This window comes from Nerophis ophidion, linkage group LG27 (genome assembly GCF_033978795.1).
Source record: "Nerophis ophidion isolate RoL-2023_Sa linkage group LG27, RoL_Noph_v1.0, whole genome shotgun sequence".
Classification (NCBI taxonomy): Eukaryota; Metazoa; Chordata; class Actinopteri; order Syngnathiformes; family Syngnathidae; genus Nerophis; species Nerophis ophidion.
The window spans coordinates 4,749,692-4,872,772 of record NC_084637.1 but is presented as its reverse complement, the minus strand read 5'-3'; the positions used below and the strand labels follow the sequence as shown (position 1 = coordinate 4,872,772).

At 42.2% G+C, this 123,081-nt stretch overlaps 3 protein-coding genes across 14 annotated transcripts in view; 2 read left to right on the top strand and 1 right to left on the bottom strand.

The window, feature by feature from the left end:
- Positions 1-1,470: 1,470 nt before the first annotated feature.
- On the bottom strand, positions 1,471-102,519 carry kynu (kynureninase). 9 transcript variants are annotated; one of them, XM_061889024.1, is made up of 19 exons: positions 102,072-102,519; positions 93,281-93,470; positions 80,363-80,509; positions 80,048-80,179; positions 57,694-58,043; positions 52,216-52,299; positions 30,530-30,706; positions 30,336-30,456; positions 30,170-30,252; positions 27,966-28,027; positions 27,813-27,884; positions 27,635-27,709; positions 21,731-21,877; positions 21,561-21,659; positions 19,138-19,211; positions 11,640-11,692; positions 2,047-2,132; positions 1,746-1,976; positions 1,471-1,637 (listed from the first exon to the last, which is right to left on the bottom strand). In XM_061889024.1, exons 6-19 carry the CDS (start codon positions 52,265-52,267, stop codon positions 1,518-1,520), a joined length of 1,452 nt encoding a protein of 483 aa, XP_061745008.1. In that variant the 5' UTR covers positions 52,268-52,299; positions 57,694-58,043; positions 80,048-80,179; positions 80,363-80,509; positions 93,281-93,470; positions 102,072-102,519; the 3' UTR covers positions 1,471-1,517. The 9 variants fall into 9 exon arrangements, 8 of the variants coding, with proteins under 8 accessions (XP_061745008.1, XP_061745011.1, XP_061745010.1 ...); XM_061889027.1 differs by lacking the exons at positions 93,281-93,470; positions 102,072-102,519 and adding exons at positions 58,126-58,334; positions 86,294-86,533; XM_061889026.1 differs by lacking the exons at positions 93,281-93,470; positions 102,072-102,519 and adding an exon at positions 86,294-86,533 and having other exon boundaries at positions 57,694-57,770; positions 57,861-58,043.
- si:ch211-246m6.5 (von Willebrand factor D and EGF domain-containing protein) lies at positions 47,618-97,304 on the top strand. Of its 2 annotated transcripts, XM_061889020.1 has the most exons (33): positions 47,624-47,875; positions 53,543-53,727; positions 53,810-54,038; positions 55,521-55,586; positions 55,663-55,895; positions 57,933-58,022; positions 58,107-58,239; positions 61,145-61,362; positions 62,942-63,015; positions 63,080-63,353; positions 64,749-64,942; positions 65,014-65,888; positions 65,971-66,107; positions 68,576-68,737; positions 68,806-68,910; positions 69,234-69,348; positions 70,135-70,400; positions 70,473-70,692; positions 70,758-70,895; positions 70,957-71,181; positions 71,929-72,066; positions 72,177-72,451; positions 72,529-72,958; positions 73,998-74,093; positions 74,169-74,264; positions 74,345-74,440; positions 77,342-77,437; positions 80,425-80,520; positions 82,385-82,480; positions 85,372-85,467; positions 85,575-85,670; positions 92,952-93,049; positions 96,836-97,304. In XM_061889020.1, the coding sequence occupies exons 1-33, from the start codon at positions 47,782-47,784 to the stop codon at positions 96,845-96,847; spliced, it is 5,754 nt and encodes a 1,917-aa protein (XP_061745004.1). In that variant the 5' UTR covers positions 47,624-47,781; the 3' UTR covers positions 96,848-97,304. The 2 variants fall into 2 exon arrangements, with proteins under 2 accessions (XP_061745005.1, XP_061745004.1); XM_061889021.1 differs by lacking the exon at positions 92,952-93,049 and having other exon boundaries at positions 47,618-47,875.
- A 13,327-nt stretch (positions 102,520-115,846) lies between the features above and the next one.
- Positions 115,847-123,081, top strand: part of si:ch211-246m6.4 (transcription factor 15) — an 11,805-nt gene continuing 4,570 nt past the window's right edge. For all 3 annotated transcript variants that reach the window (XM_061889855.1, XM_061889857.1, XM_061889856.1), the window contains exon 1: positions 115,847-116,445. In XM_061889855.1, the coding sequence (XP_061745839.1) occupies positions 116,035-116,445 (411 nt within the window). In that variant the 5' untranslated portion in view covers positions 115,847-116,034. The remainder of the gene's footprint in view (positions 116,446-123,081) is intronic.

The following is a 123,081-nucleotide window of genomic DNA, read 5'->3' as shown; positions in this document are numbered from 1 at the left end:
TTCAGCAAATATCAGATATATAAGATCGTAGGTGGGTTTATTTTGTACCCTTCAAGTTCAAATTTCACTATTTGTTGCGTTTCACTTGATTGTGAAATATGTAAGGGGTGTGTTGGATCCACTATGGACTGGACTCTCACTATTATGTTAGATCCACTATGGACTGGACTCTCACTATTATGTTAGATCCACTATGGACTGGACTCTCACTATTATGTGAGATCCACTATGGACTGGACTCTCACTATTATGTTAGATCCACTATGGACTGGACTCTTAACTATTATGTTAGATCCACTATGGACTGGACTCTCACTTTTATGTTAGATCCACTATGGACTGGACTCCCACTATTATGTGAGATCCACTATGGACTGGACTCTCTCACTATTATGTTAGATCCACTATGGACTAGACTCTCACTATTATGTTAAATCCACTATGGACTGGACTCTCACTATTATGTTGGATCCACTATGAACTGGACTCTCACACTATTATGTAAGATCCACTATGGACTGGACTCGTACACGATTATGTTAGATCCACTATGGACTGGACTCTCACTATTATGTTAGATCCACTATGGACTGGACTCTCACTATTATGTTAGATCCACTATGGACTGGACTCTCACTATTATGTTAGATCCACTATGGACTGGACTCTCACTATTATGTTAGATCCACTATGGACTGGACTCTCACACTATTATGTTAGATCCACTATGGACTGGACTCTCACACTATTATGTTAGATCCACTCTGGACTGGACTCTCACTATTATGTTAGATCCACTATGGACTGGACTCTCACTATTATGTTAGATCCACTATGGACTGGACTCTAACTATTATGTGAGATCCACTATGAACTGGACTCTCACACTATTATGTTAGATCCGCTATGGACTGGACTCTCACTATTATGTTAGATCCACTATGGACTGGACTCTCACACTATTATGTTAGATCCACTATGGACTGGACTCCCACTATTATGTGAGATCCACTATGGACTGGACTTTCACACTATTATGCTAGACCCACTCGACGTCCATTGCATTCTGTCTCCCCTAGGTGGGGAGACCTAGGGGAGACCTCTGCAAGGTTCCTCATAGTCATTGATATTGACATCCCACTGGGTTGTGAGTTTTTCCTTGCCCTTATGTGGGATCTGAACCGAGGATGTCGTTGTGGCTTGTGCGGCCCTTTGAGACACTTGTGATTCAGGGCTATACAAATAAACATTGATTGATTGATTGATTGATTGAACCAGAATTATTTCGTACACCGGCTTATAAGGCGCACTGTGGATTTTTAAGAAAATGAAAGGATTTTAAGTCCGAAAAATACGGTAGGTTTTGTTGGGATTGGAAAGGATGTTGGGTGCCGAGTGGAGACCTGGTCTATAAAAGCTGGCTCAACAAGTCACAAACATTCACTGCCAGAAATTCTATTTTGAGGAATTCAAGAATTTATTGGATATTTTATTGAAGGATATTGGCTGCTAATTAATTAGCAGCAGCTGGCAGCCAGGGCCGCCTCCAGACTTTTGATGAAACGATGGACGTCACCATATGAGTTGTAGAGCGGCACCGGGGCGACACGGAGGACGTCCGGGTCGCGCATGTCACACTGAGACAAGGAAACACAAAACACAGTATTTGTGAGTGGAAGGCCTGCTCCCCTACTTGCAACAGAGTCCCGCCCGACACGGGTGTAACGTGATAGCCATGAACTCACAACCACGCCCCTCTTCTCCAGCTCCTGGTGGACTCGCCCAATAGAAGCGGAGAAAGACAGCGACAGCTGGCAGCCTCTCTGCTCGGGGTCGGGGGGCGTAATAATGCGCACTTGAGGTTTAGAGGGCTGGGTGTGGTCCCCCGAGTAGTCGTGGGCAACCAGGTACTCTAAATATCCTGTCAGCAGCACAGCCTTCCTGCGCAGGGCCTGCATGCTGGTCATGTTGAAAACCTGCACGGAACACGACATGACATCAAAGACACTAGACTGGACTTCTATACCTGGCAAATGGGTGCAGTACCTCCAAACTGGCCTGAAGGGGGCACACCAGCAAAATGGGCTGGTTGGACAGTCTGAAACCACTCACACCAGGCTGCAGATCTAGCACTGCGTATACACACACACACACACACACACACACACACACACACACACACACACACACACACACACACACACATTGTTGCATGTTGAAGTAATCCATACTTTTCTACTTTTGCGGAGACTATTATGCCATTCCTCTTTACTCTCTACCTCAGGGGTCGGGAACCTTTTTGGCTGAGAGAGCCAAAAAGCCCATCCATTTCCTACCGCTTATTCCCTTTCGGGGTCGCTGGCGCCTATCTCAGCTACAATCGGGCGGAAGGCGGAGTACACCCTGGACAAGTCGCCACCTCATCGCAGGGCCAACACAGATAGACAGACAACATTCACACTCACATTCACACACTAGGGACCAATTTAGTGTTGCCAATCAACCTATCCCCAGGTGCATGTCTTTGGAAGTGGGAGGGGCCTATCCCCAGGTGCATGTCTTTGGAAGTGGGAGGGGCCTATCCCCAGGTGCATGTCTTTGGAGGTGGGAGGGGCCTATCCCCAGGTGCATGTCTTTGGAGGTGGGAGGGGCCTATCCCCAGGTGCATGTCTTTGGAGGTGGGAGGGGCCTATCCCCAGGTGCATGTCTTTGGAAGTGGGAGGGGCCTATCCCCAGGTGCATGTGTTTGGAAGTGGGAGGGGCCTATCCCCAGGTGCATGTCTTTGGAAGTGGGAGGGGCCTATCCCCAGGTGCATGTCTTTGGAAGTGGGAGGAAGCCGGAGTACCCGGAGGGAACCCACGCATTCACGGGGAGAACATGCAAACTCCACACAGAAAGATCCCGAGCCTGGATTTGAACCCAGGACTGCAGGACCTTCGTATTGTGAGGCAGACGCACTAACCCCTCTGCCACCGTGGAGCCAAAAAGCCAAATATTTTAAAGTATATTTCCCTAAGAGCCATATAATATTTTTTTTTAACACTGAACATAACTAAACATTTCCAAGGTATAATAGGTCTCTTATTCTTTGTAATAACATTGTTATTCTGAAGCTAACTGTGGAGGGGGCGTGGTCTGCGGGTCTGCAGCGACAGGTGCGTAGATGGCCCACCTGGGGCTTGTTATCTAATCACCTGTCGCTCTGTTATAAGCAGCAGCCAGGAGGAGAGACGGGGTTGGGGCTGGAAATACTATTTCTGGAAACGTATTGAAAAATAAAACAATATTGTAACCCTGAAACAGGCTCTCATGTCGGTGCTTGGGGGTCTGAAGAACCCCCAGGAGGGCAAGCCCCACACTTACCCATCCATCCATCCATTTTCTACCACTTATTCCCTTTCGGGGTCGCGGGGGGCGCTGGCGCCTATCTCAGCTACAATCGGGCGGAAGGCGGGTACACCCTGGACAAGTCGCCACCTCATCGCAGGGCCAACACAGATAGACAGACAACATTCACACTCACATTCAAACACTAGGGCCAATTAATACATAAATAACTTCTTACCATTAACGCAACTTCTTGAACAGGTGCGGTAGAAAACGGATGGATGGATTAAAAATGCATGAGAATATTTTATTTTTTGAACATTATTTTTAACACTGTGATTACCAGCTGAATTATTCATTACTTATCGTGTTAAGCAACATCAGCTCAGATTTATCAGAGAGCCAGATGCAGTCATCAAAAGAGCCACATCTGGCTCTAGAGCCATATGTTCCCTACCCCTGCTCTACCTACTCAGTGGTCTAGTGGTGCGAGTGTTCGATCTGAAATCAGTAGGTTCTGAGTTCAAACCCCAGTCGAGTCATACCAAAGACTATAAAAATGGGAGTTATTGTTGGAATTGGGGGTTAAATCACCCAAAATTTTCCCGGGCGTGGCCACCGTTGCTGCTCACTGCTCCCCTCACCTCCCAGGGGGTGACCAAGGTGATGGGTCAAATGCAGAGGGCAAATTTCACCACACCTAGTGTGTGTGTGACAATCATGGGTACTTTAACATTTGACTCTCTTTCTAGTCACGTGACCACAGCGGTCCAATCAGCTTTGGTTATATGCCAACAGCAGGAAGTGACTGGTGTGCTCTTGTTATTTTTTCATTTATTTATTTATTTATATTTTATAAACCTTTATTTATAAATGGCAACATTTACAAACAATCTAAAAATGATAATAAGTGAATTGAAGTGAAGTGAATTATATTTATATAGCGCTTTTTTCTCTAGTGACTCTAAGCGCTTTACATAGTGAAACCCAATATCGAATATTTATATCTAAACCAGTGTGGGTGGCACTGGGAGCAGGTGGGTAAGGTGTTTTGCCCAAGGACACAACGGCAGTAACTCGAATGGCGGAAGCGGGGATTGAACCTGCAGCCGTCAAGTTGCTGGCACGGCCACCGAACCAACCCAGCTATACAAAAAAGGTACAAAAACAGTATAAAAAGTACAAAACAGCGCTAGGAGGTTGTGAACTCAAAAAAGTAACTAAAAATAGAATGCTATATGTGTATATATATATATATATATATATATATATGTAGGTGTGGGAAAAAATCACAAGACTACTTCATCTCTACAGAACTGTTTCATGAGGGGTTCCCTCAATCATCAGGAGATTTTAATGTGAATGTGAATGCTTCCATTAAAATCTCCTGATGATTGAGGGAACCCCTCATGAAACAGTTCTGTAGAGATGAAGTACTCTTGTGATTTTTTTCCCACACCTACATATTGCGCTCTACCACGGTATCGAGCACTATTGTCTGGATAATCCAATCAAGACATATATATATATATATATATATATATATATATATATATATATATTAGGGGTGGGCAAATTAATGCGTTAATTGCGAGTTAACTCATCAATCTATTAACGCCGACAATTATTTTATCTCACATTTGCGTATGTTGTTTACATGCTTTTATTTTGTCAACGCCTTTTCTTAACAAGATGGCGTCGCCCGGCATCGAGGGGCTCTTGGTAAAGATGGAACATTTGGCAAAAATACCGGACAATTCTGCAAATTTCATGGCTGGCTTACAGCGTGGTCACTCCGGGATCACTTACGACCGCCAGACAATTCTGGATGTGGATAGATCGGGCCGTTTTGGACTGAATGACGCGTGCTTGCTAGACCGGCTAGCTAGCATGGGAATACTTTGCCGGCTACATCCAGCGGCCTGTGAAGCAGCGGAGTATATGTGTTGTCTGTCTATTTATGAATAATGCAGACCAGGAGTGTTGGCTGAGTTCTTAACGTTTGCTTTCAGAGCGTGCATATAACAACATACAAGATGCTGTCATGGCGACACAACCTATACCGGGCTACTGCGCATGCTCGTCACTCCTGTTGCATGCTGGGTAGGGTAGTTCTTTTTTTCCCTGGCTCATAACATCACAATATAGTACCATGTATATGATGCGTTCAGTTTATCAAAGCACCAAGCAAACAATCGGAAAATTCCCATCATATCAATTCCTAGATATGGTCATAATTATTTTAAGTGCACTACGCAGAATAAACACAACATTATTAATATTGCTACTACGGATAATTTGATCAAAAATTCCCTAAAACAGCCCACTACCTATAATAACGTTTTTTTAAACATAAGATCCCTGATAAAAAAAATGTTTCTGCTGTTACCTCAGAAATTGCCTGTTCAGATGTTATGATTGTGGCTCAGAGATTTGTATGTAGATTATATTTATTTTCCATAACAAACAGGATAACTTAAATACTCTGGCAGTGGCAATAAGCTTAAATGTTTGTATTTACATTTTTTGAGTTGATTTTTATAAAATATGCTATTTAACTGCTACTGTTTAACAAGGACTGATTTAAATTGTGTTTGCACAACAAATGTTTTGCTGCTTTTGTTCATGTGGGAGAATATTCCAATAAAGGTGCACTACACACTACTTTTGAATTCATTATTGGGCTTTGCGTATACAATGCAGTTAATCGCGATTAATCGGAGAAATTGTGCGATTAACTTCGATTGAAATTTTTAATCGTTGCCCAGCCCTAATATATATATATATATATATATATGTATATATATATATATATATTTATATATAACAAAGTGCAAAACCATAGGCTCACACAAGTACAGTAAATAATTTAGATTTGGAACGCAGCGTCATCTTTTTTACAGCTTTTTGATTGTTAGAGGTAGAGATTGTTTTAACATAGAGTTGTATTTCTTTTTTTAAATGCACAGAAAACAGGTCGGGCATTGACAAACTTACATTAATGAATATAAAACTTAGCCAATAGTATAATGAGGTTGCAAATGTCAAATTCATTAAATTTTTTTTTTCTATATTGCTCTTTGAGCTCGGCGTGCACTCCCTAGTCACATGACCGCCGCGGTCGAATAAGCTGTGCTTACAAGCCGGCAGCAGGATGTGGCGAGTCGAGGTGTTAGTTTGCTTCCAGAAAGAGTGTGAATTTTACCTCATAAGTGTTCTAACATACCTATTGTTGGATTCAATGTTACCTAAAATTTGCAAGTTATAATGTGGCAGCATTTTATTAAGAAAGCCTATGTACATAATGTGCATGATGGTTATTGTTGGAGTTTATTTGGAACATGCGTACAATGCCGTGCTCTCATGTAGATCAAACAAACTTGTTCATAAAAAATGTCTTGAAGTCATGTTACTTAAAAAGAAATGCTCTTCAAACTGTGTCTTTATGTCTAACTCGCCTGGTAGATTCATCATTTCAACAAAGTGTTTGCTGGTCATGACTTCATGAAGCAAATTTCCGTTATGCAATTTCTCTTTCTACTTATACGTCTTTATCCATCCATCTATCCATTTTCTACCGCTTATTCCCTTTGGGGTCGCGGGGGGCCCTGGTGCCTATCTCAGATACAATCGGGCGGAAGGCGGGTTTTAATTTGTAGAAATTCAGGGCAAAACAAATGTGTTGTTCTACATCAGAAGTAGGGAACCTGCGGCTCTAGAGCCAGATGTGGCTCTTTTGTCGACTGCATTTTGCTCTCAGATAAATCTTAACTGACATTGCTTAACACGATAAGTCAGGGGTAGGGAACCTATGGCTCGCGAGCCAGATGTGGCTCTTTTGATGACTGCATCTGGCTCTCGGATAAATCTGAGCTGAGACTGTTGAAAATAATAAATGGGTTGTACTTGCATAGCGCTTTTCTACCTTCAAGGTACTCAAAGCGCTTTGACACTACTTCCACATTTACCCATTCACACACATTCACACACTGATGGAGGGAGCTGCCATGCAAGGCGCCAACCAGCACCCATCAGGAGCAAGGGTGAAGTGTCTTGCTCAGGACACAACGGTTTGATTGATTGATTGATACTTTTATTAGTAGATTGCACAGTTCAGTACATATTCCGTACAATTGACCACTAAATGGTAACACCCGAATAAGTTTTTCAACTTGTTTAAGTCGGGGTCCACGTTAATCAATTCATGGTGACGAGGTTGGTTCTAGGTGGGATTTGAACCAGGGACCCTCGGGTTGCGCACGGCCACTCTCCCACTGCGCCACGCCGTCCCTGTTATAATGTTCAAAATATAAAACATGCGCATGCATTTTTATCCATCCATCCTTTTTTCTACCGCACTTGTTCAAGAAGTTGCAATAAGGGTAAGAAGTAGGGATGCACCGAAATGAAAATTTGTGGCCGAAGCCGAATAAAATTTAAACGCTTGGCCGAAGGCCGAATACTGAATAATGAAAGCAGTTTTTCACAATTTTTTTAATAGTGCATAAATAGCCTAGAATAAATATTTAGACATGTTTTTCAAATAAAGTAATTTTTTATTGAATATTGACATTTTTTTTAATATTCCAGTAGCCTTTGCTTTTCAAAAAAAGCACAACGTTTTTCATTTATATTAGGCCTTCAAACAAAACATGCATTCCAAAAAAAAAATAAAGTGCATTAAAGTGGATAAACCCACAACAAATGAATTATTGTCCTTTTGCCAAAAGTCTCCTTAGCCACAGTAGATATGCTAATAATGTAAACAGAAGGCTCAAGTAAATCTCAATTAAGTGTGTGCTTGTAACCTCATACACTTATACAGGTAGCCTACACAACAGGCTAATAATGTAAACAGAGGCCCCACTAAATCTCAATAAGTGTGTGCTTGTAACCTCATACACTTATACAGGTACACAACATATCCCAACGTCACTGCACGTTGGTTGATTGCGTCACCGCGTCAAAAACTTGCGTCACACCCCACTATTCGGCCTTGTTTTTAACTCATTCCACCGAAGGCCGAATGTGGCTTTTTTTGCCATATTCGGCCGAATATATTCGGTAACCGATTAATCGGTGCATCCCTAGTAAGAAGTGATTTATTTATTATCGGTTAGTGTAGGGTTTGCCCTCCTGGGGGTTCTTCAGACCACCAAACACCGACATGAGAGCCTGTTTCAGTGTTACAATATTTTTTTTATTTTTCAATAAGTCTCTCAGTTGTTTTCCAGCAATTGTCTTTTTACTATTTTGTTCTCGCTCGCACTCTGGCTCCAGCCCCAACCCCGTCTCTCCTCCTGGCTGCTGCTTATAAATTAGATTTTAAAAAAGGCCCAGGTGGGCCTCCTATGCACCTGTCGCTGATTTCGAGGCTGGTCCTGGCAACACCCCGCTTCTCTGCAGGCCACGCCCCCTCCACAGTTAGCTTCAGAATAACAATGTTATTACAAAGAATAAGAGACCTATTATAATCTAGAAATGTTGGTCTTACTTAAAAATGCACGCGTTCAGTTGTGTTCAGCGTTGAAAAAAATATTATACGGCTTTTGCGAAAATACATTTTAAAATATTTGGATTCTTGGCTCTCTCAGCCAAAAAGGTTCCCGACCCCTGCGATAAGTAATGAATGATTCGGCTGGTAATCACAAGGTTAAAAATAACGTTCAAAATTAAAAACATTCTCATGCGTTTTATTCCATCAATCCAAGAAGTTGCATTAATCGTAAGAAGTATTTTATTTATTATTTGTTAGCTTCAGAATAACAATGTTATTAAAAAGAACAAGAGACTTATTACACTCTAAAAATGTTGGTCTAACTTTAAAATGCACACATTTATTTGTATTCATTGTTAAAAAATATTGGTAACACTTTAGTATGGGGAACATATTCTTAGTAACAAAGACTCCATCCATCCATCCATCCATCCATCCATCATCTTCCGCTTATCCGAGGTCGGGTCGCGGGGGCAACAGCCTAAGCAGGGAAACCCAGACTTCCCTCTCCCCAGCCACTTCGTCTAGCTCTTCCCGGGGGATCCCGAGGCGTTCCCAGGCCAGCCGGGAGACATAGTCTTCCCAACGTGTCCTGGGTCTTCCCCGTGGCCTCCTACCGGTTGGACGTGCCCTAAACACCTCCCTAGGGAGGCGTTCGGGTGGCATCCTGACCAGATGCCCGAACCACCTCATCTGGCTCCTCTCGATGTGGAGGAGCAGCGGCTTTACTTTGAGTTCCTCCCGGATGGCAGAGCTTCTCACCCTATCTCTAAGGGAGAGCCCCGCCACACGGCGGAGGAAACTCATTTGGGCCGCTTGTACCCGTGATCTTATCCTTTCGGTCATAACCCAAAGCTCATGACCATAGGTGAGGATGGGAACGTAGATCGACCGGTAAATTGAGAGCTTTGCCTTCCGGCTCAGCTCCTTCTTCACCACAACGGATCGGTACAACGTCCGCATTACTGAAGACGCCGCACCGATCCGCCTGTCGATCTCACGATCCACTCTTCCCTCAATCGTGAACAAGACTCCTAGGTACTTGAACTCCTCCACTTGGGGCAGGGTCTCCTCCCCAACCCGGAGATGGCATTCCACCCTTTTCCGGGCGAGAACATGGACTCTGACTTGGAGGTGCTGATTCTCAGTCCGGTCGCTTCACACTCAGCTGCGAACCGATCCAGCGAGAGCTGAAGATCCCGGTCAGATGAAGCCATCAGGACCACATCATCTGCAAAAAGCAGAGACCTAATCCTGCGGTCACCAAACCGGAACCCCTCAACGCCTTGACTGCGCCTAGAAATTCTGTCCATAAAAGTTATGAACAGAATTGGTGACAAAGGGCAGCCTTGGCGGAGTCCAACCCTCACTCGAAATGTGGTCGTGGAACTGTGGACCAGCTCTATACTCTCGGCAGGGTTCTTGAGGGTGCATGGGAGTTTGCCCAACCAGTCTACATGTGCTTTGTGGACTTCGAGAAGGCATTCGACCGTGTCCCTCGGGAAGTCCTGTGGGGAGTGCTCAGAGAGTATGGGGTATCGGACTGTCTTATTGTGGTGGTCCGCTCCCTGTACGATCAGTGCCAGAACTTGGTCCGCGTTGCCAGCAGTAAGTCGAACACATTTCCAGTGAGGGTTGGACTCCGCCAAGGCTGTTCTTTGTCACCCATTCTGTTCATAACAAAGACTTAATTAAGAGTTATTTGGACACTAGGGGACCATATAAGGGTTAGGGTTACTAATAAGCAATAATTCTGAGGTTATTGAGGGAAGACTCTTAGTTAATGGCTTACTGCTTGTAAAATAAGGCCATGCAGAAAAAGGCATTAATAAGTACTTAAAAATGACTGATTAAGAGCCAATATGTTACGAATGTACATGTTAATAAGCAATTAATTAATGGTGAATATGTTCCCCATATCCAAGTCCGAATCCATGGTTCTCGCCCGGAAAAGGGTGGAGTGCCATCTCCGGGTTGGGGAGGAGACCCTGCCCCAAGTGGAGGAGTTCAAGTACCTAGGAGTCTTGTTCACGAGTGTGGGAAGAGTGGATGGTGAGATCGACAGGCGGATCGGTGCGGCGTCTTCAGTAATGCGGACGTTGTACCGATCCGTTGTGGTGAAGAAGGAGCTGAGCCGGAAGGCAAAGCTCTCAATTTACCGGTCGATCTACGTTCCCATCCTCACCTATGGTCATGAGCTTTGGGTCATGACCGAAAGGATAAGATCACGGGTACAAGCGGCCGAAATGAGTTTCCTCCGCCGTGTGGCGGGTCTCTCCCTTAGAGATAGGGTGAGAAGCTCTGCCATCCGGGAGGAACTCAAAGTAAAGCCACTGCTCCTTCACATCGAGAAGAGCCAGATGAGGTGGTTCGGGCATCTGGTCAGGATGCCACCCGAACGCCTCCCTAGGGAGGTGTTTAGGGCACGTCCAACCGGTAGGAGGCCACGGGGAAGACCCAGGACACGTTGGGAAGACTATGTCTCCCGGCTGGCCTGGGAACGCCTCGGGATCCCCCGGGAAGAGCTAGACGAAGTGGCTGGGGAGAGGGAAGTCTGGGTTTCCCTGCTTAGGCTGTTGCCCCCGCGACCCGACCTCGGATAAGCGGAAGAAGATGGATGGATGATGGATGGGTTCCCCATATCAAAGTATTATCAAAATATAATATGGCTCTCACGGAAATACGTTTTTAAAAAATTTGGCTTTCATGGCTTTCTCAGCCAAAAAGGTTCCCGACCCCTGTTCTACATGTTTTGGAGTGTCAATTATCACCACAAGATGGCAGTGTTTCCTCCGATGCATGATGACATGTTACCGTTATTCATCTGGAAGCGAGTTCTCAGTTCATGACCCCACCAGCCTGTGAGCCTGCCAATATACAAGAATTCAAGTGACATAACGCATCATACCAACTAAAGTGGGGGAAAAAAAAAAACATTCCATGACTTTGATTGGCCTCTGCAACGAGAAGTACCGTATTTGCTTGAATTTCCGCCGGGTATATAGTATGCGCCAGCCTAGAATTACTGCCGGGTCGAACCCGTTTCGCAAAAATAATTAGCGCATGATTAGCATTACCGCCGGCTCAGGATTAACGGCGGGTCAAACTCGTTTCGCAAAATATTATTTTTTATAGCGCTAGGGTTGGGTATCGACTATCAAGTATTGATTGGAACCGGGACTAACTTTCCGATTCTCCCGGAATCGTTCAAAAGTTTACATTTTGCAACTTAACGCCAAAAAAACGGAAATGCTGATTATCGGTCCTGCTAGACACCGACCTCTATTTAATAATACAACTTTAACATTTGACAACCAAATAATAAAACAAGGTGACTCGGTAAAAAATCTGGGTATTATCTTAGACCCAACTCTCTCCTTTGAGTCACACATTAAAAGCGTTACTAAAACGGCCTTCTTTCATCTCCGTAATATCGCTAAAATTCGCTCCATTTTGTCCACTAAAGACGCCGAGATCATTATCCATGCGTTTGTTACGTCTCGTCTCGATTACTGTAACGTATTATTTTCGGGTCTCCCCATGTCTAGCATTAAAAGATTACAGTTGGTACAAAATGCGGCTGCTAGACTTTTGACAAGAACAAGAAAGTTTGATCATATTACGCCGGTACAGTATATACCTTTATATACATATATACGTACATATATACCTATACTGTATATACCTTTATATACATATATACATACATATATACATACATATATACCTATACTGTATATACCTTTATATACATATATACATACATATATACCTATACTGTATATACCTTTATATACATATATACATACATATATACCTATACTGTATATACCTTTATATACATATATACCTATACTGTATATACCTTTATATACATATATACATACATATATACCTATACTGGCTCACCTGCACTGGCTTCCTTTGCACTTAAGATGTGACTTTAAGGTTTTACTACTTACGTATAAAATACTACACGGTCTAGCTCCATCCTATCTTGCCGATTGTATTGTACCATATGTCCCGGCAAGAAATCTGCGTTCAAAAGACTCCGGCTTATTAGTGATTCCCAAAGCCCAAAAAAAGTCTGCGGGCTTTATTTTACTAATAAAAATTAAATATCGGCGAAATGTAACACGTGCGACAGGACAGTTTCGTATAGGAGGGTGCACGTCGAACATGATGAAGCACCTCCGAGTTCGACAGGAGACACTATCTGTCCAGAACGCTCGAACTTTCAGCCTGAGAAGGCGGATATGGTAATTTTCCTAAACAAGAACTGTCTCTGATTTTATACTGTACCTGCTGCTAATCATGACCGGGTTTTGCAAGTTAAGTTGTTTCTTATTGTTTATTTGCTTTTCTGCACCACGTTAGCCCATCAGTGGGAGCACGGTAACATGTTTAAGTACCTGCAGCATCATACACTTGTGTGTGGAAATGTGTTTTCATGAGGTTTCCTGCAGCATCATACACTTGTGTGTGTAAATGTGTTTTCATGAGGTTTCCTGCAGCATCATACACTTGTGCGTGTAAATGTGTTTTCATGAGGTTTTCAAAAATAAAGCTCTCTTGATGAAAGTGTACCCCTGTGAAAATGTATTCATAATTTATAATATTTATATTCAAGTTCATTGATTTGATATTTATATTCTAGTTGAAAACAGCCCTGTGAGGAATTTATAGTAAAGTTCATAAAAAGTTAATAGAATTAAAATTGATGGAGAATGTCAGACTATTTCATTCAGAAAGACTGTAGGTTAGCTAGCCCATTTAAAAGATCCTAAACTTTTTTTTGACCCTGCCTTTTTTTTTTTTTTTTAAAAGAAAGAATCGGAATCGAGAATAGTCAGGAATCGGAATCTAAACAAAAAATCGGAATCGTTCGAATTCAAACGATACCCAACCCTAATTAGCGCATGTCTAGAATTTCCACCGGGTCAAACTCGTCACGTCACAAGTGACACTTCACCTGTCATCATTTTCAAAATGGAGGAGGCTGATTTCAATCATTTGAAATTGCTTAAAGGGAAGAAGATTAAGAGCTATTCAGTAGGATTTAAGGTCCAAGCTATTGAATATGCTAAAAAGAACAGTAAGTAGCTATGTTTTATTAATATACCGTAGCTGCGTGTGTCAAATATGAATCATCAAATGCCTCCTGGTGGTAGAGGGCGCTAGTGATCCTTCTTGCGACTACTTGGCTGCAGAAGAAGTGACAACAAGCAGCAAGAGTGAGCAGTGTGTGTTTATTTTTTCCTCTCGCTTGCACTTTTAACATGGAGGATTACATATCTAAAATAAAACAGTTTTCTAAACTGGACTTTCAATTGAAGCAGGAAGTAATAAATGAAGATCTCCATCGAGACGGAGAGACTTTTAAAACTGAAGAAAGATAAGGAAGACTTTAATAAATAAGTTATCGATGCTTTTGATCAGAAGGAGCTGTGCATGGACTTCATTTATAAATAAAGGTAAGACCAAAATAACGTTTTTTTAATTAAATGTGCTTTTCATGATGGTATCCTTACATCACACTCAAATTTATAAGCGCATGCTTGCCTTTACCACATGCCTTTGGTAAAGGCAGGAGTGAGAAGAGGTTTTAAATTAATTAGCGCCCTGGCGGCAATTCAAGGAAATACGGTAGAAGGAAAACAAACCATTCCAAGTTTTGTGAGAAAAACGCATCAAACTTGCACAAAAATAAAACATTGCATGAACCATTTTTCTTTAATGCATGTAAGACATGTTAGTCATGTTGTGTTGTATTTTTAGAGGTCTGATTGATGGGATAATTTGTTTGGAAGCCAAATCCCGCTTGTATGTGTACTTTTTACCAATCATCAGAGTGATAATTCTACGACTACACCAGTTCCTTCGTGTTCATTTCTCAAGAGAAAAAGATAAAGAAGCAACAATGAAACAAGTTCATGCTAAAGCGGAATAAATAAGTGTTGAGAGAATAAAACCCTCCCTTTTTGAGTTGTGGAACATTCCATGCCTGGTAGTGCTTGAACAGCCACATTTTATTTTTTGTATTCAAAACTGAATTTAAAAAGACTAAAACACGCATGAATTAATTTTTTTTAGGGATGATTACAGAACAATTAAAGGTATAAAACATATTGTATGCTTTTCACTTCCCTAAATTAAATTAGCTGTTTTAAGTTAAGGGTGACGTCATACGCAAATACGGTGTTAGCTTTCACTGCTATGCTGATGACACCCAACTCTACATGCCCCTAAAGCTGACCAACACGCCGGATTGTAGTCAGTTGGAAGCGTGTCTTAATGAAATTAAACAATGGATGTCCGCTAATTTTTTGCAACTTAACGCCAAAAAAATGGAAATACTGATTATCGGTCCTGCTAGACATCGAACTCTATTTAATAATACAACTTTAACATTTGACAACCAAATAATAAAACAAGGTGACTCGGTAAAGAATCTGGGTATTATCTTCCACCCAACTCTCTCCTTTGAGGCACACATTAAAAGCGTTACTAAAACGGCCCTCTTTAATCTCCGTAATATCGCTAAAATTCGCTCCATTTTGTCCACTAAAGACGCCGAGATCATTATCCATGCGTTTGTTACGTCTCGTCTCGATTACTGTAACGTATTATTTCCGGGTCTCCCCATGTCTAGCATTAAAAGATTACAGTTGGTACAAAATGCGGCTGCTAGTCTTTTGACAAGAACAAGAAAGTTTGATCATATTACGCCTGTACTGTATATACCTTTATATACATATATACATACATATATACCTATACTGTATATACCTTTATATACATATATACATACATATATACCTATACTGTATATACCTTTATATACATATATACATACATATATACCTATACTGTATATACCTTTATATACATATATACATACATATATACCTATACTGGCTCACCTGCACTGGCTTCCTGTGCACTTAAGATGTGACTTTAAGGTTTTACTACTTACGTATAAAATACTACACGTCTAGCTCCAGCCTATCTTGCCGATTGTATTGTACCATATGTCCCGGCAAGAAATCTGCCTTCAAAAGACTCCGGCTTATTAGTGATTCCTAAAGCCCAAAAAAAGTCTGCGGGCTATAGAGCGTTTTCCGTTCGGGCTCCAGTACTCTGGAATGCCCAGTTCGAGATGCTACCTCAGTAGAAGCATTTAAGTCTCACCTTAACACTCATCCGTATACTCTAGCCTTTAAATAGACCTCCTTTTTAGACCAGTTGATTTGCCGCTTCTTTTCTTTTTTCTCCTATGTCCCCCCCCTCCCTTGTGGAGGGGGTCCGGTCCGATGACCATGGATGAAGTACTGGCTGTCCAGAGTCGAGACCCAGGATGGACCGCTCGTCGGGACCCAGGATGGACCGCTCGCCTGTGTATCGGTTGGGGACATCTCTACGCTGCTGATCCGCCTCCGCTTGGGATGGTTTCCTGTGGACGGGACTCTCGCTGCTGTCTTGGATCCGCTTTGAACTGAACTCTCGCGGCTGTGTTGGAGCCACTATGGATTGAACTTTCACAGTATCATGTTAGACCCGCTCGACATCCATTGCTTTCGGTCCCCTAGAGGGGGGGGGGGGGGGTTGCCCACATCTGAGGTCCTCTCCAAGGTTTCTCATAGTCATCATTGTCACTGGCATCCCACTGGATGTGAATTCTCCCTGCCCACTGGGTGTGAGTTTTCCTTGCCCTTTTGTGGGTTCTTCCGAGGATGTTGTAGTCGTAATGATTTGTGCAGTCCTTTGAGACATTTGTGATTTAGGGCTATATAAATAAACATTGATTGATTAATGTTTAAATATTTAAAGCATAAAATAATTTTGTGAGTAAGAATAATACAAGAAGCTTAAGTATGTTGTCTATCGTCCTCCTTGTTGAGAAACTCACACAACTACACTTAAATGTACTGAGAGGACCAAAATGGCCCCTTCTGCGTTTTAGGGGCCCACCGCGTTAACACTGACGGGCGCTGAAGTTCACACCAGGACCTTTTGTTTTGTTTTTTTTACTTTAAATTCATATTCTCCAATCAGTGTTGATACAAGCTACTCATTAAAGGCATAAGAATAATAATAATTCACCTTTAAAATAATGCTGTAATCAATTTTATTAGTCCAATGTATTTACTTTTATAAAATAAAATTCAGACAGGATTGTAAAGAATTTAAAGGGGTCTGTTTTGGTACCTGTTTTTGTGTATTTGGGATCCGTATAAGTCACCAAAATCTGCCTTTTTATACTTCCTCTAAAACACAGATGTCAAACTCAAGGCTCGGGGGCCAGACGTGGCCCACCACTTCATTTTATTTGGCCCTGGAAATAATATTTATCAATAAATTACTGTAACTTTTCTTACTAAATGTATTATTTCTTTCTATTTTGGGACAAAAAAAAATATGAAATCGCAAATTATGTTGACTTAAATATTGTTTACTTATGCAAAAATATATTAGACATTCAAATTGTGACATTAAAGTGTTTTTTTACAGCATTTTTATCTAAATTTCTGTAAATGCTGTTTTTGCATTTAAAATAACACACCAAAAAAATCTACAGTTGTTGATTTGTGGTCAAAAAACAAACTGGCATCTCAGGTGCAAAAATTGTACTGTATGATTGCAGGTTTTTTAATTACAATAAAAAAACAAATTTAAATTTTACAGTAAAATTTTGGCAACTGAGCTACCTTTTTTTTTTTTTTACCATAAAAACAGTAGTACTGTTTTTCCATTCACAGAAATATACACTACATTTTGAGGTAAATGTATTGCAATTTACCAAGTTTTTACATTTTAGTTTAAAAAAAGAATATACTAATAAAATGCATAAAACTCTGCTCTAAAAGATCCATTTTGAATTTGCACAGCCTGGGATGTTTTTCACACCGGTGACAATAGCAGATTATCCATATTTGGTATGCATTTACCCAAAGTGCTTTGTGCAAGTCCGCCATTGTGGTCCGCACTGTAGTCAATAAGTTCCTTTTTTTTGGCTCTTCTCTTATTGTGGGGCAGACTGGCTCGTACATGCACATGCATCCTCCGCTGTTGCCATTTCTAATACAAAAGTGTAAAGCGTACAGTTCTGATTGATATGTCTGTAGACTCCATATGGAAGTGCTGTAAACCAGTGGTCTCCATTGGTACCGGGCCGCAGAAGAATTTTTTATTAATTTTTATCAACATAAAAAACATAATATACACTTACAATTAGTGCACTAACCACAAAAACCTCCCTTTTTCATGACAAAAACGTCCCTTTTTCATGAAAAAGAAAGAAAAAAAAAAGGACTAAAACTAACTTCAAGTATTTTGTAACTTTGCAAATATCGTCTATATAAAGATTGAACAATCTTGGTCCCAGTATTGATCCCTGGGGTACACCACAAGATATATCCAGTCGTGTTGAACTATTTTCACCCATCTTCACATATTGCTTCCTGTTGGTTAAATAACTTCTTATCCAGCTCAAGACCAAACCTCTGATGCCATAACGTAATTAAAATATCATGATTAATTGTGTCAAATGCTTTTGTTCAATCCATGAATACTGCGGCTGCACATTCCTTACCGTCTATTGCATTAGTAATTTCCTCTGTTATTTTGATTAATGCTATTGAAGTTAAGATATTTGCTCTAAGTCCAAATTGGTTCTCCACGAGCGTCCCACTTTTATTGATAAATGTATCTAATCTACTATTGAATAATTTTTCTATAATTTTGGAGGATTGTGGAAGTAATGAAACTGGTCTGTAGTTAGTGAACTGGTGTGTGTCTCCCTTCTTATGAATTGGTACAACTTTAGCAATTTTCATTTTGTCAGGGAATTTGCCGGTTAAAAATGATACGTTACTAATATATGCAAGAGGTTCTGAAATGTCTTGTATAACGTTTTTTATTGTTACCATATCTATTCTATGACAGTCAGTTGAGGTCTTAGATTTACAATTATTTACAATTTTGATTACTTCTTCTTTCGTCACCTTCTTTAAAAACATGGAATTGGGATTTCTGTCTATGAGCTCACTCAAGTCCTCAACTGACCCATCATCTGCTTTTGGAATTCTTTGTTCCAGATTTTTTCCGACATTAACAAAGTAGTCATTAAAACGTTCAACTTAGATAGAAAATGGACAAAACTAACAACAACTACAAAACGTTTGGGTCCGATCTGACAAAATAAAATGTTTGCGTTATAATTTTTGCTTTATAAAGTTACAGTCCATTGGGGCCAAGTGGCAGAAAAAAAATAAGTGTGTGTTTGCGTGTGTGTTTGTGTGTGTGTACTCACGTAGGTTTGATGGTATGTTGATGTTTTTGGTGAATGAAAGCTCCAGCAAGCCCACCAGCACCGGAGTTCAAATACTGAGCAACCAAACACACACATATAAACTTACCATACAGATTGTGTGTTCTTGTATTTCTACACTTCTTGAGACATCAACAAGGAAAAGTACCTTCCACATGAGGACCGGTGAACAAGTGATGACATAAATCATGGTCCCAATACAGAAAATCATTGCATCCAATAGAGAATGCAATGGTGGTGATATCTATCAAAATAAGGGTGGTCCCAAATAGGAGGGATTTTTCAAATTGACTGTGTCGGTTTTAAAAGTGCTCCCCCTCTGGTCAACGTATGAAATAACAAGTGTGTGTAAGTAATTGAAACGCGCCCCCTTTGGCCAAAATAAGTTAAAAATAATAAAATAAATATGTATATAGAGACATACTGTAATAACGAAGTAAATAATGAAGATTAAAAAACAATTAAAAACAACAAATTCCATAAATAAGTAAACTAAAAGCAGTCTTTTTCTCACAATGTGTCGACTTTTTTTCTTATGAAATTGGAAACAATTTCCTCAATTTCTTTCTGTTTCTATAATATTGCAATATTTTCTCGTGAAACTATTACTTTTTGATGTAAAATTATTACTTTTTAACGCAAAACGGTGAAATTTGTCATAAAATAAATGTTAAGTTTTTTTTTGTAAAATTTTAACTTGCGTTGAGTAAAATTAGGACTTATTATAATACTGGCAAAATGTTAGTTATTTTTATGAAATTGTGACCTTTTTCTTGTGAAATTCCAACAAATGTTTCAAATCTTTATATATCTGCAAAGGATGGTCCTCAAGAGTTAGGCATTTTTCAGAGGTCTAAAGAAAGTAAGCAATACAATTTTGTGTGTGTGCGTCTGTTTTTGTATTTCTACACTTCTTGAGACATCAACAAGGAAAAGTATCTACCATATGAGGACCGGTGAACAAGTGATGACATAAATCATGGTCCCAACACGGAAAACGATTGCATTTAATAGAGTATGCAATGGTGGTGAAATCTATCAAAATGAGGGTGGTCCCAAAAAGGAGGGATTTTTCAAATTGACTGTGTTGGTTTTAAAACTGCTCCCCCTCTGGTCAACATATGAAAAAACAAGTGTGTGTAAGAAATTGAAGTGCGCCCCCTTTGGCCAAAATAAAAAATAAAAAAAATATATGTATATGGGGACATACTATAATAACTTGAAGTAAATAATGAAGATTAAAAAACAATTAAAAAACAAAAAATTCCATAAATAAGTAAGCTAAAAGCAGTCTTTTTCTCACAATGTGTCGACTTTTTTTCTTATGAAATTGGAAACAATTTCCTCAATTTCTTTGTTTCTATAATATTGCAATATTTTCTCGTGAAACTATTACTTTTTGATGTAAAATTATTACTTTTTAACGCAAAACGGTGAAATTTGTCATAAAATAAATGTTAAGTTTTTTTTGTAAAATTTTAACTTGCGTTGAGTAAAATTAGGACTTATTATAATACTGGCAAAATCTTAGTTATTTTTGTGAAATTGTGAACTTTTTCTTGTGAAATTCCAACTAATTTTTCAAATCTTTATATATCTGCAAAGGATGGTCCTCAAGAGTTAGGCATTTTTCAGAGGTCTAAAGAAAGTAAGCAATACATTTTTGTGTGTGTGCGTGTGTTTTTGTATTTCTACACTTCTTGAGACATCAACAAGGAAAAGTATCTTCCATATGAGGACCGGTGAACAAGTGATGACATAAATCATGGTCCCAATGCAGAAAACCATTGCATCTAATAGAGAATGCAATGGTGGTGAAACCTATCAAAATGAGGGTGGTCCCAAAAAGGAGGGATTTTTGAAATTGACTGTGTTGGTTTTAAAAGTACTCACTCTTTGGTCAACATATGAAATAACAAGTGTGTGTAAGAAATTGAAATGCGCCCCTTTTGGCCAAAATAAATTAAAAAAAACTAAATAAAGTGTGAAAAGTGTCTATCTGTGTTGACCCTGCGATGAGGTGGCGACTTGTCCAGGGTGTACACCACCTTCCGCCACAATGCAGCTGAGATAGGCACCGGTGACCCCAAAAGGAATAAGCAGTAGAAAATGGATGGATGGATGGAGACATACTGTAATAACTTGAAGCAAATAATGATGATTAAAAAACATTTACAGTTAAATTAATTATTAAATAGTTAGTATACTTACTTATTAATTATTAAAATTATGACATTTATTTATAATACTGCCAAAATATAAGTTATTTTTTTGAAATTGTGCCCTTTTTCTTGTGAAATTCTAACTCATTTTTCCAATCTTTATATATCTAGAAAGGGTGGTCCTCAAGAGGTCTCAAGAAGGTAACAAATACAATTGCGTGCGTGTGTGTGTGTGTTCCTTACCTTATACGTGCACCAGCAGGCAAAGTCCACTCCCCAGTCGTGTAGTTTCAGCTCGACGTTCCCTGCCGCATGGGCGAGATCGAAGCCCGCCAAACAGCCCTGATCCACAAACAAAACTGACTTCGTGGCCGTCTGTCCAGATCGAAACATGTCGAAACAAGTAAGCACACCTGCTTGTGAGCAGCCTTGGTGATGGCAGCCATGTCGAACAGCTGACCCGTGTAGTACTGAACACCGCTGAGCATCACCACGGCGATGGCGGCGCCCTCCGTCTCGATCACGTCGAGGATGTCTTCTGTACGCAGAGTCTCCTCCCCCTCGTAGCACAAGAAGGTTAAGAACAGGTTGAGTTGCGTCTTTGACAAGAAACACAAATATGTCCAGTTAACATTTTGAAGCTTGTGTCACATGACACAAGACAGTATAAAACCGGGGATCACACCAATTTAGTCTCGTTTCATTGATTCTGAACACAACAGACCTCACCTACAGGATTAGCATCTCTAATACAACATTGTCATATAGTACAATAGTAATATTACAATTAAAAAAAATTAATAAGGTTAAGTGGGTCTGGATAAGTTTTTGCCTCATCCCTCACTTCATACTTGATTGTCCGGGAGACTCCCAAAATTCAGCGCCTCTCCCGAAAACCTCCCGGGACAAATTTTCTCCCGAAAATCTCCCGAAATTCAGGCGGAGCTGGAGGCCACGCCCCCTCCAGCTCCACGCGGACCTGAGTGAGGACAGCCTGTTTTCCTACGATATAAACAGTTACAACTGTAGAATGATCGAGGGCGAGTTCTTAGTTTCTTATGTGGGTTTATTTCTAGGCAGTTTCAATAACGTCCTCCCAGCGCGGTAACAACACACAACAACAGCAGTCACGTTTTCGTCTACCGTAAAGCAGTTCGTCTGCCGTAAACAGCAATGTTGTGACACTCTTAAACAGGACAATTGTAGCGGTTGATTTACGGAGATAATTCGCCACACCTAGTGCTTGACCTTATTGTTATTATTCACTGTACTGTTCGATTGTGCACATGACAATGTTGTTCCGTTGCAGGTAATTCGGCGCGGCCCCTTTAAGTGGCCGTCAGGAGATTCTCCCAAAGGTGGAGGTTTGTTGTTCCCGCCATTTTGAGTGTTTAAGTTTCATTCTGGTTTGTTCTAAAAGAATAAAGGACGCACACGTTTTTGTGTGTCAACGATACACGAAGTTGTCTTGCTTTCACGCTACAAGCACAACACAATACTGCCATCTACTGTACATGCATATGTGACAAAAACATTTACGGTAGGGCTCACCAACCTTTTTGAAACCAAGAGCTACTTCTTGGGTACTGATTAATGCGAAGGGCTACCAGTTTGATACACACTTAAATAAATCGCCAGAAATTGCCAATTTGCTCAATTTACCTTTAACTCTATGTTAATATTAATAATTAATGATATTTATCTTTGCGGAAACACTGATCATCTTTATGATTTCTCATAATTAATATTTATTTTTGATGTCATGTTTTAAATAGGTTAAAATCCAATCTGCCCTTTTCTAGCTGTAAATGTACTCCTCCCCTCTTAACCACGCCCCCTAACACACCCCCACCTCCCGAAATCGGAGGTCTCAAGGTTGGCAAGTATGCCGTGTGAGTGAAGAATGCTGAAGACCTGATGAATCTGAAAGAGAAAGAGATGATACAGTATCATCTGCTAACAGATGCTACCTGGTTGGTGTTTGAACAATCTCTGGAACCATCTCTCTCTCCATGTGAGACAGACCCTTTTAAGACCCTTCTTAAAACCCAATTTTATTCACTGGCTTTTAACCCAGCATGAGACTTAACTTTTTTAACTGTTTTTAACTGCTTTTTTTCAAACAAATTGTTCTTTGGGTAATTTGGATTTACTTCCTCAATGTGTATTTTACTTCTGTTTTAAATGTTATATTTTAGTCTGTCCTCTGCCTCTATTTCTATGTGGTGTACTGTACTTTGTGCTTGTTTTTAAAGGGCTTCATAAATAAAGTTGGTATGGTAGGAACATACTGCAGCTAGTTCTGGATAAATTCACCTTTTAATGCTTTAGTCACACGCAGTATTCTCACAAGAATGAGGCAAAAATTCATCCAGACCTCCATTGTGTGTGTCTGAGAAAAAGCAAAAACTTTGTCAAATTAAAACTTTGCATTGCTATTTGACATGAAAAATCAACTTGTGGTTAAAAAGGGAACTGCACTTTTGCGGGATCCCACGATACTTTTTTTGCAAGGTCTAGTGATACTTTTTAGCGAGATCCTGCGATACTTTTTGGGGAGATCTTGCGATACTTTTTTGCGGATCTCGCGAAAAATTTTTACGAGATCTCACAATGCTTTTTTGCGGATCTTGCAATACTCTTGCGAGATCTCTAGATACTTTTTTGCGAGATTCCGCGATACTTTTTAGCGAGATCCTGCGATACTTTTTTGCGAGATGTTGCGATACTTTTTTGCGGATCTCGCGATAATTTTTTTACGAGATCTCACAATGCTTTTTTGCGGATCTCGCGATACTCTTGCGAGATCTCTGGATACTCTTTTTTTGCGAGATCTCGCGATACTCTTTTGCGAGATCTCGCGATGCTTTTTTGCGAATCTCACGATACTCTTGTGAGATTTCGCGATACTTTTTTGCGGATCTCGCGATAATTTTTTACGAGATCTCACAATGCTTTTTTGCGGATCTCGCGATACTCTTGCGAGATCTCTGGATACTCTTTTTTTGCGAGATCTCGCAATACTCTTTTGCGAGATCTCACGATACTTTTTTGCGAGATCTCGCGATAATTTTTTGCGAAGTCTTGCGATGCTTTTTTGCGGATCTCGCGATACTCTTTTGCGTGATCTCGCGATACTTTTTTGCGGATCTCGTGATAATTTTTTACGAGATCTCACGATGCTTTTTTGCGGATATCGCGATACTCTTGCGAGATCTCTGGATACTCTATTTTTGCGAGATCTCGCGATACTCTTTTGCGAGATCTCGCGATGCTTTTTTGCGAATCTCACGATACTCTTGTGAGATTTCGCGATACTTTTTTGCGGATCTCGCGATAATTTTTTACGAGATCTCACAATGCTTTTTTGCGGATCTCGCGATACTCTTGCGAGATCTCTGGATACTCTTTTTTTGCGAGATCTTGTGATACTCTTTTGCGAGATCTCGCGATACTTTTTTGCGAGATCTCGCGATAATTTTTTGCTGAACTCGCGATAATTTTTTGCGAAGTCTTGCGATGCTTTTTTGCGGATCTTGCTATACTCTTTTGCGAGATCTCGCGATTAGCAATAATTTTTTGCTGAGTCTTGCGATGCTTTTTTGCGGATCTCGCGATACTCTTGCGAGATCTCTGGATACTCTTTTTTTGCGAGATCTCGTGATACTTTTTTGCGGATCTCCTGATAATTTTTTGCGAAGTCTTGCGATGCTTTTTTGCGGATCGCGCGATACTCTTTTGCGAGATCTCGCAATACTTTTTTGCGGATCTCGCGATACTCTTGCGAGATCTCTGGATACTCTTTTTTTGCGAGATCTCGCAATACTTTTTGCGAGATCCCACGATACTTTTTAGCGAGATCCTGCGATACTTTTTTGCGAGATCTTGCGATACTTTTTTGCGGATCTCGCGATAATTTTTTTACGAGATATCACAATGCTTTTTTGCGGATATCGCGATACTCTTGCGAGATCTCTGGATACTCTTTTTTTGCGAGATCTCGCGATACTCTTTAGCGAGATCCTGCGATACTTTTTTGCGAGATCTTGCGATACTTTTTTGCGGATCTCGCGATAATTTTTTTACGAGATATCACAATGCTTTTTTGCGGATATCGCGATACTCTTGCGAGATCTCTGGATACTCTTTTTTTGCGAGATGTCGCGATACTCTTTAGCGAGATCCTGTGATACTTTTTTGCCAGATCTTGCGATACTTTTTTGCGGATCTCACGATGCTTTTTTGCGGATCTCGCGATACTCTTTTGCGACATCTCGCGATACTTTTTTGCGGATCTCACGATACTCTTCCGAGATCTCTGGATACTCTTTTTTTGCGAGATCTCGCAATACTTTTTGCGAGATCCCACGATACTTTTTAGCGAGATCCTGCGATACTTTTTTGCGAGATCTTGCGATACTTTTTTGCGGATCTCGCGATAATTTTTTTACGAGATATCACAATGCTTTTTTGCGGATATCGCGATACTCTTGCGAGATCTCTGGATACTCTTTTTTTGCGAGATCTCGCGATACTCTTTAGCGAGATCCTGCGATACTTTTTTGCGAGATCTTGCGATACTTTTTTGCGGATCTCGCGATAATTTTTTTACGAGATATCACAATGCTTTTTTGCGGATATCGCGATACTCTTGCGGGATCTCTGGATACTCTTTTTTTGCGAGATGTCGCGATACTCTTTAGCGAGATCCTGCGATACTTTTTTGCCAGATCTTGCGATACTTTTTTGCGGATCTCACGATGCTTTTTTGCGGATCTCGCGATACTCTTTTGCGACATCTCGCGATACTTTTTTGCGGATCTCACGATACTCTTCCGAGATCTCTGAATACTCTTTTTTTGCGAGATCTCGCAATACTGCTTTGCGAGATCTCGCAAAAAAGTATCGCGAGATCTCGCAATACTGTTTGCGGATCTAGCGATAATTTTTTGCGAGATCTTGCGATGCTTTTTTGCGGATCTCGTGATACTCTTTTGCGAGATCTCGCAATACTTTTTTGCGAGATTTTGCAATGCTTTTTTGCGGATCTCGCAATAATTTTTTGCGAGATCTCGCGATGCTTTTTTGCGGCTCTCACAATACTCTTGTGAGATTTTGCGATACTTTTTTGCGGAGCTCGCGATGCTTTTTCGTGAGATCTCGCGATACTTTTTTGCGAGATTTCGCAATGCTTTTTTGCAGATCTCGCAAGAATTTTTTGCGAGATCTCGCAATGCTTTTTTGCGGATCTCACGATACTCTTGCGAGATCTCGCGATACTCTTTTTTTGCAAGGTCTCGCTTTACTTTTTTTTGCGAGGTCTCGCGATACTTTTTTTGAGAGGTTTCACAAAAGTTTTTTTTCCTATGTCAGTGAACCGGAAGTAAAACAGACACAGCGATGGAGGAGCCTACCCATCATCCGTGGGAGAAGTTTATTGATTTTTATTTTAGTATTGGCCTAACATATAAAGACATAAAATTGTATTATGGTCCCACAACACAGCACAGATGATGGGTAGGCTCCCGCTCCTCCATCGCTGTTTTTGCGAGATCTCACAAAAACTATTGTGAGATTTAGCAAAAAGTATTGCGAGATCTGGCTAAAGGGTATTACCAGATCTGGCTAAAAGGTATTGCGAGATCTGGCAAAACATCCATGTCCCTTTGGGAGCTCCGTAGGATTGTAAATGACAGGCAAAATTAAATTAAAAAAAACGTGCAGTTCCCCTTTATTTTGACCATATTTTCTACAATGTTTACCATGTTTCTGCCCTTTTCTATTGCCAATAACCAGCTCAAAACATTGTGTAAGAATAATTGTATCTAAGTTATTACAAAACTTTGTGTTTCCATGAGTTCCCGGCGAGCAGACAGAACCGAGGAAAAGGCTTGTAAAACTCCACTGTGTACATTGGGATGCGACTTGTCTTGACCCGAGATCTACAAAGCAGGACCTGACCCCCCTCCAGGCACCTTTTTTTTGTACTGTCTATGATTGAGTGCAACAGCAGTTTACGACCCTCCTCCCTTTAGAAACAGCTGATGCTGGGTAATCATGGAAAGTCCGAATAAACGAAGAGGCATAGAATTCTCTTGTCAGAGCGTGGTGGAAGAATGTACAAAGAGTACAGCCCAGAAATTTCTCCTCATTGAGCTAAATTGAATTCTGTCCCTGTTTGATTCCTTGCTTCTTGTCTGTTTAATAGATGTCATCGGGGATTTGAACCTGACATTGTGTCTATACAATACAATTTTCAGAAAAGTGTTGGAAATAAAGTAATTGTCTAAGAATATATTCTCCTCTACAGGACATACCGGTCTGGGTGCCAGCAGCAACATGCTCTGGTCGGGGTCAAATCCTCTGAGTCGGATTTGAGACTCGGCTGCAAACTGATGAGACAACATAATATGCAAATTTCAGTTCACAGCGTGACGCTTGCGCACGTCACCAACAGATGCATTCATAATTGAACGTTTGATCCAAGTCACTCACGTGATCCGAAGGGAAGGCTTTGTCTTCCAGAAGTATCTTGTGCCGTGCCGCTGTGGGCTGGTAGAAGGAAAGCTGGCAAAGAAAGGTTACGGAGTTTCTTTTTCTATTTTTGACAACATTTTTCTGCTTTTCCCGAATGCTGGATGATCTCACCAGAAGCAGGTGTAAGTTCACCGTTAGCCCATTCATCAATGCGGTCTCTTCTGGGAGCGCTCCTGAAACAAATGATACCAACAAGGTGCATCACAAGACAATGCCACGGAACTTTCTGGATATACTTCATGTACAGTCAAACTGCGGTTTTTGATAGTAACGTGTTCCAATGAGTCAGATGAAAACGGTTATGCAGAAAAATGTATCACTATTTTTTTCTCATACTCAACTGTTAAATTGCTAATCGTTGAGATTGAAGATTTAGATTAGGTTTGATTTAAATATTCATTTTCTGTCGGGGGTTGAACATGACGGATGGAAGAAGATACTGTATGACCCAAAAGAGGGGAACCAACGGGGTTCTGCGGAGGGTTGAGAATGATTTATGGCCCTGGAAGTGGGCGTGGCTTTTACCCATCACCTATTCGGGGGTGCTATTGAGGGGGATGACGTCACACTCAAAGGGCGCAGCCTAAACCGAAACCAGGAAGTATACGTCACATCCGGTTGTCATTTGAACTTTGTACCATATTTTTTTACCAACATTCACACACTAGGGCCAATTTAGTGTTGCCAATCGACCTATGCCCAGGTGCATGTCTTTGGAGGTGGGAGGGGCCTATCCCCAGGTGCATGTCTTTGGAAGTGGGAGGAGCCTATCCCCAGGTGCATGTATTTGGAAGTGGGAGGGGCCTAACCCCAGGTGCATGGCTTTGGAGGTGGGAGGAGCCTATCCCCAGGTGCATGTCTTTGGAGGTGGGAGGGGCCTATCCCCAGGTGCATGTCTTTGGAGGTGGGAGGAGCCTATCCCCAGGTGCATGGCTTTGGAGGTGGGAGGAGCCTATCCCCAGGTGCATGTCTTTGGAGGTGGGAGGGGCCTATCCCCAGGTGCATGTCTTTGGAGTGGGAAGGAGCCTATCCCCAGGTGTGTGTCTTTGAAGGTGGGAAGGAGCCTATCCCCAGGTGTGTGTCTTTGAAGGTGAGAAGGGCCTATCCCCAGGTGCATGTCTTTGGAGGTGGGAGGGGCCTATCCCCAGGTGCATGTCTTTGGAGGTGGGAGGGGCCTATCCCCAGGTGCATGTCTTTGGAGGTGGGAGGGGCCTATCCCCAGGTGCATGTCTTTGGAGGTGGGAGGAAACTATACCCAGGTGCATGTATTTGGAGGTGGGAGGGGCCTATCCCTAGGTGCATGTCTTTGGAGGTGGGAGGGGCCTATCCCCAGGTGCATGTCTTTGGAGGTGGGAGGGGCCTATCCCCAGGTGCATGTCTTTGGAGGTGGGAGGGGCCTATCCCTAGGTGCATGTCTTTGGAGGTGGGAGGGGCCTATCCTCAGGTGCATGTTTTTGGAGGTGGGAGGGGCCTATCCTCAGGTGCCTGTCTTTGGAGGTGGGAGGGGGTCTATCCCCAGGTGCATGTCTTTGGAGGTGGGAGGGGCCTATCCCCAGGTGCATGACTTTGGAAGTGGGAGGAGCCTATCCCCAAGTGCATGTCTTTGGAGGTGGGAGGGGCCTATCCCCAGGTGCATGTCTTTGGAGGTGGGAGGAGCCTAACCCCAGGTGCATGTCTTTGGAGTGGGAAGGAGCCTATCCCCAGGTGTGTGTCTTTGAAGGTGGGAGGGGCCTATCCCCAGGTGCATATCTTTGGAGGTGGAAGGAGCCTATCCCCAGGTGCATGTCTTTCGAGGTGGGAGGGGCCTATCCCCAGGTGCATGTCTTTGGAGTGGGAAGGAGCCTATCCCCAGGTGTGTGTCTTTGAAGGTGGGAGGGGCCTATCCCCAGGTGCATGTATTTGGAGGTGGGAGGGGCCTAACCCAAGGTGCATGTCTTTGGAGGTGGGAGTGGCCTATCCCTAGGTGCATGTCTTTGGAGGTGGGAGGGGCCTATCCCCAGGTGCATGTCTTTGGAGGTGGGAGTGGCCTATCCCCAGGTTCATGTCTTTGGAGGTGGGAGGGGCCTATCCCCAGGTGCATGTCTTTGGAGGTGGGAGGAGCCTATCCCCAGGTGCATGTCTTTGGAGGTGGAGTACCCGGAGGGAACCCACGCAGTCACGGGGAGAACATGCAAACTCCACACAGAAAGATCCCGAGCCCGGGATTGAACCCAGGACTACTCAGGACCTTCGTATTGTGAGGCAGACGCACTAACCCCTGTACCACCGTGCTGGATTCCTGATTGTTGTTTTAAAAAAAAAACATTTTTTGTTACCGACAACTTTTGCCATGAGCGCCTCCAAGTTGTTCTCCGCCCAGGCCCAAGGCCGTGACCCCTCCGTATGGCCGTGCGCCCCTCTGACAAACACACACTTCCATTAGACGTCTACCACACCGAATGTTTTCCTTCATATGAGAACAAGAACAATGAGTTGTGGTACATTTTGGCCCACTTGTCCAGCTCCTCCTCCAGGTATTTCTTAGTGGTTTTGGGCTGCAGTCCTAGAGAGTTGCCCACCAGGTAGATGCAGTCTTGGCCGCCATCCACCAGTGCCAAATCAGCTGTGAGGTGACGCAACAACATCATGAAAAGACACGTTAATGATGACTTAGTGCTCAGAGATGATCCACTCACAGGGAGGTAAATCGGATATTTTAGGCAGCAGAAACTTCTCCCTAAGGTGTCGCAGCTCGTCGTGCTCGTCCAGGAAAGCGGCCACCTTCTCAGATGTCGGAGCACAGCCCAGCAAAGTAGCGATCCGCTCCACAGTTTCGCTCGCGGTCAAGCCAGCGAAGTGATCCATTGCTGCTTCTGGAAGGACTTTGCAAGTTACATGGTCTGTTCTTTGAGCTGGAACACTCTCACAACAATTTCAACGTGGCCTCCTCAGTAGTGATCTAGGGCTGGGCGATATATCGATATACTCTGTGCGATATAGAAAATGACTCTATCGTGATATTGGAGAATACATTCTTTATGTATCTAGAAAGGGTGGTCCTCAAGAGGTAGGCATTTTTCCGAGGTCTCAAGAAGGTAAGAAATACAATTCTGTGTGTGTGTGTGTGTGTTCTTGTATTTCTACACTTCTTGAGAAATCAACAAGGAAAAGTATCTTCCACATGAGGACCGGTGAACAAGTGATGACATAAATCATGGTCCCAACACGGAAAACGATTGCATTTAATAGAGAATGCAATGGTGGTGAAATCTATCAAAATGAGGGTGGTCCCAAAAAGGAGGGATTTTTCAAATTGACTGTGTGTCGGTTTTAAAAGTGCTCCCCCTTTGGTCAACATATGAAACAGCAAGTGTGTGTAAGAAATTGAAATGCGCCCCCTTTGAACAAAATTAAAAATATATATATATATATGTATATAGGGACATACTGTAATAACTTGAAGTAAGTAATGAAGATTAAAAAACAATTAAAAAACTAAAAATTCCATAAATAAGTAAGCTAAAAGCAGTCTTTTTCTCACAATGTGTCGACTTTGTTTCTTGTGAAATTGGGAACAATTTCCTCAATTTCTTTTTGTTTCTATAATATTGCAATATTTTCTCGTAAAACTATTACTTTTTGATGTAAAATGATTACTTTTTAATGCAAAACGGTGAAATATGTCATAAAATAAATGTTCAGTTTTTTTTTTTTGTAAAATTTTAACTTGCGTTGAGTAAAATTAAGACTTATTATAATACTGGCAAAATGTTAGTTATTTTTGTAAAATTGTGACCTTTTTCTTGTGAAATTCCAACAAATGTTTCAAATCTTTATATATCCAGAAAGGGTGGTCCTCAAGAGTTAAGCATTTTTCGGAGGTCTCAAGAAGGTAAGAAATACAATTTTGTGTGTGTGTGTGTTCTTGTATTTCTACTCTTCTTGAGAAATCAACAAGGAAAAGTATCTTCCATATGAGGACCGGTGAACAAGTGATGACATAAATCATGGTCCCAACACGGAAAACGATTGCATTTAATAGAGTATGCAATGGTGGTGATATCCATCAAAATAAGGGTGGTCCCAAAAAGGAGGAATTTTTCAAATTGACTGTGTGTCGGTTTTAAAAGTGCTCCCCCTTTGGTCAACATACGAAATAACAAGTGTGTGTAAGAAATTGAAATGCTCCCCCTTTGGCCAAAATAAAAAAAAAAAAAAAATATGTATCCAGGGACATACTGTAATAACTTGAAGTAAATAATGAAGATTAAAAAACAATTAAAAAACTAAAAATTCCATAAATAAGTAAGCTAAAAGCAGTATTTTTCTCACAATGTGTCGACTTTGTTTCTTGTGAAATTGGGAACAATTTCCTCAATTTATTTTTGTTTCTATAATATTGCAATATTTTCTCATAAAACTATTACTTTTTAATGCAAAATGGTGACATTTGTCATAAAATAAATGTTAAGTTTTCTTTTTTTGGTGAAATTTTAACTTGCGTTGAGTAAAATTAGGACTTATTATAATACTGCCGAAATCTTAATTATTTTTGTGAAATTGTGACCTTTTTCTTGTGAAATTCCAACAAATTTTTCAAATCTTTATATATCTAGAAAGGGTGGTCCTCAAGAGGTAGGCATTTTTTCGGAGGTCTCAAGAAGGTAAGAAATACAATTCTCACAACAATTTCAACGTGGCCTCCTCAGTAGTGATCTAGGGCTGGGTGATATATCGATATACTCTGTGCGATATAGAAAATGACTCTATCGTGATATCGGAGTATACATTCTCACGCAGTAGCTGTTAGCTGCCGGCATTCCACTACAGGCTTTTATCACTCTTTTCTGTCTCTCCTTCTCACAGAGACATAAAACAAGCGCATCTTTTTACATACGTCACAAACGTATACGCCCTCGCGGAGCAGAGAGGTAGCGGCATGGGTAACGCTAGCTGGGGTGTGAGTGGTAATACGAGAGAAAGAAGGTGCGAATCTGGTAACAAATGAAGGAAATTCCCAAGAAATACAGCACGAGGTCCATCGTCTGGCGGTGGTGTGGCTTCAAGCGGGAAGACGTCGAACAGATTTTGATTGATTGATTGTTTGAAACTTGTATTAGTAGATTGGACAGTTCAGTACATATTCCGTACAATTGACCACTAAATGGTAACACCCCAATAAGTTTTTCACTTTGTTTATAATCAATTCATGGTACAAATATATACTATCAGCATAATACAGTCATCACACAAGTTAATCATCATAGTATGTACATTGAGTTATTTACATTATTTACAACCCGAGGGGTGGGATGAGGAGCTTTGGTTGATATCAGTACTTCAGTCATCAACAATTGCATCAACGGAGAAATGGACTTTGAAACAGTGTAGGTCTTATTTAGTAGGATATGTACAGCCAGCAGAGAACATAGTGAGTTCAGATAGCATAAGAACAAGTATATACATTAGAAGTACATTTGATTATTTACATTAGGTTATTTACAGTCCGGGGAGATGGGATGTGAATGGAGGAGGGTATTAGTAAAGGCTTGAAGTTGCCTGGAGGTGTTGTTTTAGAGCGGTTTTGAAGGAGGATAGAGATGCACTAACTTTGACACCTGTTGGGAGTGCATTCCACATTGATAACAGTAATATGTCAAGTGTGGGGCAAAAGCGTTGCTACAAAAAGTAGCATTACTGCTAATTTGTAACAACATTTGAAAAGTCACCTGCTAGAGCAGAGGTTCTCAACCTTTTTTCAGTGATGTGAACATTTTTTTTAATTCAAGTACCCCCTAATCAGATTAAAGGACTTTTTGTTGCAAAAAAGAGATAAAGAAGTAAAATACAGCACTATGTCATGAGTTTATGATTTATTAAATTGTATAACAGTGCAAAATATCGCTCATTTGTAGTGGTCTTTCTTGAACTATTTGGAAAAAAAGATATAAAAATAACTAAAAACTTGTTGAAAAATAAACAAGTGATTCAATTATAAATAAATATTTCTACACATAGAAGTACTCATCAACTTAAAGTTCCCTCTTTGGGGATTGTAATAGAGATCCATCTGGATTCAAGAACTTCATTCTAAACATTTCTTCACAACTTTAACATCAATATTTATGGAACATGTCCACAAAAAATCTAGCTGTCAACACTGAATATTGCATTGTTGTATTTCTTTTCACACTTTATGAACTTACAGTCATATTTTGTTGTAGTATTAACTCACAACCTGTCACTTAAATAAGGTTTATTTTTAGAGTTTGTGTTCATTTTTACAACAAACTCTGCATGAAATCCTCGAGTAAAAAAAAACATGGTGGACAAGCATGCAAACATCTCCTTCTGCGGCGTCTTTACTTATTCCAGGACTTGACAGGATGCTAACATTTCAGAGGCTGCTTATAATTATCTATTGACAGTGGCCATCACATTTATTAAAGATCTACAGTGGGAACATGGAAGAGTGAATTATTGGTCAAGTTAACTCGCTCCTAAATTGAGGATAAGTAGTCGTTTGAACGTGTTTAATCAGATTCATTCATTCACTCAGCTAGAAAAAGAAGCGCCATAGAAAGTAGAGTTAGTACTTACAGTTGGGTTGCAAGAGTGTGCTGAGGGGTGCTCTTTCACCTCTCGGGCTTTCCTTCCAGTTAATGATTGTTTGTTATGGTCCCAAACATGTTTAACCCTTGAGAGAGAACACTGCTGACGGGGTTGATCTCATTAGTGGCTCATTTCTCATGAATAGGGCGACATAAATTACTCAATCTGCTTAGCAGCTTCTTCTAGGACACTCACTTCGGGGATATATACGTTCCGGCACAGTTCCGAATCGGCATTAGCACACTTTCACTTACACTTACTATGTAAAGTCGCTTCTGAGTATACTTTAGCACACTTTCACTTACACATACCATGTAAAGTCGCTTCTGAGTATACTTTAGCACACTTACACTTACTGTGTAAAGTCGCTTCTGAGTATACTTTAGCACACTTACACATACCATGTAAAGTCGCTTCTGAGTATGCATTAGCACACTTACACTTACTGTACGTACAGAAAGTGTAAGTGTGCTAATGCATACTCAGAAGTGACTTTACACGTGTAAAGTCACTTCTGAGTATGCATTAGCACACTTACACTTACCATGTAAAGTCGCTTCTGAGTATGCATTAGCACACTTACACTTACCAAGTAAAGTCGCTTCTGAGTACGCATTAGCACACTTAATATTACATATAACGTTGTGAAGTCGTTTCTGAGTATGCATTAGCACACTTACACTTACACAGACTTTGTGAAGTCGTTCCTGAGTACGCATTAGCACACTTACACTTACACACACCATGTAAAGTCGCTTCTGAGTATGCATTAGCACACTTACACTTACCATGTAAAGTCGCTTCTGAGTATGCATTAGCACACTTACACTTACCGTGTAAAGTCACTTCTGAGTATACTTTAGCACACTTACACTTACACATACCATGTAAAGTCGCTTCTGAGTATGCTTTAGCACACTTACACTTACCATGTAAAGTCGCTTCTGAGTATGCTTTAGCACACTTACACTTACCATGTAAAGTCACTTCTGAGTATACTTTAGCACACTTACACATGCCATACTGTATAAAGTCGCTTCTGAGTATGCATTAGCACACTTACACATACCATGTAAAGTCGCTTCTGAGTATGCATTAGCACACTTACACTTACTGTACGTACAGTAAGTGTAAGTGTGCTAATGCATACTCAGAAGTGACTTTACACGTGTAAAGTCACTTCTGAGTATGCATTAGCATACTTACACTTACCATGTAAAGTCGCTTCTGAGTATGCATTAGCACACTTACACTTACCAAGTAAAGTCGCTTGAGTACGCATTAGCACACTTAATATTACACATACGTTGTGAAGTCGTTTCTGAGTATGCTTTAGCACACTTACACTTACACAGACTTTGTGAAGTCGTTCCTGAGTACGCATTAGCACACTTACACTTACACACACCATGTAAAGTCGCTTCTGAGTATGCATTAGCACACTTACACTTACCATGTAAAGTCGCTTCTGAGTATGCTTTATCACACTTACACTTACCATGTAATGTCACTTCTGAGTATACTTTAGCACACTTACACTTACCATGTAATGTCACTTCTGAGTATACTTTAGCACACTTACACATGCCATACTGTATAAAGTCGCTTCTGAGTATGCATTAGCACACTTACACATACCATGTAAAGTCGCTTCTGCGTATGCATTAGCACACTTACACTTACTGTACGTACAGTAAGTGCAAGTGTGCTAATGCATACTCAGAAGTGACTTTACACGTGTAAAGTCACTTCTGAGTATGCATTAGCACACTTACACTTACCAAGTAAAGTCGCTTCTGAGTACGCATTAGCACACTTAATATTACACATACTTTGAAGTCGTTTCTGAAAATGCATTAGCACACTTACACATACGTTGTGAAGTCGTTTCTGAGTATGCTTTAGCACACTTACACTTACACAGACTTTGTGAAGTCGTTCCTGAGTACGCATTAGCACACTTACACTTACACACACCATGTAAAGTCGCTTCTGAGTATGCATTAGCACACTTACACTTACCATGTAAAGTCGCTTCTGAGTATGCATTAGCACACTTACACATCCCATGTAAAGTCACTTCTGAGTATGCTTTAGCACACTTACACTTACCGTGTAAAGTCACTTCTGAGTATGCATTAGCACACTTACACATACTTTGTAAAGTCGTTCCTGAGTATGCATTAACACACTTACACTTACCATGTAAAGTCGCTTCTGAGTATGCATTAGCACACTTACACTTACTTTGTGAAGTCATTTCTGAGTATGCATTAGTACACTTACACTTACTTTGTGAAGTCCTTTCTGTGTATGCATTAGCACACTTATACTTACTTTGTGAAGTTGTTTTTGAGTACGCATTAACACACTTAAAATTACACATACTTTGAAGTCGTTTCTGAGTATGCATTAGCACACTTACACTTACACATATTTTGTGAAGTCGTTTCTGAGTATGCTTTAGCACACTTACACTTACACAGACTTTGTGAAGTCGTTCCTGAGTACGCATTAGCACACTTACACTTACACACCATGTAAAGTCGCTTCTGAGTATGCATTAGCACACTTACACTTACCATGTAAAGTCGCTTCTGAGTATGCATTAGCACACTTACACTTACCGTGTAGTCACTTCTGAGTATGCATTAGCACACTTACACATACTTTGTAAAGTCGTTCCTGAGTATGCATTAACACACTTACACTTACCATGTAAAGTCGCTTCTGAGTATGCATTAGCACACTTACACTTACCAAGTAAAGTCGCTTCTGAGTACGCATTAGCACACTTAATATTACACATACTTTGAAGTCGTTTCTGAAAATGCATTAGCACACTTACACATACGTTGTGAAGTCGTTTCTGAGTATGCTTTAGCACACTTACACTTACACAGACTTTGTGAAGTCGTTCCTGAGTACGCATTAGCACACTTACACTTACACACACCATGTAAAGTCGCTTCTGAGTATGCATTAGCACACTTACACTTACCATGTAAAGTCGCTTCTGAGTATGCATTAGCACACTTACACATCCCATGTAAAGTCACTTCTGAGTATGCTTTAGCACACTTACACTTACCGTGTAAAGTCACTTCTGAGTATGCATTAGCACACTTACACATACTTTGTAAAGTCGTTCCTGAGTATGCATTAACACACTTACACTTACCATGTAAAGTCGCTTCTGAGTATGCATTAGCACACTTACACTTACTTTGTGAAGTCATTTCTGAGTATGCATTAGTACACTTACACTTACTTTGTGAAGTCCTTTCTGTGTATGCATTAGCACACTTATACTTACTTTGTGAAGTTGTTTTTGAGTACGCATTAACACACTTAAAATTACACATACTTTGAAGTCGTTTCTGAGTATGCATTAGCACACTTACACTTACACATATTTTGTGAAGTCGTTTCTGAGTATGCTTTAGCACACTTACACTTACACAGACTTTGTGAAGTCGTTCCTGAGTACGCATTAGCACACTTACACTTACACACCATGTAAAGTCGCTTCTGAGTATGCATTAGCACACTTACACTTACCATGTAAAGTCGCTTCTGAGTATGCATTAGCACACTTACACTTACCGTGTAGTCACTTCTGAGTATGCATTAGCACACTTACACATACTTTGTAAAGTCGTTCCTGAGTATGCATTAACACACTTACACTTACCATGTAAAGTCGCTTCTGAGTATGCTTTAGCACACTTACACATACTTTGTAAAGTCGTTCCTGAGTATGCATTAACACACTTACACTTACCATGTAAAGTCGCTTCTGAGTATGCATTAGCACACATACACATACACATACTTTGTGAAGTTGTTCCTGAGTAGGCATTAGCACACTTACACATACCATGTAAAGTCGTTTCTGAGTACGCTTTAGCACACTTACACTTACACATACTTTGTGAAGTCGTTCCTGAGTAGGCATTAGCACACTTACACATACCATGTATAGTCGCTTCTGAGTATGCTTTGGTACGCTTACACTTACCATGTAAAGTCACTTCTGAGTATGCTTTAGCACACTTACACTTACCATGTAAAGTCACCTCTGAGTATGCTTTAGCACACTTACACTTACTTTGTTAAGTCGTTTCTGAGTATGCATTAGCACACTTACTCTTACCATGTAAAGTCGCTTTTGAGTACGCATTAGCACACTTAAAATTACACATACTTGGAAGTCGTTTCTGAGTATGCATTAGCACACTTACACATATTATGTAAGTCGCTTCTGAGTATGCGTTAGCACACTTACACTTACACATACTTTGTGAAGTCGTTTCTGAGTATGCATTAGCACACTTACACTTACACATACCATGTAAAGTCGTTTCTGAGTATGCATTAGCACACTTACACTTACACATACCATGTAAAGTCGTTTCTGAGTATGCATTAGCACACTTACACTTACATTGTGAAGTCGTTTGAGTACACATTTGCATACTTACACTTACACATACTTTGTGAAGTTGTTGCTGAGTATGCATTAGCACACTTACACATACTTTGTAAAGTCGTTTGAGTATGCATTTACACACTTACACATACTTTGTGAATTTGTTTCTGAGTATGCATAAGCACACTTCCACATTCTATGTAAAGTTGTTTCTGTCATGTTATTGTTTTAAAAAACACATGGTTGGATGTCTTGTAGAACTGTCTTTTAATAACGATAACATATCACAAGCGCTTCTTCAACATCCGTGCATACAAGGTGTGTTCACCTCTAAAGAGTCCTACTCGACACATACTATAATTGGTTCCTAGTCATTTGTAGACTATTACTACCACCACGTGGTCAAACACTGTCATTACAGTTTCTGAGTATGCATTTGCACACTTACACTTACTACGTGAAGTTGTTTCTGATTTATTCCTCAGAAATCATCCAACCCACCAAAATACAGGCAAAACAACAAAAAGGCAAGCGTGTCTAACACACGGGAAGCTAAGGCGAGACTCAGCACACGAACCAAAGCGTAGAAAACAAGGAATACCCAACATAACTGTTTCATTAGCAAACAGTGAATCCAGACCGAGAGTGGCGAGCAACGTGAATAAATAGCTCTCTGATTAGTGGTTGGCAGCAGGTGAACGTGCTGAACACTAATCAGAGGCAGGGGAAACCAATTAGTACCCATGGTAACCAAAACAAACCCAGAAGTGCACAAAACAGGAACTAAGGGAGTCCAAAACTAACAGAACATAAAACAAAACATGATCAGACCACGGATCATGTCACCATTCATTTCAATGGGAACTTCTTGGAAATTTGGTAGTTTTTGAGAAAACTAAGTTTTTTTTAAAAAATGATTAGGAGCATGGATTTCCTAAGCGAGCTGAATTGGTTGGTGTTGGAATTGTTTAAATCGGTCAATAAATGTGGAAGTAGAAAAAAATGTTATTTGGGAATTTTGGAAATAGCAGGAAATTGTTGTTTGAAAATGCTAGTGTTGGAATTTTTCAAATCGGTTGAGAAATGTTGAAGTAATAACATTTTTAATTGAGAAATGGTATTACGGAATTCATGGAATTTTGGGAAAATCAGGAATATTTCCTGTTCAAAAAAACAACTTTGTTTTTTTGTCCTGATTAAAAGGAATGTTTTGACGGTGGAACAATTGAAGTGGTTTTGAAAAATGTGGGAGGAGTAGTCACCAGAAAAAAGGGTGGAAATAAGGCTTTGGAAAACCAGGAATTCTGGAAAGCCCTGGAAAAAAAAATTTAACGTGGGAAAAGGGTAGTTTGAATTTTCCGCGAGGTGGAATAGTTTGAATAGGTTGAAAAATTTGGAAATGGTGGAAGTTTGAAAAATGGCCAATTCATTTTGATTGGGAAAAAATGTTCCGTAAAAACTGGAATTCTGGGGAATCTGGGATTTTTTGGGGAATTTGTCAAGGAACAGCCCGCGTTTTCCCGAATAGGCTGAACAGTTTGAATCGGGTGAAAAATGTGGAAGGTAGAGCACGCCAAAATCTGGAGAAGAAGAAGTTGAATAATAAATAGATTCATTTTGGTGTAGAAAACCATCATTGTAGAGACAAGCGGTAGAAAATTGGATGGATGGATGGATGGACATTACTAATATCACAGATGTGCTGCCGTGGAAACATCAAATATTTTAGGGATGCGGAATTTCGCACACTGCATTTAACGCAACCTCCGTTCAATTGTGTGCAATTCTCTAAAATGTCCACTAGATGGCAGAAAAGCCAGCGTATTAAATAAAGATGCCAGTCAACAAGTGTACATGTTCATATTCCATCCTCTCTTTACTGTCATAAAAATTGGCTGTGCCTCAAATCTACAAAATCCAACACCAGTGAAGTTGGCAGGTTGTCTAAATGGTAAATAAAAAGAGAATACAATGATTTGCAAATCCTTTTCAACTTATATTCAATTGAATAGACTGCAAAGACAAGATATTTCATGTTCACACTGAGAAACTTGTTTTTTTTGTGTGTGCAAATAATCATTAACTAAGGATTTAATGGCAGCAACACATTGCAAAAAAGTTGCCACAGGGACATTTTTACCACTGTGTTACATGGCCTTTCCTTTTAACAACACTCTTTGGGAACTAAGGAGACCAAGTTTTGAAGCTTTTCAGGTGGAATTATTTTCCATTCTTGCTTGATGTACAGCTTAAGTTGTTCAACAGTCCGAGGTTTCCGTTGTGGTATTTTAGGCTTCATAATGCTCCACACATTTTCAATGGGGGACAGGTCTAGACTACAGGCAGGCTAGTCTAGTACCCGCACTCTTTTACTACGAAGCCCCACTGTTGTAACAAGTGGCTTGGCATTGTCTTCCTGAAATAAGCAGGGGCGTCCATGATAACGTTGCTTGGATGACAACGTATGTTGCTCCATAACCTGTGTGTACATTTCAGCATTAATGGTGCCTTCACAGATGTGTAAGTTACCCATGCCTTGGGCACTAATACACCCCCATACCATCACACATGCTGGATTTTTGACTTTGCACCTATAACAATCCAGATGGTTCTTTTCCTCTCCGGTCCAGAGGACACGGCGTCCACAGTTTCCAAAAACTATTTGAAATGTGGACTCGTCAGACTACAGAACACTTTTCCACTTTGCATCATTCCATCTTAGATGAGCTCGGGCCAAGCAAAGCCAGCAGCGTTTCTGGGTGTTGATAAATAGCTTTCGCTTTGCATAGTAGAGTTTTAACTTGCACTTACAGATGTAGCGACGAACTGTAGTTGCTGACAGTGGTTTTCTGAAGTGTTCCTGAGCCCATGTGGTGATATCCTTTACACACTGATGTCGCTTTTTGATGCAGTACCGCCGGACGGATCTAAGGTCTGTAATATATTCGCTTACGTGCAGTGATTTCTCCAGATTCTCTGAACCTTTTGATGATATTATGGACCGTAGATGGTGAAATCCCTAAATTCCTTGCAATAGCTGGTTGAGAAATGTTGTTCTTAAACAATTTGCTCAGGCATTTGTTGACAAAGTGGTCACACTCGTCCCGTCCTTGTTTGTGAATGACTAAACAATTTTATGGAAGCTGCTTTTATACCCAATCAAGGCACCCACCTGTTCCCAATTAGCCTGCTCACCTCTGGGATGTTCCAAATCGATCCGTTGTGGTGAAAAAGGAGCTGAGCCGTAAGGCAAAGCTCTCAATTTACCGTTCGATCTACGTTCCCATCCTCACCTATGGTCATGAGCTTTGGGTCATGACCGAAAGGATAAGATCACGGGTACAAGCGGCCGAAATGAGTTTCCTCCGCCGGGTGGCGGGTCTCTCCCTTAGAGATAGGGTGAGAAGCTCTGCCATCCGGGAGGAACTCAAAGTAAAGCCGCTGCTCCTCCACATGGAGAGGAGCCAGATGAGGTGGTTCGGCATCTGGTCAGGATGCCACCCGAACGCCTCCCTAGGGAGGTGTTTAGGGCACGTCCAACTGGTAGGAGGACACGGGGAAGACCCAGGACACATTGGGAAGACTATGTTTCCGTACTGGCCTGGGAACGCCTCGGGATCCCCTGAGAAGAGCTGGACGAAGTGGCTGGGGAGAGGGAAGTCTGGGCTTCCCTGCTTAGGCTGCTGCCCCCGCAACCCGACCTCGGATAAGCGGAAGAAGATGGATGGATGGATAAATAAATAAAAAATACATAAAAATTCTAATCTGCTTCTTAAAGTATACTATGAGATTGGTTGAGAATAAGTGTAACATAACAAATAAAAACTGAAATATAGCTGACTAAATAAAACAAGCATTGAGTTTTTGTACTGGTAATTTGGAAAAAATCTAAAAACATTAACCAAAAACAATCCAATAGAACCTGTCTTTGTTATAAAAAAAATTTTTAAAATTTAATATAAACCAATAATCACACTGCCAAAACATTGAATAACATGGTTGCAAGTCTTGACTAATAAAGTTGCAAAATAACTTAAAATAAAGATCAAAATGGGCCCACATATAAATTATTTTTTCGGCCCACAAAAGTTGGCACTGCAGTAAAGTGGTTCTTGTTCACCCAAGTTCACCCCTCTCACTACTATAATAGTAGATTTTATTTGTAAAAAGCACTTTACATTGAGCAAACAACCTCAAAGTGCTTTAGTGTTAAAAAAAAATACTAATAATAAAAAGATAATAATAAAAATAAAAACCTGAACAGCCTAATAGCTAGAACTAGTATGCATAAATCTATAAAAACTTTTTTTTTTTAAGAAGGGTTTTTAAGCCTTTTTTATCATGATCCGCTACTTGGATCATGACATATTTTGTTTTTGTTCTGTTTCTGTATCGTATTCTGTTGGTATTTGACTTCCTTAGTTCCTGGTGGCACTTCCTGTTTTGTTCTGTTGCCATAGTTACGCATTAGTATCATCTGTCTCTTGTTTTTTTTTACGCGCATCTGCTTTGTAGATACTCTCCTTATTTAAGTCGGGCTTTTCCGTTTACTCACCCTCGCATCCTAGTTTCTGTTCCATGCAACAGGTGAAGACGCTGATTCCCGATTGTGGTAAAGAACGGTTTTTGTACTTGCTAGCTTCCGCGCTATCCTTTGTTTGTTCACTAGCTCACATGCTAGCATTTGTAGTTCTTTCTAGCTCCCATGCTAGTTCTGTTCGTTTTGCCTTTTGTTACTAGTACCAGTTTTTCTGTTCTTAGTCTGTGTTGTAGTATAAATCAATCATAATTTCTTACCTAGTCCGACTGCATAATAAAGAGAACGAACCCACACCACGATGCCAGCTAACAGTCACATTTTTAAAAGCATCCACCGTATGTGGTACCCTCGGGTGGTCAGGGAGAGGGTTCCACAGACTGGGAACGGCGGAACAGAAAGCCCGGTTTCCCATAGTGCTTATCTTTGTCCTTGGAGGTTGGAGGAGGTTAGCCTGTTTGGAGCGGAGGTGTCGTGTGGAGGATTTGGGGGTGAGTAGTTCTTTGAGGTAGAGGGGGGCTTTTCCATGGAGGCACTGGTGGGTTAGTAGGGAGACTTTGTATTCAAATGTATTTCCGCACTCTCATCTCATACTTCTTAAAATCTCAGCAGGTCTTTCAATCAATCAATCAATGTTTATTTATATAGACCCAAATCACAAATGTCTCAAAGGACTGCACAAATCATTACGACTACAACATCCTCGGAAGAACCCACAAAAGGGCAAGGAAAACTCACACCCAGTGGGCAGGGAGAATTCACATCCAGTGGGACACCAGTGACAATGCTGACTATGAGAAACCTTGGAGAGGACCTCAGATGTGGGCAACCCCCCCTCTAGGGGACCGAAAGCAATGGATGTCGAGCGGGTCTAACATGATACTGTGAAAGTTCAATCCATAGTGGCTCCAAGACAGCAGTGAGAGTTCAGTTCAAGCGGATCCAAGACAGCAGCCAGAGTCCCGTCCACAGGAAACCATCTCAAGCGGAGGCGGATCAGCAGCGTAGAGATGTCTCCAACCGATACACAGGCGAGCGGTCCATCCCCAACCGAGTCCAGCCGAGCACGAGAGATGAAGTCTCTGTGACAAGGTGGTGGCAAAAAGGTGACAAAGGTGTGGAAAGTGGTGCCGTGAGACTTTCTCACAGTTTCCAGTGTGAAGGAGAAGCTGAGTGCTTACACCTGCTTTTCTGCTCAGCTCTTTGATTTGGAGCACAATACACCCGATGTTTAACTCCCGGCGGCATCTGCAGCCGAGTAAGACTTTGTTTTCCTCGTGCAAAATCACAGCTTTTCAGTCAACATACCTCATAGTCCTTATTGATGTGAGGGTGGACTGTGTTGCTCAAGAGCACATCAACAATAGTAGATGCACTATGTGTGAACCTCAATATATGTGTGTTGTATATATATGTGTCATCAAGTGTGTTACATTATCTATCTATCTATGTTTATTCATATAGTCCAGTCCATAGTGGATCTAACATAATAGTGAGAGTCCCGTCCATAGTGGATCTAACATAATGGTGAGAGTCCCGTCCATAGTGGATCTAACATAATAGTGAGAGTCCAGTCCATAGTGGATCTAACATAATAGTGAGAGTCCAGTCCCTTGTGGATCTAACATAATAGTGAGAGTCCAGTCCATAGTGGATCTAACATAATAGTGTGAGAGTCCAGTCCATAGAGGATCTAACATAATAGTGTGAGAGTCCAGTCCATAGTGGATCTAACATAATAGTAAGAGTCCAGTCCATAGTGGATCTAACATAATAGTAAGAGTCCAGTCCATAGTGGATCTAACATAAGAGTGAGAGTCTAGTCCATAGTGGATCTAACTTAATAGTGAGAGTCCAGTCCATAGCGGATCTAACATAATAGTGAGAGTCCAGTCCATAGTGGATCTAACATAATAGTGAGAGTTTAGTCCATAGTGGATCTAACTTAATAGTAAGAGTCCAGTCCATAGTGGATCTAACATAATAGTGAGAGTCTAGTCCATAGTGGATCTAACATAATAGTGAGAGTCCAGTCCATAGTGGATCTAACATAATAGTAAGAGTCCAGTCCATAGTGGATCTAACATAATAGTGAGAGTCCAGTCCATAGTGGATCTAACATAATAGTGTGAGAGTCCAGTCCATAGTGGATCTAACATAATAGTGAGAGTCCAGTCCATAGTGGATCTAACATAATAGTGAGAGTCCAGTCCATAGTGGATCTAACATAATAGTGAGAGTCCAGTCCATAGTGGGTCTAACATAATAGTGAGAGAGTCCAGTCCATAGTGGAACTACAAACCCCGTTTCCATATGAGTTGGGAAATTTTGTTAGATGTAAATATAAACGGAATACAATGATTTGCCAATCATTTTCAACACATATTCAGTTGAATATGCTACAAAGACAACATATTTGATGTTTAAATGATATAAACATGTTTTTTTTTGCAAATAATCATTAACTTTGGAATTTGAAGCCAGCAACACGTGACAAAGAATTTGGGAAAGGGGGCAATAAATACTGATAAAGTTGAGGAATGCTCATCAAATACTTATTTGGAACATCCCACAGGTGTGCAGGCTAATTGGGAACAAGTGGGTGCCATGATTGGGTATAAAAACAGCTTCCCAAAAAATGCTCAGTCTTTCACAAGAAAGGATGGGGCGAGGTACACCCCTTTGTCCACAACTGCGTGAGCAAATAGTCAAACAGTTTAAGAACAACGTTTCTCAAAGTGCAGTTGCAAGACATTGAGGGATTTCAACATCTACGCTCCATAATATCATCAAAATGTTCAGAGAATCTGGAGAAATCACTCCACGTAAGCGGCATGGCCAGAAACCAACATTGAATGACCGTGACATTCGATCCTTCAGACAGCACTGTATCAAAAACCGACAACAATCTCTAAAGGATATCACCACATGGGCTCATGAACACTTCAGAAAACCACTGTCACTAAAAACAGTTTGTCGCTACATCTGTAAGTGCAAGTTAAAGCTCTACTATGCAAAGCAAAAGCCATTTATCAACAACATCCAGAAACGCCGCCGGCTTCTCTGGGCCCGAAATCATGGACTGATGCAAAGTGGAAAAGTGTTCTGTGGTCTGACGAGTCCACATTTGAAATTGTTTTGGGAAATATTCGACATCGTGTAATCCGGACAAAGGGGAAGCGAACCATCCAGACTGTTATCGACGTAAAGTTCAAAAGCCAGCATCTGTGATGGTATGGGGGTGCATTAGTGCCCAAGGCATGGGTAACTTACACATCTGTGAAGGCACCATTAATGCTGAAAGGTACATACAGGTTTTGGAACAACATATGCTGCCATCTAAGCGCAGTCTTTTTCATGGACGCCCCTGCTTATTTCAGCAAGACAATGCCAAGCCACATTCAGCACGTGTTACAACAGCGTGGCTTCGTAAAAAAAAGAGTGCGGGTACTTTCCTGGCCCGCTTGCAGTCCAGGCCTGTCTCCCTTCGAAAATGTGTGGTGCATTATGAAGCGTAAAATATGACAACTGAAGCTCTACATAAACAAGAATGGGAAAGAATTCCATTTTCAAAGCTTCAACAATTAGTTTCCTCAGTTCCCAAACGTTTATTGAGTGTTGTTAAAAGAAAAGGTGATGTAACACATTGGTGAACTTGCCCTTTCCCAACTACTTTGGCACGTGTGGCAGCCATGAAATTCTAAGTTAATTATTGTTTGCAAAAAAAAATAAAGTTTATGAGTTTGAACATCAAATATGTTGTCTTTGTAGTGCATTCAACTAAATATGGAGTGAAAAGGAGTTGCAAATCATTGTATTCCGTTTATATTTACATCTAACACAATTTCCCAACTCATATGGAAGCAGGGTTTGTAACATAATAGTGAAAGTCCAGTCCATAGTGGATAGTCAGATTAATACTGTTTGTTATTTTTTCATTTAAAAAAAAAAAAAGCAAAAAAGTGTCAAGTTGACTTTTTTTCAAGTAAGGAATAGTTCATTTACAGCAAACATCATTGACATTAATTAGCCTCCAGCGACCCCATAAGGGACAGGCGGTTGAAAAACGGATGGATGTATATATTGGGAGAGGGGGGGGGGGGGGGGGGGGGGCAGAACAAATGTTATTGCTGTGATTTTAACCTCCATGCCCCCTCCCTCCGCCCCCCGTGGCGTGGCAGGAGAGGTGCAGATAATGGCAGAAGTTCCTCCTCCACAGCCCACAGACACGCTCCTCTGCCCCATCATCGCAGCGCATTGGACCGCGGGGGGGGAAAAAGCCGCAGAGCACCAGGAAACTTTCTTTTTTGCAGCTTTTTCTGCAGCACCTGAAGGAACCGCCGCGTGTTTGCGTTTCCCACGCAGCCATGAGGACGTGCGTGCGCCGTTTGGAACATGCTTTTCCACGCGTGGCGCTGCTGTTGCTGCTTGTGGCGCAATCCAGGTCCTCTGCGCAGCTCGGTAAGTGGATCGCAATTTGTATCGTCCTCGAAGTCAATGATAACAATTATTTTTGATTATAAGCATGATATTAATAACATTCCAATTCAAATGGGCAAACCATGTATCGAATCGATACAAATATGTGCTGTATCGTCCACACATAATCTGCATGCCAGACACTTTTATGGACAAAATGTGTCCACGTGTTAATTGCATCCATATTTCTTCTCCGTCATCACAGGGAACAAAAGAAAAGAAAAAAAAAACACTTTAGAAGAGACAAGAATTTGCACAATTCTTGCCTCTTTTTGTTTTTGGCTCCTTTTTTTTTGTTTTTGTTGTTTGTCTGCTCACAAGTCCCTGACCTCATAACAACTTCATGACTCATCACCGCCATCTTCTTGACATCCTTCCCTCCCAAGGCACTTCAAAGCTTGCGGTCGTAAACTTCAACGCAGGTTGTCGTAAAGTCCAGAGCGGGGTCGGGTCAGGGTGTCCAAAGTGCTGCTCCTAGCCAAATTTTGCCTGCAGCTGTTTTTTTTTTTAACTAACTCTCAGCATATTCTAAAAATTAAATAATTTCATTATTAGTTACATATATCATTAAAGCTGCAAGCAGCGATGGACGGGACCGACTTTTGCTGGTGTTTCCTGCCTTTACCCATTCAACATATCTTTACCTGCACATTACCTACCTTCCCTGCATCCTGGGGGCACACAGGTGCTTCTTTCTTTCACCCATACATGCTAGTGTTTCCTGCCATCACCCAGTCAACATATCTTTACCTGCACATTACCTACCTTCCCTGCATTCCGGGGGCCACACTGGTGCTTCTTTCTTTCACCCATGTACGCTGGTGTTTCCTGCCATCACCCAGTCAACATATCTTTACCTGCACTTTACCTACCTTCTCTGTATCCTGGTGTCAAACTGGTGCCTCCTCCTTTCACCCAGTCAACATATCTTTACCTGCACATTACCTACCTTCTCTGTATCCTAGAGTCAAACCGGTGTCTCCTTCTTTCACCCAGTCAACATATCTTTACCTGCACATTACCTACCTTCTCTGTATCCTAGAGTCAAACTGGTGCCTCCATCTTTCACCCGGTCAACATATCTTTACCTGCACTTTACCTACCTTCTCTGTATCCTGGTGTCAAACTGGTGCCTCCTTCTTTCACCCAGTCATCATATCTTTACCCACACATTACCTACCTTCTCTGTATCCTAGAGTCAAACTGGTGCCTCCTTCTTTCACCCGGTCAACATATCTTTACCTGCACTTTACCTACCTTCTCTGTATCCTAGAGTCAAACTGGTGCCTCCTTCATTCACCCAGTCAACATATATTTACCTGCACTTTACCTACCTTCTCTGTATCCTGGTGTCAAACTGGTGCCCCCTTCTATCACCCAGTCAACATATCTTTACCTGCACATTACCTACCTTCTCTGTATCCTAGAGTCAAACTGGTACCTCCTTCTTTCACCCAGTCAACATATCTTTACCTGCACATTACCTACCTTCTCTGTATCCTAGAGTCAAACTGGTGCCTCCTTCTTTCACCCAGTCAACATATCTTTACCCACACATTACCTACCTTCTCTGTACCCTAGAGTCAAACTGGTGCCTCCTTCTTTCACCCGGTCAACATATCTTTACCTGCACTTTACCTACCTTCTCTGTATCCTAGAGTCAAACTGGTGCCTCCTTCATTCACCCAGTCAACATATCTTTACCTGCACTTTACCTACCTTCTCTGTATCCTGGTGTCAAACTGGTGCCCCCTTCTATCACCCAGTCAACATATCTTTACCTGCACATTACCTACCTTCTCTGTATCCTAGAGTCAAACTGGTGCCTCCTTCTTTCACCCAGTCAACATATCTTTACCCGCACATTACCTACCTTCTCTTTATTGTGTGGTCACGCTGGTGCTTCCTGCTTTTAAGCGGCCATAGTGTGACGGCAGCAGTATCAGCGCAGCGGTTCTTTGAAGGCTAGTAAAATCAAAAACTTTTTGCGCAACCTTTAATCAGAAGGGTTCAATCTCTTTCCTGTGCGAGTTTGAAGCCGACACAACAAACGCGCTCATAGGAGATGTTTGAAAAAAGGTGACAGGTTTTTACAAAACTTTTGTTTTGAAGGGGTAATTGCCAACTTCCTGTTGATTTTTGCTGAAGGATGTCAATTAATGAAATTTAGCTCTAAGTGAGACCTACATAGAAGTTTTTGTTTTATCTCCCTACAACATTCCTACTGGAAGTTACAAGCAGTTTTATCTGTGTTTTCTTCCCAAGAGCAGTTTTGTCAGTGTTTTATTCCCAGGGGGCGCTATAGCGCAATTTTGAGTTTTGGGATTTGTTTTTTTTAGTAGATTTCAATTTCCGCCAGTCCTGATGTGTGTGTCCAGTTTGGTGAGTTTTGAAACAAGGGGTCCAATTACAGCTCAAAGAGGCAAAAATGACATATTTTTTCGGAAACTTTTGTTTTGAAGGAGTTTTTGGCAACTTCTTGTTGATTTTTGCTGAAGGATGTCAGTTTATGAAATGTAGGTCTGGATCAGACCTACATAGAGGTTTTTGTTTCATGTCTCTATGACATTCTTAACGGAAGTCAAAAAAAGTTTTGTCTGTGTTTTTTCCTAGGGAGCGATAGAGCGCAATTTTGAGTTTTGGGATTTTTTTTTTTTTTTTTATTAGATGGCAATTTTTGCCAGTCCTGATGTGTGTGTCAAATTTGGTGAGTTTTGAAGCATGTTAAGGGGGTCAAATTACAGCTCAAAGAAGCGGCGGTATAATGATAATAAAACCTCCATCCATCCATCCATTTCCTACCGCTTATTCCCTTTTGGGGTTGCGGGGGGCGCTGGCAAGGACATTTGGTCCCTAATTACACCAATTTGCTATGTCTCATATACAGACATTTGTTCAGATAGCTTAGAACAGTGTTTTTCAACCACTGTGCCGTGGGAGATTATCTAATTTCACCAATTTGGGATAAAAATATTGTTTGCAAACCAGTAATTATAGTCTGCAAATGATGTGTTGTTGTTGAGTGTCGGTGCTGTCTAGAGCTTGGCAGAGTAACCGTGTAATACTCTTCCATATCAGTAGGTGGCAGCCGGTAGCTAATTGCTTTATAGATGTCGGAAACAGCGGGAGGCAGGGTGCAGGTAAAAAGGTGTCTAATGCTTACACCAAAAATAAACAAAAGGTGAGTGCCCCTAAGAAAAGTAATCAAAGCTTAAGGAAGGCTTTGCAGAACAGAACTATAACTGAACTGGCTGCAAAGTAAACAAAACAGAATGCTGGACGACAGCAAAGACTTACTGTGGAGCAAAGATGGCGTCCACAATGTACATCCGAACATGACGTGAATGAAAATAACTGAAATATTATTGATTGCTAAAACAAAGTAGATGCGGGAAATATCGCTGAAAAGAAGACATGAAACTGCTACAGGAAAATACCAAAAAAAGACAAAAAGCCACCAAAACAGGAGCGCAGGACAAGAAGTAAAACACTACACACAGGAAAAGAGCAAAAAAGTCCGAATAAGTCAGGGTGTGATGTGACAGGTGGTGACAGTACACCTACTTTGAGACAAGAGCTATAGTGATGCGTGCTTGGTTATGCTTTAAAGTCATATCCAACAACTGCGACAACGACTTTTTTCTGTCAACTGAGTTTCGTTTTTTAAGGATTTCTGCTGGTGGTGTGCCTCTGGATATTTTTCAACACAAAAAATGTGCCTTGGTTCAAAAAAGGTTGAAAAACACTGGCTTAAAACAGTGGTTCTCAAACCTCATTTCACCAAGTGCCACTTCGGGAAAAAAACATAAAATCACCTTAATGAGCGGCGTTAAAATAGAGTACAGTAGTAGGCCTAAGTATTCATTAAAAACAACAGCGGTATCAAGTTCAAAACACCAAACTGTTACTATCCGATGCCCAAATCGTTTGTTATTTGGACTATTGAGTTTTTTTGTGCACTTCCCTGTTGGTTCTGTTACCATGGTTTCTGATTTGTCCCACCTGCTCTTGTTTTACGCGCACCAGTGTCTTGATTATTGAGATTATATTTAAGCCTGCCTTTTCCGTTCACTCGTTCTCTCCTCGTTGTTTAGTGTACATACGGTTTGTGTTTCACTAGTGACGACTCGGCTATCTGTTTTGGACTCGCTAGCTTCCGTGCTTAGCCTTTTGTGTTTCCTAGCTCCCATGCTAGCGTTTTGTTTTGCCTGTTGTGCCTGTAGCTCACATGCTAGTAGCTCTTTGTTTGCCTTTTCTGGCTTAGCACCAGTGTTTTTGTTCCTAGTCTGTTTTTTTAGTTTTAATAACTCATTATTTCTTACCTGTACGCTGTGTCCGAGCCCGGTCTGCATCCAGGAAGAGCACCACTCGCATCACGATGCCCGCCAAGCGTCACACCAAACTATCTTTTAGACAAGACAAGAAGAAGGAATCAGGCAGAGACAAGAGTTAAATTTTGCTCATGAGGAGAAACGTTTGGGGCTGTACACTCAGTTACAGTAATACATAATGACCAACATTAAAATACAGTACCAAAGTAGGTCTAAGTATTCATTAAAAACAACACAGAGGTATCAGATTCAAACACCAAACTATCTGTTAGACAAGACAAGAAGAAGGAATCAGGCAGAAACAAGAGTTAAATTTTGCTCATGAGGAGAAACGTTTGGGGCTGTACACTCAGTTACAGTAATACATAATGACCAACATTAAAATACAGTACCAAAGTAGGTCTAAGTATTCATTAAAAACAACACAGAGGTATCAGATTCAAACACCAAACTATCTGTTAGACAAGACAAGAAGAAGGAATAAGGCAGAGACAAGAGTTAAATTTTGCTCATGAGGAGAAACGTTTGGAGCCGTACGCTCAGTTACAGTAATACATAGTGACCAACATTAAAATGAAGTACCGTAGTAAGCCTAAGTATTCATTAAAACAACACAGAGGTATCAGGTTCAAACACCGAACTATCTGTTAGACAAGACAAGAAGAAGGAAACAGGCAGAGACAAGAGTTCAATTTTGCTCATGAGGAGAAACGTTTGGGGCCGTACACTCAGTTACAGTAATAAATAGAGACCAACATTAAAATACAGTACCAAAGTAGGCCAAAGTATTCATTAAAAACAACACAGAGGTATCAGGTTCAAACACCGAACTATCTGTTAGACAAGACAAGAAGAAGGAATCAGGCTGAGACAAGAGTTCAATTTTGCTCATGAGGAGACACGTTTGGGGCTGCACACTCAGTTATAGTTTCACCCTACGCTCTAAGGTACAGTCCCACGTGCTCCTCTATTTATTCGGGAGTTCCCTCGTTTACATCACCGAGGCTGCTTCTGAAGGGAGGGGTAATGCACATTGGCACTTTAACATAATATATTTGGCCGCTGTAACATTACACACAGTTTGAACGGTAACACTGTGTATGAAAATGGGAAAATAAAACACTGCAGTCTAATCAAGTGAATCTTTAGCGTACCATAGTTTGAGAATCACTGGCTTATTAGAATGTTGGGAAATATTGCATTCCAAAACTTTTCTGAATGTGTGGAGTTAAGTGTGTCCGTTGTTACGTCACCTTTGGTTTAGTTCTAGCTGTCCGGTCCATGACAAACTAACAGAACCTCCTCTCGGTCCCTTCAGCACCTGAGTGCTTCCCTGGAGGTCATCGCACTCTGCGGAACCCTTACCGCAGTGTGGACTTTGACTCCACCGAATTGCAAAGCACGGCCATCCAAGACCTGGTCTGTGACCACTCGCTGGCACCGGGCTGGTACCGGTTCAGGATCGACAACAAGCCGGCCGAGATGCCGACCACCTGCGTGGAGGTATGTCCGAGTTTCTCCCGTAGAGACGATGGGTGATGTGTGCCAGCACCCTAACGACTGTTCATGCTGCCTCTCACCCCAGATGAATCGTTGTGGGACGCAGGCACCCGTGTGGCTCTCGCTGAAGGACACACCTCTACCGCGTCCCGGCGAGATCCGCCAGTTGTCCGCCTGTGCCACCTGGCAGTTCTTCCGAGGCAGCGCCAAAGACTGTTGCCTCTTCCGCATCCCCATCACCGTCCGCAACTGTGGCGACTTCTTGCTCTACTACCTGCAGCCCACACAGGGATGCATGGGGTACTGTGCCAAAGGTAAGTGTGGTAAATTCTTACATAGTACAGTTGGGAATGTTAGTGAGAGTCCAGTCCATAGTGGATCTAGTAAATAGTGTGAGTCCAGTCCATAGTGGATCTAGTAAATAGTGTGAGTCCAGTCCATAGTGGATCTAGTAAATAGTGTGAGTCCAGTCCATAGTGGATCTAGTAAATAGTGTGAGAGTCCAGTCCATAGTGGATCTAGATATTAGTGTGAAAGTCCAGTCCATAGTGGATCTAACATAATAGGGAGAGTCTAGTCCATAGTGGATCTAACATAATAGGGAGAGTCCAGTCCATAGTGGATCTAACATAATAGTGAGAGTCCAGTCCATAGTGGATCTAACATAATAGTGGGAGTCCAGTCCATAGTGGATCTAACATAATAGTAAGAGTCCAGTCCATAGTGGATCTAACATAATAGTAAGAGTCCAGTTCATAGTGGATTTAACATAATAGTGGGAGTCCAGTCCATAGTGGATCTAACATAATAATGTGAGAGTCCAGTCCATAGTGGATCTAGTAAATAGTGTGAGAGTCCAGTCCATAGTGGATCTAGTTATTAGTGTGAAAGTCCAGTCCATAGTGGATCTAACATAACAGGGAGAGTCTAGTCCATAGTGGATCTAACATAATAGGGAGAGAGTCCAGTCCATAGTGGATCTAAGATAATAGTGAGAGTCCAGTCCATAGTGGATCTAACATAATAGTGTGAGAGTCCAGTCCATAGTGGATCTAACATAATAGTGAGAGTCCAGTCCATAGTGGATCTAACATAATAGTGTGAGAGTCATGTCCATAGTGGATCTAACATAATAGTGTGAGAGTCCAGTCCAGTGTGGATCTAGTTAATAGTGTGAGAGTCCAGTCGATAGTGAATCTAACATGAGAGTCTGAGAGTCCAGTCCATAGTGGATCTAGTATAATACTGTGAGAGTCAAGTCCATAGTGGAGCTAACGTAATAGTGAGAGTCCAGTCCATAGTGGTTCTAACATAATAGTGTGGGAGTCAAGTCCATAGTGGATCTAACATAATAGTGTGAGAGTCCAGTCCATATTGGATCTAGTTAATAGTATGAGAGTCAAGTCAGTAGCCGATCTAACATAATAGTGTGAGAGTCCAGTCCATAGTGGATCTAACATAATAGTGTAAGAGTCCAGTCCATATTTGACTATAAAGCCACGCTGTTGTAACATGTGGCTTGGCATCGTCTTGCTGAAATAAGCAGGGGCGTCCACAATAAAGTGCCAGCTGTTTTTGAAACATGTTGCAGGCATCAAATTCCAAATGAGCTAATATTTGCAGAAAATAAAGTTTTCTAGTTCGAACATTAAATATCTTGTCTTTGCAGTCTATTCAATTGAATATAAGTTGAAAAGGATTTGCAAATCATTGTATTCTGTTGTTATTTACCATTTACACAACTTCACTGCTTTTGGGGTTGGTACAAGTACAAGTCATCTCTTTCTGCCGCTCAGTCGCTCCAGCCGTGGCACCTAGGATCTGCCTGCCAGGTGAGGTAGGGATGAACGGCCGATGCAAAGGTGAGTTAACCCGACCAGAATAATAATCTTTACCGCCATTATCTACTCTTACTGTTGGACTGCCTCTTGTCCGCAGATGCTCTTCCGTCCCTGCAGTCGCGGCCTGTTATCTCACCAGAGCTCATCGGCCACAGCGTCCATTTGAGGTGTTCCTTCGTCCCGCCGCCCTGGAGTGGACCACTAGGCTTTCATGTGGTGTGGGCGCGGCACATCAGCCACAGCATGAAGGTTGAGGTCCGCCAAGAGTCCGTAGTGAAGCCCTTCTCACTGGTGGAGATGGATGCCGTTCACTTCAGGCTTGGAGAGACGGTAACAACTGCCGTTGTTTGGGTTCAATCCCTTCAGTGAGGGGTGGGGGTGTAAATCAGATCCTTCAGGACCGCAGGTTCCGTAAGACCATACTTCATCCATAGAAGTGGGTCACTGCTTTTGATTTAAAGCAGTGTTACATTTTCATTGTGGGCCACGTGTGGTTGAAGTTGGTATTTATTGCTACAGATAACCCATCCATCCATCCATTTTTCTGCCGCTTGTCCCAGCTGCATGCGGGCAGTAGGCGGGGTACACCCTGGACAAGTCGCCAACTCATCACTAGTAACCGTCGGTGTTCAACAGTCGAACGACTTCCGGAAAGAAGTTGATACTGTATTTGAATTAGGGCTAAACAAAAATGATAAACCCAAATTGATGGGGCCCAAATTCACACAAATAAATGTAAGTTCTAAATGATAATATTTTTGATAGACCACACCAGCGGTGTCCAAACTGTATGACTAAGGGGCGCTATTGGGCTGAAAAAATGTGTTAGCGGGCCGGATATATGCAAATTAACTGTGTGTGTGTGTGTGTGTGTGTGAGTGTATGTATATGTGTGTGTATATATGTGTGAATATATATATATATATAAATATATATATATATATATTATGTATATATGTATTTATATATGTATTTATATATATGTATGTATGTGTAGATACATATATATATATGTATATGTATGAATGTGTATATATTTATGTTTGTATGTGTGTATATATTTATGTATGCATGTGTGTGTTTGTGTGTGTATATATATGTATATGGGTGTGTGTATATATAGATATGTATACGTGTATATATATATGTATGTGTGTATATATGTGTATATATGTAAATACACACACACACATATTTATATATAATATACATATATACACATATATGTATATATGAGTGTGATGTGTGTGAATCTATATGTATATATGTACATATATGTATATAGTATATTATGTATAATGTGTGTATATATATGTTATATATATGATTGTGTGTATATATATGTTTATATTATGTATATATATGTGTGTGTATATATATATATATATTATATATTATATATATATTATATATATCAATGGACGTCGAGAGGATCTATTTCATAGTGTGAGAGTCCAGTCATAGTGGATCTACATAAGTGAGAGTATCTAACATAATAGTGAGAGTCCAGTCATAGTGGATCTAACATAATAGTGAGAGTCCAGTCCATAGTGTTCTAACATAATAGGAGAGTCCAGTCCATAGTGGATCTAACATAATAGTGAGAGTCCAGTCCATTGGGATCTAACATAATAGTGAGAGTCCAGTCCATAGTGGGCCAGCTGAGATCATCTTGAGTGGAGACAGGTCAGCAGCAGAAATGTCCTCAACTGATGCACAGATGAGTGGTCCATCCCAGGTCCCGACTTTGAACAGATAGCGCCTCATCCATGGTCACCTAATCTGTGCACCCCCCCTCTCCACGAAGGACAGTGTAGCAATGGCGATGACTAAGATAGCGGAAAGCAAGAATCAAACCTGGAACCCCCGAGTTGCCGCACAGTTTGAGGCCTATACTTTAAAGGGTTTAATAACACGACACTTCCATGCGCAAGGTTCTAATCTTCTCGTCAGTTGAAGGAACAAGCAGCGACCTGCTTTACACGCACCTCAAGGGTCACCATGATCTCCCACATGGCGCAGGAAACGCCAACTACGGGTAACTTAAGAACGTGGAGATCATTATTTAACTGGAGCAATTACTCGTCGCTGGGAAATATGAAGACGAGATAGTGAGGTGAGGTCATACCCTTGTCGTGCAGCTGTTGACTGCCGCGCTCCCATATTTGGGCTTGGGGGTCGGCTTAGTCTTCAGTGGCCCCGTCCCTACAGACAAGTTTATCGAGGAGCGGGTTTAAAGGTCGGTTTAATGTTGTTGATGTGTTCCCTGGACGTGTTTTGATGGATGACAAACACCTTGTCTAGTCCTGGGAAGACTCTTGCTTGCCAGACGCGAGATGTCAAGGATTGTTGATGTCTGTCCCGCAGTTCTCGTGCAGCGTGTCCACGTTCCAAGTCAACGCCACCCGCGGCCAATCTTCTCACAGAGAGAGCGAGGCTTTCTTCGCCGGGTTGAAGGTGAGCAGGCGGGCTGCTGCACTGGAAAAACAAAAAACAAAAAAACACACAAATGTAAACATCCTTCTGCTCCTTTTTGTCCAGTTTTCGGTCGAGTTGTTACATGTAGCGGAGAATGGCGAAGAGCACGAGGTCAGCATCCGCAGCACCGTGCCCCTCTCCTGCTACAACCCCCATCGCTGTGGGCTCCCCCTGGTGTTGAGTGTGCAGGAACCAGGTAAAACCAGCTGCTTCTTACCAGTGGTTGATGATATTCTTACAAAGTACTCCGTACTTTCTGGGATATAGAGCACTCCAGTATTTAAGCTGCACCTGCCACATTTTAGAAATAATCTAGTTTAGTCTTTATTTGAAGGGACAATGCACAGAAACATTAAACTCAAAGACAGATATGTTCTGTTCCAGATTATAGCTAAATAGCTCATTTCCATCTGCAGTCCCTGGCTACCTAAATTAAAGGAATACTAAAATCATGCAATAAAATTATGACAATAAAATCATACCATATCACGTAATCCAATTAAGAAAAGTCATAAAATGCCCTTTCATGGACACATACTTAATATACAATACAACCGCATCTAATTTACATCATCACTCAAATATAATACATTCTCTCGTTCACATCTGTCATCATTTGTAAAAACAACCATGATTTTAACAGACACACCTCACAATTTACAACAAAAATGCTGTCATGGATAAATATAATACACATTAAGTTGATCTGTCAATCATAGTGTCCACCTTAGTGATCGTGTGAGCAGCTTTGATTGCTACAAAGCCACTTTCAACTTCAATTGTGGGCTTTGTTGACTCTCCCAACCTGAGCTGCCATGCCACTAGATTGAAGGTGAGCAACATCTAGTGGTTCTTGGTGGAAGACTTGATTCCATTGAACAGCCAGGTTCAATGGAATTTTTAGAATTCCTAACACTAAGTTACCATTACCAGTGTCACAGTAAATGTTGGATATCGTCACACAAGGCTGTATATTCGGTTGACACAATTTTCAGTTTCAAACAAGTAATGATAAGAACCATGATTTTAACAGACACACCTCACAACTTACAAACAAATTGCTCTCATTGATAAATATAATACACATTAAGTCGATCTGTCATCATAGTGTCCACCTTAGTGACCGTGTGAGCAGCTTTGATTGCTCCAAAGCCACTTTTTAACTTCAATTGTGAATGAAGAGTAATCTGTTAGACTTTTCAAGTTTGTTGTGAGGTTGTTCCATTCCATCCATCTTCTTCCGCTTATCCAAGGTCGGGTCGCGGGGGAAGCAGCCTAAGCAGGGAAGCCCAGACTTTCCTCTCCCCAGTCACTTCGTCCAGCTCTTCCCGGGGAATCCCGATGCGTTCCCAGGCCAGCCGGGAGACATAGTCTTCCCAACGTGTCCTGGGTCTTCCCCGTGGTCTCCTACCGGTCGGACGTGGCCCAAAAACCTCCCGAGGGAGGCGTTCGGGTGGCATCCTGACCAGATGCCCGAACCACCCCATCTGACTCTTCTCCATGTGGAGAAGCAGCAGCTTTACTTTGAGCTCCTCTCGGATGGCAGAGGAGCTCAAAGTTTATACTCCTCCCCCCCTTTACCCAGACCCAGCCCACCCAATCTCTCGAATTCAGAGGCCTCAAGGTTGGCAAGTATGTCTGCAGCATGGCAGTAAAACGACTGATCAAACAAAACAGAAGTCATGGACCCAATAGCTGTGGAAGCTCTCTCTCCACAAAACTGAAACAATACAAAAAGAATTGAAAATTAATAACACTCAATCAATCAATCAATCAATCAATGTTTATTTATATAGCCCCAAATCACAAATGTCTCAAAGGACTGCACAAATCATTACGACTACAACATCCTCGGAAGAACCCACAAAAGGGCAAGGAAAACTCACACCCAGTGGGCAGGGAGAATTCACATCCAGTGGGACGCCAGTGACAATGCTGACTATGAGAAATCTTGGAGAGTACCTCAGATGTGGGCAACCCCCCCCTCTAGGGGACCGAAAGCAATGGCTGTCGAGCGGGTCTAACATGATACTGTGAAAGTTCAATCCATAGTGGCTCCAACACAGCCGCGAGAGTTCAGTTCAAGCGGATCCAAGACAGAAACGAGAGTCCCGTCCACAGGAAACCATCTCAAGCGGAGGCGGATCAGCAGCGTAGAGATGTCCCCAACCGATACAGGCGAGTGGTCCATCCTGGGTCTCGACTCTGGACAGCCAGTACTTCATCCATGGTCATCGGACCGGACCCCCTCCACAAGGGAGGGGGGGGCATAGGAGAAAAAAGAAAACAAGCGGCAGATCAACTGGTCTAAAAAGCAGGTCTATTTAAAGGCTAGAGTATACAGATGAGTTTTAAGGTGAAACTTAAATGCTTCTACTGAGGTAGCATCTCGAACTGTTACCGGGAGGGCATTCCAGAGTACTGGAGCCCGAACGGAAAACGCTCTATAGCCCGCAGACTTTTTTTGGGCTCTACGAATCACTAATAAGCCGGAGTCTTTAGAACGCAGATTTCTTGCCGGGACATATGGTACAATACAATCGGCATGATAGGATGGAGCTAGACCGTGTAGTATTTTATACGTAAGTAGTAAAACCTTAAACCTAACAGAGACACTTGTAAACATGTTAGCGTATCCGCTACTGCTAACGACGCTAGCCTTATTACATTATGATAGTACGTACAAATATACATGAAAACACTACATACATTTTTTTTACTGATTATTGACTATTCTATTGATTACGGGACAAGCAGTAGAAAATGGATGGATGGTACTTTTTCGTCACTGATTACATTAGTGTCTTTGGTACACTAATGTGTATATTTTAGGCCATTGGTTATTTGTTGTATTTTTTCAAAAAGATATATATATATTTTTATATTGCTCTTTTTATCTTCGAAGTTATTGTTTTTTTGGATCTTTGTTGCTATTTTTATATGACAACATTTTGTTATTTGATCATGTTGTAATCTTTGGTTTTGTGATTATGTGATGTTTTTTGCCTGGACCCCAGGAAGAATAGTCTCCACTGCGGTGTAGACTAACGGGGATCCTTAGTAAACTAATAACCAATAAACATCACACATGGGACACACAGACCGCCTCGGACAGGAGGTCTCCAACCTGGCGCTGTCCACCTGCCAAGTTGAGCTTCGCCCGACTGCTTGCGATGATGGAATCTGCGCCCGGGCGAGTTTTTTCCTCACCGCCGTCACCGACTTCACGCGGGATGGGAACCGTGTCAGTTTGATCAGCGCCGTTCCCGATGCAGGTGCACCTCGGCTTTGGAAGAACTACATGCCAACGTCGCTGAAAGTGAGTCCTCAGTTTCTTTTTCAGAGTGGATGAGAACATTCCGTGGAGGTTTGAGGGTTTTACAGGTTTTAGTGGTATATTTTTCGGAAATCCTGAAAGGTTTAAGGGCGGTGTGTGGTCACTTTTTGTGGACTTAAAGGGATGTTGGCAGTAGCCTCTAAATCCTCTAAATCAGGGGTCACCAACCTTTTTGAAACCAAGAGCAACTTCTTGGGTACTGATTAATGCGAAGGGCTACCAGTTTGATACACACTTAAATAAATTGCCAGAAATAGCCAATTTGCTCAATTTACCTTTAACTCTATGTTATTATTAATAATTAATGATATTTATCTTTTTGGAAACACTCATCATCTTAATGATTTCTCACAATAAATATAAACTATGAAACGTAGTTTATCCTCAATTTCGAATCTTTAAAATTCAAAATTCAACCGAGAAAAACTAGCTAATTCGAATCTTTTTGAAAAAATTTAAAAAATAATTTATGTAACATCATTAGTAATTTTTCCTGATAAAGATTAATTTTAAAATTTTGATGACATGTTTTAAATAGGTTAAAATCCAATCTGCCCTTTGTTAGAATATATAACAATTGGACCAAGCTATATTTCTAACAAAGACAAATCATTATTTCTTCTAGATTTTCCAGAACAAAAATTGTAAAAGAAATTCAAAAGACTTTGAAACAAGATTTAAATTTGATTCTACAGATTTTCTAGATTTGCCAGAATATATTTTTTTTAATTTTAATCATAAATTTGAAGAAATATTTCACAAATATTTTTCGTTTAAAAAACAGAAGCTAAAATGAAGAATTAAATTAAAATGTATTTATTATTCTTTACAATAAAAAAAAATACTTGAACATTGATTTAAACTGTCAGGAAAGAAGAGGAATGAATTTAAAAGGTAAAAAGGTATATGTGTTTAAAAATCCTAAAATCATTTTTAAGGTTGTATTTTGTCTCTAAAATTGTCTTTCTGGAAGTTATAAGAAGCAAAGTAAAACAATAAATGAATTTATTCAAACAAGTGAAGACCAAGTCTTTTAAGATATTTTCTTGGATATTCAAATTCTATTTGAGTTTTGTCTCTCAGAATTAAAAATGTCGAGCAAAGCGAGACCAGCTTGCTAGTAAATAAATACAAATTAAAAAATAGAGGCAGCTCACTGGTAAGTGCTGCTATTTGAGCTATTTTTAGAACAGGCCAGCGGGCGACTCATCTGGTCCTTACGGGCTACCTGGTGCCCGCGGGCACCGCATGGGTGACCCCTGCTCTAAATGTTTTGTTATTATGGGATCACTGAAGGTCTAGATTTTAATCAAAGTGATCTAGTATAATTGGGCAATTATGTAACTACAAGATGACTAAAGTACAGCACGTCTGTTTACATAGATTGTCTGAGAGGGATCCTTGTTCTAATTCCACACGGTCATTAAGTGTTGTCCCCAAAGACTGGATGGCTCTGACGATACATTCCCCATCTGTGTTTAGTAATAACATCAAAGACTGGGGTCAGACAGTCTTTGGACATACCTCCCAGTTATCTTTGTTCTCTTTTCCCTGCCTGCAGGTCACAGTTCAGGATGTTCCCACATCCATATGCTACTCACTGACGGACCCACATGTCATCACACTGGACGGCAGGTACTAGCACGAACACACAATCTTCACCTGTGATAGAGAACATATTCAACAGCTTTCTTCGCAGGCGCTATGACAACCACCAAACTGGCACCTTTGTTCTGTACCGGAGCCTCGCCAGGGACTTTGAGGTCCACTCTCGCCAATGGGACTGTGGCAGTCGTCATTACGCAGTGTCTTGCAGCTGTGGTGTTGCTGCTCAAGAGGGTAACGACGTAGTCATCTTTGACATGTGCAATGGCCAACCGCGGGAAACAAGACCCCAGCTCTCTGTGAAGGTCCTCGGTGGGGGTCATGGTCATGTCCGTGTGCTGGAGTCTCACCAGGGAAAGAAAGTCACCGTAGGTATCCAACCTTGTTATTACAGTGTGCAAACCTGTAAAAACGCTTATTTGTGCAATGTGAGTTGATAATCTAGCCGTTTTCACTCCTCATCAATCAATCAATCAATGTTTATTTATATAGCCCCAAATCACAAATGTTTCAAAGGACTGCACAAATCATTAAGACTACAACATCCTCGGAAGAACCCACAAAAGGGCAAGGAAAACTCACACCCAGTGGGCAGGGAGAATTCACATCCAGTGGGACGCCAGTGACAATGCTGACTATGAGAAACCTTGGAGAGGACCTAGGATGTGGGCAACCCCCCCCCCTCTAGGGGACCGAAAGCAATGGATGTCGAGCGGGTCCAACATGATACTGTGAAAGTTCAATCCATAGTGGCTCCAACACAGCCGCGAGAGTTCAGTTCAAGCGGATCCAAGACAGCAGCGAGAGTCCCGTCCACAGGAAACCATCTCAAGCGGAGGCGGATCAGCAGCGTAGAGATGTCCCCAACCGATACACAGGCGAGCGGTCCATCCTGGGTCTCGACTCTGGACAGCCAGTACTTCATCCATGGTCATCGGACCGGACCCCCTCCACAAGGGAGGGGGGGACATAGGAGAAAGAAAAGAAGCGGCAGATCAACTGGTCTAAAAAGGAGGTCTATTTAAAGGCTAGAGTATACAGATGAGTTTTAAGGTGAGACTTAAATGCTTCTACTGAGGTAGCATCTCGAACTGTTACCGGGAGGGCATTCCAGAGTACTGGAGCCCGAACGGAAAACGCTCTATAGCCCGCAGACTTTTTTTGGGCTCTAGGAATCACTAATAAGCCGGAGTCTTTTGAAGGCAGATTTCTTGCCGGGACATATGGTACAATACAATCGGCAAGATAGGCTGGAGCTAGACCGTGTAGTATTTTATACGTAAGTAGTAAAACCTTAAAGTCACATCTTAAGTGCACAGGAAGCCAGTGCAGGTATATATGTATGTATATATGTATATAAAGGTATATACAGTATAGGTATATATATATGTATATAAAGGTATATACAGTATAGGTATATATGTATGTATATATGTATATAAAGGTATATACAGTACATGCGTAATATGATCAAACTTTCTTGTTCTTGTCAAAAGTCTAGCAGCCGCATTTTGTACCAACTGTAATCTTTTAATGCTAGACATGGAGAGACCCGAAAATAATACGTTACAGTAATCGAGACGAGACGTAACAAACTCATGGATAATGATCTCGGCGTCTTTAGTGGACAAAATGGAGCGAATTTTAGCGATATTACGGAGATGAAAGAAGGCCGTTTTAGTAACGCTTTTAATGTGTGACTCAAAGGAGAGAGTTGGGTCGAAGATAATACCCAGATGTTTTTCTTTTTTTTTTTCTTGAAGATGATCTTTCCCTCCGGCGCCTTTGTCCGAGCTGACGTTGGCGATTGGGGAATGAGCCTCTCCGTCCGGGCGCCAAGTGTGGACTACCGCAACACGCAAGGCCTCTGCGGCACCTTTGATCACAATAGCAACAATGACATCCACGGCTACAGAGGTAGCCATGATGACTTGCATGGCTTCATAGAGAACTGGAGGTGGGTTATGTAATTTTGTAAAACCTCTATTCTTTTAGGCTCTGACTCATGTGTGCGCTTGTATGTGTTAGGATAGCTCCCGGTGAGAGTTTATTTGACAAAAACCCTCCTGGCTCAAGACAAGAGGACAGGAGACCCTTTTGTCTCTGCCAGAACAGATACAGGTCTTTTCATCCCGCCGGTAGAGGAGCGGGACACACGCCTGGTCGATCTGGTCACTCTGGTTGCATCGTGCAGGACAATGTGGATTACATATCTGTATTCCCCTCACTGGACACCACACTGGAGTACATCAAGCATCCTGAAATAGAGGCAAGCATCCTAAATGTGTCCTCCTATCATCCCTTGGAGGGGTTGCGCCCTCATTTCAATTCTCACAATGAACAAGTGTTCAGAGATGACCTCCCAATGTCAGCCGAGAGACTGAGAAGACAGACAAAGTTTGAGTTCCAGCCAGTTTTTGACTCTCAAAGCCTCAAACAAGCCGAATTGGAGCACCTTGCCTACTTTTTCCCCGAGGATCACCTCCTAAAACCGCGACCAGAGGTTCAACCTCAATGGCCCACGCCAAGCGGTCTGACTTCTGGCAAAGCTCTGGAAGTGTGCCACGTAGCTTTGTCCAATTCCACAGTTGGTGCAGTTTGCCAAGGGTTGCTGGGGCGACGTCTTTTCGAAGCAGTGGACCTGTGCATCTTGGACCTTCAGCTGAAAGACGACCTGGGCTGGGAGGAGGCACTGCTGCCCTACCTAGAGAACGAGTGTGAGAGGAGACTGCTAGAGAACCGGGCCCAGAAGGCCATGGAGACACTTGGTCAGCCGGGAGTGCCTGGGGATGTGGTGACAGCGCTGCGCTGCCCTAATTTTTGCAATGGCAATGGAGAGTGCACCGATTCTGGTTGTCAGTGCCACCAAAACTTCAGCTCATACGACTGCAGCGTTGCTATTGGTGAGTGTCATCAATCTGTTCACTTTACTTTTACTCGAACGCTCATTATTGAAACTTTCTGTTGGTCTGCCGGTTAAAACAGCCCAGCCAGTTGAGCTAAGTGACCTGGAAAATGGCGGCCTCTGTGATATCAGAATATTCAACTGCAGGAACATTCGGGTCTTTGGCCTGGGCTTCGTTGACTCTCCCAACCTGAGCTGCCATGCCACTAGATTGAAGGTGAGCAACATCTAGTGGTTCTTGGTGGAAGACTTGATTCCATTGAACAGCCAGGTTCAATGGAATTTTTAGAATTCCTAACACTAGGTTACCATTACCAGTGTCACAGTAAATGTTGGATATCGTCACACACGGCTGTATATTCGGTTGACACAATTTTCAGTTTCAAAAAAGTAATGAAAAGAACCATGATTTGATTTTTTGCGTGTATTTTCAATGTACATACTGTAAATGGTTAAGAAGGGGTTGCAAACAAAACAGATTGTGAAGGTGTGTGCATGCAGCAACATTTGTGAGGGAGGTGCAAAGAGAGAGAGTGAGAGAGCGAGGTAGTGGATTGATTGTTAATCAAGGCATACTTGGTCAACAGCAATACAGGTCACACTGAGGGTGGCCGTATAAACAACTTTAATACTGTTACAAATACGTGTGAACCCACACCAAACAAGAATGACAAACACATTTCGGGAGAACAGCCGCACCGTAACACAACAGAAAAAATACCCAGAATCCCTTGCAGCCCTAACTCTTCAGAGGATCAAGTATGGGTAAACAACACACAATGAACACATGCAACAAGCAAACCCCACACTGAGATGTTCCATGGTGTCATCTCAACAGAGAGCAGAATTGGTTGAAGGATGTTCATCATAGGGCTGGGCAAAATATAGATATACTGGGTATATCGCGGGTTTGTCTCTGTACGATATGGAAAATGACTATATCGTGATATTCGAGTATACCTTCTCACACAGTTGCTTTTAGCTGCTGGCACTACACTGCAGGCTCTTCCCACTCTTTCTTGTCCTTCCTTCTGACAGACAGCAAGCGCACCTTCTTACATACGTCACATACGGTCATGTCATACGCCCTCGCATGAGAGGTAGCAGCAAGGGTAACATTAGCTGTGATGCTAGCGGAGTGGTGCGAGTGGTTTAGCTCGGTTGGTAGAGCGGCCGTGCTAGCAACTTGAGGGTTCCAGGTTCGATTCCCGCTTCCGCCATCCTAGTCACTGCCGTTGTGTCCTTAGGCAGGACACTTTATCCACCTGCTTCCAGTGCCACCCACACTGGTTTGAATGTAACTTAGGTATTGGGTTTCCTATGTAAAGCGCTTTGAGTCACTAGAGAAAAAGCGCTATATAAATATAATTCACTTCACTAATACGTGAGAGAAGGTGCCAATCTGGTATCAAATGGAGGAAGGATTAATTCCTAAGAAAAACAGCACGGGTTCCATCGTCTGGCGGTGGTTTGGCTTCAAGCAGGAAGATGTCGAACAAGTGTGGGGCAAAAGCGTTAAAGTAGCACCTACTGCTAATTTGTAGCATCGTTGAAAAAGTCACCCGCGAGAGAATGAAGAGTGCTTGAAGCTGCATGTCAACGCCCACAAAATGCCGAAGCAACCATTTCCAGATCGTATGAAAAAAATAGTCCATCCATCTTCTTCCGCTTATCCGAGGTCGGGTCGCGGGGGTAACAACCTAAGCAGGGAAACCCAGACTTCCCTTTCCCCAGCCACTTCGTCTAGCTCTTCCCGGGGGATCCCGAGGCGTTCCCAGGCCAGCCGGGAGACACAGTCTTCCCAACGTGTCCTGGGTCTTCCCCGTGGCCTCCTACCGGTTGGACGTGCCCTAAACACCTCCCTAGGGAGGCGTTCGGGTGGCATCCTGACCAGATGCCCGAACCACCTCATCTGGCTCCTCTCGATGTGAAGGAGCAGCGGCTTTAAAAAAAATAGTAAACAACCGAATTTAAAAACGTCCGTAGTAACCTACCACATAGCAAAAGACATACGCTATTTGATTTCCTGTTACGCGGCTTATTTTTCTTTGACAGTTATTGAAATATCATGTGTGACATCATGTACAAAAAGTGCACTTTATTTGTTTTAAACTATTGTAGTGGCGTCCTGTACAAAAAGTGCACTTTCATTTAGTGTTGTTTTGATACGTCATCTTAGTGACATCATGCACAAAAGTGCACCAATAGCTTGTTTTAAAATGTCTCTGACAATCTTGCACTTTCTGTTTTGGAAATTACATGAATATTTGTGCCACTGTGCCAATAACTGTTTGATAAATACACTTTTGGTAAATTGACTTGATTGTGGTTTCCCTCTCTGCATGAAAGTTTAAAAGTAGCATATATTAATGCAGTATGAAGATTTTTTTTTAATGTTGACACATAGAATCATCATACTGCTGTGATTATATGCATCAAGTGTTCATTCAAGGCTGAGGCTAAATATCGAGATATTTATCGTGTATTGTCATATGGCTTAAAAATATTGAGATATTAATAAAAGGCCATATCTCCAAGCCCTACTTCATCATTATCATCATATTAATGCGGCATATTCACATGCCCACAGCAGCCACAAGCAGCTGAACTGTACAACTTGGAGAAAACGAGCATGTTCCTAAGAATCATTTTCTTCCCTCCAAATGTGGACATGAACTTCTACAGTATGTCAACGGCGTGTGGCTTCCAGGGGAAAAACACAGAACAAGAGCCACATTCCTCAGCTCCAGGGCTTTGGACTGTGTTGTGCCCTCACTGAGCAGTGCAGCCGTCAACACAGAGGACTTCTTGATGGACGACAAACCGTATGCAAGGTGGAAGATCAAGGTAACTATAAGGTTGTTTTATTTATAAAATACATACTTAAATTAGTGTGTGGCTGTTCTTGTCCTCAGGTGACCAACGATGGCTCCCAGTACAGTCAAACCAAGGTGCTCACCATCTACGATGGCATTTGCCAGGTGTGCCCTGCTTCCGGCTCAGGACTTTGTAAGTTAAAGGTAACTCAAGCAACAACACACATCTTTTTATCGTATCTTGCTAAGTTGATGGCAAAGCTATATAGACTAGAAAGTGTTGCTCAGTGGGGGTCCACTAATGACAAAAACACATGTTTGCCCGCTCCCAAAACACAGCAGCTGGTTGTGTTCAACTAGGGTCCATAAAATGGGGACCATGGGTGGGGGTCCTATTATTATTGGTTTAACAAGTATGTACACAAACAAGGTAGCAGAAAGAAGCTTGCCCGAGGTAACCAAAAGCTACAGACAATGTAGTTCTTGATGTTCCTGCTGTTTGAAAATTTCCTTTTTGTTTCTGACAGGACCGGATATGTAACATTGACGGGATGTGCTTTGCAGAGGGAGACATAAATCCAGGAAGCCCGTGCCTGCTCTGTGACCCAGACACTTCAAAATTCACATGGTCACTCAGCCAAGGTACAATGTAACGCCGTCTAATTGGTGCTGTCAGTTTTGTCATTTGTGTAGGGATCAGTCGCAGACTGCAGGAATGCGGACAATTACCACAAACCCAGTAACGGGACTGCAGTTATAAGTCAGAATCAGCAATCTGTTTTGTTCAATGCCTTGTACCTTTCTTGTGCTGCTGATTTACTGTTTGGACAACTCCCCGGGGAACTGTCTGCCTGAATAAACAGATGAAAGCAGCTGAGATTTGGGTTTCCCAGTATGCACCTGTTCCTTAACCCCCAGAGGAAGTAATGAACATGTTGAGGGGGCTATTGCCCTGTCAGAAATCTGTTTAGCCGCAGTTGAGCCCCCCCGCCCCCAGCATTTTAGGGCCCTTTTATGCAAACCCATCTATTCTTACCTATTGGTAACAGCAGTTGGGTATTTGGGATCTGGTTAAGTCCCCAAAAATTGAAATCAGTCAATTTATCAATCAATCAATGTTTACTTATATAGCCCTGGATCACAAGTATCTCAAAGGGCTGCAAAAGCCACAACGACATCTGCGGTTCAGCGCCCACGTAAGGGCAAGGAAAAACTCACAACCCAGTGGGACGTCGATGAGAATGACTATGAGAAACCTTGGAGAGGACCGCAAATGTGCGCATTCCACAGTACTGGAGCCCGAATAGAAAACGCTCTATAGCCCGCAGACGCAGATCCTAAATACACAATAGTAGTTACCAGACAGTAAGAAAAGTTGGTTTTGCGTAATGGGTCCCTTTTTTAAAGATGAACAACAATCTTTTCTAGTCAACGAGCCGCCAACCTTCCATCGACCTCAGAACGACCTGCAAACGTTCGCCGGAGAGAACTTTGTCTTCCAGTTTGCAGCATCAGATCCAGAAGGCTCAGCCCTGCTCTTTCAACTGGAGACTGGCCCCCAGGGTGCCACGCTCTCACCGGCTGGACTCCTCATCTGGGAGGTCCCATCATCTCTCGAACAGGAGGGGTATCAGTCAACCATTCACCTGATGCTGTCGGATGAGTGCAATGCTCATGACACCTTTACGGTTCAGGTATCTGCATATACTGTATGATCATGATTGTTGGATGAGCAGTATGTTACAGTCATGTTTGCTCCCGCATAGGTCCACGTGTTGCCATGCGGATGTCAGAATGGTGGAACATGCGTGACGGACGTCAACTTCCCTGCTGGCAGTGGGAAGTACCTGTGTGTATGTCCAGAAGGGACACAGGGGGACCTGTGTAATGATAACGTGGACAAATGCTTGTTGGCACCGTGTCCAAATGCAACATGCATTAACACAGCTGGGGGATTCAGATGCGAGTGTCCCGCAGGGTTGTCAGGTACCAATTTCCTTCTGGTTTTGGGGTTCGTTTAACGCGCTTGATCAACCTGCATGTCTCTGCAGGTGCAACATGCCAGGAAGATGTTGACGAGTGTGAGCGCACACCCTGTTTCGCAGGAGTACAATGCCTCAATAGTTATGGCTCCTACACCTGTGGCCCCTGCCCTAAAGGAATGCAAGGGGATGGTACATCGTGCACAGGTGAGACCTGTAACTTTGGATTGGTTAAGTGATCAAAACATAAATTATCCTTTTATTGCAGTGGACGAGATTCCTGCCACCATCACTACCTCATTGGCTGCAAAAGCCCCTATTCGCACAATTCCAGTTCTACTGCAGACCCAAACTACTCCTAACCCAAGACTCCACGCTGCCAAGACCATGCCGGATATTACACCAAACCCTATCAAAGTTGGTCTATCTCTAATTAGCGCCACAACTGAGAAGAACACCAGTGTACTGAAACCCACGGGAAAACCTGTTGCAGGTGCGAATGTGAGCTTTTACAGCTTAAAAGTTGATATGTACATCAGTGGTTCGAATGAACTAGGACCTTTTATAGAAGGTGAACATCAAATCTAGTAGGTAGAGAACGAGACTCTGTCCCAGGTGGAGAAGTTTAAGTATCTCGGGGTCTTGTTCACAAGTGAGGGAAAGATGGAGAAGGAAATCAGGTGGAGAATCGGAGCAGCTGGGGCAGTATTGCAGTCACTCTGCCGCATTGTTGTGACCAAACGAGAGCTGAACCAGAACATTCCTACTCTCACCCATGGTCATGAAGTGTGGGTCATGACCGAAAGAATAAGATGGCGGATACAAGGGGCCGAAAAAAGTTTCCTCAGAAAGGGTGGCTGGCATCTCCCTTAGAGATAGGGGGAGAAGTTCAGTCACCCGAGAGAGAATATGAGCAGAGCAGCTGCTCCTTCGCTTGGAAAGGAGCCAGCTTAGGTAGTTCGGGCATCTCTTGCGGATGCCTCACGAGCGTCTCCCTAGGGAGGTCCTCGTCCGACTGGGAGGAGACCCTGCGGCAGGCCAGGGACCAAATGGGGGGGATTACGTCTCCTCTCTGGCCTTGGAACGCTGCGGGTTTCCCCAGTTGTTAATGTTGTTCTGGAGAGGGAAGTCCGGGGATCTCTGCTGAAGCTATTGTCCCCGCGACCCGTTTCCGGATAAGCGGTTGAAGATGGATGGATGGATGGAACATCTAATCCTTCTCCTTTTGCCAATTTTACAGCAACCTGTGCCAGCAGGCCTTGTTTCCCTGGCGTTCAATGCATCAACCGACGCCTGCCGCATGTTGGCTACGTTTGTGGTCGGTGCCCACCCGGCCTTCACGGCAACGGTCGCACCTGCGTAAAAAAAGCAAAGGCAGGTACGTGGGTTTATCCCCAGTGGGAGCCCAGTTATGTTTAAGAAAACTAAATCTGAATATTGTCAGTGGTTTTTTTTTAGCATCCAATTACGTTTCGCCTCAACAGCCAGCAGGCCATAATAGCCGACCTCTGCAGAGCAGCAGCAGTAAGGTGTCCAGCCTCCATTTACCGGACCTGCCTTCCAAACACGGCGTGAAACGCCTGCCTGTCAATAGACATTCCGCACTACATCACCATTCAGCTTTTTGGAGGGGAGGAGGTACCGGTCGGAGGGAGGCTGTCTCCGGTGATATTGGGAGAACAACAATCAGTGCTCTTCCTGTCACTGCCACCCACAGAGGCCATGTCACATCCTCTAGAGTTTCCGGTGAGCCTGTCCCAAAGGTGAGTCTCATATCAAATGAGCGTTCCACCGTGAGTCGGTCTGAACTTAACTGCTTCTTGTTGTGTTTGTATTTAAGCCATTTGAACAAGGCCTTTCCTCTAAAGTAACTCCACCCGCTCCTCGTCTCATAACACAGTCCGGCCAAGTGACACTGCCTAGAGCGACCACCCACCTGTTCAATTACGTGTCAGTCCGCCCTGCTAAACTGTGGACCTCTCCGAGACCTGTACGTCCTCTTACAGCGGCGCTCAGAGGTTTGCCTTATACCCTGCCAGAGACCAAATTCTCTACAGACAAAGACGAAGTAACGTTGATCCCTACGACAACAAACCACACCTTCCTTCTCAAGAGAGTGCCGTTCACTGATCATGTGACTGATAAACGTGTGGTGACATGTGGCGACCGGCCATGTTTTCCTGGCGTCCAATGCAATGCAACATTGGACAGCGGGTTTCGCTGTGGCCGCTGTCCTGTTGGCTACACTGGAGATGGACACATTTGTCGTGGTGAGTTTCTAAACCTTGCCCATGTTTCCAACTATAAGCCGCACTTAAATGACATCTATTAAACAGACAACAATCAAGGAACCATGCAGAGACAGAGTTAAATTTAGCTCATGAGGAGAACGCCTGAAGCTGCACACTTAGTCACAGTCTCGCCCTAAGCTCTAGGGTTCAGCTCCCACATCCCTCAATTTATTCAGGAGTTCCGCAGTCAACCATCCATTTTCTACCGCTTTGTCCCTTTTGGGGTGGCGGGGGGTTCTGGTGCCTATCTGGGCTGCATTACGGGCGGAAGGTGGGGTACACCCTGGACAAGTCGCCACCTCATCGCAGGGCCAACACAGATAGACAGACAACATTCACACACTAGAGCCAATTTTAGTGTTGCTAATTAACCTATCCCCAGGTGCATGTTTTTGGAGGTGGGAGAAAGCCGGAGTACCCGCTGGGAACCCACGCAGTCATGGGGAGAACATGCAAACTCCACACAGAAAGATCCCGAGCCCCGGATTGAACTCAGGACTACTCAGGACCTTCGTATTGTGAAGCACATGCACTAACCCCTGTGCCACCCTGGAGTGATCACATATATTATGCAAAGTAGGTCCAGGACGCACAATACGTGACGGAATGTGCTGGGGTTTGTGATTTCGCCTTGTCTCTGCTTCATCTGCGTACTGTCGTCTTATCTTCGTTGAGGTCCTTGAAGTCCTTGGCCGTTAGCGGCCTTGTGATTTCGCCTTGTCTCTGCTTCGTCTGCGTGCTGTCGTCTTATCTTTGTTGAGGCCCTGGAAGTTCTCGGCTGTTAGTGGGCTAAAACAAAGCTAACATCTGCGGCTGAGGCCACCCCTCAGACAAGAAGTTTTTGACCTTGCACAGATAGAAAACATGCAGCTTGAGCACAATAGCTAATAACTATAGCAATGGACTTTAAGCATATTAAAATTGTGTGATAATATATATACATGATTATTCTAACAGTAAACCATCATTTAGTTGGTTGGATATTTTTTCTTTACAAACGTGCTCCTCTCTCTTTAAGCTGTTTGCAGGCGAGCTTGCGGACGGAACATGGAGTGCGTGGCACCCAACGAGTGTCGCTGCAAGGCAGGTTACACGGGTTCGCACTGTCAAACAGGTACGTTTCAAATGATGAATAGTATTCATAAAAATGAACTATGCCTGCTTCTAATTCGATGGTTTTTTTTTTTAGCAATTTGTGAGCCGATGTGTGTGAACGGGGGAGCGTGCATTGCTCCGGGGGTGTGTCAGTGTCCTGTCGCGTTTCACGGCGAGATTTGCCAAGAAGGTACAACTTGATTCCATCAAGTATACAGAATATGTACCTTTTTCCCGCCTGTTGAAAGTAATATACGTCAACGTGTACAGCTCTGTGCAGGGTGGCATGTGAAAATGGAGGCACCTGTGTGGAACAGCAGACATGCTCGTGTCCTTACGGTTTTGTCGGACCGCATTGTGAGACCAGTGAGGAACACCATTTTTGGATTTGAATTTGTTTGCCATTTTTTTTCATCATGCTGAATAGTTGCATCAACCACATCACACACAGACACCTAAATGTGCAGCTTGGCCATACTAGTACTCAGTATGTAAATGTGTTATACTTCTGTAGGGCTTTTCTACCTTCAAGGTACTCAAAGGGCTTTGACACTATTTCCACATTCACCCATTCACACACATTTTCACACAGTGATGGCGGCTGCCATGCAAGGCGCTAACCACCACCCATCAGGAGCAAGGGTGACGTGTCTCGCTGAGGGAACACAACGGACGTGACTAGGTTGGTAGAAGCTGGGGATCGAACCAGGAACCCTCAGGTTGCTGGCACGGCCACTCTCCCAACCACACCACGCCGTCCCCGCTTATTACTTATTATTGGATTTATGCAAAGAAAGTGACCTGAAGTTGTTTGCCGTGACATGAAAACTGTGTCTGGCACCTACTCTCGCTTGCATTGACCCCCTTTGCCAGTGTTTTTCAACCACTGTGCCGCGGCACACTTAGATACAGTCTGGTGTGCCGTGGGAGATTATGTAAATTCACCTAATTGGGTTGAAAATATTTTTTGCAAACCAGTCATTGTAATCCACAATTAATGTGCCGTTGTTGAGTGGTCGGTGCTGTCTAGAGCTAGGCAGAGTAACCGTGTAATACTCTTTCATACCAGTAGGTGGCAGCAGGTAGCTAATTGGTTTGTAGATGTCAGGAACATGGTTTGTTGTAAACACAAAATGCAGACAACAGAGTACAGGTAAAATGGTGTCTAATGCATAATTAAACCAAAAAATAAACAAAAGGTGAGCGCCCCTAAGAAAAGGCATTGAAGCTTAGGGAAGGCTATGCAGAACAAAACTAAAACTGAACTGGCTATAAAGTAAATAAAAACAGAATGCTGGACGACAGCAAAGACTAACAGGGTATATGAAGCAGATGGCGTCCACATACTTAAACCAAAAATAAACAAAACGTCAATGCCCCTAAGAAAAGACCCCGAAGCTTAGGGAAGACTATGCAAAACAAAACTAAAACTGAACTAGCTGCAAAGTAAACAAAAACAGAATGCTGGACGACAGCAAAGACTTACAGGGTATATGGAGCAGACGGTGTCCCAAAAGTATGTGGACACCGTCCGCATATTTAAACCAAAAATAAACAAAAGGTGAGTGCCCCTAAGAAAAGACATTGAAGCTTAGGTAAGGCTATGCAAAACAAAACTAAAACTGAACTGGCTGCAAAGTAAACAAAAACAGAATGCTGGATGACAGCAAAGACATACAGCGTATATGGAGCAGACGGCGTCCACATAATTTGTAGATGCCGTCCACATATTTAAACCAAAAATAAATAAAAGGTGAGTGAGTACCCCTAAGAAAAGGCATTGAAGCTTAGGGAAGGCTATGCAGAACGAAACTGAACTGGCTATAAAAGGAAACAAAAACAGAATGCTGGATGACAGCAAAGACTTAGAGCGTATATGGAGCAGACGGCATCCACATACTAAAACCAAAAATAAATTAAAAAATGAGTGCTCCTAAGAAAAGGCATTAAAGCTTAAGGAAGGCCATGCAGAACAAAACTAAAACTGAACTGACTGCAAAGTAAACAAAGACAGAATGCTGGACGACAGCAAAGACTTACAGCGTATATGGAGCAGACAGCGTCCACAAAGTATGTGGACAAACAAAAGGTGAGCGCCCCTAAGAAAAGGTTTTGAAGCTTAGGGAAGGCTATGCAGAACGAAACTGAAACTGAACTGGCTATAAAGGAAACAAAAACAGAATGCTGGACGACAGCAAAGACTTACAGCGTATATGGAGCAGACGGCGTCCACATACTAAAACCAAAAATAAATTAAAAAGTGAGTGCTCCTAAGAAAAGGCATTGAAGCTTAGGGAAGGCTATGCAGAACAAAACTAAAACTGAACTTACTGCAAAGTAAACAAAAACAGAATGCTGGACGAAAGCAAAGACTTACAGCGTATATGGAGCAGACAGCGTCCACAAAGTATGTGGACAAACAAAAGGTGAGCGCCCCTAAGAAAAGGTTTTGAAGCTTAGGGAAGGCTATGCAGAACGAAACTGAAACTGAACTGGCTATAAAGGAAACAAAAACAGAATGCTGGACGACAGCAAAGACTTACAGCGTATATGGAGCAGACGGCGTCCACATACTAAAACCAAAAATAAATTAAAAAGTGAGTGCTCCTAAGAAAAGGCATTGAAGCTTAGGGAAGGCTATGCAGAACAAAACTAAAACTGAACTTACTGCAAAGTAAACAAAAACAGAATGCTGGACGAAAGCAAAGACTTACAGCGTATATGGAGCAGACAGCGTCCACAAAGTATGTGGACATTGTCCACATACTTAAACCAAATACAAACAAAAGGTGAGCACCCCTAAGAAAAGGTTTTGAAGCTTAGGGAAGGCTACGCAGAGCGAAACTAAAACTGAACTGGCTATAAAGTAAACAAAAACAGAATGCTGGATGACAGCAAAGACTTACTGTGTACATCCGTACATGACATGACAATCAACAACGTCACCACAAACAATTACGAGAACAACTTTTTACTGTCAATATCAGCTACTGAGTTTCATTTTTTTATGTTTTCTGCTGGCGGTGTGCCTCAGGATTTTTTCAATGAAAAAAATGTGCCTTAGCTCAGAAAAGGTTGAAAAACACTGTGCTATGCTTCTATCATACTATCTGGGGATTGCTATGATATGCTGTGACAATAACAACGATATTAACGACAATAATAATAAGACACAGTTTTTAAAATGCTTTTTTTTAATGAACTATGCTGAGAAAGCTAATTTTTGTATTTCCCAATGTTAAATGTGTTTTTTTTTGTGGAATGTAGTGGTGTGCAGCCACCACTGTCACCACGGTGGCAGGTGTGTGTCACCAGACCAATGCCAGTGTCAGCCGGGCTGGAGTGGCCCGTCCTGTGAAAACGGTGAGTGTGTGTGCAGGGGCTCAAAAAGGCCACGTGGTTTTGCAGTGCATTGTGGGTGCCGGGTGGCCAATTTTGCTGGACCCAGGTTTTGTTTACATGTCAAACAAGCCCAGGGACGTCAAACTGGTATTCATCGAGGGCCACATGGCAGTTATGTGTGGCAGCCATCAGAGGGCCGCTTGTAACTGTGAATAATGTAGGAATTTGCCTTTTGGATTTCATTATTAATGATATCAATTGTAGACTGCAGTAAAACATTTACAAAATTTGACTGTAAATACTGTGGGGGGGTTTATATTTTTTTACAACATATTACGATGGAAATATAGTATCACTGTTTGTTTTTTTGTGGGGTGGGAGGTTTACAGAAAAAGCTGTCACTTTTGTTGCCAGAATTATACTATTAAATTCACATTAAATTAAATTTAAATTATAAAACTGGTAAGGATGCCACCCCAACGCCTCCTTAGTCATCAGGGGGGAGCTCCAAACTAAAGCTGCTGCTCCTCCACATGGAGAGGAGCCAGATGAGGTGGTTTGGGCATCTGGTCAGGATGCCACCCGAACGCCTCCCTAGGGAGGTGTTTAGGGCACGTCTGACCGGTAGGAGGCCACGGGGAAGACCCAGGACACGTTGGGAAGACTATGTCTCCCAGCTGGCCTGGGAACGCCTCGGGATCCCCCGGGAGCTGGACGAAGTGGCTGGGGAGAGGGAAGTCTGGGCTTCACTGCTTAGGCTGCTGCCCCCGCAACCCGACCACGGATAAGCGGAAGAAGATGGATAGAATTTGCATTGTTTTTTAAAACTTTATATTATTCATGAAAAAACGGTACAAGTTCCTTTTTTATTCTGGAGACTTAGCTGCAAGTTTTTAGACCATAAGACTTAGACTTAGACAAACTTTAATGATCCACAAAGGAAATTGTTCCCCACAGTAGCTCAGTTACAATGATGGAAAGTGTAAGGATGGAAAGGACAATGCAGGTGTAAATAGACTAAATATAGCGATATAAAATATGACAAATATATGTAATATTTACATAATATATGTACAGTATATTATATATACTGATATATTATATTATGTCTACATCATATATGCAATATATAACAATTAGTATGTACAATATTACAGTATACTGTATGTGACAGATGCAGCATGAAATAGAGTAAATGAATAAAAACAAATGCATTGTTTTTCCATTTATAGTAATACACCGTTAAAAACAAGATTTTACAGTTTTACAGAATTTTAACGCAAAAAAATTGTCTTTTTTTTTTCAATTTACAGTAATATGCGGTCATTTTAGATGGAAAGCTGACATGGAAAGCTCATATATTGCATGTGAAAAATAAGCTATCTAAAAGCTTATTTATTTTCAACAAGGTTAAATACAGTATAACACAATGAGAATGTGCCCTGCGATGAAGTGGCGACTTGTCCAGGGTGTTTCGCGCCTTCCGCCCGATTGTAGCTGAGATAGGCACCAGCGCCCCCCACGGCCCCAAATGGGAATAAGCGGTAGAAAATGGATGGATGGATGGACAATTTGAATGTTATATTGCTCAATTATTCTACCTTATTTCAATTATTTTGCAGAAATATGGGGAAATACATATCATGGAAAAATAATGCCTCTATTTCTTTTATAGAAAACAGCAATTTGTATAATTTTTACAGTAGGTTATAGAGACCACACAAATTCACTCGTTATTAGGTCAGGATTATTAAAATATAGAGTGTTTTTCCTACGTGGAGTAATCAGTTTGGACAGATGAAGCCCCAGCAGTGACGGTTTGGCAATCCATGGGCTAAATGTAACTTACAGTTACGATCGATGACTACTGCTGATGGCATCGTAGAATAGAATAGAATAGAATAGAAAGTACTTTATTGATCCCTACGGGATCCAAGTTGTGCACTTAATAGGATGTGGAGAAATGTTAAAGACACACACTATCGTTTCGTTTTTTTGGTAGGGACTTTCTCATCCAAAGAGGGGAAAGCTCCTGATTGGCTGTCATCCGTGACTAACCCACGCCCCTCTTTCAATACTGAGCTGTGATTGGATGTACTTCGAACTTGTCCCAAGCATAGACAAGACTAAATGAAGTAGGATTGGATTTCGTTTCCGTTCAATATTTTCAGCTCTTTTTGATACTTAACTGAATCGTCAGTTAATTGTGGGATCGTCATAGTCAATGTGACTTTTGTTTTCTTTTAATATCATCCTATTTGTTCCTGCTCTGGTGTAAAATGTAGCTGAGATAGGCGCCAGCGCCCCCCGCGACCCCGAAAGGGAATAAGCGGTAGTAAATGGATGGATGGATGGATACAATAAACAGCCTCTGGAGGATGCCCAGCCTCATTTCACAACCAGGTTTCCCCGAAAAAAGCATGCCCATTATGAATTTTTAATACTTTCATCAGTGCGCTATTGCTCCGAAAATAACAATAATTAGCCATGACTAAAAGGAAACAGACAACATGCTTTTTCTCCCAAAATAATGTACGTTGTTTGTCGTCCGCTGCTATATTGATTAACACTAACACCCTACTCAATGCTGTGGGGGAAACAGAATAAAAACATGCTTTGATTCAAACGTACCAGTCTGAAATGGCCGTAACCACCCCAACATGTGCCGGGTGATGGTGTTAAAGAAGTGATGTTTGCTCGTCTCACCGCTGCCATTCAGGCTATTTCGCTGTCTCTTCATTGGCTTCAGAAGATGCTTTCATGCTGGAAATGAGAAAAATGTCACCCAATCCCTCTTTTCCTTAAGCAATCAGCACAATTGTGGCAGTTAATGACATTTGCAGTATGTTTTGAACTTGTTAAAGACAAAAACTAAGAAAAACTTAATGTAAATAAGCAATTCAGAGTGCAGCAATACCCACAATGCAATGCGTTTCCACGTCACACCTTCAAGCCCTACTGTGAACGTCCTCTAGATCTTGTCTCCCTGATGTCTTTGCGCTCCACAGCTCTTTGCTCTCCAGTCTGTCTGAACGGAGGCTTGTGCGTCCGGCCCGGCACCTGCAAGTGTCCTCCTGGTTTCTTTGGGGCCCGCTGTGAAAACGGTACAAGCGTCAAAATGAAAAAAATGTTCATGGGGACCTATGATGATTATCACCTTTTCTGACTCATAAATTACTCATAGCTTTTGCCAAAGTGTCAAATCATACAAAATGGATGGATGGATGGATAATGTAGCTGAGATAGGCCCCAACATCTCCCGCGGCCCCGAAAGGGGCAAGCGGTAGAAAATGGATGGATGGATGTATATATTTAATACATTAACAATATATTTTTTACATAAGCTGCAAACTAAATACTAACGTTTTACTTTAAAAACTGGCAGCTCAGTGAGCAGAATTTTACAGTAAAAGCAGTGTTTTGTACTGCATATAAAAAAAGAGAACAAATTGAATGGAATGGAGAAACACCAGTTTTTAAAAATTTAAGCAAAAGAGCTGCCAGTTTTGGGTTTTTATACTGTAAAATGTTGTTGTTGAATGTTGTTTAATAGTTTAGTGTCTTACTGTATATATAAAAAACAGTACCAAATTAGATTTTACTGTAAAAAAAACAACCCCTCAGTCGGCGGAATTTAACCGTAAAATCTATTGTCAATTTTACAGTCTACAATTTGATCTTTTTTTTTTTTTTTTTAAATCATAACTTAAATGGATACTTAAGTAAAGTATTTATCTTTATTTAAAAAATATATATATATTTGGAATACATGATAATATTTAGATTTAAATAATATTGCAAAGCCCAGACTTTCCAGGGAAGTCTAGGAAAGTCTGGGCTTCCCTGCTTAGGCTGCTGCCCCCGCGACCCAACCTCAGATAAGTGGAAGAAGATGGATGGATGGATGATATTGAATTCTAAAAGATATACAATTGCATGCAGTGCACGGTTTTTAAAGTCAAAAGGCAGAGAACAAATACATTTAGTAAGAAAAGATGAAGTATTTTATTAACACATATTATTTCCAGGCTTTCGCGGGCCACATAAAATAACGTGGCGGGCCAGATTTGGCCCCCAGGCCTTGATTTTGACTCCTGTGATCTAGCACAGTGATTCTCAAATGGGGGTAAGAATACCCCTGGGGGTACTTGAAGGTATGCCAAAGGGTGCGTGAGACTTTAAAAATATTGTAAAAATAGCAACAATTCAAAAATCCTTTATATATATTTATTGAATAATACTTCAACAAAATATGAATGTAAGTTCATAAACTGTGAAAAGAAATGCAACAATGCAATATTCAGTGTTGACAGCTAGATTTTTTGTGGACATGTTCCATAAATATTGATTTTAAAGATCTCTTTTTTTGTGAAGAAATGTTTAGAATGAAGTTGATGAATCCAGATGGATCTCTATTACAATCCCCAAAGAGGGCACTTTAAGTTGATGATTACTTCTATGTGTAGAAATCTTTATAATTGAATCACTTATTTATTTTTCAACAAGTTTTTAGTTATTTTTATATCTTTTTTTCCAAATAGTTCAAGAAAGACCACTACAAATGAGCAATATGTTGCACTGTTATAGAATTTAATATATCAGAAACTGATGACATAGTGCTGTATTTTACTTCTTTATCTCTTTTTTTCAACCAATAAAGCTTTGTTCTGATTAGGGGGCGCTTGAATTTAAAAAAAAATTCACAGGGGGTACATCACTGAAAAAAGGTTGAGAACTACTGATCTAGCCCTATGGTGTTCAAACATTTTTTTTTAAACTATGTACCACCTCCGAAAACACTTGCCTCCTCCACCATTATGACCAACATTAAAATACAGCAGCCTATTGCACAGTACACTACATATTCTGTACAATTCACCACTAAATGGTAACACCTCAATAAGTTTTTCAGCTTGTTTAAGTCGGGGTCCACCTTAATCATTTCACAATTGTCTTCTCTTCACGCAGCGGTCTGCACGCCCCCCTGCAAGAACGGTGGTCTCTGCATGAGGAATAACGTCTGTACATGCCCACGAGGATACACCGGGGGGCGCTGTGAACAAAGTCAGTCTTCTTCTACATCGCTTCATCTTCTCTATGGTTGATTGAGACTTTTATTAGTAGATTGCACAGTACAGTACATATTCCCTACAACTGACCACTAACTTGTTTAATCAATTCATGGTACAAATCCCCCTCTATCTGGGGTTGATCTAGGTTCTTTTTTTTTAACCACCGCCTACGTCCTTTTGCCCTGGTTTTACATCCAAGCTCCAATCCAATCCACTTTATTTATATAGCACATTTAAACAACATAAATGTTTCCAAAGTGCTGCACAGCAATATTAAAAACAATATTCAAATATTATCCTTAGCTCCACCAATGACTGGATTAAAACAAAATATGAAACCAATATGAAAATAAATGATTAAAAACGATTTTAAAGGGTAAAACCAATTAAAACAATAGACATAAAAATAAAACACAGAGGACCACACAACTCACGTAATGTTAAAAGACAAAGATTAAAAGTGGGTCTTAAGACAAGACTTAAAACACTCCACTGTGGGAGCAGTTGGAACACAGAGGGGCAGTGTTCCAGAGCTTAGGCCCTGTCTCCCCTGGTTTTAAGTCTGGTCTTGGGCACCACGAGCTGAAGCTGACTTTCGGACCTCAGTATAATTTTGGATGAGGTCCGAGATATACTGAGGTGCCAGTCCATGAAAAGCCTTAAAAGCAAACAGCCAGGTTTTAAAATCAATTCTAAAATGAACCAGTGCAAACTCTCAAGAATTGGGGTTATATGCTGGCGTTTCCTGGCCCCTGTTAAAAGTCGTGCTGCCGTGTTCTGGATTAACTGCAACCGGGTGAGAGCTTTTTGGCTAATGCCAGCATAAAGTGCATTGCAGTAGTCCCAGGCCACTTGAAATAAAAATGTGCACGACTTGTTCAAATAGGTTTAAAGATAAAAACGGTTTTCCCTTTGCTGAAAGACGAAGATGATAAAAACACCATTTTAAAAACGCCATTGATTTGTCTATCAAGTTTAAAATCGCTGTCTATAGTGACGCCAAGGCTGGTGACTTTGGAACGCACATCATTTTGGTCCCAAGTCAGTAAGGGCCGGACCAAAAACTAAAATTTCAGTTTTTCCCTCATTCTAGGCTAACCAAGCCTTGACGTGGTATAGACAGTTGAGAAGAGGTGTCAGGAGGCCGTGTGGCTTTTTGAAATCGGCATTTAAATTTGGCAGTCGTCTGCATAAAAGTGATAAGTGAAAAATCTCTCCAAGAGCGAACAGGATGGGGCCTAAAATAGATCCCTGGGGGACACCACAGTAAAGCGGAGCAGAAGATCTTTCTGTCTTGCCTCTGGTCAGGGCGGTCGCATTTTTTTCCGCTCCCTTCTTCTCCCTGCTTGCTCTCTTTGTTTTGTCCTGTCTGCACTTTTTTGAAAGCCTCTTTCTTTGCGCTGTCCTCTAAATCTAAACATCAGACATGGAAAGATCAGCTGGGCTCCCGACGCAATTGACAAAGTATTTTCGACGAGGAAAAGAGGTTCGGGGGAGCCTGGCTGCTCTGATGGAACCATTGCTGCCGGGTACGTGAGAGATTCCTGGGATAAATGGAGAATCATGTGCCTCTCAGTCAATTCCATCGAGGACGTGGAAGACATCTACCTATTTGGAACCGTGATTGCGTGGCACCTGCTAATTGGAATGGGCATTGCTCTAAGACGATGGCAGCCATTCAAGGAGCCCAAAGGCTGTTTGTCGCAATGTAAGGATTGGGCCGGGCTGTGGGATCACACAGTCTGGGGCAATTTCTGAACTGCATCGCAAGATTGATCACATCATGGAGAAGCTTGCTAAAAAGGAAAAAATTGAATATGAGGACCAGCATGGACGAGTAGAACAGACAAGCCATTGTAATGTCTGTTCGCGGAAAACAAACATCCTAATCTACGGTTTGACTCCCTCGAATGGCCTTGACGCTGTAAATAACAGGAACAGGCAGTTCTGAAAACATCCCCGAGGACACCTCAATGACGGACACCTTTGACCTCCCTCCCTCCTCAACGACACCTGGAATCGAATTTTTGCTTGCATGCAGAACAGCACCAGGCCTATGAACACTACATCGACACACCCAAAACAATGGGCATATACACACACACACACACACACACACACCCCCACGCTTTCACCACCACTTGATTCCCCTCGGGTGATGGACGGCTGGCAGCGCTTCATAGCAGCAGTCGATGTCCAGGGCCCCAAACCCCCCCCCTCTGTTGCAAGTTGTCATGATTCTATGTAACATATTTATGTGTGCATGGCATGGAGGTTTTTATTTTCCCCACTCCAGAATATGCTCCCTTTGGATCCCAATCTAGATTGTATATTCTTACTCATCTTCTTCCCTATCTTTTACGGGGTGCCTTTGGTGACCCATCAGCGTTCCTGTCCTGTAACCCTGCACACTGTTTGTTTGTTTAATCTTGAACGGGTTTGTGCTGAAAACATAATTTTGTTGTACTTGTGCAATGACAATTAAGTCCTATCCTAAAAAGAGGTGTCCTCGCCCAGTCTGACAGAAAAGGACCTCTCTGACAGGCAGGATCTGAACCACTCCAATGCGGTCCCCCTGACCCCTACATAGTCTCTCAGGTGCTCTAAAAGAATTGTGTGGTCGACTGTGTCAAAGGCATCTGTAAGATCCACCAGATTCCAGGGTCTGTTCAAATCCCCCCCAAAAAATACTAATAAATTGACAAAAATATATGTACATTGCACACCAGTACATGGCAACAAGCACACGTTGGGCTTATTATGTCTATTTTGCACACGCAATTGATCGAGGTCAACCCCTTTTATTGAAGTGCTAACATTGTAGAAAAACTGTGCATCAGCATTCTTCCACAGCTTTTATTTTGCCCCTGCCTTTTTGTCCAGGCGTGTGTGAGCCCTTGTGCATGAACGGCGGTCGCTGCGTGGGTCCCTACTTTTGCGACTGTCCGTCAGGTTGGAGAGGGAAGCAATGCGAACGACGTAAGACGTGCTGCCTGCGTGTGCGTGCATGTGTTGGCGTTTGTGTGTGCCACCTCCCAGTTCTTCACCTTTGGCTGAACTCGGCCGCATGTTTGGTTTCCCTGCAGCCAGCTGCGTGCATACGTGTCTGAACGGCGGTGAGTGCATCGGACCCGACGCCTGCCGCTGTGCTCCGGGCTGGCACGGACCCCTGTGTCACATTCGTGAGTATCGATCTCAAGACAAAGCCCGAAACCTGCGATCATAACGGCGTTGGCGCCGGTGTTGTGGTGCAAGTCCGTGTTTCCTCCAAAAACAGTTTGGTTCAGTTTGTCATGGTGCGGCTTTGGGACAGGTTATGTAAGTTTAAGGCCTACTGAAATGCGATTTTCTTATTTAAACGGGGATAGCAGGTCCATTCTATGTGTCATATTGGATCATTTCGCGATATTGCCATATTTTTGCTGAAAATATTTAGTAGAGAATATCGACGATAAAGTTTGCAACTTTTGGTCGCTAATAAAAAAGCCTTTCCTGTACCGGTAGTAGCAGACTATGAGCGCGTGACGTCACGGGTTGTGGAGCTCCTCACATCTGAACATTGTTTACAATCATGGCCACCAGCACCGAGAGCGATTCGGACCGAGAAAGCGACGATTTCCCCATTAATTTGAGCGAGGATGAAAGATTCGTGGATGAGTAAAGTGAGAGTGAAGGACAAGGAAAAAAAAGACTGTACAGTGGGAGCGATTCAGATGTTATTAGACACATTTACTAGGATAATTTTGGAATATCCCTTACCTGCTTATTGTGTTACTAGTGTTTTAGTGAGATTATATAGCCGTACCTGAAAATCGGAGGGGTGTGGAGACCGCCAGTGTCTCCAAGGGAAGCCACGTTTCTCGACGAGGCGAAGCGAAGGCAGCCAGTCGGGCCAGGCAGAGCTTTTTTTCCCCCCTCCTCCACGGTGAAAGCATCCCACGTTCGGGGGCGGCCGGTGGGAGGAGGCAAGAGAGTCCGCAGCTGCCTCTTTGACAGGTGCACGAGGAACGACGGAAGCTCCGCTCATGTCTACGGTAAGAGCCGACATATTACCACAATTTTCTCACCGAAACCTGCCGGTTGACATGTGGTAGGGAGCCATGTTCGCTTGACCGCTCTGTTCCATAGTAAAGCTTCACCTACGGGAATGTAAACAAGGAAACACCGGCTGTGTTTGTGTTGCTAAAGGCGGCTGCAATACACCGCTTCCCACCTACATCTTTCTTCTTTGACGTCTCCATTATTAATTGAACAAATTTAAAAAGATTCAGCAACACAGATGTCCAGAATATTGTGTAATTATGTGATTAAAGCAGACGACTGATAGATGGGATCGGTGCTTGACCAAAATGTCCACTACAATCCGTGATGTCACGCGCACGCGTCATCAGACCGCAACGTTTTCAGTAGGATAATTTGCTTGAAATTTAAAATTGCAATTTAGTAAACTAAACCGGCCGTATTGGCATGTGTTGCAATGTTAATATTTCATCATTGATATATAAACTATGGTCGGTGGTAGTGGGTTTCAATCAGAGGTGGGTTGTAACGCGCTACATTTACACCGTTACATCTACTTAAGTAACTTTTGGGATAAATTGTACTTCTAAGAGTAGTTTTTAAGCAACATACTTTTATTTTACTTGAGTATATTTATAGAGAAACAACGCTACTTTTACTCTGCTCCATTTGTCCACAATCAGCTCGTTACTCGCTACTTTTTTTTATCGATCTGTTAATGCACGCTTTGTTTGTTTTGATTTTGTCAGACACGCATTCAAAGTAGGAACTACGCATGCCTGCGTTTCACCTATCAAATGCAGTCGCTGGTGACGTTGGACCAATCAAACAAAACCAGGCGGTCACGTGACCGTCACACGTCGAATCCGACCTAAAAAAGTGTAAAAACTTATTGGGGGGTTACCATTTAGTGGTCAATTGTGCAGAATATGTACTGTACTGTGCAATCTAATAATAAAAGTTTCAATCAATCGATTAAAAGTGTAAAGGAAAAAAGACACTTTTTATTTCAACCGTACTTCCCGTCAAAAGCCTAAAGACTGATCGCACAGTTCCTGTCTTCACAATAAAAGCGCAGCTCCATCACGCCTGCGCTAACAAAATAAGAGTCTCCCAAAGCCAGCGCAAACAAGCTAGCAAGCTACGGAGTTTGCCGCCAATGTATTTCTTGTAAAGTGTATAAAAACGAATATGGAAGCTGGACAAATAAGATGCCAAAAACCAACGACTTTCATGTGGTATTAGACAGAAAAGAGGAACTTTTTTTCTCCTCCATTTGAAAATGTGGACATTATCAGCACTATACTGTCTGATTCCAATCAATGCAAGTCATCAGAATCAGGTAATACACCAACTTATATTCTTGTCTTCATGAAAGATAGGAATCTATATGTTAAACATGCATGTATATTCATTAAAACACCTTTAACATATCAACAAAAACGGCAGAATAAAAAACTATAAATTATATACTGTATATATATATATATATATATATATATATATATATATATATGTGTGTGTATGTATATATGCGGTAGATCACCTCGACTTGGTCATTTATTAAGTAATTGATTAACGTTGAAAAACTTATTGGGGTGTTACCATTTAGTGGTCAATTGTACAGAATATGTACTGTACTGTGCAATCTACTAATACAAGTTTCAATCAATCAATCAATAAATGCCTACTGAGCCTATGGTGCTGTTAAGTTATTGTGGCTCAATTTGCCTTAATTTTTTTATTTTAATGTATTATTATTTAATATATATTATTGTTTTAGTTGCTTAATAGATATTCCTGGCTATGAATTTGCTCATTGCTATTTTTATGTTTTTGTGCATTATCTGTTGCCGTAATTATTAAAGGAACAGGTTACTCATCAGTTACTCAGTACTTGAGTAGTTTTTTCACAACATACTTTTTACTTTTACTCAAGTAAATATTTGGGTGACTACTCCTTACTTTTACTTGAGTAATAAATCTCTAAAGTAACAGTACTCTTACTTGAGTACAATTTCTGGCTACTCTACCCACCTCTGGTTTCAATAGGCCTTTAAACACTTTACATTTCTTCATATTCTTCTTCTTGTAATAGCAGCTTTAAGTTATTGTACTTGAAATGTTAATTGACCATTCCTGAGAATTTAATTGATATAACCATGTCTAAACACAATAAAATAGCATGTAAAACCTTTTTCAGAACACACACATTATACAAAAATACATTAAAAAATCAAAAAGAAAACGGGAACTCTAATTGGGAGTCTGAATTAGGATCTAGAAGTTTCTATACAAACATTGTGCCCTCACGTCGCCATTTTGGATTTTGGATTCTGGATTCATTCACAAACACTAACTACACCTTGCAAACACTCCATCATCAGAACGTGTAATTCAAAATTATAATGACCACAAAGATATCATTCAGTGAGTTGGTTCAGTAAAACTAACCTGTTAAACAGGAGAAAAAAAGCAGTTGTTCACAGACTGCTCGCTCTCATCAGAATGACGAGACACTTCCGGTCTGCAGGTAATAGCATTCAATTAGGACGAAGCGCTCTACTGCCCCCTACTGACCAAGGTGAATATTGACAAATGTGGAATGACCGCTCCAAAAACGAATTCAAACCACAAAATAAAATAAATAAATAAACACAAAAATGTGACACATTATGGGTGGGTCACAAATGTAATACAAAATATCAATACAAAGTGTCAAGAAAGAATAAACTCAACAGAGATACACTCTATCGGTCCCTAAGATATATAGATATTTAAAGACCAAGTAAAACCCACTACTACCGACCACACAGTCTGATAGTATATATATCAATGATGAAATCTTAACATTGCAACACATGCCAATACGGTCTTTGTAGTTTACTAAATTGAAATTTTAAATTTCGCGCGCAAAACGTCGCAGTATGATGTTGCGTGCGCATTGTAGAGGACATTTTGGTCCACCACCGTTCACAGCTATAAGTCGTCTCTTTACATCGCATAATTACGCAGTATTCTGGACATCTGTCTTGCTGAATCTTTTGCGATGTGTTCAATCGATAATGGAGACGTCAAAGAAGAAAGATGTAGGTGGGAAGCCGTGTATTGCGGCCGCCTTTAGCAACACAAACACAGCCAGTGTTTCATTGTTTCCTTGTTTTACATTCCCGAAAGATGACGGTGAAGCTTTACTATGGAACAGAGCGGTCAAGCGAACATGGTTCCCTACCACATGTCAACCGGCAGGTTTCGGTGAGAAAATGGTGGTAATAAGTCGGCTCTTACCGTAGACATTAGCGGAGAGCTTGCGTCGTTCCTTCTGCACCTGTCAAAGATGCAGCTGCGGACTCTCTTGCCTCCTTCCACCGGCCACCCCCGACCGTCGGATGCTTCCACCGTGGAGGAGAGAAGAAAAAAAATCTAATTCCGGCCCCCCACCGGCTGCCTTCGCCTCGTCGAGAAATGTGGCTTCCCTCGGAGACACTGGCGGTCACCACACCCGTGGCCACACCCCTCTGACTTTCAGGTTGTACAGGTACGACCAAATAATCTCACTAAAACATTAGTAACGCAATAAGCAGATAAGGGATTTTCCAGAATTATCCTTGTAAATGTGTCTAATAGCATCTGAATCGATCTGACGTCTATTTTTTTTTTCTAGTCCTTCACTCTCACTTTCCTCATCCACAAATTTTCCTCCTCGCTCAAATTAATGGGGAAATCGACGGTTTCTCGGTCCGAATCACTCTCGCTGCTGGTGTCCATGATTGTAAACAATGTTCAGATGTGAGGAGCTCCACAACCCGTGACGTCACGCGCACAACGTCTGCTACTTCCGGTACAGGCAAGGCTTTTTTATTAGCGACCAAAAGTTGTCAATTTTATCGTGGAGGTTCTCTACTAAATCCTTTCAGCAAAAATATGGCAATATGGCGAAATGATCAAGTATGACACATAGAATGGACCTGCTATCCCCGTTTAAATAAGAAAATCTCATTTCAGTATGCTTTTAATGTATTCATACATTGTTTATGTAGGATATACGCATGTATATATAACCTAATCATATTTTTTCTTCAACTTAAAAATAGCTGACCGTTTTTTTCCCCCTTCCCTGGGATTATATCCCGAGTTTTGATCTCGGTCGTCTGGTCCCTTATAGCATATAAGAATATTCTATTACTGTTAAGCAAACTATGAATAATAAAACATGTGTCCTTTATCATAGCTACACGTATGAAAGTGCGTGAAAATCAGTGGTATTCAGTGAGGTAAGATCAGAGGTGGATAGAGTAGCCAGAAATTGTACTCAAGTAAGAGTACTGTTACTTTAGAGATGTATTACTCAAGTAAAAGTAAGGAGTAGTCACCCAAATATTTACTTGAGTAAAAGTAAAAAGTATGTTGTTGTCAAGCTTGAACTGTGGGTGTTTGTGCTTCCTCGATGCAAGGATGATGTGGGACGAATCAGGCATGAATGTAAGTACATTTTTTTAGCAGCGTGGCAAGCCGTGGAGGTTTGTGATAGAAATGTGGCATGAAGCAGAATGCAAAAATCCCAGACCGATGGACAGAAAGAAAATGATTTAAGTAGTGGCTCTGATAATTAGGAACAGGTGCGGGACTGAGGGCAGGGGCGTGACTAGGATAAAACTAATGAGGTTGGCATGGAAACAAACAAAACCAGGAAGTGCAAAACGTGACTGATTGTCCAAAATCAAAAACATAACAAGACAAAACAAGATCCATAGGTGTGACAGTTGTGAAAAAACTACTCAAGTACTGAGTAACTGATGAGTAACCTGTTCCTTTAATGATGACGGCAACAAGTAATGCACAAAAACATAAAAATAGCAATGAGCGAATACATAGCCAGGAATATCTCAAGCAACTTAAACAATAATATATATTAAATAATACACTAAAATAAAAAAAATTAAGGCAAATTGAGCCACAATAACTTAACAGCACCATAGGCTCAGTAGGCATTCATCGATTGATTGATTGAAACTTGTATTAGTAGATTGCACAGTACAGTACATATTCTGTACGATTGACCACTAAATGGTAACACCCCAATAAGTTTTTCAACGTTAATCAATTACTTAATAAATGACCAAGTCGAGGTGATCTACCTCATATATACATACACACACATATCATTCATATATATATATATATATATATATATATATCGTATATCGTATATAATTTATAGTTATTTATTTTGCCGTTTTTGTTGACATGTTAAAGGTGTTTTAATGAATATACATGCATGTTTAACATATAGATTCCTATCTTTCATGAAGACAAGAATATAAGTTGGTGTATTACCTGATTCTGATGACTTGCATTGATTGGAATCAGACAGTATTGCTGATAACGTCCACATTTTCAAAGGGAGGAGAAAAAAAGTTCCTCTTTTCTGTCTAATACCACATGAAAGTCATTGTTTTTTGGCATCTTATTTGTCCAGCTTCCATATTTGTTTTTATACACTTTACAAGAAATACATTGGCGGCAAACTTCGTAGCTTGCTCGCTTGTTTGGGCTGGTTTTCGGAGACTCTTATTTTGTTAGCGCAGGCGCGATGGAGCGGCGCTTTTATTGTGAAGACAGGAACTGTGCGATCAGTCTTTAGGCTTTTGACGGGAAGTACGGTTGAAATAAAATGTGTCTTTTTCCCTTTACACTTTTGATCGATTGATTGAAACTTTTATTAGTAGATTACACAGTACAGTACATATTTTGCACAATTGACCACTAAATGGTAACACCCCAATAAGTTTTTCAACTTTTTTAGGTCGGATTCGACGTGTGACGGTCACGTGACCGCCTGGTTTTGTTTGATTGGTCCAACGTCACCAGCGACTGCATTTGATTGGTGAAACGCAGGCATGCGTAGTTCCTACTTTGAATGTGTGTCTGACAAAATCAAAACAAACAAAGCGTGCTTTAACAGATCGATAAAAAAAAAAAGTAGCGTGTAACGAGCTGATTGTCGATAAATGGAGCGGAGTAAAAGTAGCGTTTCTTCTCTATAATTCTACTCAAGTAAAAGTAAAAGTATGTTGCATAAAAACTACTCTTCCAAAAGTTACTCAAGTAGATATAACGGAGTAAATGTAGCGCGTTACTACCCACCTCTGGGTAAGATGAATGAAATGCGCTGACAGTTGATTGCTCCTGCCAAATGAGTTGCACTGAGTGGAGCCGATCACCACTCCAAGATGGCGGCCCCGCGTCTCGTCAGCACCAGTAGGCAGTAGTGCTCGATGCTACGTCAACTTATAATATGTCTATAGCTCTACCCTTTAGGTAACTTACCATATCACTGTGGTTGGTACCTTAACGCAAAGGTTCTAAACTGAGTTTCTCTGGTATCGAACCCGACTGCACTGCTTGGCGTAATACCATCTTTATTGTGTGTCGTCACTCAGCTTACTGTCAACAGAAGTGCTTGCATGGCGGCCGCTGTGTGCGACCCAACGTGTGTGCGTGTCGGAGCGGATTCTCAGGCCCTGTTTGCTCCAGGAGGGTAAGATTTAACAGGAACTGTGTCAACCTGAACACAAGTATTGACATTCTTAAGCCTTGTTCACACTGCCAGGCCGACATCCCATTTTTGTCACATCCAGATTGATTTTATGAAGTACGAACAGTTAAAAAAATTAAAAATACAATCAATGTAAAAATTTTATCAATACAATAAATTGGCAAACAGGGTTTGTAATGCAAGTCACATCGGGTGTCTGCATATTGGACTCACCTTAAAAACCTGAGGTCTGTTGGACAGAAAGTTTTTTTTATCCAGGATCAGATGGGGGGGTTAGACACAGGAATCTCAGCTTCTCCACCAGGATGTCAGGGATGATGGTGTTGAACCTGACCTCGGTATCCGGGAGTACTAGATGTTCCAGAGCTGAGTGGAGAGCATTGGCGTTGTGGACTGCTTTGGCCTGTAAGCAATCTGGTGTTGGTCAAAGTTCTTGGGGTGGCAGGATTTGAAATATTGAAGAACAACCCTTTCAAAACACTTCCTTAACCACAGATATCAGTGCCACTGGTCTGCAGTAATTGAAGTCTTTTACGGCTGCATATGTCTTTGTGGACGACAGTAGTTGCCTTAAGACGGGCAGGAGTTGGACTTGTGTCAGAGTTGATTTGAGTATCCCTGTCTGTACGCCTACCAGCTGGTCTGCACCTTGCCCAGTATGCCATTCAGCCCAGCCGGTTTACGCGGACTTTTAGCCTCCAGCCCGCCTCACCAGTGTTCTTGCAGAACAAGCAGTTGAGGACTTGAAGGTAGGAGGGGCATCTGAAGTGAGGCTGGCGAAAATGACTCAAAACGGGCAAAGAAGTGAATTAGTTCCTTCGCTAACGAATGTTCCGTGTTGTTGGCTGCCGATGACTGACTTTTGTAGCTCGTCAGGTGTCGGATGCCGTGCCACACCCGCCATGAGTCGTTGTTGTCCAGGTGCGCCTCCACTTTCTTCCTATACTTCACTTTCGAAGCCTTGATGCCTCTCCCGAGGTCAGATGAACCAGAAAAGTAAATCCAAATGAGGCTACGTTTCCTTTGACTCCGATTCTTTTTCCAGTCCAATCAGGATGCAATTCGTGTCCATCCATCCATCCATCTTCTTCCGCTTATCCGTGGTCTGGTCAGGGAAGCAGCAGCCTAAGCAGGGAAGCCCAGACTTTTCTCTCCTCAGCCACTTTGTCCAGCTCCTCCCGGTGGATCCCAAGGCGTTCCCAGGCCAGCCGGGAGTCAGTCTTCCCAAAGTGTCAATGTTACGGGTCTGCAGTAATTGAAGTCTTTTACGGCTGCATATGTCTTTGTGGATGACAGTGGTTGCCTTAAGACGGGCAGGAGTTGGACTTGTGTCAGAGTTGATTTGAGAATCCCTATCTGTACTCCTACCAGCTGGTCTGCACCTTGCCCAGTATGCCATTCAGCCCAGCCGCTTTACGCGGATTTCTAGCCTCCAGCCCGCCTCACCAGTGTTCTTGCAGAACAAGCAGTTGAGGACTTGAAGGTAGGAGGGGCATCTGAAGTGAGGCTGGCGAAAATGACTCAAAACAGGCAAAGGAGTGAATTAGTTCCTTCGCTAACGAATGTTCCGTGTTGTTGGCTGCCGATGACTGAGTTTTGTAGCTCGTCCGTTGTCGGATGCCGTGCCGCACCCGCCATGAGTCGTTGTTGTCCAGGTGCGCCTCCACTTTCTTCCTATACTTCACTTTCGAAGCCTTGATGCCTCTTCTGAGGTCAGATGAACCAGAAAACTAAATCCAAGTGAGGCTACGTTTCCTTTGACTCCGATTCTTTTTCCAGTCCAATCAGGATGCAATTTGTGTCCGTCCATCCATCCATCTTCTTCCGCTTATCCGAGGTCTGGTCAGGGAAGCAGCAGCCTAAGCAGGGAAGCCCAGACTTTCCTCTCCCCAGCCACTTTGTCCAGCTTCTCCCGGTGGATCCCAAGGCGTTCCCAGGCCAGCCGGGAGACAGTCTTCCCAAAGTGTCCTGGGTCTTCCGAAACACCTCACTAGAGAGGCGTTCGGGTGGCATCCTGACCAGATGCCGGAACCACCTCATCTGGCTCTTCTCCATGTGGAGGAGCAGCGGCTTTACTTTGAGTTCCCCCCAGATGACAGAGCTTCTCACCCTATCTCTAAGGGAGAGACCCAAACTCATTTGGGCCGCTTGTACCCGTGATCTTGTCCTTTCAGTCATAACCCAAAGCTCATGACCATAGGTGAGGATGGGAACGTAGATCGACAGGTGAATTGAGAGCTTTGCCTTCCGGCTCAGCTCCTTCTTCAAGACAATGGATCGATACAGCATCCGCATTACTGAAGACGCCGCACCGATCCGTCTGTCGATCTCACGATCCACTCTTCCCTCACTCGTGAACAAGACTCCGAGGAACTTGAACTCCTCCACTTGGGGCAGGGTCTCCTCCCCAACCCGGAGTTGGCACGCCACCCTTTTCCGTGCCAGAACCATGGACTTTGACTTGGAGATGCTGATTCACGGCAATTTGTGTACAAAATAAAAAAAATATTCACCCAAAAGAGCCGTTTAAAAGACCACGTCGACAGTAGAAAATTCTAGTACAAAGGTGGTGACCACATAGCCCTCCTCTCTGCCAACAAGAGTCTTCAATAACATGATGTGAAATGTTCATGTATCCATTTCATTCAGGCTTTACGTAAAGTCATGTATGGCATCATGTAAAACTATATACTCCCTCTAAGACATGGGTGTCAAAGTCTGGCCCAGGGGCCAAACCTGGCCCGTCGTGTAATTTAATTTGGCCCTTGAGGCAATATTAATTAATCATTAGAGCTGGCCCGTCGGTGCCGCTGTAACACCGCATTCACCGTTGCCAACCCTCCTAATTTTCCCGGTAGACTCCCAAAGTTCAGTGCCCCTCCCGAAAATCTCCCGGGGTAACCATTCTCCCGAATTTATACCGATTTCCACCTGGACAACTATATTGGGGGCGTGCATTTAAGGCACCGCCTTTAGCGTTGTCTACCACCTGTCGTCACGTCCGCTTTTCCTCCGTACTAACAGCGTGTCTCATAAGTGAATGCAAGGCATACTTGGTCAACAGCCATACAGGTCACACTGAGGGTGGCCGTATAAACAACTTTAGCACTATTACAAATATGCGCCACACTGTGAACCCACACCAAACAAGAATGACAAACACATTTCGGGTGAACATCCGCACCGTAACACAACAGAACAAATACCCAGGAACCCTTGCAGCACTAACTCTTCCAGGAAACTTCCAGCAAACTGACCAATAATTTTATTCATGCATTTTCTCTTGCTACTTCATGGCTTGAATGTTTGGTTTATTCAATATTGTTATTTTATTTTCAAATGTATTATTAGCCTGTGGAAAAAAAACGATATTTACCTCAGAAGATTGCAAATAGATACATTTTATTTGATATGCCATTGATATTTTTTAATTATTATTATTATTGTTTGAAACTGGATTTTGCATGTCACTAAAGTTATATAAGCCTTGCTTGTTCAATATTTAATGCAAAACTTGTTTGGGTCCCTATTAAAAGGTTAAATTATTCAACCTTGGCCCAGGGCTTTGTTCCGTTTAAAATTTTGACCCACTCTGTATTTGAGTTTAACACCCCTGCTCTAAGATGTATTTGTGTTGATATTTTGAGTGTCTGGCGTATGGGTTTTCTGCAATTCGATTTTCGGCGAACCGTTAGGAACAGATACATAACAAAAACCGAGGTACCACGGTACTTCATTGAGATGTGACACTTTTCTTTCTCTTTCTAGCTATCCACTTGAACAAGCTGCCAGAACTGTAAACCGTCAAAGGTTTTTGTGACACAGGGGCATCCTCCGAGCCGCCCCACCCCGCCTCCTTCATCAAAGAATGAGACTCACGGTTCCAGGAGAGATGCGAACGCTTCAACACGTACTAACGAATAAGGCAGCTGTCGCTCTGCTACGAAAGAGCATTGTGTTAACGTCACCTATTTCATTATCATTTTGACGCTTTAGTCTATTTATTTATTTGTTTGTTGCTGGTGTCACGGTTGCATGAATCCTAATTAAGTCTGAATGTTTTATGTATTTGGAAAATGCTTATTTTGGGTTATTAGGTGTAATAGCAAAATGTGGAATATCCCAGACTTACCAGTGCACCGTGTATGCACTGTATACACTATGTATTTGACACTCATTTATTGACATTAAAGGTTTAATGTTATTAAACATTAACATTAAAGTCTAATGTTAACAATATTGGCACTTATTTTATAGTTCTGCACCTTTAAAATTGTCATCTTGCTGCGGGGTTTGTTCTCCCGGAATGCAAACGGACTATTCCGGACAAGGCGTGAAGGTAGGAACATATTTAGTAATTTAACTAAAAATCTGGGCAGGGCATGAGGTAAAAAAAACATAAGCTACGGCCCGGAACAAACACAAAACTGTGCATGAAACAAACAACATAAACTACGGCTTAGAACAAACAAATTGTGGCAAGAAATAAACACGACTTGCGTGGACACGGCATGGATCGAACAACATGAACTATGGGATCTCTTGAAAACAAGCAATGACGCCAGGCTGACTTGACTGGTAAACACAGGCTTAAATAAGGGTCTTGATTAGAAACAGGTGCGCGGTCCGAACACCAGAGGCAGGTGAAAAATCATAGGTCGGCATGGTAACCAAACAAAACAAGGGAGCGCAAACAGGAACTGAAAGAGTCCAAAAACTTACAAAATATAACAAAAACATAATCCAGACCACAGATCACGACAAAAATGAAGGTAAAATATCCTCCAAAATAGATACACTTGAAGCTCATGGAGAGAATTCCAAGAGTGTGCAAAACAGTAATCAGAGAAAAGGGAGGCTATTTTGAATAAACTGGAATTGAAAACAGCGCCCCCCGCGACCCCAGGAGAGGGGAGTGAGCGGTGGAAAATGGATGGATGGATGAAAACATGTTTTCAGTTATTTCACCTTTTTTTTGTTAAAGGGGAACATTATCAGCAGACCTATGTAAGCGTCAATATATACCTTGATGGTGCAGAAAAAAGACCATCTATTTTTTTAACCGATTTCCGAACTCTAAATGGTTGAATTTTGGCGAATTAAACGCCTTTCTGTTCATCGCGCTGGAGGCGATGACGTCAGAATGTGACGTCACCGAGGTAACACACCCACCATTTGCATTTTCAACACATTACAAACACCGGGTCTCAGCTCTGTTATTTTCCGTTTTTTCGACCATTTTTTGGAACCTTGGAGACATCATGCCTCGTCGGTGTGTTGTCGGAGGTTGTAACAACACTAACAGGGAGGGATTCAAGTTGCACCACTGGCAAGAAATCTGCCGCCAGATCCCCATTGAATGTACCAGAGTGTCTTCACATTTGACCGGCGATGCTAAGGCAGACATGGCACAGAGATGTATGGATAACCTGCAGATGCATTTGCAACGATAGTCAACTAAATCAAAAAGATGAGTTTTGTTGATTTTGACTGCCAGGTAATCGATGCTAACATGCTATGCTAATCGATGCTAACATGCTATTTACCGGCGGTGCTAAAGCAGACATGGCACAGAGATGTATGGATAACCTGCAGATGCATTTGCAACTATATTACATTTCCTTCCACCCACATTTAATGCGAAACAAACACTTACCAATCGACGGATTTAAGTTGCTCCAGTGTCAAAAGATGCGAAAGTCCTGATCGTTTGGTCCGCACATTTTACCGGCGATGCTAACGCAGCTATTCGGCCATGCTATGGCTATGAATAGCGTCAATAGCTATTCGCTCAATAGCTTCAGTTTCTTCTTCAATACTTTCATACTCCAACCATCTGTTTCAATACATGCGTAATCTGTTGAATCGCGTAAGTCGCTGAAATCCGAGTTTGAATCCGAGCTAATGTCGCTATATCTTGCTGTGGTATTCCCATTGTTTGTTTACATTGGCAGCACTGTGTTACGTCACAGGGAAATGGCCAGTGTCTTCGCAGAGAGCCGAAAATAAGGCACTTTAAAGCTTTATTTAGGGATATTCCGAGACCGGTAAAATTTTGAAAAAACCTTCAAAAAATACAACAAGCCCCTGGGAACTGATTTTTATTGTTTTTAACCCTTTTGAAATTGTGATAATGTTCCCCTTTAAGTACGTAACTCCACATGTGTTCATTCATAGTTCTGATGTGACAATCTACCATTTAAATAGTCATGGAAATAAAGAAAAACTCATTGAATGAGGAGAAGGTATGTCCATACTTTTGGACTGTACTGTATATATTGTACAGGGAGACAGAACGGAGGGGTGACTAAAAAAAAAAAAGTCTCAGCCTGGGGCCAAGGAAAAAATAACTCGATAGCACACATAAACTTGTTATTATGACAAAGAAACCACAAGAATTGCAAAAGGAGGGGCCAGACGGGCCACCGGGGGCGAAGCTGCTGCTCTTTTAGCGCTGCTCCAGCTGTCTGTCACCCTCAGGGGGTTCATGTGCTGGTGTCCACGGGGTGTATGTGTGTTAAGTCCGGAGGCCTGGAGTTGATCTGCAGGAATAGAGTCCTTCTCTCCAGGTGTTGTCACAGGGAAAAAGTTTGGTTCGTCTTTACTGCATTGTCAGCAATGAGAATCTTGAAGCAACAACCTTGCCTCATCGCAGCCAAGGAAAACAATTAAGATTAGAATGGTTGTGTTTGAGCAAGCAAAAACAAATGTTAACTGTAATTGTGTATATCTGGTCCTCAAATTCATCCTGCAGGGCAGACGGCATCTGATGTCATCATAAAAGCCTGAGTGTCCAGAGTTTTGCACGCATCCTCCAGTCATTTCTGGCAGGTTTGGGGTGCCTTGAACAGCTGCTAGCATCTTTCAATTTGTTGATACGTCAGGGCAAGGCTTACTCCAATCAGCAGATGTCCTCTTATCATGATTCCAAAAAGGTATCTTCGACGCCCTTGACTGAAAGGGTTGCCAGGCACTCCTATTCTCCAAATCAATAAATCAATCAATGTTTATTTACATAGCCCTAAGTCACGAGTGTCTCAAAGGGCTGCACAAGCATCAAAGACATCCTCGGTTCAGATCCCACATCAGGGCAAGGAAAAACTCAACTTAATGGGACAATGAGAAACCTTGGAGATAACCGCAGATGTGAGGACGCCCCCCCATCTCCCCCCAACCCCCCCCCCTCCCCTTGGGGAGACCGCTGCAATGGACGTCGAGTGGATCTAGCATAATATTGTGAAAGTCCAGTCCATAGTGGATCTAGCATAATAGTGAGAGTCCAGTCCATAGTGGATCTAACATAATAGTGTGAGAGTCCAGTCCATAGTGGATGTGGTTAATATTGTGAGAGTCCAGTCCATAGTGCATCTAACATAATAGTGAGAGTCCAGTCCATAGTGGATCGAACATAATAGTGTGAGAGTCCAGTCCATAGTGGATCGAACATAATAGTGAGAGAGTCCAGTCCATAGTGGATCTAACATAATAGTGAGAGTCCAGTCCATAGTGGATCTAACATAATAGTGAGAGTCCAGTCCATAGTGGATCTAACATAATAGTGAGAGAGTCCAGTCCATAGTGGATCGAACATAATAGTGTGAGAGTCCAGTCCATAGTGGATCGAACATAATAGTGAGAGAGTCCAGTCCATAGTGGATCTAACATAATAGTGAGAGTCCAGTCCATAGTGGATCTAATAATAGTGAGAGTCCAGTCCATAGTGCTTGTATTTTTTTCTCTAAAAAGGGTTTCAGGATTTTTAAAGACATACCTTTTAACCTTTTAAATTCCTTCCTCTTCTTTCCTGACAATTTAAATCAATGTTCAGATACATTTATTTTTTTTTATTGTAAAGAATAATGAATACATTTTAATTTAATTCTGCATTTTAGCTTCTGTTTTTTCGACGAAGAATATTTGTGAAATATTTCTTCAAATTTATGATTAAAATTTAAAAAAAATATTCTGGCAAATGTGTGGGTTCCCTCCGGGTACTCCGGCTTCCTCCCACTTCCAAAGACATGCACCTGGGGATAGGTTGATTGGCAACACTAAATGGTCCCTAGTGTGTGAATGTGAGTGTGAATGTTGTCTGTCTATCTGTGTTGGCCCTGCGATGAGGTGGTGACTTGACCAGGGTGTACCCTGCCTTCTGCCCGATTGTAGCTGAGATAGGCGCCAGCGCCCCCCGCGACCCCGAAAGGGAATAAGCGGTAGAAAATGGATGGATGGATTCAGTCCATAGTGGATCAAACATATTAGTGAGAGTCCAGTCCATAGTGGATCTAACATAATAGTGAGAGTCCAGTCCATAGTGGATCCAACATAATAGTGAGAGTCCAGTCCATAGTGGATCTAACATAATAGTGAGAGTCCAGTCCATAGTGGATCTAACATAATAGTGAGAGTCCAGTCCATAGTGGATCTAACATAATAGTGAGAGTCCAGTCCATAGTGGATCCAACAAAATAGTGTGAGTCCAGTCCATAGTGGATCTAACATAATAGTGAGAGTCCAGTCCATAGTGGATCTAACATAATAGTGAGAGTCCAGTCCATAGTGGATCCAACAAAATAGTGTGAGTCCAGTCCATAGTGGATCTAACATAATAGTGTGAGAGTCCAGTCCATAGGGGTGTCCAGCGACATCCATTCCAACAGGACAGGCAGGTTTCTCCAAACCCAAAAATCCTTTCAATGTTGTTGAGAATGTTGATGAATTCCATTGTTTAGATTTTGGAGATTAGTGTAAAAAGAGGTTAGAAGACAGGATGAGACTAAGTGACAAAGTAGGGCTGACATGGAGAGAGGAGGGAGTGTGACCGCCTTTGCCTAGAGCTGAGACAGACAATATATGAATACTGATAAATATGACTGTCGGAATCATTTTCAGAAGCAAAATATACATAAAGAGGAATTGTTATGGAAATTTCGGTCATCTATGGGTCCTTGAAACATGGCTGTCACCGTAGGTTGAAATACAAACACTGAGTCATTCCACTCACCTTTTTAGCTCCATCGAAGTGATTCGTGATTTGGAGGCCCACAGTGAGCGGTCTGAGGAGGCCAGAAGTTAAGCATCTGCTGCTGAAGTTCAAGGCCAGCAGGTCGGGCTCACAGGGGCAGTGAAGACATGAGGATTAAAAGATTCATTAGGACACATTAGTTTTGCACCACTTCTACTTGGACGTCTAACCAATGATGATAGCTGAGCTGGAACATGCATGTGTGTCTTGTGCTCCTGTATCCAAGCAACAACAATGTGTGCAGACCTGCAACCATCTTCTTCCGCTTATCCGAGGTCGGGTCGCGGGGGCAACAGCCTAAGCAGGGAAACCCAGACTTCCCTCTCCCCAGCCACTTCGTGTAGCTCTTCCCGGGGGATCCCGAGGCGTTCCCAGGCCAGCCGGGAGACATAGTCTTCCCAACGTGTCCTGGGTCTTCCCAGTGGCCTCCTACCGGTTGGACGTGCCCTAAACACCTCCCTAGGGAGGCGTTCGGGTGGCATCCTGACCAGATGCCTGAACCACCTCTTCTGGCTCCTCTCCATGTGGAGGAGCAGCGGCTTTACTTTGAGTTCCTCCCGGATGGCAGAGCTTCTCACCCTATCTCTAAGGGAGAGGGCGGAGGAAACTCATTTCGGCCGCTTGTACCCGTGATCTTATCCTTTCGGTCATGACCCAAAGCTCATGACCATAGGTGAGGATGGGAACGTAGATCGACCGGTAAATTGAGAGCTTTGCCTTCCGGCTCAGCTCCTTCTTCACCACAACGGATCGATACAACGTCCGCATTACTGAAGACGCCACACCGATCCGCCTGTCGATCTCACGATCCACTCTTCCCCCACTCGTGAACAAGACTCCTAGGTACTTGAACTCCTCCACTTGGGGCAGGGTCTCCTCCCCAACCTGGAGATGGCACTCCACCCTTTTCCGGGCGAGAACCATGGACTCGGACTTGGAGGTGCTGATTCTCATCCGAGTCGCTTCACACTCGGCTGCGAACCGATCCAGCGATACAACCGACGTAAACAACAAAAAACATTTTTAATTTTCTGTAAACAACTATAAAAGAGAATCAATCTCAATATCTGAGTAGTCTCAATTGTAGTCCAAAAGTTCCCCATTCTTTTCTATCCTCTTGTTGTGGGGCAGACTGGCTCGTACATGCACATGCATGCTAAAAATCCTCCGCTGTTGCCATTTCTAATACAAAGTAGTGTATAGTTCTGACTTATATCTGTCAGTAGACTTCATTTGGAAGCTCTAAAAACTACAACAATACTACTTCAGATAAAATACTACACGGTCTAGCTCCATCATATCTTGCCGATTGTATTGTACCATATGTCCCGGCAAGAAATCTGCCTTCAAAGAACTCCGGCTTGTTAGTGATTCCCAGAGCCCAAAACAAGTCTGCGGGCTAAAGAGCATTTTATATCCGGGGCTCCAGTACTCTGGAATACTCTGTGTCAGCACTTTTGTTTTTCATTAATAGTCATATATTGTGTCTAACTGCAGCTGTTGAGCTTACCCCCTTCCTTCAGCGGCAGCTTCAGTGATGTAACCAGGGACCTCCCAAATAAATAGAGGAAGCACACGGGCTGGACTTTCCCTCCTGGACATTGTTTGCTTTCCCCGATCCTTTACCCCTGTTTTGGACTTCCGGACTTCTCCCTCCTGCCTACGACCCCGCTCAGACTTCGGACCTCTAGGCTTCTTCCCCTTGGACTCGGACGCTGTATATCCAACACAGGCTTCGACAAACCTTACGGTATTTACATACGGTTAATTTCCACGCAGTTTTCCATTCAAACAGTAGCATACACACCCCATACAATCATCAAGCACTCAATAAATCTGTTGATCTTGATCTGCTGTTGTCGTGCCGTCTGCTTCCCCCGGTCCTTACATGACTGTCTCTGCATGATTCCTTGCTTCTTGTCTGTATAATAGATGTCATCAGTGTGTTTGAACCTGACAATCGTTGGCGTAGTGGGTAGAGCGGCCATGCCAGAAACCTGAGGGTTGCAGGTTTGCTTCCCATCTATTGACATCCGAATCGCTGCCCTTGTGTCCTTGGGCAGGACACTTCACACTGGTGAATGAATGATGAATGAATGATTGGTGGTGGTCGGAGGGGCCGTAGGCGCAAACTGGCAGCCACGCTTCCGTCAGTCTACCCCAGGGCAGCTGTGGCTACAGATGTAGCTTACCACCACAAGGTGTGAATGCATGATGGGTTCCAACTTCTCTGTGAACGCTTCGAGTATCTAACAATAGAAAAGCGCGATATAAATCTAATCTATTATTATTATTATTAATAATCTATATATATATTGTGACGGACTCTCGCCGTCGTGCGGGTTCCATGGACCGTCAAGGAAGGACATGATTGTCTGCGGTCGGGTTGCGCCTCCCTCTGCTGCTCGCTCCACCATCTGCTTTTCAGCAGCACGTCGTTTCAGTCTTGCTCTCCGTCTCTCGTGCGTTGCAGGTGCTGCGTTCTCTCCTCCTTCTCCCCTTTTATACATCGTGAGGAAATATGTCAATCGTGACCAGGTGCGCGATCCACACACCTGATCTCGCTTGCGGCGTCGCTCCCGGCATGCTCCGCCTCGCCGCTCGCCCGCGTTCTCTGCCTCTTCGCCGCCATCTTGGGCCGGGCTTCCGCGTGTCCTGCCCCACTGCTCGTTCGGCCCGGCTCCGCCTCTTCACATATATATATATATATATATATATATAAAAAAATTGCGATTGTGACGTGTACTGGACACATTTACAACAGCTGTTTCTTTCATTCAAAAATGAGTAAACACAATATTTGCATGTACTTCACTGCCAAATGCAGGATGTCTCTCTAATGGTGCATGAGCAGAGTTGAAGTTTGCAAGGGATATGTTTGCTCAGCCTGCTGATTTGTGGCTAACATTTTGTGAGTACACACACACAAGTTTCTTACTTTGATGACCCCCCCCTGCACCGATTGGCTAATTGTTATTTTCCTCCCATTCTGCAGAGATGTGGCCCGACTCCACTCGAAGGTGGCTCGGTGACACTTCTTCGTGGATATTTATATCCAATCCAAACATGGCAGGAGGCAAGGTGGCAAAGGGGAGGGGTGTGGATGTCCGTCACAGTGGACGTGGACAGGCAGTCCACCTGCACTCTTCACTCAGAGGGAGACAGTTCTCCTCTGGCATGGATGTCCACAGAAGGCCGACAAGGATGAAAAGACGGGATGAGTATTCACAGCAACAACTAGTAGTTTTTGCTTTTGTTCAATCAATCAATCAATCAATGTTTACTTATATAGCCCTAAATCACTAGTGTCTCAAAGGGCTGCACAAACCACTACGACATCCTCGGTAGGCCCACATAAGGGAAAGGAAAACTCACACCCAGTGGGACGTCGGTGACAATGATGACTATGAGAACCTTGGAGAGGAGGAAAGCAATGGATGTCGAGCGGGTCTAACATGATACTGTGAAAGTTCAATCCATAATGGATCCAACACAGTCGCGAGAGTCCAGTCCAAAGCGGATCCAACACAGCAGCGAGAGTCCCGTTCACAGCGGAGCCAGCAGGAAACCATCCCAAGCGGAGGCGGATCAGCAGCGCAGAGATGTCCCCAGCCGATACACAGGCAAGCAGTACATGGTCACCGGATCGGACCGGACCCTTTCCACAAGGGAGAGTGGGACATAGAAGAAAAAGAAAAGAAACGGCAGATCAACTGTTCTAAAAAGGGAGTCTATTTAAAGGCTAGAGTATACAAATGAGTTTTAAGGTGAGACTTAAATGCTTCTACTGAGGTGGCATCTCGAACTTTTGTTGAGTTATTTAGTCATTATTGCATCGTGGATTTTAAAGTAGTGTACCACTGAGATTGGAGAATTTTTTCCTATGATGAAATTACATCGTTTTAGAGCGTATGAAGTGTTTTGTGAGCATAGAGAGTGTTTATAGGTGTTTACAAAGCTGGGTGTGGTTTGTGGATGGATAATAAAGACAAAAACAGTTAAATCAGGGGTCCCAAAACTTTTTGACCCGGGGGCTGGGTATACACACATGTATGTATGTGTGTATATATATATATATATATCCATCCCCATCCATTTTCTACCGCTTATTCCCTTTCGGGGTCGCGGGGGGCGCTGGCGCCTATCTCAGCTACAATCGGGCGGAAGGCAGGGTACACCCTGGACAAGTCGCCACCTCATCACAGGGCCAACACAGATAGACAGACAACATTCACACTCACATTCACACATATTAGGGGATGCACCGATTAATCGGTAACCGAATATATTCGGCCGAATGTGGCTTTTTTTGCCAAGTCTCTTATTCTTTTTAATAACATTGTTATTCTTGGATGGACCGCTCGTCGGGACCCAGGATGGACCGCTCGCCTGTATCGGTTGGGGACGTCTCTACGCTGCTGATCCGCTTGAGATGGTTTCCTGTGGACGGGACTCTGGCTGCGGTCTTGGATCCGCTTGAACTGAACTCTCGCGGCTGTGTTGGAGCCACTATGGATTGAACTTTCACAGTATCATGTTAGACCCGCTCGACATCCATTGCTTTCGGTCCCCTAGAGAGGGGGGGTTGCCCACATCTGAGGTCCTCTCCAAGGTTTCTCATAGTCAGCATTGTCACTGGCGTCCTCACTGGATGTGAATTCTCCCTGCCCACTGGGTGTGAGTTTTCCTTGCCCTTTTGTGGGTTCTTCCGAGGATGTTGTAGTCGTAATGATTTGTGCAGTCCTTTGAGACATTTGTGATTTGGGGCTATATAAATAAACATTGATTGATTATTCTGAAGCTAACTAATAATAAATAAAATACTTCTTACGATTAATGCAACTTCTTGGATTGATGGAATAAAACGCATGAGAATGTTTTTAATTTTGAACGTTATTTTTAACCTTGTGATTACCAGCCGAATCATTCATTACTTATCGCAGGGGTCGGGAACCTTTTTGTCTGAGAGAGCCAAGAATCCAAATATTTTAAAATGTATTTCCGCAAGAGCCGTATAATATTTTTTTCAACGCTGAACACAACTAAACGCGTGCATTTTTAAGTAAGACCAACATTTCTAGATTATAATAGGTCTCTTATTCTTCGTAATAACATTGTTATTCTGAAGCTAACTGCGGAGGGGGCGTGGCCTGTAGAGAAGCGGGGTGTTGCCAGGACCAGCCTCGAAATCAGCGACAGGTGCATAGCCGGCCCACCTGGGCCTTTTTTTATCTAATTTATAAGCAGCAGCCAGGAGGAGAGACGGGGTTGGGGCTGGAGCCAGAGTGCGAGCGAGAACAAAAGAGTAAAAAGACAATTGCTGGAAAGCAACTGAGAAACTTATTGAAAAATAAAAAAAATATTGTAACACTGAAACAGGCTCTCATGTCGGTGTTTGGTGGTCTGAAGAACCCCCAGGAGGGCAAACCCTAAACTAACCGATAATAAATAAATCACTTCTTACTAGGGATGCACCGATTAATCGGTAACCGAATATATTCGGCCGAATATGGCAAAAAAAGCCACATTCGGCCTTCGGTGGAATGAGTTAAAAACAAGGCCGAATAGTGGCGTGTGACGCAATTTTTTGACGCGGTGACGCAATCAACCAACGTGCAGTGACGTTGGGATATGTTGTGTACCTGTATAAGTGTATGAGGTTACAAGCACACACTTATTGAGATTTAGTGGGGCCTCTGTTTACATTATTAGCCTGTTGTGTAGGCTACCTGTATAAGTGTATGAGGTTACAAGCACACACTTAATTGAGATTTACTTGAGCCTTCTGTTTACATTATTAGCATATCTACTGTGGCTAAGCAGACTTTTGCCAAAGGGAGAATAATTCATTTGTTGTGGGTTTATCCACTTTAATGCACTTTATTTTTTTTGCAATGCATGTTTTGTTTGAAGGCCTAATATAAATGAAAAACTTTGTGCTTTTTTTTGAAAAGCAAAGACTACTGGATTATTAAAAAAATGTCAATATTCAATAAAAAAATTACTTCATTTGAAAAACATGTCTAAATATTTATTCCAGGCTATTTATGCTATATAAAAAAATTGTGAAAAACTGCATTCATTATTCGATCTTCGGCCAAGCGTTTAAGTTTTACTCGGCTTCGGCTTCGGCCAGAAATTTTCATTTCGGTGCATCCCTAATATATATATATATATATTACGACATACAGCTTGATACCAGGTGGGGTAAAGTGATGAAGGTGTGGGGCAGGGGTCGGGAACCTTTTTGACTGAGAGAGCCATAAAAGCTAAATATTATAAAACGATTTCCGTAAGAGTCAAATCATATTTTTTAACACTAAATAAAACTAAATGCGTGCATTTTTAAGTAAGACTGTCAGGCTTTGATAAAAGGATTTGGACTCAGATGCAGATTTGGGACTTTAGACAGGCTTTTATTTTGACAGTTTCCTTTTACCTCCCGAGTCAAGAAAAAACATCTAATATCACAAAAATAAACTACGCGGCGAAAAGGTTCCAGAAAAAGAAGGAACAACCGAAATCACTCCGAACGGAGGAAAACACAAAAGTAAAGACGAACTATAAACAGTATTTAACAAAAAGCGCTCCAGCAGGAGGACCAAAACAACATCTATGAAAAATTCTACACTAACTAATCTAATAAAGTATTTAACAAAAATAGTCACTCAAAAAGTTGAGGAATGAATGAAAAAACTTAACTGAAACTTACCACTGCGGCTGAATAACTAAATAACCAAAATAACTCTGCTGAGGAGGAAAAAAGGAAAACTCAAAATATTCATAAAGGGGTTCAGGATCAAGGGACATTGGCAGAAGACAAGGCAAGGCATGGACAAAGACATGGACGCTAGAGAGCACGAATAAACGAGACAATCTGGCACAGAACAAAGGAAGGAGTGAGCTTATAAACACATGAAGGTAATAGGGAACAGCTGGAAACAATCAGAGAACAGGGATGACGTCAGACTGATGACACAAAAGGAAGGGCAAGTGACCTGAAACGAGAGGAGAGTTACTTTTCAAATTAAAACCATAAGACAAAAAACCCAAAACAAGACATCCCTCACCGCGGTGTGACAAAGACCAACATTTTAAGACTATAATACGTATCTTCTTCTTTTTAATAACATTGTTATTCTGAAGCTAACCGATAATAAATAAAATAGTTCTTACCATTAAAGCATGGGTGTCAAACTCTGACAAATTTGGCCCGCCGTGTAATTTCATTTGGCCCTTGAGGCAATAATAAATTAACATTAGAGCTGGCCCGCCGGTTTTATACAGTGGCGGTGCCGCTGTATCACCGCATTCAACGCTATTTCTCATACTTGCCAACCATCCCGATTTTTCCAGGAGAATCCCGAATTTCAGTGCCCCCCCCGAAAATCACCCGGGGCAACCATTCTCCCGAATTTCCACCCGGACAACAATATTGGGGGCGTGCCTTAAAGGTACTGCTTTTAGAATCCTCTACAACCTGTCGTCACGTCCGCTTTTCCTCCATACAAACAGCGTGCCGGCCCAGTCACGTTATATATGCGGCTTCTACACACACACAAGTGAATGCAAGGCATACTTGGTCAACAGCCATACAGGTCACACTGAGGGTGGCCGTATAAACAACTTTAACACTGTGAACCCACACCAAACAAGAATGACAAACACATTTCGGGGGAACATCCGCACCGTAACACAACATGGGTGGTATAGCTCGGTTGGTAGAGCGGCCGTGCCAGCAACTTGAGGGTTGCAGGTTCAATCCCCGCTTCTGCCATCCTAGTCACTGCCGTTGTGTCCTTGGGCAAGACACTTTACCCACCTGCTCCCAGTGCCACCCACACTGGTTTAAATGTAAATTAGTTATTGGGTTTCACTATGTAAAGCGCTTTGAGTCAGTAGAGAAAAAGCGCTGTATAAATATAATTCACTTCACTTCACATAAACACAACAGAACAAATACCCAGAACCCCTTGCAGCATTAACTCTTCCGGGACGCTACAGTATACACCCCCGCTACCAACAAAACTGGATTTTGCATGTCACTATAAAGTTATATAAGCCTTGCTTGTTCAATATTCAATGCAAAACTTGTTTGGGTCCCTATTAAAAGGTTAAATTGTTCAACTTTGGCCTTCGGCTCTGTTCAGTTTAGAATTTTGGCCCACTCTGTATTTGAGTTTGACACCCCTGCAGTAATGCGACTTCTTCAACAGGTGCGGTAGAAAAACGGATGGATGGATTAAAACGCATGAGATGGTTTTATATTTTGAACGTTATTTTTAACACCAGCGGAATTATTCATTATTTATCGCTGTGTTTTTCAACCACTGTTCCGCGGCACACTAGTGTGCCAAGAGACACAGTCTGGTGTGTCGTAGGTGATTATGTAATTTCACCTAATTGGATTAAAATTTTATTTGCAAGCCAGTAATTAGAATCCGCAAATGTGCAGTTGTTGAGTGTCTGTGCTGTCTAGAGCTCGGCAGAGTAACCGTGTAATACTCTTCCATGTGGTTTGTGCAGCCCTTTGAGACACTAGTGATTTAGGGCTATATAAGTAAACATTGATTGATTGATTGATTGATCAGTAGGTGGCAGCAGGTCGCTAATTGATTTGTAGATGTCGGAAACATGGTTTGTCGTAATCGCAATATGCGGGAGGCAGCGTGTAGGTAAAAAGGTATCCAACATTTAAACCAAAGATAAACAAAAGGCAAGTGCCGCTAAGAAAAGGCATTGAAGCAAAACGAAACCAAAATTAGACTGGCTGCAAAGTCAACAAAAACAGAATGCTGGACGACAGCAAAGACTTACAGGGTGTGGAGCAGACGGCGTCCACAAAGTACATCCGAACATGACATGACAATCAACAATGTCCCCACTAAGAAGGAGTGTGTCCGCACAAGTTAAATAGTCTTGATGGCGAAAACAAAGCAAGTGCGGCAAATAGCATTCAAGGAAGACATGAAACTGCTACAGGAAAGAGGAAAAGCCGCCAAAATAGGAGCGCAAGACACAGGAAAAACACCCAAAAACTCAGGTGTGATGTGACAAGTGGTGACAGTACACCTACGTTGAGACAAGAGCTATAGTGATGCATGGTTGATTATGGTTTGAATTCATATCAAACAATTGCGAAAACAAGTTTTTATTGTCAGTATCGGCTACTGAGTTTCATTTTTTAAATGTTTTCTGCTGGTGGTTTGCCTCTGAATTTTTTCAATTAAAAAATGTGCCTTGACTCAGAAAAGGTTGAAAAACACTGACTGCAAGTGGTGTGTGTGTGTGTGTGTGTGTGTGTGTGTGTGTGTGTGTATTTTCCATGGATGTATTATACTGTGTGTTTGTAAGCCTGCAGAGTGGAACATTTTTCATTCATCCATTTCATTATTCAACTGTATTTTGCATTGTTTTCTGCATGCAAAAATAAAATAATTATTTTTAATCAAGTGTGTTTTAGTAGGTTAAGTTAAAGTAGCAATGACAGTCACACACACACGAGGTGTGGCGAAATTATTCTCTGCATTTGACCCGACAACCTGGATCACTCCTGGGAGGTGAGGGGAGCAGTGAGCAGCAGCGGTGGCCGTGCCCAAGAATCATTTTTGGTGATTTAACCCCCAATTGCAACCCTTGATGCTGAGTGCCAAGCAGGGAGGTAATGGCTCCCATTTTTATAGTCTTTGGCCGGGGTTTGAACTTGCGACCTACCCATCTCAGGGCAGAGACTATCCACAAGGCCACTGAATTTATTGAAATCATATGAATTTAGGTATAATAAGCAAATAAGTGAGTGTGGGAGGGGGCGTGGGCTGCGGGCCTGCAGCGAGTTGGGGATGTGCCAGGACCGTCCGTCAAGTCAGCGACAGGTCAATCAATCAATCAATCAATGTTTATTCATATAGCCCTAAATTACAAATGTCTCAAAGGGCTGCACAAGCCACAACGACATCCGCGGTTCAGCGCCCACAAAAGGGCAAGGAAAAACTCACAACCCAGTGGGACATCGATGAGAATGACTATGAGAAACCTTGGAGAGGACCGCAAATGTGGGTAACCTCCCCCCTCCTGGGAAGACCGGATGCAATGGACGTCGAGTGGGTCTAACATAATAGTGTGAGAGTCCAGTCCATAGAGGATCCAACATAATAGTGAGAGTCCAGTCCATAGTGGATCTAACATAATAGTGTGAGAGTCCAGTCCATAGTGGATCTAACATAATAGTGAGAGTCCAGTCCATAGTGGATCTAACATAATAGTGTGAGAGTCCAGTCCATAGTGGATCTAACATAATAGTGAGAGTCCAGTCCATTGTGGATCTAACATAATAATGAAAGTCCAGTCCATAGTGGATCTAACATAATAGTGGGAGTTCAGTCCATAACATAATAGTGACAGTCAAGTCCATAGTGGATCTAACATAATTGTGAGAGTCCAGTCCATGGTGGATCTAACATAATAGTGTGAGTCCAGTCCATGGAGGACCTAACATAATAGTGAGAGTCCAGTCCATAGTGGATCTAACATAATAGTGAGAGTCCAGTCCATAGTGGATCTAACATAATAGTGAGAGTCCAGTTCATAATGGAGCTAACATAATAGTGAGAGTCCAGTCCATAATGGATTCAACATAATTGTGAGAGTCCAGTCCATAGTGGATCTAACATAATAGTGTGAGTCCAGTCCATAGTGGATCCAACATAATAGTGAGAGACCAGTCCATAGAGGATCTAACATAATAGTGTGAGAGTCCAGTCCATAGTTGATTGAACATAATAGAGAGTCCAGTCCACAGTGGATCCAACATAATAGTGAGAGTCCAGTCCATAGTGGATCTCACATAATAGTGAGAGACCAGTCCATGGTGGATCTAACACAATAGTGTGAGAGTCCAGTCCATAGTGGATCTAACATAATAGCGAGAGTCCAGTCCATAGTGGATCTAACATAATAGTGAGAGACCAGTCCATAGTGGATCCAACATAATAGTGAGAGTCCAGTCCATAGTGGATCTCACATAATAGTGAGAGTCCAGTCCATGGTGGATCTAACATAATAGTGAGAGTCCAGTCCATAGTGGATCTAACATAATAGCGAGAGTCCAGTCCATAGTGGATCTAACATAATAGTGAGAGACCAGTCCATAGTGGATCCAACATAATAGTGAGAGTCCAGTCCATAGTGGATCTCACATAATAGTGAGAGTCCAGTCCATGGTGGATCTAACACAATAGTGTGAGAGTCCAGTCCATAGTGGATCTAACATAATTGTGAGAGTCCAGTCCATAGTGGATCTAACATAATAGTGAGAGTCCAGTCCATAGTGGATCTAACATAATAGTGAGAGACCAGTCCATAGTGGATCCAACATAATAGTGAGAGTCCAGTCCATAGTGGATCTCACATAATAGTGAGAGTCCAGTCCATGGTGGATCTAACATAATAGTGAGAGTCCAGTCCATAGTGGATCTAACATAATAGCGAGAGTCCAGTCCATAGTGGATCTAACATAATAGTGAGAGACCAGTCCATAGTGGATCCAACATAATAGTGAGAGTCCAGTCCATAGTGGATCTCACATAATAGTGAGAGTCCAGTCCATGGTGGATCTAACACAATAGTGTGAGAGTCCAGTCCATAGTGGATCTAACATAATTGTGAGAGTCCAGTCCATAGTGGATCTAACATAATAGTGAGAGTCCAGTCCATAGTGGATCTAACATAATAGTGAAAGTCCAGTCCATAGTGGGGCCAGCAGAAGACCACCCCGAGCGGAGACGGGTCAGCAGCGCAGAGATGTCCTTGACAGATGCACAGGCGAGCGGTCGACCCCCGGGTCCCGACTCTGGACAGTCAGCATTTCATCCAAGGCCACCGGACCTGTGTCGTCCACCCCCCTCCCCCTCCACGAGGGAGAGGGGGAGGGAGACGGCAGATCAACTGGTCTAAAAAGGGGGTCTATTTAAAGGCTAGAGTATATACAGTAAATGAGTTTTAAGATGGGACTTAAATGCTTCTACTGAGGTAGCATCTCGGACTTTTACCGGGAGGGCATTCCAGAGTACTGGAGCCCGAACAGAAAACGCTCTATAGCCCGCAGACTTTTTTTGGGCTTTGGGAATCACTAATAAGACGGAGTTCTTTGAAGGCAGATTTCTTGCCGGGACATATGGTACAATACAATCTGCAAGATAGGATGGAGCTAGACTGTGTAGTATTTTATACCTAAGTAGTAAAACCTTAAAGTCGCATCTTAAGTGCACAGGTGTGTAGAAGGCCCACCTGGGCCTTTTTATCTAATCCCCCATCGCTCTGCATAAGCAGCCACCGGGAGGAGAGACGGGGTTGGAGCTGGTGGAAGGTGAGCGTGTGTCTGTCCGAGACATGAAGACAATTGGTGGAAAGCAACCTGAGGACAATAGATACAAATAAAAACTGTTTTCTGAGGCTTCACGGTGGCAGAGGGGTTAGTGCGTCTGCCTCACAATACAAAGGTCCTGCAGTCCTGGGTTCAAATCCAGGCTCGGGATCTTTCTGTGTGGAGTTTGCATGTTCTCCCCGTGAATGCGTGGGTTCCCTCCGGGTACTCCGGCTTCCTCCCACCTCCAAAGACATGCACCTGGGGATAGGCCCCTCCCACCTCCAAAGACATGCACCTGGGGATAGGCCCCTCCCACCTCCAAAGACATGCACCTGGGGATAGGCCCCTCCCACTTCCAAAGACATGCACCTGGGGATAGGCCCCTCCCACCTCCAAAGACATGCACCTGGGGATAGGCCCCTCCCACCTCCAAAGACATGCACCTGGGGATAGGCCCCTCCCACTTCCAAAGACATGCACCTGGGGATAGGCCCCTCCCACCTCCAAAGACATGCACCTGGGGATAGGCCCCTCCCACTTCCAAAGACATGCACCTGGGGATAGGCCCCTCCCACTTCCAAAGACATGCACCTGGGGATAGGCCCCTCCCACCTCCAAAGACACGCACCTGGGGATAGGCCCCTCCCACTTCCAAAGACATGCACCTGGGGATAGGCCCCTCCCACTTCCAAAGACATGCACCTGGGGATAGGCCCCTCCCACTTCCAAAAACATGCACCTGGGGATAGGCTCCTCCCACTTCCAAAGACATGCACCTGGGGATAGGCTCCTCCCACTTCCAAAGACATGCACCTGGGGATAGGCCCCTCCCACTTCCAAAAACATGCACCTGGGGATAGGCCCCTCCCACCTCCAAAGACATGCACCTGGGGATAGGCTCCTCCCACCTACAAAGACATGCACCTGGGGATAGGCCCCTCCCACTTCCAAAGACATGCACCTGGGGATAGGCTCCTCCCACTTCCAAAGACATGCACCTGGGGATAGGTTGATTGGCAACACTAAATGGTCCCTAGTGTGTGAATGTTGTCTGTCTATCTGTGTTGGCCCTGTGATGAGGTGGCGACTTGTCCAGGGTGTAACCTGCCTTCTGCCCGATTGTAGCTGAGATAGGCGCCAGCGCCCCCTGCGACCCCGAAAGGGAATAAGCGGTAGAAAATGGATGGATGGATTCTGAGCATGAAATGGGCTGGCCTGGCAATGCTTGATGGTCAGGAGGACCCACGGGTAGGCAGTGACCTATATTAAGGCCCAGTCCGTACATGGAATCGACCTTAAACCTGCATCTTCCAGCACGACAGGTGCCCCCCCCCCCCACCCCCCCCTTTCCTGCGCCGTCCACCTGTCTTGTCTTCTCCGCGGTGGGCTGGCGACCCCAAAAGCAGCCGTCATGCAGTAGAAATGCTATGCTGATCCGGAGCGGACCCCTCGGTCACCGGATCAGCAGCAGCTGTTTGGCCACTCCGGTGCTATTTTCACCTCTTGGGATAAAATGATGTGCACGCCGTGCGCCGCGTCTCCCCGCGCCCGCCACTCGGACGTCAGGCAGCCAGGAGGATGAAGTCCCCGGGCAGCGAGCTCACCTCCGAACAGGACGGGAAGTCCACCGGCGGCGAGGAGGAGCCGGCAACCAGGCGGAGGAAACGGCGCAGGCGCGGCAGGGGGGGCGGCAGCAAGCAGCGGCAGGCGGCCAACGCGCGGGAGCGGGACAGGACGCAGGGCGTGAACACGGCCTTCACGGCGCTGCGCACCCTCATCCCCACCGAGCCCGCCGACCGGAAGCTCTCCAAGGTGGAGACGCTGCGTCTGGCCTGCAGTTACATCGCCCACCTGGCCAACGTCTTGCTGCTGGAGGCGGAGGCGGAGGCGGAGGGGCAGCCGTGCCTCCGCCATCACGCCATCGTGCAAAGCTCCGCCCAGCCGCTGCGGCCCATCTGCACCTTCTGCCTGAGCGACCAGAGGAAACAGGTGAGTGACCTTTGACCTCTCGTCGTCATCACGCCGGCGCTTCCTCGGCCTCAAAGTGTCAATCAGGATCTGTCCAGTTGAACACCAAAATAGTAAATAAGAATTATTTTTGGGCCAATTAAATACCTTTTTGACCACTTGTAGCAAAATGAAGCCACTTGGAGATTCACATTTTATTTAACAATAATAAACAGGCTAAAATCAATTCAATCTGCAAATAAACAAATTATTTATTAAATATTATTATACTTATTGCTGCAACTAAATACATATTTGTTACAGATTATATTTATTTCTGCAACTAAATAGATTTATTTAATATTATATTTAATGCTGCAACTAAATAAATTATTCATCAAAGATGATATTTATTGCTGCAACTAAATAGATTATTTATTAAATATATTTATTGCTGCAACTAAATAATTATTTATTAAATATATTTATTTCTGCAACTAAATCAATTTACTAAATAGATATTTGTTAGAGATTATATTTATTTTTGCAACTAAATAGATTTATTTAATATTATATTTAATGTTGCAACTAAATAGATTTATTTAAAATATATTTATTTCTGCAACTAAATAAATTTACTAAATAGATATTTGTTAGATTATATTTATTTTTGCAACTAAATAGATTTATTTAATATTATATTTAATGTTGCAACTAAATAGATTTATTTAATATTATATTTAATGTTGCAACTAAATAGATTATTTATTATATATTATATTTATTTCTTGCACTAAATAGATTTACTAAATATATTTATTGCTGCAACTAAATAGATTATTTATTAAATATATTTTATTGCTGCAAATAAATAGATTTATTAAATATATTTATTTCTGCAACTAAATATATTTACTAAATATATTTATTGCTGCAACTAAATAGATTATTTATTAAATATTACATTTATTGTTGCAACTAAATAGATTTATTAAAGATTATATTTATTGCTGGAACTAGATTATGTATTAAATATTGTTATATTTATTGCTACAACTAAATATAGCATTTATTAAAGATATTTATTGCTGCAACTAAATATTCTTTATTAAAGATTATATTTATTGCCGCAACTAAATAGATTATTTATTAAATATTGTATTTATTTCTGCAACTTAATAAATGTTTAAAATATATTTATTGCTGCAACTAAATGTATTATTTATTAAATATATTTATTGCTGCAACTAATAGAATTATTAAATATTTTATTTTTTGCTGCAACTAAATGTACTATTTATTAGTGATTATATTTATTGCTGCAACTAAATAGTTTATTTATTAAAGATTATACTTATGGCTGCAACTAAATATATTATTTATTAAATATTGTTATATTTGTTGCTGCAAATAAATATATATTTATTAAAGATTATATTTATTGCTGCAACTAAATATATTATTTATTAAAGATGAAATGTATTGCTGCAGCTAAATAGATTATTAGTTTAATATATTTATTTCTTCAACTAATAGAATTATTAAATATTTTATTTTTTGCTGCAACTAAATGTATTATTTATTAAAGATTATATTTATTGTTGCAATTAAATAGTTTATTTATTAAAGATTATATTTATGGCTGCAACTAAATAGATTATTAAAGATTATATGTTTTGCTGCAACTAAATAGATTACTCATTAAACATATTTATTGCTGCAACTAAATAGATTATTTATTAAATATATTTATTTATTAGTCTATTTAGTTATTATGAACATCCCGCTTTATGTACTTGAAAACCACACACAAAAAATAATGTTAACACTTTAGTATGGGGAACATCCATCCATCTATAGTCTTCTGCTTATCCGAGGTCGGGTCGCGGGGGCAGCAGCCTAAACAGGGAAGCCCAGACTTCCCTGCTTTCGTCCAGCTCTTCCCGGGGGATCTCAAGGTGTTCCCAGGCCAGCCAGGAGACATAGTCTTCCCAACGTGTCCTGGGTCTTCCCCGTGGCCTCCTACCAGTTGGACGTGCCCTAAACACCTCCCTAGGGAGGCGTTCGGGTGGCATCCTGACCAGATGCCCGAACCACCTCATCTGGCTCCTCTCCATGTGGGAACATATTCACCATTAATTAGTTGCTTATTAAAGTAACAAAGACACACTATATTGCCAAAAGTATTTGGCCACCTGGCTTGAAGTGGCAGCCAATGGAATTGTCCAAAATGTTTTGGTATCCTGGAGCATTCAAAGTTCCTTTCACTGGAACTAAGGGGTCAAGCCCAACTCCTGAAAAAAAACAACCCCACACCATAATTCCTCCTCCACCAAATTTCACACCCATCAATGCAGTCCGAAATGTAGCGTTCTCCTGGCAACCTCCAAACCCAGACTGGTCCCTCAGATTGCCAGATGGAATAGCGTGATTCCTCGGTCCAGAGAAGGCGTCTCCACCGCTCTAGAGTCCAGTGGCGACGTGCTTTATACCACTGCATCCCAGACTCTGCATTGGACTTGGTGATGTATGGCTTAGATGCAGCTGCTCGGCCATGGAAACCCACTCTGCGTACTGTACGTGGGCTAATTAGAAGGTCACATGCAGTTTGGAACTCTGTAGCAACTGACTGTGCAGAAAGTCTTTGCACTATGCGCCTTAGCATCCATCCGCTGACCCCTCTCTGTCAGTTTTACATGGCCTACCACTTAGTGGCTGAGTTGCTGTTGTTCCCAAACTCTTCACTTTTCTTATAATTAAGTTGACTTTGGAAATTTACTGACTGGATTTGTTGCAATCCTTTGACAGTTTCACGCTGGAAATCACTGAGAGCGGCCCATTCTTTTTACAAATGTCTGTAGAAACAGTCTCCATGCCTAAGTGCTTGATTATATACACCAGGCTTTGTGATCAGGACACCTGATTCTCATCATTTGGATGGGTGGCCAAATACTTTTGCAAATATAGAGTTATTTGGACACTAGGCCAACATATTAGGGTTATGGTTAGGGTTACTAATAAGCAATAATTCCGAGGTTATTGAGGGAAGACTCTTAGTTAATGACTGACTGGTTGCATAATAAGGCATTAATAAGTACTTAACTAATTAAGAGCCAATATGTTACTAATTTGCATGTTAATAAGCAACTAATTAATTGGTGAACATGTATTCCCTATAATAAAGTGTTACCAAACTATTTCCTCTTGAAGTTTCTGAATATCCCCCAGTGATCAATAAAGTACTTCTATTTTATTCTAAGTTTCATGTAAAAACATTTTTAAAATAGCTGCACTTTTTTCAAGCGAGGCATGTTTTTTTTTCATTAAACAATTCCAGACTAAGTTGTTGTTATCCCTCTTTGTGGGGACATTGTTGATTGTGATGTCATGTACGGACTTACTTTGTGGACGCCGTCTGCTCCACACGCTGTAAGTTTTTGCAGTCGTCCAGCATTCCGTTTGTTTACTTTGTAGCCAGTTCAGTTTTGCTTTTATTTTAGCATAGCCATCCCTATGCTTCATTTCCTATTTCGTTTTTGGTTTAAGTGTTACATACCTTTTTACCTGCACTCTGCCTCCCGCTGTGATCTGCATATTGGGATCACAACAAACCACATTCCGACGGAGTATTACGTGGTTACTCTGTCGAGCTCTACACAGCAAAGACACTAAGTAACGGAACATTATGATTTGCAAAAAATATGTTTTGGACCAATTAGATGAGGTTGCATAATTTCCCACGGTACACTAGTGTGCCACGGCACCGTGGTTGAAAAACACTGCACTCGGGAGTGAGGTGTCGCATAATATTAGGTCTGTAGTGACGTTTTCTTTGACTTCAGAAGCATATTTTCCAGGAAATTCGGGGAAAACAGGCTTTAAGACAGCTGTGTTTGCAGCTTCTTTCTCAGCAATATTCAATTATTTTGTAATTTTTTTGCCAAATGTCACCAATGAAGAGTGTCAGGGTCACTTGGATTTTGTTTTTTTACATTTGAAATTATTCACCATGCTTAAGTAAATCAAATTTGTGTAAAGACATGATCAGCAAAAATGTGCAGTAACTACACAAATGTACCATGAAACTTATTTTATTACCAAAAGTATCAGAAAAGCCACAAAAAACAAATGCAGTTAATCCATCACACAATTTTGTCCGATTTCCATACTTGCCAACCTTGAGAATTCCGATTTTGGGAGGTGGGGGGCGTGGTTAAGAGGGGAGGGGCATATTTACAGCTAGAATTCACCAAGTCAAGTATTTCATATATATATATATATATATATATATATAAAAAAGAAATACTTGAATTTCAGTGTTCATTTATTTACACATATACACACATAACACTCATCTACTCATTGAGTTAAGGGTTGAATTGTCCATCCTTGTTCTATTCTGTCACTATTTTTCCAACCATATGTAGATGGCAGTATTGTCCTGTTTAAGAGTGTCACAACATTGCTGTTTACGGCAGACAAACTGCTTTACGGTAGACGAAAACGTGACTGCTGTTGTTGTGTGTTGTTACCACACTGGGAGGACGTTAATGAACCTGCCTAACAATAAACCCACATAAGAAAAACCAAGAACTCGCCCTCGATCATTCTACAGTTATAACGCCATTTGGCAGACACGCTGTTTATATTGTGGGAAAGCGGACGTGAAAACAGGCTGTCCTCACTCAGGTCCACATGGAGCTGGAGGGGGCGTGGCCTCCAGCTGCGCCTAAATTTCGGTTGAAAATTTGGCCCGGGAAGTTTTCGGGAGAGGCGCTGGATTTCGTGAGTCCATTCATCCATCCATTTCCTACCGCTTATTCCCTTTTGGGGTTGCTGGCGCCTATCTCAGCTGCAATCGGGCGGATGGCGGGGTACACCCTAATTTCATGAGTCTCCCGGAAAATCCGGGAGGGTTGGCAAGTACGGAATGCAATTTTAGAAGCCTATTATGTGGCCGTAGAAACAAAAATACTCCTATTGGGGTTAGCTGATGCAAAAATACCCCAAAAATGTCAACTCAGCTGTAATAATCGCAGCTGCCAAGTTAAAGCACGCCATTGAAACCTTTTATTTTTGCATGCTGTCACTTGATTAGGTACAAACCTTCCAATGAAAGACATACACTGGCACCTCTCTTGTTTTATATTAACACACTTTCTGGAAAATAATTATTAAATGCAGAAAACGACGCAGATGAGAAGTGAAATTGGTAACATTTAACGTCTTACCTTTTTTATTCAAACTTTTGTTTGCAAAATGGAGCGATGAAAGGCTAGCACTCGCAACTTTATTTGGCTCGACGGTGGCTTATTCTGCACTCATTCTGTCTAAAGGAGCAGCCTGGGATAGTCTGAGTACTATTCTGAGGAATTTTACAGTAATATTCAGCTAGTTTGTTACAGAAGGTGCAATGTTTGGCTGTACTAGAACCGGAAATGTACACTAAAACTTGGGGGAAATATTTTTTGACGAGAAAAATCTGAGGTGCCAAAGCACTTGTTTTTTGTCCATCTCAAAAGGAAATAGATTAGCAGACATCAGCATATGAAAGAAAATGAGTTTTTGCTAGAGCAGTGTTTTTCAACCACTGTGCCGCGGCACACTAGTGTGCCTGCCGTGGGAAATTATGCAACCTCACCTAATTGGTCCCAAAAAAATGTATTCGCAAATCAATTATAATCTGCAAATATTGTGCCGTTACTTAGCGCCTTTGCTGTGCAACCACGTAATACTCCATGTCAGTAGGTGGCAGCATTGCTTTGTAAAAGTCAGAATGTGTCGGGTGAGATGAGGATGGTTTGTTGTGATCCCAATAGGCAGAGCGCAGGTAAAAAGGTATAACGCTTAAACTGACAACGAAGCTTAGGAATGGCGATGCAAAACAAAAGAAAAATTGAACTGGCTACAAAGTAAACTGAATGCTGGACGACAGCAAAAACTTACGGCGTCCACAAAGTACATCCATACATGACATGACAATAAAAGTCCACACAAAGGATAGCAACAACTTAAATAGTCTTGATTACTGTGTAACCACGTAATACTCCATGTCAGTAGGTGGCAGCATTGCTTTGTAAAAGTCAGAATGTGTCGGGTGAGATGAGGATGGTTTGTTGTGATCCCAATAGGCAGAGTGCAGGTAAAAAGGTATAACGCTTAAACTGACAACGAAGCTTAAGGATGGCGATGCAAAACAAAAAACTGAACTGGCTACAAAGTAAACAGAATGCTGGACGACAGCAAAAACTTACAGCGTCCACAATGTAAATCCATACATGACATGACAATAAAAGTCCACACAAAGGATAGCAACAACTTAAATATTCTTGATTGCTAACACATGGCACTCAAAGGAAGACATGAAACTGCTACAGGAAAAAACCAACAAAACAGGAAGGGCCACCAAAATAACAGCCCAAGACAAAAACTAAAACACTACACAGGAAAACAACAACAAGCTCAAAATAAGGCACGACGACTCGATGGAATTTTTAAATGAAAAAAAACGTGCCTTGCCTAAAAAAAGTGGAAAAACTCAGCTAGAAAACACTTTTTGGATACGTAGGCCTCATTTGTAAGGAATTTGGGCCATTGCATGTTCTAATGCTGTTTAAAATCTGTCAAAATTGTTGTGGGCTTTTCGGTTGTGCATATTCTCACACAAATTAAGAAAAG

Bases quoted from the DNA above. Each gene is read 5' to 3' on its own strand.
- si:ch211-246m6.5 (XM_061889020.1), top strand. From the start codon at position 47,782: ATGAGGACGTGCGTGCGCCGTTTGGAACATGCTTTTCCACGCGTGGCG. The intron at 47,876-53,542 runs GTAAGTGGATCG...CGGTCCCTTCAG, and splicing joins CAGGTCCTCTGCGCAGCTCG to CACCTGAGTGCTTCCCTGGA. The intron at 85,468-85,574 runs GTAAGACGTGCT...GTTTCCCTGCAG, and splicing joins AGGGAAGCAATGCGAACGAC to CCAGCTGCGTGCATACGTGT.
- kynu (XM_061889024.1), bottom strand. From the start codon at position 52,267: ATGCGAGTGGTGCTCTTCCTGGATGCAGACCGGGCTCGGACACAGCGT. The intron at 21,660-21,730 runs GTGTGCTTACTT...TTTGTGGATCAG, and splicing joins CCAAGGCTGCTCACAAGCAG to GGCTGTTTGGCGGGCTTCGA. The intron at 2,133-11,639 runs GTAACATGTCAT...GTGTATACGCAG, and splicing joins TCGCTTCCAGATGAATAACG to TGCTAGATCTGCAGCCTGGT.